At 43.2% G+C, this 144179-nt stretch overlaps 2 protein-coding genes across 2 annotated transcripts; one reads left to right on the top strand and one right to left on the bottom strand.

The window, feature by feature from the left end:
• The first annotated feature begins 22624 nt into the window (after positions 1-22624).
• On the top strand, positions 22625-27159 carry LOC129334794 (uncharacterized). Its single transcript, XM_054987119.1, has 2 exons — positions 22625-22684; positions 24514-27159. Exons 1-2 carry the CDS (start codon positions 22663-22665, stop codon positions 26403-26405), a joined length of 1914 nt encoding a protein of 637 aa, XP_054843094.1. The 5' UTR covers positions 22625-22662; the 3' UTR covers positions 26406-27159.
• An 11192-nt stretch (positions 27160-38351) lies between these two features.
• MAN2A1 (mannosidase alpha class 2A member 1) lies at positions 38352-140193 on the bottom strand. The gene is made up of 22 exons (XM_054986190.1): positions 139176-140193; positions 116058-116318; positions 113549-113693; positions 111112-111283; positions 107012-107139; positions 105514-105687; positions 96881-97067; positions 94930-95107; positions 92585-92787; positions 89871-90056; positions 83207-83321; positions 82345-82412; positions 67016-67181; positions 64683-64916; positions 64473-64595; positions 62605-62719; positions 60570-60703; positions 58132-58273; positions 57278-57411; positions 55356-55550; positions 42281-42391; positions 38352-41047 (listed from the first exon to the last, which is right to left on the bottom strand). Exons 1-22 carry the CDS (start codon positions 139308-139310, stop codon positions 40898-40900), a joined length of 3456 nt encoding a protein of 1151 aa, XP_054842165.1. The 5' UTR covers positions 139311-140193; the 3' UTR covers positions 38352-40897.
• Positions 140194-144179: the final 3986 nt, after the last annotated feature.

Raw genomic sequence — 144179 nt, 5'->3', positions numbered from 1 at the left:
ATGGAGAAGAGGAGAATGTTGTAAGCTGCTTTGGGTCCCCATTGGGTAAAGTAAAATAAATATATGTAAGTTATTTTTGCAATAGTTTGATGCACTATACCTGTCAGTGTTAAATCTTCATGTAACATTTTTGAGCATGACAAGTCCCCTTAAAGATGATCAATTTTCTGTTAATTGAAAGTATGCCCATTTACTGCTAACACAGCCAATTAATCAGATCAATTGCATAACAGTTCAAATATTGTATGCATTTATATGAATTTCACCTCTTACAAGCACATGCTTAGATAAGTAGCATTTTGACACAATGTTCTCTGAATAACAAGTAATGATTTGCATGTGTGGAACAGCTATCACCGATCAAATATCAGTGGCAACGGTGTTTATATTAACTGACAATTGTAAGCTATGCTGCACTTTCAGGTGAATTACCACTTGATTTCTTACCACATAAATAATTTGGGCCTTACTAACTTCCATACAGGGCACTGTCTCACCAGTTCTTGTCTTGTCATCTGTTTTTTCATAATTTCAGAAACACCAACTCTTTTAGTCCACAGTTGTGTGTAGCTCCAAATTACATTTCTTTTTTGAGTGCAGAAATTTGTAACATTTCATATATTGATAGCTATATTTGTAATAAAGCTCATATTCCATTTTTGGGTCACATTTGCTCTTGTGCTTCTGGCATGATTGAAACCACTGATCATGTTTGTTAGTTTGTGAACATTGGTCTCTATTTTGAGATCTTTGGATACTTCTTATTTTTAGCAATATCAATTACTTATTAAGCCTCAAGTAGTATTTTTTTTGCTGACTGATGTTAACTCTGAAGTTACATGATCTGTAGCCAAGTTTTTACCATTGTGGTATCCTTGAGACATCCCTTTGTTATGGGATAATTATGTATTGCTGGTATAATTTTATTTATTTGTTATTCTCTGCTTGTTACTGACATATGATCTGTGATTGTGATCTGTGATAAATATTGTACTGTTTGATTTAAGACCTCAAGTTAAATAAGTTAAATAAGGAAAGTAGGGACAAAAGAAAATAAAAACATTAAGTTAATATGGTTTTGGGGATAAACAGTCTAAAAGCTAAAAAAAGATTTAAAAAATACTCCATGGTACTGTGTGTATCCATCTTTTCTTAAATGTTATTAATGATTGATACATGAAAGAACCCAGGATTAAACAGCACTGATCTACAGACTTCACAAGTCAGTACAAAATGAAGACCCATATTTTACAACATTCTACAACCAAATGGTTGATGTTTCTTCATACACAAAAATAATCTCTCTCATAATCTTTTCCATTGAGAAGAACTTTTGGCTAAATTTTATTTTTGAATAATGAACAGCTAGCCACTTACCCTCTCTTGATAAAACAATTAACAAATGTGGTAGTACAGCTAGTCTACTCCATTTCTTTTTAAAAACTGATATCTCTTTCAGAGTTTTCTTTTTTCCAAATAGATTCCCTAAATTAATTGTTTAATGCACAACTAACCTCAAACTTGCAGACTTGCTGATGGGAAATGTTACAGCTCATTTTGTGGAAGCCACAGTGCTTACAACTGGTATTTATCATGAGGTGGCACTTTAGAAAACATTATGGCAGCTGTTCTACTTTTTTGGAAAGCAGACTTAAAAGAACCAGTGCAAAATATGCTTACAAATAAGTTGTAATTATTTGCATATTCAATGTTCATTCCTTGCTGTGTTTCTAGTCCAGACTAGAGATGGGCACGAACCGCATTACGAACTTCAAAACCCCACAAAAATGGCGATCGCGCGATCACGATCCGGCGGCTCATGATTGTCCACAGCCAACGAACCAGCGTTCGGAAGAGGCCCGGTTCGGTGCCTTCGGCCGCGGTTCAGGAAACCAGACAGTCAGGCGCCAGCAATCAACTCCCCTGGCAACGGAGCCGGGGGAATGCCTGAACTCTGCCTGTGCTCCTACCTGTCGCCCTGGAAACCCAAATGGAAGCCCAGCTTACCTTGATCGGCAGGTCTTCCTTCCAACCATGGAGCTGCAAAGCAGTTACAAGTTGGGAGAAGACACCCAGGGGAGGGAGGGAGAAAGGGGTGTTCTGTAGCCACGGGCATGCCAATCTCATCCTTGCAAACCCTGATAGGCAGCTCTGATGGCCAAACACAGACCTCCTGCGTTGCTCAATGGGACCTGTGCTTATTAATAGCCGTGGGCTCCCAGGCTGGGTTTCACTTTCAGCGAGCAGTGGAGTGGGATAGAGCTCTTGCTTGCCACTTGCTAGCCTTTGGGGAAAGAGACTAATTCAGCTTGGTTCCAGGGCTGCTACCTGGCTGCTAGCTGCTGGCTGGCTCTGGGGCCAAGCTCAGTGGGCACCTCAGCTGGAGGCTCTAGTCCCTCCTTCCCTCTGGTGCCAGGGCTGCTGCCAGGCCCTGGGGCCAAGTTCAGTGGGCACCTCAGCCGAGGGCTCACATAAGTGCCTGATTTATTCAGGTCTGTGGGAGTGGTGGGCTAGGGCTCTAGTCCCTCCATCCCTCTGCTGCCAGGGCTGCTGCCAAGCCCCGGGGGGCACATGGGCTGAGGACTCACCAAATGATTCTTATTATCACAATCCTAATCATTTTAATTATGATTCTTATTATTACTATTATTATTCTTAGTCTCTGTGCCTGTTCTGCCCAGGCATCTTGGTGTGCTGGGCTATGGCTGTAGCCGCAGCCTCTGGTTCCAGTGCTGCTGCCAGGCCCTGGGGCCAAGCTCAGTGGGCACCTCAGCTGAGGGCTCACACAGTATTATTAGTGCCTGATCTGTTCAGATCTGTGGGAGTGGTAGGCTAGGGCTCTAGTCCCTCCCTCTCTCTGGTGCCAGGGCTGCTACCAGGCCCTGGGGCCAAGCTCAGTGGGCACCTCGGCTGAGGGCTCACATTGATTAATATTAATCAGTGCCCGATTGGGTCAGGTCTGTGGGAGTGGTGGGCTAGGGCTCTAGTTCCTCCCTCCCTCTGGTGCCAGGCCTGCTACCAGGCCCTGGGGCCAAGCTTAGTGGGCACTGTGGCGTAGGGCACACAGAGTCATCTCCTTTCCTGTCCTCCTTAATTCTAGTTTGGTGGCACAATGAGTCTTCCTGTTGTGTTGGTCGCCAAGGGTGGTTGTGGGGTGAAGTGCGATAGCAGTCCTCCTGGTTCAGTTGTGGAAAGCAGTATTGGGTGTGGCTCAGGGGCAGCAGAGAGTCCTCCCACTCCCCCCAATTCACCTGTGTGGGCTGAGGAGGAGGCCCAAGAGGTCTTTGCGCAGGGGGGAGAGAATCTCTCTCAACATTTTGAGGAGGGGTGGGTGGGCGATGGATCCCTGGAGGAATGGTATATGTCTTATGAAAGATCCCTCCCGTCTCCGTCCCAAAATCTCGGTGGTGTCCCCTCCTGCAGTCTACCCCTCACCCCGTCGTCCATGTCCAGCCCCGCAGCACAGGCTGTAACCATTCGTCCTCCTTCCCCTGGGACAGTTAGCAGTCGATGTTTCAACGCCTCTGTATGGAGGCACTTTCGGGCCCTTCCTGATGACCCCCGTGTGGTGCGGTGCCATGCCTGTGATGTCCTGGTGCGCAGGGGCAAAAACCTGAAGCACCTGTCTTTGACGGCCCTGACTCGGCACCTGAAGAGGCACCATCTGAGCCTGTCTCCCTCTTCACCCAGTGAAACATCCATTGGGGGGAGAAAGGGGGCCACCAGCTCTTCTGAGCTGGGGTCAGTGGGAGGATCACTTTACCCTGAGGGTGATGCTGGTGAGAGCAGAGTGCAGAGTGGCAGGCCACACTCATGGAGGTTGTCCCCTTGGGGTCAGGGACAGCACCGCTTACAACCTTGAGGCTGATGGCTCAGGAGGCGGCTGCCGCTGCACTGTTCCTCAGTCGGACCCTCGGGTGAGGACCTGTGGTGGCTGGGGGATCAGGCCCCCGGTCTGAATGACACATCCTCTCCCTCCCACGCTGGGAATACCAGCATGCTCCTCTTTGGCCTGGCGGTTGCGGGGGGATCTTCCCACTTACCTCCCACATGACAGGTCCTCTCCCTCCCATCCTTTCCGGCAAGGCAGGAAGGTGGGTGATGCTGCTGATGGTAGCCTTCTTTGGGCACTTGCGCAGCAGCTCAGGAACTGTTTCACATATAGTTCAGCCGCACGGTGCCCCCATCCATCGCAAACGCAGAGACCTCTGAGCAGAGGGGAATGGGTAGTTCGACTCATGTCTGATGTCAGCTGCTGCTGCTGCTGCTGTCACGTTTCCGTCTCCCCCTCTCAGGAACCACTCTGACCTGTCCAAACAATGTCTCCTGTCCTGCCCATCCCCTGCTTTCCACAAAGGCAGGACGGCGAATCAGGTCAGCCCCTGCTTCACGAGGGACTGTCCTGTTACTGCTCCCTCCTTGGTTACACAGCTTGGTTGCGATCGCGCAGCCAATTGTATTGTATAGGGATACAGTCAGTTGAAAACCTGGCAGCTCCCCTGTCAACAGGACTGACGGGACCCCTTTCAGCTGGGTGGGAATGTGTCCCACAACTCCCGTCCTTTCCGTCAAGGCAGGAAGGTGGGTACTGTTGGCTGCCACCATATTATTCCTCAGTGGGACCCTGAGGTGAGGACCCGCAGATGCTGGGGAATCTTCCCCCTCCCCCTCCTCATGATGACATGTCCTCTCCCACCCACTCCAGGAATACCAGCGCACTCCTCTTTGGCCTGGAGGTTGGGGGGATCTTCCCACTTACCCCCCACATGACAGGTCCTCTCCCTCCCATCCTTTCCAGCAAGCCAGGAAGGTGTGTACTGTTGGCTGCTACCACCGCACTGTTTCTCAGTGGGACCCTCGGGTGAGGACCCACGGATACTGGGGGAACTTCCCCCTCCCCCTCCTCATGATGACATGTCCTCTCCCATCCACTCCGGGAATACCAGTGTGCTCCTCTTTGGCCTGGAGGTTGGGGGGGATCTTCCCACTTACTCCCCACATGACCTGTCCTCTCCCTCCCATCCTTTCCGGAAAGGCAGGAAGGTGGGTAATGTCGGCTGCTGTCGAAATTCTCCTCAGTGGGACCCCGTGGAGAGGACCCACAGTTGCTGAGGGATCTTCCCCCTCCCCCTCCTCATGATGACATGTCCTCTCCCTCCCATCCTTTCTGGCAAGGCAGCAAGGTGGGTACTGTCGACTGCTGTCAAAATTTTCCTTACTGGGATCCAGAGGTGAAGACCCACAGTTGCTGGGGGATCAGGCCCCTGTCCGAATGTCATGTCCTCTCCCACCCATGCCGGGAATACCAGGGTGCTCCTCCTTGGCCTGGTGGGTGGGCACATGGGGGGTCTTTCTGGCAAGGGCCAGACCCCCCACCCCCTGAGGGGAGGTGGCTTGACGCCACCTCCCTGTGCCTGCCAGGCCTGGTGGCCACCACCAGTACCCACCTTCCTACATAGCTGGGAATACCAACACACTTCTCTTTGGCCTGGCGGGCAGGCATATGGGGGGTGCTGCCAGCGAGCGGCCAGATCCCCTGCCCCCAGAGGGGAGGCGGCTCGTCACTGCCTCCCCGTGCCCGCCCCATGGTGGAAATACTAGCGCACTCCTTTTTGGCCTGGCGGGCAGGCACATGGGGGGTGCCGCCGGCAAGCGGCCAGACTCCCTGCCCCCTGAGGGGAGGCAGCTCGATGCCACCTCCCCATGCCCGCCAGGCCTGGTGGCCGCCGGCAATACCCACATTCCTACATAGATGGGAATACCAGCGTGTTCCTCTTTGGCCTGGTGGGAGGGCACATGGGGGGTGCCACCGGCGAGCGGCCAGACCCCCTGCCTCCTGAGCGGAGGCGGCTTGATGCCGCCTCCCCATGGCCACCAGGCCCGGCAGCCGCCCCCAGTACACACCTTCCGGCCTGTGCCAGGAATACCAGCATGCTACCAGACCCCCCCCGCCCCCTGAGAGGAGGTGGCTCGTTGCCACCTCACCATGCTGGCCAGGCCTGGCGGCTGCCCCCATTAGATACCTTCCGTCCTGCACCCGGAATACCAGCGTGCTCCTTTTTGGCCTGGCGGGTGGGCTCATTGGGGGTGCCACTGGCAAGTGGCCAGACCCCCTGCCCCCTGAGGGGAGGCAGCTCGATGCCGCCTCCCCATGCCCGCCAGGCCTGGTGGCCGCCAGCAATACCCACATTCCTACATAGCTGGGAGTACCAGCATGCTCCTCTTTGGCCTGGCGGGTGGGCACATGGGGGGTGCCGCCAGTGAGTGGTCATATCCCCCACCCCCTGAGGGGAGGCAACTCGACACGGCCACCGCTGGTACACACCTTCCTGCCCTCACTGGGAATACCAGTGTGCGCCTTTTTGGCCTGGTGGGTGCGCACATGGGGGGTGCTGCTGGTGAGTGGCTAGAGCCCCTGCCTCCCTGTGCCCACCAGGCCCAGTGGCCACCACCAGTACCCACCTTCCTATATAGCTGGGAATACCAGCACGCTCCTCTTCGGCCTGGCGGGCGGGCTCATGGGGGGGGGTGCCGCTGGCAAGCGGCCAGACCCCCCGCCCCCTGAGGGGAGGCAGCTCATCGCCACCTCCCCATGCCTGCCAGGCCCGGCGGCTGCCATCAGTACCCACATTCTTCTCCTTGCTGGGAATACCAGTGCACTCCTTTTTAGCCTGGCGGGCAAGCACATGGAGGTGCCGCCAGTGAGCAGCCAGACCCCCTGCCCCCTGAGGGGAGGCAGCTCGCCACCACCTCCCCGTGCCCGCCAGGCCCGGTGGCCGCCTCCAGTACCCACTTTCCTATATAGCTTGGAATACCAGCGCACTCCTCTTTGGCCTGGTGGGCGGGCACATGGGGGTGCTGCTGGCAAGCAGCCAGACCCCCCGTCCGCTGAGGGGAGGCAGCTCATCACCACCTCCCCGTGCCCGCCAGGCCCGGCGGCCACCCGCAGTACCCACATTCCTGCCCTCGCTGGGAATACCAGCACGCTCCTTTTTGGCCTGGAGGGTGGGCACATAGTGGATGCCATTGGTGAGCAGCTACACACCCCGCCCCCTGAGGGAAGGGAGCTTGCCACTGCCTCTCCGTGCCTGCTAGGCTCGGCGGCCGCTATCAGCACCCATGTTCTGTACACTGAGCCAACATCAACCGGTGGCTCTAATTGTATCAAGTGGGAGTTTCCTGGGGGTCTTGGATTGGAGAGGGTGTAACTCCAAGATCCCTTTTGCAATCTTGTTCAAACTTGGGTGATGGCTGTAGGAGAGCCTGCAAAAGACTCCCAGGTAATATGGGCTCTGTAAGTGCCACGGGGGCTGTTCTGCACCCAACGAACCATGAACCGCAAACCGGTTCGGCAACGGGAAAAGTTTATTGCACTTCGTGATCTTGGGATAGTCGTCAGCACCGAACCACAAACCGCTGGTTGGTTAAATTTTTTTGGTTTATGCCCATGTCTAGTCCAGACCACAGAGATTTTTGTCTAGTAATATGTTTGGAGATGGTAAACTACAATGGAGATGGCTGAATCACTTTAGACTGATCTTATTTTGTGTATAAGAGCACCCAATGGTGTGAGCTTCACTTGCAATCTGGTCTGTGCCAGATATGGATTTACTACCCCAGTGAAAACTAAACCATAGAAATCTACATATACTTTTTTCACAAAAGATGCTGTGTGATCTTCTATTAGACCAGCATAGCAGTTTTACAGCAGAGATATTTGAGATTTCAGAAACAATCCTCAGACCAAAATGAAGCCCAGAATAACTATGCTGATGATTTTAAGGCCATCAAAATGTTAAAGCAGAACTTTGAATGAAGAAAAAATATTTAGTTCTTGTTCTTACATGTAAATTGTTCTGTGTTTGAAAAATCTGGAGAAATAGCACTCCTATCATGTGTTTCTCTTAAGCATCCCAATTAATTGTATCTCTTAGGTAAAGCATAGCAGAACACAGGCTATTGGTACTGGATACTTATTTATGTATTAAGCAAAACATTTTTATCCCTGTCTTCTGCCCAATTAGGGTCCTCGATGAGTCAAGGTTAAACTTGCTTTACTGTTCATTCAACCATCATCTTGAACAGAAAACATAACTAGAATAACAATGGGGTTTAGAAGATTGACAAACTATCAGTACTATCAAATAATTTGCAACCTGCAGCATCATTTGTTATACCCAGTTACTTAACCACCATGAGACAATAGCCTCCACAGGACAAGGTTCTCTTCAGTCAAAGGAAATATCATCTCATTTCTAGCATCTAAATACCAAGGACATTCAAGAAAAATGTAGTCAATAGTATCAATTTTCTGTAATCCATAGGCAAACAGCCTATCAGAGATATACCAGTGTATCTTCCTATCATAACTGCTGAAGGAAACTCATTCAGATATGCCAACATAAAAACCCTTCCGTATCTCAGTATAGGCAGAGTCCAGAAATATTTTGAATACCCCCATTGCTGGATAAAAATGGAGAAACTTTAACAGAGAACAGAGAGAAGGCAGAAAGGCTCAATGGATGCTGATGTGAATGCTGATGCAAAAGCCATAAATCTCATTGTAACTACACTGGCAAATTCCCAATTGGTGTATATTAAAAAAAAGAAAACTGCAAAAGACATGGTGGAATTTCTTAGGAGAGTCTTTGGGTGACAGGACCAGATCTGTAAAATTGCTTTATTTAGAGAACGTTTTTCAACTAAATGGCAAGAAATTGGAAATGTGCATACATCATTATTGAATCTCATTGATAAACTAGCTACTGCAGGAAAAATACTAGATAATTTAAAAATTGGCTTGTTCTTAAGCTTACTTCTAGAAAATTACTCCAGTTTTAGCAGCTCTGTTATTACAAAAGGAGTAACGCTGGAGGAAATGCTCAGTTAGATAAGGTCAGAGTACCATAAACAGAGATCTTATCAGGAGGAGACCAAATGCAAATGGTCAGAGAGGCCAGATCCAAAGGAGCTGGACTTAGGCAAACTGATCACAGCAAAACCTTCCTGACCAAGGAGATGAGGTGGATTCTGTCCTCTGTGAGCAGCTTAATGGGGTATTCAAGAAACATGAACTTGAAGTTAGTTAAAGTTAGAGATTTTAACTTCCCTGATGTGTGCTGGGATACCAACTCTGCTACATGGCCACAGTCACACAACTTCCTGACCTGGCTGGCCGACAACTTCCTTTTGTCAAATGGTGGAGGAAGCAATGAGGAGCTCAGCCATACTAGACTTGATATTAACCAACAAGAAAGAGTTGGTTGACAGGGTAAAGGTGGTGGGTGTCAGGGCTTGCCACAGCTGCCACTGGGCATGGCACTGGGCAGTCTGCTCTTGATGTCACAGGGGGGCCAGGGATTTTGCAGGACCCTGCTCTGTGGAAGGAGGGGCAGTATACCTCACCCTGACTCCCTCTCAATCCACTCACTGGCCTGCTCAACCTGGCCTGCTTACCCCCTGCATCTTCCACCATCTCTTCCTCCCAAGACTCTCCTTCAAGCCTCCACTCTTCTTCTTGCCTTTTCCTTGGCTTCTCTCCACTCCAACTCTGCTCCATCACTCCTACTCAAACCTACCACCTCAGGGCTCTTCCCAGCCAGCTTTTATAGGGCTTCCTTCTACTGTCCCACCCCTCTTCCAGCCTGGTCTTGGGCTGCACCAAGCAGTTGCAGCTGGGGTAGCTGATCTGGCCCCACTGACCAGCACCAGCTGTGCCTTGTTCTCTGGCTGCCCAGCCTCCCTGCCTTGGCTGATTGCTGAAGGCCTGTCCAGCTACAGTCCCCTGGCTAGCAGCCCGGCCTCCCTGGCTGAGCTGATGGCTGAAGGTGGGTCCAGCTGCGGCTCCTTGGTTGTTGCCCAGGGCTTCCTGCAGAGTGCCTCCAATAGCCCCACCTGGAGTGGCTTGGCTTTTGGCAACTCCTGGGCCAGGCTACTATTTTCTAGCTGGGGCGTGGCTTTGGGTTGTTGGGGCTGCTGCTGCTTCTCCTCCTCAGGTAAGGTCTTTGGGTGGGTGACTGCTGGGCCCCCAATCCCTCTGCCATTGCCCCCTTCTGCCTTGCTTAGTCCCCTTTCCTTCCCCAGGGGAGTGGGACTTGCTGGCCTCTCTCTGTCTCCCCCTGCCTCCTGAAGCCCTGGGCCTTTGCCCCTTGCCCCTGGCACAGGCAGGTTCTGGCTCCATTTGCCCATGGGAGGGGTTGACCTGCTGTCCCCTGGCTGCCCCTCTGCTTGCCAGTCAGACTGGTTGACCTACTGTCTGCTGGCTGACCAGTTGACCTGCTGGCTGCTGGCTGACCAGTTGACCCGCTGGCTGCTGGCTGACCAGTTGACCTGCTGTCTGCTGGCTGACCAGTTGACCTGCTGGCTGCTGGCTGCCCCCTCTGTTTGCCCGTCAGCCCGGTTGACCTGCTGTTCCCTCTTGTCAAGTCTGGGGGCTGGGGCTCAGACCCCGGACAGTGGGACTCTTAGGGAGAAGTGATCATGTTGTCCTAGAATTTCTTTTGCTGTAGGGTACCAAGGGAATTTGTAGCCAAATGTGCAGGTTAGATTTTAGTAGGGGAAACTTTAGTAAGAGATATGATTAAAGTTATTCCATAGACAAGAATGCTGGAAGGGAAAGGAGAGAGTGAAGGGTGGGCTCTCCTAAAAGAAGAGCTCTTGCAGGCTCAAGCTATCACCATTCCAACAAGACAGAACTGCAGAAGAAGATTTAAGAAGCCAATTTGGATAAACAGATAGTATGTGGTGAGCTAAGGAGGATAAAGGAGATGATGTTTAAGAAATGGAGGGAAGGAAATGCTTCCAAAGAAGAGTATCTAGGTGAAGCTAGGCCCTGTTGGGCAGCCATCATAGAGGCCAAAGCTCAGAATGAGCTGAAACTGGCCGGGGGGGGTCACGGCAACAAAAAAGTGTTCTTCAGATACATGATGAGGAAACAGAAGGTAAAGGGGGCACCCCCATTGCTGGATGAAAATGGAGAAACTCTGACAGAAGACAGAGTGAAGGCAGAAAGACCTGATGTCTATTTTGCCTCAGTTTTCTCCCTGAAGGAGAGAACAGGCCCACCTAGAGAAGGTAGTAGGCAAGGCATGGCATCAGGTCTGCTGGTTGACATGGGCAGAGTTGTGGGGAAGTGCCTAGCTGTGCTAGATGTGTACAAATTCCCTGGGCCAGACAACATGCACCCAAGGGTGCTTAAAGAACTTTCAAGCCTGCAGACCCTTTGTTGATCATCTTCCATGCCTCTTAGAGGACAGGCAATGTGCCAGGAGACTGGAGTAGGTCAAATGTCATCCCAATTTTCAAGAAAGACCAAATCCTACGAGGAAAGACTAGATGAAGATCGGGAATATTCAGTTTGGAATGTTCCGTTTGGAGAAGAGGAGGGTGCGGGGATACATGATTGCTCTCTTTAAGTATTTAAAAGACTCACTTAGAAGAGGGAAGGGAGTGTTCCTGTTGGCAACAGAGGATAGGACTCGTAACAATGAGGTTAAACTACAGGAGGGAAGGTACCAGTTGGAAATTAGGAAAAAATTCTTCATGTTAAAAGTAATTCAGAGGCTCCAGACCAATAGCCCACCAATTCAGTGTGTGAATTTTTGCATAAGCAATAGAGATTAATATATGACCCACGAAGAAGAACCCCAAAATGGACAGAATATATAGCTAGCAGGCCCATTGGCTAATCTTTCTTTTTGAACCCCAATCTGCACACTATGTGGGATTCTTCATTGCCATGTCTTCATGCCTGAAAAAGAAAAACAGAACTTTATTATTTATCTGGACTACATCATCACATAAAATTTACCTTCTATCTGTCTGTGAGGAGCTGACTGATGAACCTTGTTGAAAAAGAAAAAGGAGATTGCCACGCTAGTCGGAATGAGAGACAGACACCAAGTTTTGGGTTATAAAATGGGCCGCTTTATTAAAATGACAACAGCAAACATCAACTACTGCAAGGGCCTAACTAGCTGTATAGGCCAGGCCCTGGGGTCACTCTTGGACCCCGCCCTGACTTGTCTGGGTGAGCACCCGCTGCCCCGGGTGCGAGCCATCCACTAAATGGCTGGGACCCTGCCTGGCCAGGCGGAGTGGTTCACCCCTGTAAAGCTCCCCCACCCGGCCGTACGGCAGTGGGGGGAGACTGGCTTGTCCAGGGGTTCCCCACCCAGGGCGCCTGACCTCACAGCTGGGCCATACGGCAGCCAGCCGCTCCTGAAAGACCCCAGTTCCCCACCAATGGGGAGGTGCCAAGGGTGCTCACCGGCCCAATACAGATTTTCCCTAACTAAAATCCTGCTCCCGGGGCAATAACTCAGACCCACATAGCCAATTAACCCCACCTGTCCCTCAGTGCAAGGTAGGCAAAAAAACTCCCCTCCCAACGCCAATAAGGGAGTAAGAGATAAAAAATTCCTACCTGGCCCCTACAAAGGCGACCAGCTAGTCCTGCGCTAAAGTAGGATGAGGAGGGTGGGCTGAGCACGAGGCAAGACTGAGCTCTGGGGGCAGAGAGGCCAGAAAAATGCCGCGAAACTCCACCCCCAGAAGCTAAGCCCCGTATGAAGGGCTCATTTCTCTGCCTCCATCCTTCCATTGTGGCAAACGGCTGCCCCCAGCCTAAGCGGCTTATGCCACTGGCTGGGATGGCAGGCTTGCCACCCTAGTCGGAATAAGAGACAGACACCCAAGTTTTGGGTTATAAAATGGGCCGCTTTATTAAAATGACAACAGCAAACATCAACTATGGCAAGGGCCTAACTAACGGTACAGGCCAGGCCCTGGGGTCACTCTTGGACCCCGCCCTGACCTGTCTGGGTGAGCACCCGCTGCCCCGGGTGCGAGCCATCCACCAAATGACTGGGACCCAGCCTGGCCAGGTGGAGTGGTTCACCCCTGTAAAGCTCCCCCACCCAGCCGTACGGCAGCGGGGGGAGACTGGCTTGTCTAGGGGTTCCCCACCCAGGGCATCTGACCTCGCAGCTGGGCCGTACAGCAGCCAGCCACTCCTGAAAGACCCCAGTTCCCCACCAATGGGGAGGTGCCAAGGGTGCTCACCAGCCCGCTACAGATTTTCCCTAACTAAAATCCTGCCACCGCAGAGGCCAAGCCTCTGCTTAGGCCTCAGCGCCCCACAAATGGCTTAAAGCCAACCTAAGTCCCTGCCACAGATCATTAAGAAAAATGCTGTTACCTCTGGAAGAGAGGTGCACACAATCCCCTCGGTAGAGGTCAACAGACTTGGCCCGAATCTGCAGATAGGGCAAATAGATCCCCAAACCACCTGTCATCGCTTTGAATAGGGCTCTGTTGGCCATCCGCCTAGCCCTTTCTATCGCACTGTGGTCCAATGCTTCCTGCCATACCCGGCGTGGAAGCATTGCCAACCAAAAGATCAGGATGCTGGGCCACCTTTTCCGAATCTCTTGGAAGTCGTCCTGCACTTGCCAAGAAAGGGCCACGCCCTTCATCAAACCCAGATCGTTGCCCCCTAAATGGACAACCAGGATGTGAGGTGGAGGGGCACTCCTCCCATCAAACAAGAGCAGCAGCAGCCCAGCCCAGCACAGACCTCTTCTGCCCTGCCACTCAACAGTAGCCCACCGGCTGAGTCCAAGCTGGGACCCAACCCGTGTCCTCTTCGCTTGGTGCGCAGCCCAGAAGACCATGCTATGGTCACATATGAGGATCCGCACCCTCTCCTGCCGAGCCACAGCACCTGCAAGAAAAACCATGTCAGGATGATTGACCACCCCCAAGGGGCCTAACGTACGATTTATAAGCCCCAGAGTGCCATCGTCCCACCCTTTGAATATCGGGTCCGGAATAACCCATCGCTGTAGCCGTAGAAGCAGCACCAATTCAGAAAGAATGGGTCCCAAATCTGAACCCGGCCAAGCCCAGCTTCTGAAGAGCCCTGCCCGTGACTGTCCAAAACTGAAATTTAGTCAATGGGGCACCATCATCGTGGCGAAAAAGAACACCAAGTGCTTCTCCCTGGGCATCAACGTAACGCCTTAAGGCTGCCACTGGGCATAAATCAGTAAGGGCACAGCGGCCAAGCACAACATCCACCCCCTTCTGTTATTGGTCCGTCTTGGAGTGCCATATCCTGATGACCACTTGCCCCCCTTCAAATTTCACGTCCGCAACCTTAAGGGTGTGGCCGGAGTCGTCCTTAAGGGACTGGGGAACAAGCTCACTGACTCTAAGAGCGCCAAAAAATGCAAATCAAAGATGCAGCATGAAACAGCATCTCCTTGAAAGGCGAGCTACAGACAACTGACCACACAGTTTTTAAACCCTGGAGGATGCTTGGATAAATGGGTTGTCTATCGTCCCTCAGGGTAGCCGATTCACAAGACCAACCCTCCAACATTTTCCGTATGCAGAAATCCCCAGTGGCATCCGAAAACCCACGAGCTTTGGAAGCAAAGGCCAGTGCAGCAAGTTGGCTACGTATATACTTGACCCCGTGCCCCTTACCTTTTTGAGCCACACAGAAGTGCGCTACGTGTTCAACTGGGATAGGCCACAACTGGCGGAGACCTACCTCCAGCCTGAATGCAGCAAACTGCTTTACCGCCCGGTCATACGCCCTCCTGGTACTAGGGGCAATGGCCAATTGGATGGCCCTGGAGGCCTCGGATTCCCAATCCTCCACAGCTCCTGCGGTACCAGGACTGGCAGCAAATCGGCCTCGGGGGCAAGCTGTCGAAACTGGTTCATCTGCAGACGAGACAAGGCGTCTGCCACCTCATTGTTTACCCCAGGTATATGCCTGGCTGAAAACAATATATTAAGGTGCAAGCACCTTAAGGTGAAGGCTCGGACCAGATTCATGACCCGGGGCGATTTAGAAGAAAGGAAGTTCACAACCTGAACCACTGCCATTTTATCACACCAAAAGTGCACGGAGTGGTTAGCAAGTTCCTCCCCCCAAAGGTAAACCGTCACTAAGATTGGGAAGAACTCAAGCAATGTTAAATCCCTATGTAAACCTGCTTCCACCTGTTGTATTCCTGTATGAGTGAAACCGGCCTATTTTCTGAGATCCTGGAATCCATTTTAAGTATGGAAAGCATCAGACTATTTTACTTGACATACAGCTATGCTCATTTGGACGAATTCCAATATGACATATTCTGAACGAGAAAGGACGAAGTGTTTGCTTTTGCTGTTTGCATTAGCCAGTGTACAGAAGCAAAAATCGATAGCAGGTCAGTATCTTGTCAGTCGGCCAGAACCTGATCACGCTCAGTGTCACAGAAACCTAGCAGAAAAGGAGGGGCTGACAGACCAAAAACTCAGAGGTTTGCTTTAAACGGATAACTTTTCTCTCTTTTAAGATTCAAAGACGTTAAAACACAGTAATTCATACATCTATTCTTATGTCCAAAGAAGGAAGACACTATGCACACACTAACAATCATGGGAACACAATTAAAGAAAGGAACATGAGGAAAATCCACAGCAAGAGAGATTCATTTAAAGAGCTTTTGGTTTTAGGAAAAGAATCACTGACTGACCGATTTCAGACTCAGCTCAAACCATTCAGAGACACTTAGAGACACTGTCTTGACTGTAACATCACGCTGACACTAATTACATGATTGCATTACTGGAAAACATATACACATGCATGCATATATCCATATATTCACAGCTCAATCAATCTCACTATATCTCTACATGAAATAACTCAGCAATCACCATGCATATATCAATCACATAAGCCTCAATCATAAGGAACCAAAGATATACTGAACCAAACAAAATGGAGTCTAAATGAACTTTGAATGAAGACATGGCAATAAGCTAAGATCTAGGGGATTTTCGCTGATACATGATATTCATATGAGTAATGATAGCAAATACTAAGGGATCAGAGTGACCTGACCGTTTTACAGATGTCACGATCTCAGCGCAAAATCTGCAAATGCTGCAATTTTTAGGTGATTTCCAATGCCAGGAATGACTCTGAGGAATCTCATTGGTGAATTTGAATGGGTTGATGTGAGCCAAAACAGTATAAAAATGAGCAAGAAAACCATGGAGTCTAAGAAGCTAGGAGGAGAGAAAGGAAGGAACACCTCCTTGCTGGCTCTCTCCTTTTCCTTGCAGGTCGGGTAAGGTGCTCACCCATTCTTTCCATCAACGAGAATCTCTGGGACATCTCCAGGATTGGTAAGATGATTCACTATGTCTTATTCTTGCTGTATTGTTGATCAAGCTATTGCAATGCTAAGACCATGCTGTATCATGATACTTAGAGTCTATGTAACCTATGCAGAATGATTCAAATAAAACTTACTGAAATTTATGTCCAGGTCTGTGTTGTATCCTTGCTCTCTTCTCATTTGGGAAACTCTGATTCAGTTGGAGACATGTTAAAGACCCCCCCCCTCTCGCATAGTAAACTGTTGGCTAATAGAGCAAAGCTAACAGAATTGGTGGAGAATGCAGGCATGTCTTTGAACTGACGGAGAAACCCAGGGGAAAAGAGAGCAAACAATTGTGTAACGGTAGAAATTTAACCATTAGAGCAACATGGGGAATAAGACATCCGTTGAACCAGAGTCACAGGAAGCTAAAGTGTCTATCTGGAGAAGGAAGAAAGACAGAAATGTAAAAGATCCGCTGCAGAAATGGGTAGAGAGAAAAGGGAAAGTTGACATTCTGAAACCAGAAATGTTCCAGGGAGATAATCCTTTGGATGCTGCAAGCTTAACCTTTAAGGAACTGAAAAGCTTGACCAAAAGCAAAAGGCAGTTAGATAAATTTGGAGTATGGGCACTGTGGTTAACTCTTCAAGAGCAAAACAATAAACGTCAAGAGTGTAAAGCTAAAATAAATGATCAGGAGAATCAAATTGAGGATTTGAAAGACAAACAGGATTTAAGCAAAGCCCAATATCTTGATAGAGTGGCTCAAAATTTACAGAACTCCGCAGCCTTAAGGCAAAAGGAGACAGACTGCCAAATCTGGAGGGAAGCGGCAGAACAAGCAGGAAAAAGAGTATCTGCCTTAACGAATAAAATAGCAGAAACTCAAGCGGCAATTCGTGTGATCACAGGACACAAGCCACCTATGGAAGGACAGGAGCATAAGAAATGTCGGGAACATATGCAGAAACTGAAAAACGCTTTAGCGGCAAAAAGGGGATTGATTTCTGCAGTTGTAGAAGGGTTCAATTCATTCCCTGAATGTGACCCGAATCGTGTAGATTGTGAGGAAGAAGTTTGGGAAGTAGTCCAAAGTATTTGTGATGAAAACACACAAGCAGTGCTAGAAGAGATGGGAGAAGACTGTGATGTTGAAGTTCCATACCCAGTAGAGCCTGTAATCAGAAGATCAGTCCGCACACGGCGGAATGGTGGCCAAGCCACATTTGATCAAATAGATGAGGTAGCCCCAATGAAATTTAATGAATTACAAGCAGCAGCAAAGAAGTTTGGCCCTTTAAATGCTGAAACAGTTTTGCAATGGCTTTTTGAGGCCAATCGCCACCCAGAGTTTGCCCTAGAGGACATAAAACGAATTGCTAGACAGTCCTCAGACCCGGAGACTTGGGCAACTATTGATCTTCATGCAACTAATGGAGTTCAAAGTCTGGGAGGATTTCTTGCCAGCTGTGTAAAAGCATTAATGCCTAGCAGAAGCATTTCAAAGGCATATTACCAGGAGGAACAAAAACCAGATGAATCACCCGAGATATACATTCAACGTAAGGAAATTTTGGGAATTGCTAGCGACCTCGTCCGCTTACCCCAAGGTCAAGCTGACTTTAATACGGTCGAATTCAAACGGGAATTGGTAGATGGCTTGAATGTTCAAACAAAAATGATTTTAGGACCAATTGTTGTTGGACCCATGACTTATCCAGAGCTCCTGGAAAGAATCAAAAATGCAGGAAACTTGTTTAGGGAAAGCAGAAAGGCAGAAAACAAAAAGGGAAAAGACAAACATGGGGTCTTGCATAATGTAAGTTTCTCTAACAATGGACCTTGGAACCGTGCACCAGACGCACAACAACGTAATTTCAGGACTAGTCCACCTCGAAACAATTACACAAATACATCAGGAAGTAACTTCAGACCTAACACCGCATGGGTTAGTCCTAGAGGGGGAAGAAATACACCACCTAGGAGATACCAAGAGGATTCAGGGGTGCAAAATTGGGAATGCCCTCCAAGACCACCTAGACGGGATTGGAATGAAGGAATTAGATCTGGGATATGGGAAAAATTGATGGAAGCTGGAGAACCGAGAGAGAAATGGGACAGGAAACCCACTACTGAATTGATTAAAGGTTTGGCTGAAATAATAAAACAGCAAGAGGATGCAGCTCGTGCATTGGCACAGAACCAGGCAGCACCGCAAGCATGTGCAAGAGTCCTGAAAGGTAAGAGTTCTCTTTCTTCTATGCCCAAGGATTCTATCCCTTCTATCTCTAAGCAGCAATAGGGGGGCCCTCTCCAGGAGTACCCCAAACGAATTGTAGATTTGACATATGATCGTTGGGGAAGACCCATTTTGGAGGCAAGACTGGGGAAGGGGGAGAAACAGCCTCTTTCTATCCTACTAGATACAGGAGCATCGGTCAACATTTTAAGCCCTGAACATGTACCTGAAAGTTTGTCAGCAAAAGAAGTAAACCAAGTACAGCTGACTGGATTTGCAGGACATGATTCTTCTGCTAAAATAATGAATCTTTGTCCCATTCAGATAGGATCTTTGCAAACTGAGATAGAATTTTGTGTAGCCAACAATCAGGAATGTGGAATCATTGGGAACCCATTTTTAAAAGAACACCAGTTGGTGGTAGATTTGTCCAATGATTGCCTGTGGCAGATGCCTGATGGGGGAGACGTCTCTCTTCCCGTTTATTCAGTACAGAAAACAAGTGCTTTAAAAGAACCTCAGGAAGTAAAACCTCAAGGGAAAGAGGAATGGATAAAAGAATTCCCTCAGCTGGGAATCAAAAACAGAAATGAGTGTGGGAAAATAGATGCAAAGGTGTTAATAGTGGGAAAGGACCCGAAGCCACAGAGGCAATACCCTTTTCCCAAAGAGGCAGAGGAGCCAGTTGCAGAGATTATAGAATCTCTAGTAAATCAAGGAGTTCTAGTTCAAATGGAGAGCATTAACAATTCACCCATTTGGCCAGTAAAGAAAAAGGATGGAACTTACAGGTTAGTAGTAGATTTTCGTGCGCTGAACCAGTGTCACACCAGCTACAGTTCCAGTAGTGGCCAGTTACCCAGAGGTAATTGCAGCCATAACAGGAGGAGCAAAGTATTTCAGCATAATTGACATAGCAAATTGTTTTCCCTCCATCCCACTGGCTGAGGAATGTTGGTACAAGTTTGCATTCACATTCAAGGGGAAACAATATGCCTATACGAGGGTCCCACAAGGTCTCCATTCTGCTCCCACGATCTGCCACAAGATGGTGGTACAAATGCTAGAAAAACTCCCTTTAGAATACAAAGGGGCGGTCACTTCATTTGTGGACGACATTTTAATTTCAGGAAAGAATCTGCAGTTCACACATGATGCAACTAGGGCGGTCCTACAACTCTTACAAGACACAGGGTTCAAAATTAATTGGGATAAAGCACAACTGGTACAACAAGAGGTTAAATATCTGGGAGTACACTTAGGTCAAGAGGGAAGGACTCCAGATACACAGAGGGTGGAAGCTTTAGGAAAATTGCCACTCCCCACTGACGTTCATTCTCTTAGAGCCATCTTGGGAATGTTAAACTTCTCTCGAGAGTTCATAGAAGGCTTTGCTGATAAGACATGTATTTTGTGGGCTCTATTAAAGAAAGGTAGACGATGGGAATGGGGTCCAGAACACACAGAAGCACTTGACCAGCTAAAGCAAGATTTAGCACAAGCACCAGCTTTAGCATACCCTCGGATGGGGGAGCCATATAAAATACAGTTGGCATCCACTGATAGGGCAATAGCTGCAACACTGACCCAAACCCAAGGTGGGAAACAAAGAGTTATTGCTTATGCATCTAGGCCTCTTAGAGGTGCAGAACAGAATTACACCTTTTGTGAACGAGAAGTTCTTGCTCTTTTTTGGGCTCTGGGACATTGGGAATACATACTGGGGGAAAGCAAGGTCATCGTTCAAACAGTTCACAGCCCCCTACAGTATATAGTCTCTGGCAAGATCCAAGACGGCCACGTAAGTAATGCCAGAATTGCCTCTTGGTCACTGTCAATCATTAATCGAGGTATCCAAATAGAAAAAGGGAAGGTGATATCTCCTGCTCCCTATGGATTAATCATTCAAGGGACGGAACACGATTGCCCTCTACCTGAGTACAAACACATAGAATGGCCTGTAACATCAGGAATCTCAATGGAAGCAGCCCTACAACAGAATTTTCAGGTTTGGTGTACAGATGGGACTTGTTTCTATGAGAAGGGAACCCCAAAAACAGCCTACGGCAGCATAAGGGTAAATGATGGACTAGAAAAGGGTGGAATAGTAACACCACACTCTGCTCAAGCTGCAGAGCTCAATGCAATAAGAGAGGTGTTCAATACAGAAGCTAGTACTGAAAACCTTGCAATTTTCACAGACTCAGATTGGATAAAGCAAGCACTCTTAGTATGGTTACCTATCTGGAAGTCTCGTGACATGTGTACATCAGATGACAAACCAGTAGCACATGCCAATTTGTGGAGAGAAATTGCTGGGTGCATTGAGAATTGGAAAGGAAAGATCAAAGTCATGTGGATAAAAGCACATCAGAAAGGCGAAACTAAAGAAATCCACTGGAATAACAAGGCAGACGCATTAGCAAAGCGAATTGCCAGATCAGAACCTCCAAGAGAGGAAGGAAAGGTAGCGGTGACCACAAGGTCAAAAGCTAGGATGCTACCTCCTCCTATACTAGACTTGGAAACGCTGCAAGTAGATGATGCAGAGATTCAAAAGTTGCTAAAGGAAGGGAGAAGTGCTGATGGTAAGTACTCTATCTGCAAAACTGAAGGAGTAGTTTGGGCAGAAAAAGAGGGGTCCAAGTCATGGATAGTTCCTGGGAAGGTTAGAAATGATCTGATTCAATATGTGCACGATCAAGCTTATTTTGGTTGGGAGAAAACCTTAGAGCAAGTCCTAGGTGTAGGATGGTGGCCTCAAATAAAACAGGATGTGAAGCGATGGTGTCTCAATTGTTTAAAATGTGCTATGGTAAATGCAGATACTAAAGTGAAAAAGGGAGCTATGAGACATCAGAGGACAAGTGGAGTATGGTCAGATGTGCAGATAGATTTCATAGGCCCACTCCCAAAAACTAAGAATGGGAATCAGTACTGCCTGGTACTGGTAGATGGTTTCTCAAAATGGGTGGAGGCACTCCCTACAAAAGATAACACAGCTCTAACCACCGCTAAACACTTATACAACCACGTCTTTTCAAAATTAGGAATACCAAAAAGTGTGAATTCAGATCAAGGCACGCACTTTGTGGGTCAGGTGATGCGTGAAATGTGTCAACTTTTGGGGATAAAACAGAGGTTTCATATATCAAATCACCCACAATCCTCGGGAACAGTAGAACGTCAGAATCGTGTAATTAAGGAAGCGCTAAAGAAATTGGTGAAAGCAGATGGTAAAGATTGGGACCAGAAGTTACCCACAATATTAATGGCCATCAGAGCTTCCACTGCTTCTCATGGTTACACCCCTTTTGAGGTCATGACAGGTAGACTAATGCATACTCCACAACAATGGTGGCTAAACACAGAAATACTTGATGAATGGCAGCCCAAAGTGCTAACAGACCATTGGATACAACAGCTCAGTGAAAGACTGGAGGAAGTTCACAGGAACGTTGCAAATCAATTAGGAGTGAACATAAAAAGGATGGATAAGTATCTGGGATGGGTAAAGAATCCCATAGAGTGGGAAATAGGATCCAAGGTGATGTACTGGGATTTTTCAAAAAAGAAGCATCCTTTAGCTCCAAACTGGAAAGGACCATGCTACATTGTAGATAGAGCTTCACCTACAGTATACTTAGTGGAAATAAAGAAAGCATCCAGTGTAGCTGAAGACACGAAACGGAAATGGTTTCACTCATCTCAATTGAAAGCCTGGAAAGGAACATAGAATGAACCATGATGCATATTTCCAGTTTTCTCAGTTCTACATGAAAAATGTTATGTTGCTTGTTATGATAAAATGTTGTCATTGCATGCTATAGTATAAGAATAACTTGTTTTAGTTTAAGATTTTATGCTTGAATATAGAGAGATAGTAGCCAAGAAGACTTGTACAATTTATTTTCAGGATTGAAGATTCTACGGAAAAGATTGGACCAAACAGATGAGACACAATGTGCGTGAAGTGTTGTTGCTGTTTGTTCTTGTTTGTTTTGTTGTTTGTCCTGTTTTTCTTTTGGATCGTACCACCACCGGAAGTTCCAATGGCAACACATACGTCGCACCTGATTAGCAAGCTGATTCAAATAATGGATCCGGAGTGACGGACACACTTGTTTCATATACTTTGAAATGGGCTCAATTACCTGATACATGGAGTTGTGTTTGGAATCTGGAAAATGTGAAACGAGTTACCCAAGAGACTCGAGTGAGTGGGATAAATTGTGGAGAATCACCACAGGAGCTATGGGAACACCTCGAAGGACGGGTGAGTATAACATTTCATTATCACAGGGGCATATGTTCCATTCAAATCCAACAGAAGGCCAAAAATTGTCAGATATCTCTCCCAGTGGGAGAAATGGAACGTGTTTGTAGGAGCAAAAGATCAAGACCCAGTCTTGATGGGGAAAGTTCTGTGGGAAGAAAGAGCATGTGAGTGGGACATTTCCCTACTGACATGTAACCCAGAGGGGGAAGAGGAAGACGAAGCACCCCTTGCTTCGAGTACAGACATTCTCCAAAAGATCAGTCCGACAAAGGAATCCGCAATAGCACTTGAGGGGTCGCCCACCTCTGAGAGGACAGGTTGGGGAGTGACGTCACCCCAGGCTGAACTTCCAAGGGGATGGTACTGTTTGTGGAACACAACCACAATCAGTAGAGTGACAAAGAAAACAACAATTCAGGGATTCCAGTGCCCACGACCATCCGAATCAATTCTGAACATGAGCATTCTTCTTCTACACGACAGCACATGCACACTCTCAATGCAGTACGGGGACACAAAATGTCACGTTCACATACCCGCAAGCAAAACATCCCATGTTTTTCTAGATGGAGGTCTAGAAGGACCCTATCTATTTGGACTACAAACAGAAGGGGAAATATGTGTTTGGGAGACCAACCTGGTGAGTTGTGAAAGAGAAGCTTCCAGAGCGGAAGTGTTCAAATGGTTACTGGGAGAAACACGTGCAGGACACTCAGAACCTAGAGACAACCCACAAGCTCAACCAGTGCTCCAAACGTTACAAAATGCTCATGAATTGATAACTAAGGTTTCAGATATAGTGCAGAGGGGACACCCAGAAAGATGCCCTTCCGGCATAGACGATGTCTGTGGAACAGGTCTGTTCACAGGTACTTGCAAAAGATATCAGATTTCCTGGATACCCACCAGACTCCGAGTGATACTGGTGAGTGAGACTGGAAAGCGATGTCCATATGAGGGAAAACCCTTCATTCATTCAGAAACTACCGCATTGCTATTCATAAACATCGTTCTTGAAGCACACAATTTAAATGACTCATACACTTGCATTTGGCCTAGACGGGAATCAAAAGCCCAATGCTCTGATACAGGGGGATGCACAATAAAGATAGTGGGAGACGGAGGTCTCATAGAAGAGTGTATAGGCAGAGCAATTCTTCGACCACTGGTACCAAATGTACCAACACCCCCAAGAAAACCAGCCGCAACTCCAACATCACATTTGGCAATCCATCCTCCACGAGAGGGAGATGTTGTTGAGGAATCAGAAGATTTAGACACCCACACCCAGATAGAGGGGGAACCTGCACCAGGAGAAAGACATTTGGTGGGACCACCAATGATTTCCCCAGCAGCAGGAAATGACAGAGGAGAGGAAGGATTTTCTCTTCCAAGACCAGAAGTTGGGTTATGCACTCTGACAGGAACAGCAGCAATATGTCCTGACAGATTTGCTTGGTGTGATAGGAGTTTAGTACAATGGGATCCCATGGAAGGGAATATTGTTTGGATGATGGCTCAAGGGGAAGATGATGCCATGGATTGTGAAATTTCAGGGGAAGAACTAATTGGAACACGGGTGACAATTTCGGGAAGGATTTGGCATATACATATGCACATGCTGAGAGACATGCCAGGGTATGCTCACAACATCTGTATATGGAATGGAGATGAGCCAGAAGACACCAATGCAATAGCAGATTGTTCCATGGAATACCATTACAACGGGAAACTTATAAGGGAAAGGTTTGGGAAATTCACGGTTTCCAACAATGAAACAAATTGTGCTGTTTTGAAAGTTAACGCTTTTGCATTCACGGCTACAGGATACATTCCTATTTTTACACTTACGGGGTTTAATGGAACTCAGATGGCTGAGAAATGGCAAAATCTCAACAGTACGTTATTGACTCCATCCGGTAGAGAATTTATTATAAATGGAACTTGCCAACAGACGATGTGGAAGTTAGATACTACTGAGATTGGCGAATGGGGTCCGCCGCAATGGGATGTACAACTAGATGGCAGCCAATGTAACCGTCAACAGCCGTTCATAACATTTCGATATCAGTGCCATCGACAATTTTCATCCGTTCCTGCAGAAGCTGGTATTTATCGATTGCAACAACCAGGAAAAGTTCTTCAATTTGAAGTATTAGCAGGGGAAAATGATTTGCTAAAACCACGGAAACATCCTTTGATTGGTCCACATGTCGTGAAAAAGGACCATAAGATGAGAGCAATGCTAACTCCGGTTCGTTCTTTGAAGGAAATCAGATTGGATCTGACAGGATTAAACATATCTCAAGCAGTTCCAGAATGTGCTCCATATGTTACAACAAGCCATGAAGGATGGAAAAACTGGATAGATTTATGGTATACAGCTCAGCTGGCAAAGACTCGTTTCGCCAGAGGACTGGACACAATATTGGGAGCATCAGGTTTAGCAGCTGGAGCATTGGACGCAATGGACATAGAAGTGCTAGCTAACAAGATTAGTTACACTACTGCAGATATAAAGAAAATGGGAACTCCAATTGCTTCATCATTGGTTAAGTTAGGCATAGGACAGAAGATGATAGCTAGTATTTTACCCTTTTGGCAACAGGTAGAACAGAAAGATGAGGAAGCTGTGGTGCAAGGACTCGCATCATTACAGATAAGTAGTGCGCTGGCTTTGGCCTGCACTCAGGCACAAGATCTCGCTCAAATGGTAGTTATGCAAATCATTCGAGAAGGGTTATTGGGGAATTTGCCCATAGAAATCAGATCTTTGCTTTGGAATAATGTAACCCAAGGAGAACGGGATTTGGTTGATTGGTGGAAGTTAGTGAATTTTACATATGATCCTCTTCAATCTAAAGTCAAAGCATTTGTGCTCACTGTATATCAAACTGATTACTATGATGTATACCCTATTGTACCTTTAGGACTTCAGATGGCAGAAGGTTTGGTAATGTATGCTACAGACCATCACTCTTGGGCCTATATGAAACAAGGTAAATGGGAAACTTTAAACATGGAAGGATGTGTGTATTATGATAACTTAGGCTTCATTTGTGAAGATTATAATTTTCAGCAGAGAGATGAATGTTTTCATGAGAACCTGAATGGATCACAACGTTGTACTTTTGAAATTATGTCTGAATGGGGATCTTCTGTAGTATATGTTGGTTCTGGATGCATTTGTGTGAGAACACACTGTCCTCTAATCCATGTGGATGAATTTCAGTTATTTTATGTATCACCACAGATAAGTCGCTGTTATTGCCACGTAACGCAAATCAGAGGATGTAATTTTCATTATCATGTTCCTCAATGGACAGCTCAATTAATGCAGCAGCATCCACACTTGTACACAAACATACAACCTGTAACACTAGGAATGGATTTGGAAGTTTTAAGAAAGCTAGTCCAACATCCTGAGTTACAGAAACACCTACAGACAGTTAAGCAGACAGGAGATTCAATAGCAATGGAAGTTCAACATGATGGGTCTCGAATCTTGAAAGTGGCAGAAAGGATAGCCACCATAGGAGGAGAATCTTTGTGGTCCTCCATTTTCTTTGATGTCCTCAGTCCAACCGCAGCAAGCTTTTTAAGGTTCGTGACACACCCTATTATCGTTTTGCTTCTTTGTCAAATATTCTTGTTCCTTTTCCTGTTAGTGATTGTCATTTGGATTAAGCATAAGCTGAAACAATTACAAGGATTTTGATATGGGCTAGAGTTTTCATTGTCGGGGAGCAGCATACAAAACCCCTGTGCCTAGATAACGCAGCCTGACGGCTCAGGTTGGTCTGTTTGTGGTGTGATTGTGAATTTGGAAGCCTACGTCTTCCTTATCATTCCCAATCAAGAGGGGGAGATGTTGTATTCCTGTATGAGTGAAACCGGCCTATTTTCTGAGATCCTGGAATCCATTTTAAGTATGGAAAGCATCAGACTATTTTACTTGACATACAGCTATGCTCATTTGGACGAATTCCAATATGACATATTCTGAACGAGAAAGGACGAAGTGTTTGCTTTTGCTGTTTGCATTAGCCAGTGTACAGAAGCAAAAATCGATAGCAGGTCAGTATCTTGTCAGTCGGCCAGAACCTGATCACGCTCAGTGTCACAGAAACCTAGCAGAAAAGGAGGGGCTGACAGACCAAAAACTCAGAGGTTTGCTTTAAACGGATAACTTTTCTCTCTTTTAAGATTCAAAGACGTTAAAACACAGTAATTCATACATCTATTCTTATGTCCAAAGAAGGAAGACACTATGCACACACTAACAATCATGGGAACACAATTAAAGAAAGGAACATGAGGAAAATCCACAGCAAGAGAGATTCATTTAAAGAGCTTTTGGTTTTAGGAAAAGAATCACTGACTGACCGATTTCAGACTCAGCTCAAACCATTCAGAGACACTTAGAGACACTGTCTTGACTGTAACATCACGCTGACACTAATTACATGATTGCATTACTGGAAAACATATACACATGCATGCATATATCCATATATTCACAGCTCAATCAATCTCACTATATCTCTACATGAAATAACTCAGCAGTCACCATGCATATATCAATCACATAAGCCTCAATCATAAGGAACCAAAGATATACTGAACCAAACAAAATGGAGTCTAAATAAACTTTGAATGAAGACATGGCAATAAGCTAAGATCTAGGGGATTTTCGCTGATACATGATATTCATATGAGTAATGATAGCAAATACTAAGGGATCAGAGTGACCTGACCGTTTTACAGATGTCACGATCTCAGCGCAAAATCTGCAAATGCTGCAATTTTTAGGTGATTTCCAATGCCAGGAATGACTCTGAGGAATCTCATTGGTGAATTTGAATGGGTTGATGTGAGCCAAAACAGTATAAAAATGAGCAAGAAAACCATGGAGTCTAAGAAGCTAGGAGGAGAGAAAGGAAGGAACACCTCCTTGCTGGCTCTCTCCTTTTCCTTGCAGGTCGGGTAAGGTGCTCACCCATTCTTTCCATCAACGAGAATCTCTGGGACATCTCCAGGATTGGTAAGATGATTCACTATGTCTTATTCTTGCTGTATTGTTGATCAAGCTATTGCAATGCTAAGACCATGCTGTATCATGATACTTAGAGTCTATGTAACCTATGCAGAATGATTCAAATAAAACTTACTGAAATTTATGTCCAGGTCTGTGTTGTATCCTTGCTCTCTTCTCATTTGGGAAACTCTGATTCAGTTGGAGACATGTTAAAGACCCCCCCCCCTCTCGCATAGTAAACTGTTGGCTAATAGAGCAAAGCTAACACACCCAATCTCTGGGCCACTGGACCGCACACCAGTGTCCCCTGAAATAAATTCCAAACCCTATGGAACTGGAAGCATCGGAGGAAACTTGTAGGTCCCCCTCTAACAGCAGCTCCTCCCACCAAAAGGAGACCCCATTAAATCCCTTCAAAAATTGGAGCCAAACCTCCAGATCCTCCCGCATTCCTTCCGAAATGCGCATCCTGTGGTGAGTGAGCTGAAGGGACCCCATGGCATCACAGAGACACCTTAGAAAGGCTCTGCCAGGGGCCACCACCTACATGCAAAATTAAGGTGGCCAACCACCTGCTGAAGCTCTAGTAAGGACACCTTGCGCTTTCCCAGTAGGGTCCGCAGGCGTGCCTTCAACTCGAGGAGCTTTTCAATCGGCAGCCTCGAAGTCTGCTGTACGGTATCCAATTCAATACCCAGGAAGGTCAGGGCAGTTGATGGGCCCTCCATCTTCTCATGTGCAGGGGGAACACCCAACTTGTCCGCAAGGCGAACAAAATTGCCCAGAAGCCGGGCACACTGACCCATCCCTGTGGGCCCAACCAGGATAAAATCATCTAAATAGTGGGCGGTGTCACGGAAGCGCTGCCACTGACGTAAAGCCCACTCCAGGAATGTGCTGAAACGCTCAAAAATTGTGCATGAGATGGAACACCCCATCGGGAGGGCCCTGTCCATGTAAAACTGACCCTCAAAAGCAAACCCAAGGAGTTCAAAATCATCCGGGTGCACAGGAAGAAGCCGGAATGCTGACTTAATGTCGCATTTCGCCATCTCAGCTCCCCGGCCACAGCGTCTGACCACCTTGACGGCTTGATCAAAAGACGTGTAACGTACCAAATACAAGTGTTCAGGAATTGCATCATTCACAGAGCCACCCCTGGGATAAGACAGGTGGTGAATCAACCTAAATTCACCAGCCGCCTTCTTAGGTACCACCCCCAGGGGAGAGACCTGCAAATGGGGCACAGGAGGGAAGGGAAAAGGGCCTAAATCCCTGCCCTCAGCGCATTCTTTGCCTATCTTGGCCCGAACTATTTCCTCCATGCCAACCACAGAACGCAAATTGGATGACATGAAGGAAGTTCTAGGCCCCTGAAAAGGAATACGGAAACAGAACAAAAACCCATCTAACAAAAACTGAGCGTCCGCCCACTTGGGGTAATTCACCAACATGGCTTCAAGTACCCTCACTTTTATTGGGCTGGGGCCCTTTTCCAGGGCCCTGCTGCCCAGTGGGGCCGCCCCCTTTCTTACCAAACGGCTTCTGCCTCTTGCAGGCACTAAGGGCATGCGGTCCCCTACAGACCGGGCACTCATGGCCATAACGGCAGTTCTTCCAGCTGCAAGCCCCATGAGAGGGGTGCTTAAAGCAAAGCAGCTGGGGCTGAACCAACTGCCCCGCAAAAGTGCAGGGGCCAGGAGCAGCAGAGGAAAAACCAGACGATCCCAATGAGGATCTCTGCACGATGTGCCCACTATCCGAACGATCCCCAACACTGGATTTTGCCAGGGTCATCAGCTGCAACCATAAGTGCTGATGAATCTGATCCCATGGCAAGGCAGGATTAAGGGCAGCCCTCATCCTGAACTCTTTGTCATATTGCAGCCAAGCTGCACCGGCGAAGTCAGTATGAGCTCTGTATATGATGTCCATATACTGAAAGAGTGGAGCTGCCCTCCATGCCTGGACCCTTGCAATAACTCCTGCGTAAATCGGGAAACCCGGGAGCCAATAGGCCCAAGTCCTGTCAATCTTACGGCACTTAAGGCACTCCTTATCCCTATCCTCCAGGTCCTCCTTATCCTTCTTCTCCAGTTCCCTGAAGAGAAGGGTAAAGACATCAACATACTCCCCGTGTAAGATCTTCTTGCGTGTCCCTGGAGTAAGGTGATCCCCCAGAGGCATGGCCATGTCGCCAAATGGCAGGGCCCTGTAGGGCACCATGCCATAATTAGATCAAGGAACCCCCAGATAAGTCCACCAGGGTGGAACTAGTCCCATCCCCACCTGGGACTGGGTAGGGGAAGGAACCCAATCAGACGACCCAGGCATCTGCCCTGAGACTGGCGACTGACCGCAATGGGCCCAGTCCAAAGCCAAACTCATTCCAGGAGTCCCCACAGTGGAGCCTGCTTGCATGTATGGAGTGTGCTGTGCAGTTTGACTCGCTTGGGCCCAGGGCTAAGCCGCTCCCTGCTGGGGGCAAGAACTCTCACCATCGGCCTCTGAAGGCTGCACCACTAGAGCAACTTGCCCAGCCTCGTCCGACCAATTCCCTTCCATCCCAGCTGTTGCTGGTTCCGAGGCCTCCTCCGCGATGACCTGCTCACCAGCCGAAGTTGCCTGAGCCAAGGCCCCACAGTCAGAAGTCCCCTCCAAAGCAGCCAAACAAGAGAGGATAACATTAATTGAGGCAAATTTAGAAGCAGCCCGTACCGGTCTTTTGTTCGCAGACCCAGCCTCTGGGGCATGGGGCAACCTAGCCTGTTCCAAAGCCGTAATTCTGGCTAAAATATCACGCCTGATAGAACCCCCTTCCTCCTCATCTGAGGATAGGACCACTGCAGGCCGCTTGGAAGGGCATGCAGCGGGCTGTTTACCCTTGGAGGTACCCACACCCTTCTTTGGACCCATCCTGTTCAACAATTAAACACTGAACCTAATGCTGGTACTACAGGTAGTATTCCCCAATAAGGAACAACCACCTCACTCAAATCCCCCCCCAAAAACAATGGGTAGACAGATGGGCTGAAAGGCTACCAAGAGATTATGGCAGAAAAATACTGATCTGCAGCCCAACTACTTAACCACTACACTCCAGCAGCCAAGGAGAAGGAGATGCCAAACAGTATGTGGTGGCACAAAACACCCCCGATCCCAAAAGGCCACAAATGGAGAAGCGGGGAGAAACCCAGTTCTCCAGGCAGTGTCCCAGCTACAAAATGGCAGCCGCCACCCGGCACCCAAAATGGCCACCGCCCCCTAGAGCCAGGTAATTACAAACAATAGCCTGCACACAGAAAGGTATAAAAACCCCTGTGGTCACCCCCAATACCTCCCAACGGTGGTATCAATGCCCCTACTTGGGGGGGGGAGGGGGCTACCCGATGCCCACTAAAAATCGGGGGGGGGGGGCGCCAGCCCACTACAAAACAAAGCCCTTTGCCGTTGCCCAAGCAAAACCGGCTGCCCAGCCTCACATGGGGATTCCCCGCGTCGCAAATATACGCGGCAAAAGCGGCATGATGGGGAGCCGCCCTAACAAGGCTGCCCCAGCACTAGCCCAGGTAGGAGCCCCTACCAGGGCGCATGGCCCTGCTCCAAAACTTCCCGCACTGCTAACACAAGCAGGGCGCCGAAGCCGCGCTGGAAAGGGAGCCAAGCAAACACCCAGGCTCCGCTTGCAGAGCTCACAGCGCACCCGGCCCGCACAGAAAAAAGCCCTGCGTCGTTAAGGTGCTAGGGAGCAAAAGCGGCGTGGCCGAAGTCCCCACAGAAATACAGCTCCGATAGTAGAGCGCACGGCATGGCCCGCCCGCTGCAATTGCTGCCTTCGAGGGAAACACAGGCAAACCCCAAACGGGAACGCTGCAGAGAAGGCACTCCTCCCAGCCGCTCTCTGTCCGCAGTTGTTGTCGTCCCCCAGGCCTCGTGCACGGGAAGCAGTCAGCACGTCCTGCTTCGACTGAGCACGAGGCAAGACTGAGCTCTGGGAGTGGAGAGGCCAGAAAAACACTGCGAAACTCCACCCCCAGCAGCTAAGCCCCATATGAAGGGCTCATTTCTCTGCCTCCATCCTTCCAGTGTGGCAAACAGCTGCCCCCAGCCTAAGCGGCTTATGCCACTGGCTGGGATGCCAGGCTAGCACTGCCAATAAAATAAAGAAACAAAGATAAAAACTCAAATGAACTTAAATAAATTAAAGACAGGAAAGGGCAAAATATAATGAACCCAAAGTAAAAGTAAATAACAATAAGAGTTCTAAAAACAAAGCACAGCCTTGAGAGTCCTGCAGTATTACCTGTCAAAGTTAAACATTAAAAACCAATGTTAAAAACAAAACAGACTCAGGCGACAGGATTGCCTTAAGCAAGATCCCCAGAAATGACCAGAAGTGTCAGGTAGATAGAGCTGTTGGTCCTTAAGGTAGGCTGGTTCCAAGCCATGTAGGGCTTTAAGGGTTAGTACCAGCGCCTTGAATTGTGCCTGGAAGCAAATTGGGAGCCAGGGTAGATGGGATAAGACTGAAGCTATATAGTCCCTAAGACCGACTCCAGTCATCATTGTTGCTGTTACAGTCTGTACCAATTGCAGTATTTGCTATTTGCATGCACCACAGTGGCAGGAAGGGCCAAAGCTGGTGAAAGATGAGCCCGGTCACTGCTACCACCTGTTTATCAGCAACAGGAGGTCTAGGTCCCAGAAAATTCCCCAGCTGTGAACCTGCTTCTTAAAGGGGAGGTCAGTCCTTTGGCCTGTGGCCTTTGCTAGTAACACGACCACTTATTCAGGCTTAATCTTCAGCTTATTAGCCTTCATCCATCCCAAACTGCCTTCTGGCACTGATTCAAGGCTTCTATGGACCCCCTGTTATCTTTTGGAAGTACAAGATAGAGCCAAGTATATTCTGCATAATGGTGACAACCAAGCCAATATCTTCAGATGATCACACTCAACAGTTTCATGTAGATGTTAAAAAGCAGGGGGCGGGGGGGGGGGGAGAGATAGAACCCTGTGGGACCCCATAGGCAAGAGGTCAAGGGGCCAAACAGCAGCTCCCCAGTACCAACTTCTGAAACATGTCTTCCAGGTAGGACTGAAACCACCACAAAACCTCCCAGATCCAAACCTGAAATGTGGTCCTGGAGAATATCACAATTGGTGGTATCCAAAGCTGCAGAGAGGTCCAGGAGAATCAACAAGGTCACACTCTCCATCCACCTACCAGCACATCAGGGCACATCAGTCCCATAACCTGGCCTGAATCCAAGGTAGAAAAAAATCCAAACACACACTTGCTCTTACCACAAGAAAAATATAAAATGCTGCAAGCACATACATTACACAATACTGTAGAAAATGGCATGCTTCTGTCACTTGGTCATCCAAGCAAGCTAGATTTCAAGGCATTTTGTATTCAGAGAACAGTTTCCTTTTTATTGGAAGACATACCATCCTACATGTTCTATCATCATGTTTACTGTTAATCTTCTATTAGCTTTATCTTATCTTCTTTTGAAAAAAAAATTGGAGCAGGAAGAGCAAGCTAAGCATCATGTGCTGAGGCAGAACCAGGAGAATAAATGCTGAGCAGGAGAGACTAGAGCCATTGTCATGGCAACTGCAATCAGATATGAATGGTTCTGTCACTGTGTGTTGGTGGGTGAGTGGAAATTTCTTCAACTAGGACTGCACAGACATTAAACATTTGTATTTTATAAAATGTTTAAGAGTCTCAAGGTTGTGCACCCTGGAAAAATAAAATCTGTGAACATTCTAGGCTAGCCAAAAATAAGTTGTACTGGAATTTTTCTTCAAAGGGTTTTGTTAACACACTGGCAGGGCTACCTATGTGTGTTTATTCAGAAGCCCCACTCAGTTCAGTGGGACTTACACCACAGTGTATGCACTTTGGATTGCAGCCAAGTATTATTAGAAAACTACGCAGTACAACACTCTTGGGGGGCATCTCTCATATTTCTCACAACTCATGAACATGTTGAACCTTTATTCCTTGGTTCCATAGACACTTCTAGAGCTGAATTGAAAGTTCACTAGGGGGGATTCCGCATGATCAATTTTGATCAGACTTTCTGAGCAGTCATGCCGCGGTGGAGTCCTACAAATCCACTTCTCCCCGATTCCACATTAGGCTTTTGTTTCGCACATTTCATCGGCTCAAAGTCCATCATGCGGAATTTTTGACAGGATAAAAATTGATTCCTCATTGCTTTTTCCGGGGGAAGTGTTGAATGATGCACATCTTCATTTTTTTTTATTTCCCCTCCCCCCCAAAAAACGTTGCTACACATAAACGTTGCATCAAACCAACACATTAGAAAAAAAATTCTCACAAAAAAACGTTGCTACACATAAACGTTGCATCAAATAAACATATTGGATAGGCCAGAGTACTTCCCGCCGATATTGTGGAAGAGTATTGGCTATTGACATTTGGAGGGGAAATTGTTACCAATGACCCCACATCTATCTTTCCCGCTTTCTTCGTGAGCAGTGAGGTTTAGTGATAGGTGTTGTGTTGAGGACGGTCTCTTTCTCCCTTCCTGAAATGCCTAGACCACTAGTTGAATGCTGAAGTCCCTCCATCACACTTTCACTCTACCTCAGAAGCTGTCAGCTGTCAGCGAGCAAAAAGTAACAAATCTGGCGTGTTGTAAAATTGACCTGTTATTGGTCAGCTGTTGTCATGTGACACAGGATATGTTTCTGTATAGATTTGTAGAAACGTTGCAACGTTTTTTTACATTTTTTTTTAAAAAAAAAGAGGGGAAGGGAAAGGGTAGTGGGTGTAGCTTAGAAAACATGATTGGCCAATCAAATTAAGTTGATTCGAAGGGTGAGAGAAAAGGGCAAGGGTGGGGAGAACATCGGATAAAGAATTCCACATGATTAAAATCCCTAATCTGCTGCGCATAGACAAATAAGTCGGGGGAAAGCAGGATGGAAAAAAAACGGACAAAACGTGCAGTGACTTCGAATCTGCTGCTAGGATTGCCTTCCCACGTGTGGAAACACAAGAAAAAATCGAGGTCATTTAGAAGCTGAAGCAGGGAAAACCATTCGTGCGGAATCACCCTACAAAATGTTTTTTTTAATCTTGAAATAGGCTGAAGAGAGCTACTAGGGAGGGGCTGTGGCTCAGTGGTGGAACAACTGCTTAGCATACAGAAAAGCTCAGGATCAGTCCCTGGCATTCACAGTGAAAAGGAGCAGGCAGTAGGTGATGTGAAAGACCTCCGCCTGAGACCCTGGAGAGCTGCTGTCAGTCTGAGTAGATAACTAACCCTTGACTGACCAATAGTTTGATTCAGTATAAAGCAACTTCATGTGTACAAAAAAGGCATCTCTTCTCTGCTCACTTTTCATCCTTTTCACTTTTTGCTATGCTGGCAGTAACAATCCATGTTGTTGGGAACCATTTTATTTTCCATTTTACCCAGGACACTTCCTGCTCCCACTCATGGATTGTCTTTTCCCAGATTCAATTTTAGAAATTACCAAGTGAATAAATTGCATTGACTATGTGTCTCTATCATGATGCTAAAGAATAGTGAAGACAATTATTTCCCTTCTTCACACTGATATTTTTAGTTAAATCCAGGGGAGAAAAATGGCTTTTAGCCACAGCACAAAGTACAAACATGGCCCTTGCAAGTTGGAACATACATGGTCTATTTTTGCAGGCTCTCTGAATTGCTGAAGAGGAACCCTTGTTCCAGATAGCAGAACTGAAAGAGATTTCATCTCAGCTCTTATCATTGCTATTGCCAACCATTTAAGCCGCATCAAAATGTGCTAGATCCTATAAGGGATAGAGAAGGCCACTACTTAAAAGCCAAAAATAGGGGATCAAGAGTTGGGCTTGCTCAGAATCACACCCCACAATATTTAGGAGTTCTTTAACCAGATAGGATGAAGGGGGAGTGGCATACTTGCAGTTACTCAGTAGTATAAGGCAGTGTTACCCAACTTGTGGGTCAGGACCCAGAAATGGGCCACGAAACCTCTGAAAGTGGGTTGCAGGCCAGCCTTTCCTAACAGTTGTCCCTGCCCTTTGCATTGCTCTCTCCTTCCTCCATGCCAGTTTCTTACATTCTCACTTTTCCCACCATTTGCAATGAGGGAGAGGGCCATCCAGCAACTAGCAACTTTACAGGTATACACATTTTCCTATGCAGAATAATAGTTTTGTAGGAAAACCATCATGTGTGAAGTAGCTCCAATAAGAAGCAACTTTGGGGCAAGGCTTTGATCTGTATTTTGGAATCTAAGATCTAACCCTAGACACAGTATCTTTCATGTCATACCTTAGATGGGTTCTCTTCACTACATATGCAAGCTCATTGATAAACATTCAAATAAAATGTGTCCTAATGGTTACTACAGTGTGTTTCTTAGAATCTTAAAAGGGAGCATAGAACGTAATGGAGAAGATGGCGGTCAAAGTCTAGAATATAGCCCTCATATACAAAGGCTGTGTACTTCAGAATGCTACTTCCTTGGGGTTCATAGCAGAATATGGTATTTGTTGATTTCTCAAAATCATATGGTTGGCCATTGTAGAAAACAGAATGCTGACTAGGTGGGCACCAAGGTCTTATTTTGCTTGATTGGATCACTTGAATTTGTGGGTCACCATATCCAAAAGATATAAGGCAATTAACCTATATTCCAAGGAACACTATTGGCCAAGGTCCACCAAATAAAGCATGCTGAGCACAAAACATCCCATACTATCCTTCCTCCTTTGCCTATGTTCAGTATGTTTGACCAACCAACTGTATTTAACAGATTTCAAGGAGAATTCAAATCCACAAAACTGAATTAAACCCTTTGTTGGAACAGAAGAGTAGATCAGAATAGAGATTTCAGTATTAGCCATCAATTGCTTATTCAACCACTGCTGGACATACATCTCTTTTTCATGAAAACCAGAGTCCTACAGAGACAATGAAACCACAGCCCTAACGGCTGGCTGGCCCAGTTATTCACTAGGTTTGACTCATCATTTCCAGGCGTTGTTAAACTTTCTGCCACTTTGTAGTCCATAAAATCTTTAAAGTAAGTATCATTTTTGGATTACAGTTGCCTAAAGGACAGAACTTCAGAACAGATCCAGAAAATGGAAGGAATTTCAGTCCAGCTAACACTTTCTTGCCTAAAGCAACCTCTCTCTCTGATTCATGCCCCTTCCTTACTCCCCCAGGGGAGTTTTCATCTGCAACTGTGGGAACTATCAAGATTCTAGGCACAGACCACACTTGCCATGTCCTATTCTTTCACTCAGATCCCGCAATACTTCTCCCTTGGATGTTCTCCCTACTTTTCATGCATTATCAATCCATTTCCCAAGGAGAGAGTGGAGGGGAGACAGAGAAAATAAGTGTTGAGGCCCATCTCCCATTTACCTACAAAGGGTGCTTTCTTCAAGATAATGTGCAGGTCCAGCTTCACAGCAATAGCCTCAACAGCAGTAGCTGAAGAACCAGAACCATTAAGTCACAAGCATGTCAGAAATAGGGAAGGGGGTATGTATGTGTTTTCATTATCTTTAGTTTCCCTCTAATCTTTAAATTGTATTTTCACTGAGACCATTAAAGTTATTGCATATATTCTTGTTCCTTTAGCAATTAACTTAGTATTGATGCAATTATGAAATCTACACTGAAGTGTGGTATTTAGGAAAAATCTCTATCGCCTTTGATCAGCAACTGACACAGAACTTCTCAATGCCACCTTTTTTGCAGAGTAGTTAAACATTTCATACATTCTTTGAAATTAGTTTGAAATTAAAAGGTTTGAAATTAGTTAAAATATAAATGTGGAATCCTGACAGATTCTCTAACAGCCTGGGGGAGAATGTCTTACTCCTTTAATAGAGGCTTAATGGAATGTTATTTACCTCCCCACCATGAAAAGCTTCACTCGCCCATTGCCAGACATTAAGCCTCTATTGAAGGGCCATGACACTTTTTCTCCAGGTTGCTGGCGACTTTACTGAGGGAAGAGGGGATGCTGAAGTTGATTCTAGCAGCCTAGCCATGTAACTCCCAACTAACATCTATCTGACAAGCAACTAATTTGCTAGCATTTAAGTTCCAAGTAAACTGACATACTACTACTGGAGCTTAAAATGGATTCCACACTTTGCTTTTCTCTGGCATCTTCTCTACTGTTTTTATTGTCTTAGTTATACAGATGTAAGTTTTAAATGGCATGTTGTAGGCACCGTATAAACATTTCAAATGAATACCATATTTCTCCTTCATAAATAAAACTAGACTTAAAATGTAGTAAAATTCATCACTGAAGCCAAGTGCGTGCACATGAAAGCTGTTCCTTGAGATATCAGCAATGGCTTAAAACTATGCTGTCAATCCCTGTCACTTGATCAAAATATAAGGCATATGTTTTTAGAAAGCTATTTACCCACCTTTTATTTTCAAATACAATGAACATATTGATAAACCCACCTTCCCCCCTGCCTAATGAATACCTCATTATTCACTTATAAGGAGCTTCTTTTTTAAAAAATAAGCCAACTTTATTTTGTGGTTACATTTTTGTATCTAAAATTGTGATCAAGGCAGCATGACACAGATGTACCATCAGAGGATTTTTATTAGCAAACTTATATTACATTTCTCCCCAAAAAGATATAAAATCTGCCCAGAAGAAAATATGAAAACTTTCCAATCAAGTCAGCTGGTATTAAGAGACAGTGTGAGCAAATGAAACAAAATGTAAAATTAAATAATCTTTAGCATGGTAGAATTCTTTCACAAGAAAACTTTGTTAGGAAGAGTATGATATAATCCTTTAAACAGTTTATTGAACAAACACAAACCTCTATATAGAAAACAATTTTAAGCATTTTTAATGGAATACATGACAAACTGGTCATAAAACATGTATAGGCATAAAAAGGCACCACCAAAATATTGAGTATACAACTACGGGAAATGCATTCACAAGGAATACAAGAAAACAGGAAAATCAATGGGAGTTTGACAGTAACTTTGCCTGATAAAAATCTGGCTCAAGTTTGTAGCAATCATCATTACCTCGAAGAAAGTTCTGCAAAATAAATTCAAATAAAGCAGAAATCTGCTGGTTGAAGATCATTTAGGCATGATTGTACAGCTGGTTCTTGTTTTTTAAAAGAAAATATAAGCTGCAATCCAAAACTTATTAGAAAATAAAGACCCATTAAATTTATGAATACCCATATTTAGCGTTGGACTGCAGTTCTTACCATGTGACACTGACTCTTTGGAAGTATGTTCTACGAGCCAACATTACAAGTTATTGCATCAATGTTTATTCCTCAGAAACTGATTTTAAATACTTTTTCAGAGATGAGAAGTTTCTGATGTATCTTTATCATAGTATATAAAACTAAAAAAAGGAGTTATAAGAACTTCCGAAAGCTAAAGATTTGACCTAAAGGAAAATATTTAAAAAACTGCATGTTTATTGCATAAAATCATTTGTTTACAATTCTGTATAATCCCCAACCATTCTCTAGCAATCCACATGAAATTGTGCTAATACTAAACTGACGTAGAGAAACTATACAATGTGAAGACAGCCCACCCCCCTTCAAATTTGAACGTTATGAAGAACATTAGCATGTTAATGCCATCTTTAAGACTGGAAGCATGACTAAAAGATCTGACTATGTAAAAAGCAATTTTTTTCACTTATTAAAACATTTATTAGATTTAAAGAGAATTATTCATATTTGTATAAACTGAAGCAAAATAAAGGTCAGGGTAGGAAGAAGAAACATACTGCAATGTAATTGAATAGGCTTGATTTGTAAACAACAGTTTTATTCAGAGAAGTGGAATCTGCAAGCCCACATGGCTTCAAGAACTCAATATAAAATACTTGAGGTGAAAAACATTTTTGAAGCTATTACTCAACAACCAATATTGGCAACATAAGCATGTAGTGACTGAGTTCAGACAACAGATTGCTCAAAAATATAGGCACATGATTCTCAATGCACTGTTTGCTACGATAGACATTTCTGTGGTACCTTTAAACAAATGGTGTGCCCTGCATGCTATCAAATATGTGTTTGTAGCGGTTGATAGCAGCTGAATTTTATAGTATGATTTATTCCGCCATTGTTTTGCTTTATGACAATCAGATTACTACATTCAAATAGTCAGAGCATTCAGAACACCATCAAGACAAATTTGGTGCAGAAGAGAAGTATGTGGCCATCATTGTCAAATAAAAGATACATGGTTTAATGCATTATAAAACAACTACCACCTATTCCAAAAGCACATACTGCATGGACAAAGGAGTAACAAGACACATAAAAAAATAAGGCACATTTATTTTGATATGGTAATCTTGAAATAGAAAACACGTTTCTGAGAGCATTAGTATCCAAATATTCTGTAAAAAATCTTGTATTCATGAAATAATAGACTTGACTTTCCTTACTCTATATAATGGAGTAATTGCACATATCCCAATGTGTCAAGTAACAAAAAGAAAGTTGTTTATATTTTCCATGGAAAGATTAATTTAAAATTCCAGAAATTAAGTTCTGCACTTCAAGAAGCTAGGATAATAAGATTAATTATGATTAAACACACATCAAAGGCTCTTGGACTTCACTCTGCTTCCCAAGTGGAATAAATTCAGACTCCATTTGGAACAAATTGAAATTTCCTCATTTATAGAAGTCTTTACAGGTAATTTGGACAATAGCTTTGCCAAAGCAATTTCAGCAATTCCAATATGTGTCTGGGATTTCAACAATATATATTTAGACCCACTGATGAACAACAAAGCATAAAAAAGACTTTTCCTCCTTTTCAAACACAAAATCATAAATTCAGAAGCCAAAAACTAACGTTTAACCTGAGATTCATTTAGTTGGTGAGACGTAGTATCCTTTGTTTTTTCTCCATTTGTTGCATTTTTATACTGTTGTTCGTGTTTTTATTAGAGAAAAAAGAGTTTCTTGCATCATGGCTTTTTACTTTGTTGGATCAAATAAATTCTAGAATGCATGTACTGTCACAGTATCCAGAAGCTGGAATTAAAATGTGCTTATTGCACACCAATCTTTGAGAAGACAAAAGCTGCAGATTATTTTAATATCTGAGTTCTAAAGTCAGTTTTCATCTCAGTTGAATTCTGTATGTGTTTATTTCCATAGAACTCACACTGATCTCACTTATGTTTTTGGCATCTGGAGGTGAATGCATCAAAGATAAAGATGTAGGTGTAAGACTTTCCACATGGAGCTTGAAGAGTTTGTGCACTTTTAGCTGAAAATTACAAACAAGGTCATTACTTCCACATGCAATCCAACACCAACTTTAAAGTTCACACTTAAGATTCTTCTAAACCAGAACTCTGTTCTATTTCATTTAGAATGTGTTTCCAGTTTATAAAATGTAAAGGCTGCAATTTGATCTGGAAGACTTGTGAGAGGGAAAACAGGCTTTAACTTCCGCATTTTTCTTTTGAAAATCACTAAGTGGAAAAACTCTGCACAGTGGAGGGAAACAGTGCCAGCACACTGACTCTTGACCTACTTGGAAGAGTCAGAAAAAAAGTAAAGCTACACTAGCTACAGTTTCCTATATCTCTTAAAGGGAAACCACTTTATGATGATGATCATGATTCTTGCCATATGGTGACTGGACTTTTAACCACACAGGTGATTACGTAAGAAATACGTAAGAAGGATCCCAATGTACAGAACCAAAATAAAAATGCCTGAGCGCACACTGGAATGAGACACTATAAATACTACAGTTTGTAGGCAAGTTTGTTTTGCATAGAAAACTTTTGTATTCAATTGTTCAGTGTTCACTGAAATTTGTTATCTTATTTACAGATACTTATTTACACTGTATCTTATTTACAGTGTCTCATTCCAGTGTGTGCTCAGGCATTTTTTATTTTGGACTTTTAACCACGTATACATTTTATAACTGTAGAAACTTACAATGAAAAGACTTTCACTGTAAATCACCTTTAACAAGACATGAACCGAATAGTTATACCAGGGATGGGTAACTCACCATGAAGAAAAACTCTTTCTCCTTTTTACAGTAAATAAACCTTTGAAATGCAAGATATTATTAAAAATGTTTAACATTTTCAATAGGACCAAAAATGTTAAATAGGTTGCCTTTGTCCCACCTACTTTTCCTTCATCAGTTGGCAGTGCACATCAGTTTCTTGTAAACACTTTGCGATATACGACTGCCATTTTAAACTAAAATGTCTAAAACTGCAAGAACACCACTATGAATTCTGCTCAGAAGGGAGCTTCGGTGTTTAGTTTCTCAAACAGTCTCCTCTCTCTCATAACAAACTTCTCTTAAAATAGAGATAATTTTCAACAACAGTATGGATGTCTGCTGTTAACAGTAAAACAGGTCAAAGATCCTATGGGTACACCCAAACTACGCCCAAAGTGGCTCTTAGATTTCAGCCACCGTATTTTTCAGTCACCCAACAAAGAGTAAGTTAAAATACTGCAGAAATACCTTTCCCTGAGTTGTAGAACAGAAAAGCCCCAGATCTGTGTTTGCAAACCTACAATCAAATCCCTTCCTGTGAAGGATCAGGGCTGCTTCATCAGACGGCCCTGGATCAGCCTGAAAATGAGCAGAGAAAATTAGCAGCTTCAAGCAATAAGCTTCAAGCTCCCAAGATCCAGATTCATTACTCGGAACAGAATTAAAGAGTATTTCAGACATATCAATGAAATGAACAACCACTTTATATACTAGGCAACTCACTAAGTAACACAAAAAACAAATTGGCATCAGACTTAACCAAAATATCTCTCAAGATTATTTAAAATATATTAGTATCTGAAAGTCACATCCAAATATTTTAAGAGTTAAATAGGAAAAGATTTTATTCAAGCAGTAAAAGCAATATACAGAGACCAATGTGCGGCAATTGTAGTAAATGACGATTTAACAAAAAAATTGGAAATAAGAAAGGGTACAAGACAGGGGTGCCCATTATCTCCATTGTTGTTCATTTTGATTTTGGAACTGCTATTGATTCAAATATGAGAAGATGATACTATAAGAGGCATAAAGATTAAAGAATTTACCTACAAGGTTAAAGCTTTTGCGTATGATGTGATGGTTATAGTGGAAGATGCAATACAAAACATGCCGAAGTTGCTTGATAAGATAAAGGAGTTCGGAGATCTGGCTGGATTTTATGTTAATAAGAAGAAATCAAAGATACTATGCAAGAATATGACTAAACAAAAGCAACAAGAGTTAATGGAACTTATTGACTGTGAAGTAACACATAAAGTTAAATATGTTGGAATTGAGATAACTGCGAAAAATATTGATTTATTTAAGAACAACTATGAAAAGCTATGGCAACAGATTGATAGAGACTTGATTAAATGGAATAAATTAAATCTGTCATGGCTGGGAAGAATAGCGGCAGTTAAGATGAATGTGTTACCACGGATTATGTTCCTATTACAAACAATTCCAATGATTAGAGATACCAAACAATTTGAAAAACGGCAGAGGAAGATCTCTGACTTTGTGTGGGCAGGCAAGAAACCTTGAGTAAAAATGAAAGTTCTGTGTGACGCTAAAGAAAGAGGTGGACTGCAGTTGCCGAATATTAGATTATATCATGAAGCAGTATGTTTGGTCTGGCTAAAAGAGTGGATGTCACTGAAAGACCGCAAACTCTTAACATTGGAAGGTTATAAGAAGTTGTTTGGATGGCATGCCTATTTGTGGCAGGATAAAATAAAAGCTGACTCTATGTTTTTGCACCATTATATTAGAAGGAGCCTCTTCACGGTCTGGAAAAAATATAAAAAATATCTGGGTGAAGGTATCCCCTCTTGGGTGGTACCGTTTGAAGTGATCGATCCGAGAGCTATCTATAATGAAGAACAATGTTTACCATATAAAGAGATATTGATTATGGAACAAAAAACGATAAGAATCAAAATGGAGGAAGAGTTATCCTCCTGTTATGGATGGTTCCAATATAGACAGATTAGAGACCTTTACAACTCGGATTGTTCAAAAGGAGGAATCAAATGGAAAAACTCAAGAGTTGGAAGAGACTATACTACAAGAAAGTAAAAAGAAGATATCTAAAACTTATAAAATACTTTTGAAGTGGTATACAGAGGATGAGACAGTCAAAGTACAGATGGTGAAGTGGGCAATTAACTGTCACAAAGAAATAACAATGGAGTCATGGGAATATTTATGGAAAACTACATTGAAGATTTCAACTTGTACCAGTATTAAAGAGAATGTCTATAAGATGATTTATAGATGGTATTTAACGCCTAAGAAAATTGCGCTTGGAAATGCAAATATGTCAGATAAATGCTGGAAATGTAAAAAGCATGAAGGATCATTGTATCATATGTGGTGGACGTGTGATGTAGCTAGACAGTACTGGGGAGATATTTTAGAAGTAATAAATGAGATTTTGCAGACCCAAATAAAGAAGAACCCAGAGCTATTGCTACTGAATTTAAGTATGGAAGATGTTCCTATGCAATACAGAACATTACTATTCTACATGACGATGGAAGCAAGACTTTTATATGCGCAGAAATGGAAGGTGCAAGAAATACCAACTATTGAAGACTGGATGCATAAATTGCTGTACATGGCAGAAATGGATAAAATGACAAGAAAGCTGAGAGATCAGAATCTGTCAGAATTCTTTACTGACTGGAGAATACTGAAAACATATTGAGAAAAGAAGTGGGACGTGAAAGGGGAACTATGGCAATTCGAAAATTATTAGAATGGGTTTCTTTTTATTGGAAGAGATGGAATCTTTACCATATGGAGTGAAGTATTAGCTAATTGTTAGCTTAAATTTAAGTGGATGTGGAGTTAATAGATAGTTAATAAAGTAGATATTTTATTTAATTGTTAGCTTAAATTTAAATATATCTAAAGTTAACAGATAGTAATAGATAACAGATTTTAAGTTAATAATAATAGATCTGAAGCTAATAGATAGACCTTAGCTTAACAAAGCAGAATGTAAACATGATATAATGAGTGATAGAAAAAGGGGATAGATTAAAAATAGATTAAGATATAGGGTTGGAAAGCTGTTGGAAGTCCTGAAAAGGGGGGGAGGGAAAGGGTGGGGGAAATGATATTGAGATGTTATTTGAAAGTTGTATGTATTAATATTCTCACCTAATAAATTTTTTTCAAAAAAAAAAAGAAAGAAAACAAATATTTTAAGAGTTCAGCACCCAAGAATGTTAACATACACCTACAATGGCTCCAATAACAGACATGCCAGCAGTTTCTCACCCATCCTTCAAAAGGATGAATTGGGAGACTAAAGAATGTGTAGAAAATGCATCATTTTTTAAAAACTAAAGCACTTTGAGTCCCTTTTTTGTCAGCAGTGAGCTAGCAGTGCAAAGCTCACAACCAGTTGGGAGAACAAAACAGTGGGGCAAAGGCATCCAAGCTGGTTAGGCCATGCCTCTTCTCGCTCCAGGCAAGGCTATGCAAATTTTTAGGTATATGCCTTCTGGGATTGTGCACGTGCTTCCCTCCCAGACATAAGCTTAGCTCAGGATGGTTAATTCAACCTTTTATTGTATCAATTTCTCTCTCTATATATATATTCAAACCAAGAACATCCAAAAAACTAATAGTGGCATAGATATAACCTTACTGTAATATAATATAACTGTAACACCAGCAACCTGAAAACTGGGTGGGAGAACTGGATGCCTTCGCCCCACTGAAGAGAAGAAACCTTCAGGTAAGTTCTTTCCAATGTTTTGTTCTCCTTCACTGGGGGAAGGCATCCAAACTGGTTATGTAACCAAGCACAGTTCGGGTGGGAAAAACTTAATTTACTGTTCCAACACCCTTTAGAGTACCCTTCTCCCAAATGCAGTTTCTACAGAATTCTGTTGATCAATTCTATAGTGCCTTACAAAAGTGTTAAATGACGACCAAGTTGCCACTCTATATATCTCCTCTACAGGAACCCTGTTGGAAAAAGTAGCAGATGCAGCTGCTGCCCTGGTGGAATGAGCAGTCACACCCGTGGGTGCCCTGAGGGCTTGGACCTCATGTGCCTTGCGAATGCACATTCTTATCCAGTAGGCTATGGTTGACTTTGAAACCTTTTTGCCTAAATTTTGTGTTCCATGAGAGACAAAAAGAGAATCCGATTATCTGGTAGTGGCTGTCCTTTTGATATAAATACAAAAACCCCTCCTGACTGAATTTATGCTATAGCACCTCCTTAGGATGCTTGGGCTTAGGGCAGAATGAAGGTAGTGTCAATTTCTGGTTTATGTGATACGGGGAGAGTACCTTAGGAACAAAAGAAGGATCAGTTCTAAGTACCACTGAATCCTTTTGAAAGATACAAAGTTCCTTCCATATAGAAAGGGCCTCTAGCTCTGACACCCTCCTGGCTGAGCTAATGGCAACTAGGAAGGCAACTTTCCATGAAAAATGTTAAGTTCTGCAGTAAGTAAGGGTTCAAAAGGAGCCTTTGTGAGGGCCTGCAACACCTTGGACAGACTTCATGTTGGAAATCTGTGTTGCACAGGGGGTGCCAGTTGCATCGTCCCCTTTATGTAATGTCTGATCTGTTTACCAGAGGCTAAGTTACCTAATCCCCTGTTGCTGAGCACAGCAGCAATAGCTGCTACTTGTCGTTTTAATGTATCGGGCCTTAGACCTTTTTTCTAATCCATCTGTAGAAAGGAGATAATTTCCTGTCTAGACGGGTTCCATGGGTCCTTATTTTGGCTAATAGACCAGGAATAGAAGGTTGCCCATGTATAATTGTATATTTTCCTGGTGGCCGGTCGTCTTGTTTGGAACATAATGTCTATGATTTCTCTAGGTAGTCCCTCTAGTTCAAGGTCATTCCGTTCAGTCTCCATGCCGTCAATTTTATCCAGGATGGATCCAGATGATAGATTGGTCCCTGCGACAGCAGGTTGTGTCTGACCAGAAGTCTCCATGGTCTGCTGATGGACATCTGAATCAGTTTGGAAACCACATTCTCCTTGGCCAGTACAGGGCCAGTAGAATGATGTCTGCTTTTTCATGCCTTATCTTTGTTAGTACTATGGTGATGATCGGCAGTGGTGGAAAGGCATAAAGTAGGCCTTTTGGCCAAGTCCAATGCAGGGCATCTATCCCTTCTGCCCCTCTCTCGTTGAACCTGAACAGGAATCTTAGTATGGTTGTTGGGGGTTTTCCGGGCTGTATTGCCGTGGTCTTGGCATTGTAGTTCCTGACGTTTCGCCAGCAGCTGTGGCTGGCATCTTCAGAGGTGTAGCACCAAAAGACAGAGATCTCTCAGTGTCACAGGGTGGAAAAGATGTAGGTCATTTGTATCTACTCAGGAGGGGTGGGGTTGAGCTGAGTCATTCTGTAAGAGTTTCCCAGGGTGTGGAATGCTAATGGCGGGAGGCTTCACTGTAACCTGAGGAGGTTCTTTTGCATATGGATTGGTGCTTGATGTGCTAATCTTCTCTGCAGGGCTATTGTCGGGTGTGGAGTGTTTTGTTGGCCTGGTGTTTTTCAGAACTGGAGCCCATGCTCTGTTCATTCTTAAGGTTTCTTCTTTCCTGTTGAAGTTTTGCTTATGCTTGTGAATTTCAATGGCTTCCCTGTGCAGTCTGACAAAGTAGTTGGAAGTGTTGTCCAGTATTTTGGTGTCCTGGAATAAGATACTGTGCCCTGTTTGAGTTAGGCTATGTTCAGCCACTGCTGATTTTTCAGGCTGTCCAAGTCTGCAGTGTCTTTCATGTTCTTTTATTCTTGTCTGGATGCTACGCTTTGTGGTCCCGATGTAAACTTGTCCACAGCTGCAGGGTATACGGTATACTCCTGCAGAGGTGAGGGGGTCTCTGCTGTCTTTTGCTGATCGTAGCATCTGTTGTATTTTTCGGGTGGGTCTGAATACTGCTTGAAGGTTATGCTTTTCCATAAGCTTTCCCATCTGATCAGTAATTCCTTTGATATATGGCAAAAACACTTTTCCTGTAGGTGACTGTTTTTCCTTGGTTGTTTGATTCATCCTGGGTTTGATTGCTCTTCGGATTTCATTTCTGGAGTAGCCATTTGCCTGAAGTGCGTGGTTTAGATGATTAATTTCCTCATTGAGAAAGCGCGGCTCACATATCCGTCTTGCACGATCCACTAATGTTTTCATTATGCCTCTTTTCTGTCGGGGGTGGTGATTGGAGTTTTTGTGTAAGTACCGATCAGTGTGAGTTGGTTTCCTGTAGACCTTGTGACCTAACTGAAAGTTTGCTTTGCGGATGACCAAGGTATCCAGGAATGAGAGTTTTCCCTCACTTTCTTTCTCCATTGTGAATTGTATGTTCAGGTGGATGTTGTTGAGATGATTCAAAAACTCCCTCAATTCTTCCTCCCCATGGCTCCAAATGATGAATGTATCATCCACAAACCGGAACCATACACTGGGTTTGTGGGGTGCTGATTCTAGAGCTGTTTTTTCAAAATGTTCCATGTAGAAGTTTGCTATAACTGGGCTGAGTGGGCTCCCCATGGCCACCCCATCCATCTGTTCATAGAATTCGTTGTCCCATTGGAAGTAACTGGTTGTCAGACAATGATGGAATAAGGCTGTTACATCCTCTGGGAAAATCTGATTAATCAGTGCAATAGTGTCTTTTACTGGAACCTTGGTAAACAGGGATACAACATCAAAACTGACAAGTATGTCTTGTGGATTGAGTTTCAGAGAACTGATTTTGTTGATGAAATCTGCTGAATCTTTGATGTAAGACGAGGTTTTCCCGATGTGGTCCTGCAGGAGATCTGCCAGATGTCTAGCTAATTCATATGTCGGTGAACCAATGGCACTCACAATGGGTCGGAGTGGGACTGAATCTTTATGTATTTTGGGGAGTCCATATAGTCTAGGTGGCTGTGCTTCAGTCTTGCATAGTTTTCTGTGCGTGTCGGGATGTAGTGAGGAATTCTTGATCAGCGCATTTGTTAGCCTGGTGATTTTGCAAGTGGGATCTCGTTTTAGTTTTTTGTAGGTGGAGGGGTCCAGGAGTTCCTTAATCTTCTTTTTGTATTCCTCCGTTTTCATGATCACTGTAGCATTGCCTTTATCAGCTGGTAGAATGATGATGTCTGGATCTGCATTGAGGGTCTTGATGGCATTTCTCTCCTTGCGTGTTATATTGCTGGTGGGAAGCTTTGCCTTTCGTAGAATCCTGGCTGTCTCTCCTCTTATTTCCTCAGCTTCCTCTTCAGGTAGATGACGGATGGCAGCTTCTACATTTGCAATGATGTCTTCCACAGGAATTCTGGTGGGGGTGACTGCAAAGTTTCCTCCCTTTGCCAAGATGGAGGTTTCTTCTGGTGAGAGTTGACGGTCTGTCAGATTGATGACAATGCGTGCATTGTCGAGCATTGGGCTTGTCTGTCTTTTTTCCTGTAGTTTGTTAAACTTCTGCTTCTGTCTGGATGTGTGGTTGGTAAACACTTGTTCCATCTTCCTGTAGGTGAGATTATCGACCTTGTCCCAATCCTGACTTCTCATTTTATGGCTGGTGTTGATATGCAAGCAAAATAGCTCCTTGTCTGTGGCAGCAAGTTCTCTGCGGGTAGTGTGGATTCTCTCACGTAAGAGGGCCTGTTCTAGACGGTCATAAATGCGGTTCGCCTGTGTGGTTTTGAAGATTCTTTTAGTTGTGAGAAAAGATGGAATGGTTCTTGTGTCCCTGCAGCGTAGAAGAAAGGTCAAAGAACAGAGTAGATGTGCTTTCTTGTTCCGAAGTGTTTCCAATCTTCGGGTCTGTTGGAATGTTTCCTCCCCGTAGAGGTGTTCGATGTATTGTCGAAGGCTTTCACGGCCTCAGCTCAACCCCACCCCTCCTGAGTAGATACAAATGACCTACATCTTTTCCACACTGTGACACTGAGAGATCTCTGTCTTTTGGTGCTACACCTCTGAAGATGCCAGCCACAGCTGCTGGCAAAACGTCAGGAACTACAATGCCAAGACCACGGCAATACAGCCCGGAAAACCCCCAACAACCATCGTTCTCCGGCCGTGAAAGCCTTCGACAATACACAGGAATCTTAGTACTTTCCCATTCTTGGCAGTCGCAAACAAGTCCATTACTAGTATTCCATAACGCTTGGTGATGTCCTGAAACACTTGGTCATTCAGAGACCACTCTGCCTGCTCCAGGTCCTGCCAACTCAACCAATCAACACCAACCAAAGAAGAGGCATCCCCAAGACTGAGCTAAGAAGCAGAGTGAAAACCACACTCGGAGATTAGTAAAGACTCTCAAATATGCTATTTGTAAATGAATTAATTAATTGCTAAAGATATAAAGTGCCAAGTGCAATCAGAATATATATAGTCAGCTGCATTAATTTCAAACACAGTATCAGAAGATTACACACAAGATTCATATACAATGTATCCAATCTTAGAAAAATTATAGATAATCATTTGTCAAAACATTTGCAAAATATTTAAGGTAGACCATATATTCAAGTCCTCTAACATTTAAAGTGGATTGTATATTCAAGTCCTCCAGTGCCACTTCCAAAACGGTTTTTTTATCAATCAATGAACTTTGGTGGTTGTATCCAAAAGAGTTTACCAACATTGTTTCCACAAGAATTTAAGCTTTCTCTTAATGTTTTCTTGTAGATGGAGCAGAGCAAACTCCAGGAGGGAGACTCCAAAGATTCTCCAATCCAAACTGATGATGATATCCAAGTAAGTGTACCAACATAGTTTCCAAAATTCTGAGAAATTCTTTCTCAGAATTTCAGAAACTGTGTTTCTTTGAAATTGATGCAGCTGACTATGTATTCTGATTGCACTCGGCACTTTATATGTTTAGAGATTAATTCATTTAAAAATAGTATATTTGAGAATCTTTACTAATCTCCGAGTGTGGTTTTCACTCTGCTTCTTGACTCAACCAATCCGCTTGTTTAACATTCCCTGGATATGTTGAGCCCGAAGACTTCGTAGGTGTTTTTCTGCCCACTGAAAAATCTGTACAGCTTCCTGGTGCAAAGGAAGAGCTCTTGTTCCTTCTTGACAGTTTGTGTGTACTTTGGTAGTTATATTATCCATCTTTACCAGCACAGATTTCTTCCTGATCTGCTTCCGGAAGCCTAGCAATGCCAATGTTATTGCTCTGAGCTCCAGCCAATTGATGCTGTTCCTTCTCTCTGCTTGGGACCATTTCCCTTGAACTACCTTGTCCAAGCATTGGGCTCCCCAACCTCTCAGGCTGGCATCTGTTGTGACTATGATCTGACTGTTTGGGCAAAGGGGAACACCCTGAGCCAGATTTGACAGAGATGTCCACCATACTGGAGAACTCTTTAAAGCCGTAGTCAGCATGATGCTTTTGTGTCTCTTCTTCCTTATATCCCTTTGGTAAGGGATCAGAGTCCACTGCAGTGTTCTTGTGTGAAACCTGGCCCATGTTACTAAGTGTATTGTAGATATGAGAAGTCCAAACAGTTGTGCCAGCGTCATTACATCGGCTTTCTTTTGACATAGTACGGTTGTAATTGGCTTTTCTGACTTTTAATTGTCTTTCCAATGGCAGGTAGACCTTCGCTACTAGAGTGTCTATCTTGGCACCCAGATGTTTCAAACTTTGTGATGGAATCATCTAACCCTTTTGTGTGTTATGTGCACAAAAGGGTTATATGTTTATCAGAAACTCATGGTCTTGGAGGAGCTGCACTACTGTCTGTGTGTATGAGCTGTACTTCTCCTTGTCTGGTGCCCTTATAAGTATATCGTCCAAATAGGAATAGGTATGAATTCCTTGCTGCCTTAGGGCTGCCACTAAGGTAATTAGTACCTTCGTAAACACCCTTGGGGGTGATGACAGTCAGAAAGGGAGAGCCTTGTACTGATAGTGCTGCTCCCTGAAGACAAAACGAAGATACTTTCTGGAACTTGGGTGTATAGGAATGTGTAGGTAGGCTTCCTTGAGGTCCAGGGACATTAGAAAGTCCCCTTGCTGTACTGACTGCAAAATGGACTGCAGGGATTCTATTCTGAATTTCTGCCGTGACACCCGGAGATTGATGTCCTTTAAATTCAAAATAGCTCTCCAGTCCCCCAATTCCTTAGGGACTAAAAAGAGGATAGAATATGCCCCTTGGAAGCATTGTTGAAAAGAGACAGGGTCTATAGCTCCAATTTCCAGCAGGTGCTGTATTGCCTCCTGCATTAAGTTTGCTTTGGCTGTATCCAGGGGTACTGGTGACTGTATGAAGTGATGTGGGGGAAGCGTCACAAAGTGGATCTTGTAACTGACTTTCACCATGGATAAGACCCATCGATCTGTCGTGGTCTTTTTCCAATTGTTGGTGAAAAGCAAAAGTCATCCCCTGATCCTGAAGTCATGCTGAAGGTTTTTTGATTGGAGCACTCGAGTCCTGGTGTTTTGGGTTCGGGAAGTGCCTCCCTTGGAATCTGGACTGGTAAGTAAATTGCCTTCCAGGTCTTGATTACCTGTTATCTCTGAGTCTGATTGGTGTCTTGTAGGAATGAAAGGACTGAAAAGATTTTGATTCGTAGTCTCTCTTTATCTGAAGAGGTAGATGGCATAGCCTTTTTCTTTTCCTTGGTTTCAACCAGAATTTTGTCAGGCGCTCTTTATTCAAAGAACAGACAACAAGAATATTTTACAGTGGATAGGTTAGACTTAGATAGAGTGTCTATCTTCCAGTGTTTCAGCCAGAGGTTCCTTCTTACAACGTTTGCTGCTTGGGCTCTGGCACAAAATTGAATGCTGTCTTGTGATACATCTGAGGCAAACTGGGTCGCTCTCTTTATTTTTAGCAGAGACTTTTTAGAGCCAATGGATCTAGTTCAGGCTGTTGTAGTAAGTCATCTGTCCATATTACAATTGCCCGGGTGAAATTGGAGAGGACAGCTGAAGCTCTTATTGCTAATGAAGCCACCTAATGAAATTTTTTGAGGACAGATTCGTTCTTTTTGTCTACTGGGTCTTTCAATACATTATCCCTTTTGACAGAACTGCGCTCAAAAGCAGTGCTACCGTAGGAGTATCCACTAGGGGGACTTTGAGATTTTCCATGGCCTCATCAGGCAAGGTATAAAACCTCTTTGCAACTGAATGCAGAGTAGACCCATAGCCAGGAACAGACCATTCTGAACGTATGACTTCATCAAAGTTCTCAGGAAAGGGATAGCTGGACATCTTTTTTGATGATTTCTTAAAACCTCTAGCATCCAGGGTGGGCAGGGTGGTTTCTGCAGTTTTCTTGGCTGGGAAAATTTAAAATGGTAACCACCTTTTTAAGCAGCCTTTGAAAGTGCTCTGGCTGGAACAGCCTGGCTGAATTGTCCTTTGTATCCGACTCCTCCCCCGACCACTCTCCCTCCTCTCTCTCTGATGTCATAGTAACTGAAGGGTTAACTGACACAGAATCTTCTGAGCCAGAGTCCTGTCTTGGGGAGAGGGAGCTCCCTGTCTGAGTGCATCTGCGATGCTTTGCAGACTGAGGCGGGGACGGGGATCTGGCTCTGTCTGATCTGCCCCCTTATACTTTTATTTGACTTCTTAAAACGTTTATGTCTGGGCTGCACTCTCTCCAGAGCCGATAAGACAGAAGAGTCTGAGGACTCTGGGGCTGTGGAGCTAGGAGCCTTTTCCTAGACTCAGTGCATTCACCTGCTGACGATCTGCCAACCCCTGCTCCCTTTTGATCAACCCCCATTTTCTTTCCCATTTCAGAAGAAAAGAGGTTAATACTGGGGCCCACAACTTGTGAGGAGTTCATCCAGGGTAACTTCCAAGCCTTCATCATCCACTCTATAGGGGGTAGTCCAAAGAGAGCAGGAAAAAATGGCGTGCTCGCCATATTCATAGCTCCTGACGCAGCTGGCATCCCCAGAATGGCTGTCTGAGCTTGTCAGAAGGAGAAGAAACTTGCCCGGGAAGTCTCAATTCTGGGGTCTTGGTCCACCAGGAGGGAACCGAGGGGGGCTTCAGCCATCATCTGAGGCATTGACTCACAACCCACGAGGCTGTTAACGGTCGGTGTGAAGAAATTATGGCTTGGCCTGGCAACCTCTGTGTTGCAGAGAAGCTGACCCTCCTCGTTTTCCATGCTGTTATGCTACCAGCGAGAGTAAGGTAGATTTGATCAAGAGGAGGGGCCTCTGACACTCCTGATCAGTCAGCTTGTATGGCTGTGGAGCCATCGTCTCTCATTTGCCCATCCCCTTTGCTCGAGACCTCAGACGGGGAGGGTTTTCCTTCACACGATCTCTCTTCCCCATATACTCAGGGCCCTGGGTCTTTTGGGGGGGATTGCTTTCCATTGTTGTCCCTCTGTGTAGCTGAATTTTTCCACATTTTATCACAAGATCATTAGAGCTAAGCTCTAGCATCCTCCTGGAGAGGCAGGACTATTTGAACTAGAAGGAAGCAAGCACACAATCCCAGAAGGCATACACATAAAAATTTGCATAGCCCTGCCTGGAGCGAGAAGAGGCATGACCTAACCAGTTTGGATGCCTTTCCCCACTGAAAGAGAATGACACTGCATATAGTTTCAGGGACTGATAATGCAGCCTTATTCAAACTTATCTGGGAGTAAGTTGCTTAGAGCAAAGTATTTACTTCTGAGTAAACATGCATGAGAACATTGTATGTTCTCCGCGCTGTAGTGTTTATTCAGTCTTTCAATAAAAAGAGGCAATGTCAGAAATGTTATCACTTCGTGTGAACATTTTCTTTTCAAAAACATTAATTTGAAGGCAATGCATATCACTCCAAGTAGGTACATGACTATGAATATGCCACTGCTGCAAAGCTACTTTACCCCTAATATGGGCAAACCACACTGATATATAGTATACTACATAGTATATGTAGTAATATGGGGAAATCACACAAGTTAGTGCCAATCTACAGATATGCGTGACTAAGAAAAGCCCTTTAATTCCTGATAGTTGATGGCTGAAACTTCTGTAATTTGAAAGTTTTAAACATATGTTTACTATTTCAATGAGCTTATTGTCACTGGCACAATAACGTGGTTTATGAGTTTATAAGATACAAAACATTTATCACTCTCTGCTTTGGTAGTCAGAGAGAATTTATACATCAAATTAATTTCAGTTGTTAATGCTGCCTATGCAGTAGGAGCAAAAGTAAGCTGTAAATCTTCACTCAGGAAATGCACATCTGTGTTGCAAGTCTCAGAACAGAGAGCTCAGTAATCGTACTCTGGCTCCTGCATCCTGTACAACTGAGACAGCCGGCCACAAAGTGTAGGTACAGTTGCAGTATTATTACTACTTAGCAGCTTGCTGATTGGAAGGACCCTGTGAGGATTTGGGTCAGGGCTCTCTGCCTGCTGTAGTGGAGGCAAGACAGGTAGTGTGTGGTGGTGGACTCCCGGCTTTTACCTGCCTGAGTGGCAAGGAGGGTGAAAGGCTTGTGTGTCTTTGAGGTGGGGGTCAACCCACCCAAGCCCACCATAAAGTGTTTTAAAACAAATGTGTAGCAGATATATTTCAACCTACCTTTGACTGTATTGTTCTTAAGTTAACCATATGTAAATCACAGGGCATGGATGAAGTTAGTGGAGAATAGGTATTCAAAATGGGTGGAATAGCTGCATCTGCATAGGTAATCATTGGCATCAAAGGATGGTTCATGAAAGATGACGTTATGTGACTAAGAAGAGAAGGATAGCTGACTGATGATTTTTCTTCTTTCTGTTGAAAAAAGGAAAAGTGAATCAACAGCAGATTTCATATGCTTTGCATGTTCATTTAAATTTATATCAACACTACATACCTACAAATTGTTATCTCTGGCCAATTATCACAACCCTACTTGTTTTCTGTATGAGTGCTAATGTTAGTTAACCTTTCTTCTCATAGCCTTACCCTGCTTGTTCACTGCCAAATTCAGCTGTGTCCTATTTAATTTAAAAACAAATGGAAGCTGAGATGCTGATTGTAACTCATAGGACCTGAAAAGGAAGCAATTGCCAGTGTTTTGGATTTACTTCCTTTATTATCATAAGGAGGCATATACTTTACAAAGGTTTAGTTTATAGATTGTGTAGGACACCATTTGACCCGTGAACCCATTTTAGTGCATACATCATGTATGGGTTTCCCCCATGCACATATGCATTTTTGGAGAAAAGCCAACATGTTCAAGATGGGTGTGTGTGACACACACAAAACAAGTTGAAGCAGTTGCATAAAATGTAATGAAAGCAATTATTTGGGAGTATTTTGCTACTGTTTTAGGAATTTATACAAACACCCTAAAGGAACAGGAAAGGATATTTTTTCAACAGGAAAAATTAGAAAATTTAGGAGAGTACTGAACAAAAATTCCTATGAAAGAGATCAAGATGGGTAGCCATGTTAGTCTGTCTGTAGCAACAGAAAAGAGCAAGACTCCAGTAGCAGCTATAAGACTAACTAAATTTGTGGTAAGGTAACAGCTTTCGGGTTAATAAAATGCTTCTTAAATGCTTTCATGCTCAAAATGTATAGTGTGAAAAGGTCTGAAGAATTTTTCCAGTAGAAAAACTGGGAAATTATGAGTACAGAAAAAAACTTCCTATGGAAGTCTGAGTGAGAAAAACTGTCTTATGAAGCATTTCACTTATTCCAATGAAAAGTTTTTTCCTACCTCTCAGATGGCAAAAATTAAAAAATGTGTGTGCAACATAAGCAAATGGTACAGCAATTTGCAACTCCTTCTAGAGTACTGAGTATACTTGCAAGTTTTCTTATTGCAAATAAGGACATTTATATAATTACATTCTATCAATATGCTAAATAATCCAATTTTATATGCCAACTAAATTATAAACATTTTATCTTACATTGCTGAATCAGTAGGCATTTAGGTTTGATAGGAAAGTTTATTGTATAATTTCCCCCCAAAAGTGGTGAAAAATGATTTCTACCCCATGGCTTCAAAATTTCCAGAAATTTTTCAACTCCAGTGGAATTAGTAGGCAAAGCAACATCAGTGCAGCTGGGACTAGTATGCACAGCAAGACCAATGGTGTGAACAAACTCCTAAGGAGGACCATCGCTTTCTGTAGTTAGCTAGACACTCTCAGGATTTGCAGAGACCAAATTTCGCAATGTCAAATTTGCTTATAATTTCTAATTACACACTGAACCAGGAGGAATCATGTGTCCTACCATGGGGATTGTTCACCCACATTCACATGACTGAAACAATTCTGCACTGACTTTGATATTTTCTGCCATCTTCAACAGTATTTCCAGCATTCTTCTAACAAGTGCATGGGTACAGCTACTATTTCAACACCTCATAAATGAAAATTCTGAAAAGGTTTATATATGGCAGAACCCATATTAGTTGCGAATCTAATTAAATCTGTATTGAAGTAATATTTAAGTTATGGAAACACAAATATTCATAGTAATCATAATAGTCATCCTACCGAGTCTATTCCATTCCTTTTTTCCAACAGAAGTCGAAACAGATTAGCCGTGATTTTGTTATCTTGTACGCCTTGTCCTAAGCCTCTATTGTCATCTTGCATAAGTCGACGATCCATAATGACCTCTAATTGACCTAAAAATAAATACTGGCTTAATTTTGATTCTGTTTTTCCTTTATTTCATTTATACCCCACCTTACACCCCGTGGAGACCAAAGCAGCTTATATCACTCTCTTGTGATTTTATCTTCACAAAAACCCTGTGAAGTCGGTTAAGGTGAGGGTGTGTTACTGGCCCAAGGACACCCAGCAAGCTTCCTAAGCAGAGTAGGAATTTGAACCTGGATCTCCCTGATCCTAGTCTGACACTCTAACCAATACACCAAACTGGTTCTCCCAATATGCACTCTTTACTAAGTATCTAAATAGTAGAAATGTGAAAAGAGAACATGACACATTCTTCATAAATAATATCTACATGTACACAGAGTTCCACAAATCCAGAGACACAGCTAAAATTTTAAGGGCTTGATTCTGGTTGATTAGCTGGGATAAGACAGACGGAAAATACAAGGTTGTCCTAAGCTAAGAAGGTTCATAAATGACTGACAGCCCAAAATTTTCATGCCACAGCAATCTTATGTTTAACATTACTTTCTCTCTGCTGCTTTAACGGATAGATTAGTTTCTTGAATAACTTCACTACATTATACTTCTTCTGAGAAGAATAATTAACCTTGATGGTTGCCATGGAATTAGTGTGGCTCTTTAGATTTTCACCAGCGTAGAGATTTTATCCAATATGGCTTCTGTCTTCAGCAGAGTCAGATTTTAAAATGCATCTAAATACTCACCACTTTTCAAACTTGCCACACCGAGAGACTGAGCAGAATGAAGAGTCAAACGAATCCTAGCATCCTGAACATAAGCCATTGTGGTCATTGGATAAACATTTGCTTGAAGAGGTAATTTGCTCATTGTCTGTCGAGGCTGAATCTGCAACATCAAATCAGACATTATTGAGAATTTCAGTAACAGGTTAAGCAATAGGTTTTGTAACTACAAATTAATGGCAACTGCTACTATACCTTTTAATAAAAACTCACAAGAGCAAATTAGTCATCTTAAAAGGAAAGAGTAACAGTTTCATAATTTTGCTATTAACAAGCGAGAATTATGTCATGCATTTGAGACTGAGGGCCAAAAAGAAGAAAAGCTTTAGCATTTTTAAAAATTCAGGTATGCGCAGGGAGCGGGGGGGGGGAATCTGATTCTTTTGGGAGTGTGGTACAAGGGTTGTTTTTTTTAAAGGTTGCCCCCAATGCCCTATTTTCTCCACCTAAGATGCCCTTCAAGGAGCCACTATTGGCCCCCTCCAAGGAAATACCCTGTATTTGAACCCCCCATGGATGCTTTAGATTTGGGGCTCCTTTATTTCAGGAAAACAGCAAATGGGGGAGGAAGGCTTAAATATCTCTTCCCTTATGCTGTGGTCCTGACAGGAAATGCGTCTCTCTGTGCCTGATAGTGAACTTGAAAAAAAAGTTGGGGCTTGACCATACATCTCCCAGTGCATCACCTCTAAGAAGAGGGAAAAAATCAGTCACTTTTTTGGCATTTATAATAACAATGAGGGAATGTGGTCCCAAATACACACTGAACAAAGGAGGAAATTCCTAAGAGACCACTAATACAATAATGAAGATTGTCTCAGTATAAATAAACACAATTTATAGGTCATACCAAGTGTAGCAATATTTTGGTCAAAACATATGTAATAATATAATATCCTTCTACTACAATTAAGCACTGGTTTGTTCATATCACAACCAGAGCCTGTGGAGAAATCACATTACTAGTCAATTATCACAATGTCCCTTTCAGGTAAGTATCAATCATCTGTTGATTTCAATAATTGTCTCTTTGATATGTTTTTCTGTTTTTAGGCAAGATTTCCGATGATATCTGACGATGGGTGAGTATGCTCCAGGAGGAAAAATTCCCAAATCTCCTGGGCAGCTGGCAATATGCTCCAAGAGGAAAAATTCCCAAATCTCCTGGGCAGTTGGCAACGGGTGCACCTGCTCTTTAGACAGCCCATTTCTCAGTTGCCTTTTCAAGCCAAGAATTCTACTGCTCCATTCTTCCTCGTCTTTTTATGTGAGGCAATGGTGTTTCTCTATGCCATTTTCTCTGAGTACTCCAGTACAATTTTTGGCTTGAAAAAACAACTGCGAAACAGGCAACTGCCCAGGAGATTTGGGAATTTTTCCTCTTGGAGCATATTGCCAACTGCCCAGGAGATTTGGGAATTTTTCCTCCTGGAGCATACTCACCCATTGTCAGATATCATTGGAAATCCTGCCTAAAAACAGGAAAACATATCAAAGAGACAATTATTGAAATCAACTGATGATTGATACTTACCTGAAAGGGACATTGTGATAATTGACTAGTTTTTTTTTTGAATTTTTTTTTTTATTACCTACATTAACTAACAATACAGAGGGAAAGAAGGGGGGCAGGGGAAGGAAAGAAAAAAAAACAGCAACATATAACAACACTACACTACAAATAATGCTTTCCCTTCATACTGCCATTATTAAGAAATTAAAGCTTTGTAAGATATTGATGGAGTGGTTAACCTTGCAAAATACAGATTACAATCCAAATGAAGTCTTCCTCCCCCCGCTGGACCTCGGACGCAGTTCTCTCTGAGCAGCTGCAACCGCAGTGCTCGTTCCCTCCCCCCCACCCTTCAGACTTCAAATCCTTTTCTTCTTGCTTGGTGTCTTGCTGAAATTCTTGGTTTTTGCCCTCAAAATCCCTTAGTTGATCTTCTGATGTTATCTTGTAAGCTTGATCTTTGTAACTAAACCAGATAATGATAATTGACTAGTAATGTGATTTCTCCACAGGCTCTGGTTGTGATATGAACAAACCAGTGCTTAATTGCAGTAGAAGGATATTATATGTTTTGACCAAAATATTGCTACACTTGGTATGACCTATAAATTGTATTTATTTATACTGAGACAATCTTCATTATTGTATTAGTGGTCTCTTAGGAATTTCCTCCTTTGTTCAGTGTACTTTTTTGGCATCGCCAAATTGACTATTAAAGATACCTTATGCAAAATCCAGACCTGTGTCAGTCAAATAGACTGGGAAGCTGCTACATTTGACATTACGTTGTAGAAAAGCGATAAAATATCCTCTATATCTAAATATGTGCCATTTATCTGTAGAAAATAGGTAAAGTATCCTCTATATCTAAATATGTGCCATTTACCTGATATCCATTGAGATCCGAGTAAAATCTGTTGTGGGTTTCTATATCAGATGAAATTCTCATTGCAATCTCATGATTGTATTCTCCTCTAATATCCACAATATTGGATACTTCCAAAGACTGGCCTTCTAGCCCTAAATATACATTTTAAAAGATTTTAGAATGTTTAAAGATTTCTTATGATAAAAGATAATTATTAATCACTACAAACTTCTAAATAATGGCTTCCTAGTTCAAGTCTCTCAGACCTATGACTTTAGGCTTTTCTGCACTGGGCTTTTTAATTGGTTCTGGCCCAATACTGAATCCATTTATCTCAAAAGTTCTGCATGCATGGTCAAAATACCCAAATCAGTCTCCAACCTGCTTCCCAGACTTTACTGCATTCTGCATAGTGAAAGACTGTATCAGTTGCAGAGTTGATTTTTCCCAGGTTTTCTGCAATTTTTCTCTCTGCACGCATATCCTGATGTTTCCCCCCCAATAAAGTCAAACCAGGGCTTTTTTGAAGTGAGAAATGCTTTCTTTGATGGGAGACCTCGCCCTGGCTTTCATCCTCCCCTGTGTCCTGATTGGTCAAACAGCAACCAATCCAATTTTTTCTTTTTACAACAATATTGCAATGTCGGTGCAAGTTTCCTAAGCCTACTGGCTGCAATATCAATAAACAAAACTTTAATAATGGCCTAAAAACTGTTAAGTGTGCATGTGAAAGTCAGCATTAAGAAGTAAATCTTTTTTTAAAAAAATTCTAAAAAACCAACTATGTTGCAATCTTGGTGCATTTTTTAAAAATAAAAAAAACCTTGCAAGTTTCCCTCAGCCAATCAACTGTGGAAATTGACCTGTCCTAAGTAGACCAATTGAAGAAACTGATGAATTCTCTGCAGAAATGGGACATTTCTCTAGCACAGAAAAATAAACAGATACCACTTAGGTTTGACTCCTTCAAGTGTGGAATTACAGAAGCCCAAAGGGGATCTACTGCTTATGAATCAAATACCCCAAAACCCGGTGTGCATGCAGAAAATACCTTTGAGTGGCAAACAGCTTGTTACAGGTTTCATAAATGCCCTATTTTCATAGTTCAAGCAAAGCTACAAATGTTTTATCTATACATTTTTATCCAACCTTCCTGCCAAGGTGCTCAGAGCAGCATACATGTATTTCTTCCTCATTTTGTCCTCATAACAACCTTGCAAAGCATGTATGGGCCAGTTACTCTTTCTCAGCCTAAGTCACCCAGTGAACTTCATAGCTGTATTTAGGTTTGTAATACACCTGGACAGTCAATGGTTTAAGTTCTTCTTTGATAAACCATACTACTGGGAATTTAGGGCACCAGTATACTAAAGTGATCATGAGCAAAAATACTAGAATAGAAAAAAAACTGTTCAGTTCTTGTAATATTTAAATCCTATTCATTATCATATCTAATGGACTACAACAGTGGTAGGAAGCCTTCTGGGCTGGTGTTTTGGAAAACAAAAAAGGAGGGAAGAGAAAGGATGTCCTTCGCAAGACACAGTGAAAGTAGTGCTTCATGAGTTCAGCCAACCCCTTGGGCAGAAAACTGGCTCTGCATACTGAGAAAAAATTGTCTGCCATGGCTGCTGTTTTGTACTCATGACATGGGTTGCCTCCCAGAGGACTGCAAGGTGTTGTCTAGTGTGGGAAAGGGAAATGAATAACTATAGCAGAGATTAACTTCACTGCAAATAAAATATTTCTTGTGATAAATATTAATCCTAGAGTCATTACCACCAAGGAATGCCAAACCAAATATTAAAAACCTCACAAGCCACTAAGCATCTCTTAATACTAAGGCTTTAAGTAGGCCTTAGTAGACTCATTAAAATTAGCAGATTAAAAATACTTTTCAAAGACATCCCTGTGTAAAAGCAGTTTCTAATAGGAACAATACGAAAAATAGTCAGCTATACCCCCATACACTACACCAAAGGGACATGAGCAAATTTAAAAAACAAACAAACAGAATACAAGGCTGCAGCTAAATTTTCTGCTATTAGCTTACCTCGAACTTTATAAAGTCGTACTGTGTGAGTTAAATGATGGAAAAAAGTGGTAACTTCAGAAAAAATCTTCCCATGTGTGACTCGTATTGCAGGTGGATCAGAAAAGACATATGGCTACAGAAAGACAAAAGCAAAAATTACCACTGTGCCATTCTATTTTGTTTTTGTAGGAAAGCAAACACAAACATGCCAACTTTCAAGTACTACTTTCATAGCAACTATAGGAGACCAAAGAATCTGCCTAGAACAAATCAAATCAAAGCCCATACAAACTAAAGCAAGTACTAAATGTTACCAACACATAAATTCAGTCCTTGTTTTAACAACTGCTTTACTTGAATATTACAACAAGCTTCTATTAACAGCTATGTTAACATACAGTGGATACTACAGAGATCACACCTAATGCGGGAATCTCTAACCAATTTCACTTTCACTAAACTAGACGTTACACATCCATGGGTCCAACGCATGAATGCCGCCATCATTTCAGAGCTGAACTTGGACCACTTAAATGCTGCAAGGGCCCTTTCCCTACTTGGCATTTTTAAATAGCCCAAATTCAGCTTTAAACTGGTGGTTAGACTTGTGGGTTGAGTAGTTTGGCCCTCTGGGGAGCCTTTATAAAGTTTAAAAATAGAAAAAAAGTTATGAAATTCCAGGAAAACTGAGTAATTGATATTTTTACCAACTTGCTGATTATATTCTAGATCAGATAAGATTTCTTAAGTAAATCAATATGTTCAACTGTTAAAGTAAATGTCAATGTTTACTATGTCAATGTTTTACTATGCTACCAGAAGTGAAAATCAGAACATACCTGGATCCCTGTGAATTACTGTTTCCCAAATGCTCAATACTTATGGGACATTTTTTTCTCCAATTAACACAGTTCACTATACCCTTAGTAAAGCACACCTTTTTCCTCCTTGAACAGCAAAAAGAAGCCTGCTCCTTTCAAATTATTACTGCTTCCCAGAGACTGAGTTCCCCATTTGTCCAATCAGTGAGGGATACAGGATGAGTGTGTTCTTTTTGGGCAACAGCATTGTTAGATTGAGTTCCCATACACCTATCACCTTTGGTATAAGCTTCATCTCCCCTTGGATGAGATCACAGCTCATATTGGCAGAGAGAAACCAGTTAAACTAATCTGGCAGTTTCATTTTTCAAGGCATATTTCATCCGGTCTTATGGCATATTAGTGAACACTAGCACTCAATTTGGGAATCACCACTATCAATTAAGATTTTGTAAGATTACATAGAAACTTCTGGACAATATTGTCCAGAAGTTATTATGTCCACTTTATTCATAAAGTGGTGCTAGTACGTGTGAATAAGAAATCATTTATCAAGCATAGAGATTAGGGTTGCCAACTCCAGGTTAAGGAAATCTTGGAGATTTGAGCCTGCGGAGGGCAGGGTTTGGGAAGGGGAGGGACCTCAGCAGGGCATAATACCATAGAATCCACCACTCAAAACAGTCATTTTCTTCAGGGGAACTGAATTCCAGGAGATCTCCAGATCCCACCTGAAGGTTGGTAACACTAGAGATAGAAGATTTACATCTTAAACATAGTGCTTTTCAAGTGTATCTGTGCATACATACTGCTGCAAGTTATTAATGAAGAAAAATAATAATATCCCATGAGGAATGCATTACAAAGCAAAACAAAAATAAAACAGCCATTCACGCATGTAAGTGTATCATATTTCTTATATCTGGAATAAATTTTGGCTTTGCTAGTGATGACTAAACTGTGCTACTCAACCTATCAACAAGATTTCTGCACTCTGTTCTTTCATATCTACCCTCACAATCCTTTTGGATCTTCCGAAACCTGTTATAAATGCAGTACTATTACCTTGGCCTCTCCATCTGGTAAAAAGAGATAAGCTCCACTCTTATCTCTGTTACTTGTAGTTCCATACCAAACAAACTCCACCTTGATACGATAATTTTTATTATCTTCTTTTGTATTTATTTTCTAAAGGGGAAAAAAGATGAGATTGATACTTCCCATTTGTTTGTTTGTTTTTACTACTAAATACTTCCAAGTACTTAGCATACATACCTCAAGAAGCCCAGAACTGCCGGAGAACCAGACTTTCATATAAGAGTTCTCCAGCATGATCTCATCCAAAGCATTCTGTATCTCTTTAATGTTGAAAATTCTGTAGGGCTTCTCTATCTTAGATTTATCAGTGTGATAGAGATTATAATCTGCGAATATGGTTTCTGTATTTAGTCCCTCCAGAAGTTGGTAAACTCCAAAACCCAGAGGCGGTACATGAGCTAGAAAAGAGATCTGTAGGATGGAGGAAAGGAAAGCTTATTTTTCCAACACCAAAAACGAGACATCCAAATGTAAACAAAATTCTTTGGCTCTCTAAGGACTACTTATATTACTTGGGATCCTAAACTCACATACTGCTGTTTTCTAATCAACGCCAATATTCTGCCTAATCTTTGTTCTAAACTTGTACGTAAAAATAATGTTATTCAAGAGAGCTAATTTTCATAATATTACAAGTTTTCCCCCCATTTGTTAAGTTCAGGGCCTCTCTTTAAAAAAAGTTTCTATGATAGAATACTAAATGCAATGGCTTTATTTTCAGCTTGACAGAGAAGTCACAATAATCTTTTCTATTTACTTTTTCTATTCTAGATTTAAAGATAACAAAATATGATTATTATGATCCCTGAAAACTCATTCAAAAATCATGGTGAATCAAACCCAAAGTCTTTTGGATGAACAAGCCATTCTGGCTTTTTAATGCTTATGTGTATAAAGAATATTGAATTCTAATCTTCACAATAATTTTTAAAGGCTGCTTCATAATGGAAATATGTGACATGTATACCATGGAAGAGTGTTACTTATTGAGAACCTGAAATATGACTGTTTAAGTGGGTAACCATGTTTGTCTGTAGTAGAGCAGCAGGATTTGAGTCCAGCGGCACCTTAGAAACCATTGCAGAGTATAAGCTTTCAAGAGTCAGTGCTCCCTTCTTCAGACATGAGACTCGTATCTGAAGAAAGGAGCTCTGACTCTTGAAAGCTTGCATTCTAAAAATCTTGTTGGTCTCTAAGGTGTCACTGGACTCAAATCCTGTTGAAATATGACTATGCACTCTTTCCTTTCCCTCTGAGTTGTGATTCCAGCCCATTTTTCCCCCTTACAAAACTTTGGATTTGCATGCATACGGCATGAACAACCCATTCCAGGAAGGTAGTATTACAACCTACAATCAAAGTGTAGGGTTGTTTTTTGTTTTTGTATCACAGCAAATTTTGCTTTGGACAATGTGTCTGGTTTGTATTTAATACCAACAGGGAAGGAAGAAAATCCAAGAGCGCAACAAGTGTAAGGGAAGCCCAAGGTTGGGCATGATTCAGCTATTTTATGTGAATGAAGACAGTGACCTCACATGTACTCATCTGCCTAATAATGTTAAAAGTAGGAAATTAACAATGGCTTGCTTTTATTTCAAGCAAGGATTAGCAGGAGAAATTTAAAAGAACAGTTACTTTCACAAGATCAAACATAACTGCATCATTTCATCTTTGTAAATTTTTTGCAATTGTCAAAAGACTACTGTCATCCCCAATTTTAGAAAACACATACAAAATGTTGATGAAAATCTTATAACTGAAAAGGCAAGTACATTTGAAAGTGAATGCAAATTGGATGACTTCTTATATAGTCCTCTTTGAGAGCCCTCCTGCAACTGATTCAGATTTAAGTACTATATATTAAATTCTGTTTTACTTTATAAAGGTTTAAATGATAAATTTTGAGCATTACATTTATAATGATACAAACTGGGGTCCCACAAATAATTGCAGAAGGAAGCAATTCAGAAACTCCATCCCACCTAAGAAAAATCTCTCCTTCTCCAGGATTCTCTAAGGAGTCAGGAAGGCCTAAGAGAAGCTGACTTTTCCTTTCTATCTTTCCCCCTGAATAATATTTTATTTACTTTATAATCTGCCTTTCTCATGAAACTCAAGACATATCACAGGATATATACAGTGCAATCAGAAAACACAAGAAAATGAATGAATCATGCAATAGGAACTGCTCACAACATGCCATCCCTTCTGAAGCTTATCCTCAAATTACTGTTTTTAATGTGTCTTATGTTCATTTTATTTAATTGTTCTACATTATTAAGGCCTACCTTTGGCCTGGGATGCCCAGGAGAAAGGCAGATACATATATTTTAAATGCAAATAAAATTCCTTCTGTCTCTTATTTCTCTGCATTCCTGAGAAATTAAAGCAGCAGCAATAAATGTTTGAGTTCTAACTTTATTTTGCAGGCTGTCACATCTCTATTATTTCCAGATACACAATACATGCTTGATCAATACATGCATACAGACATATTACAAATATCTTGCCTGGTAAGTGTCACGTGATATACTAGCAGATCCATCCCACACTGCACTGAGTTGGATTGCTACTGGTTTTCCAGAGGGAGACATTACTTTAACTTTAGGTGTTTTCACATACACTGAAACCACTGAGAAACGCTCTTGTTCGGTAGGGTTATAGATCATGAGGTATCTGCAAAAAATATTACCAAATCTTTAAAACAAATTAAGCTACTATTTATCATGCAGAGACTTTTATTTAACCTAAAATAAAATACCAGAGTATGAAATCAACCACTATGTGTAAATAATGAGAAAACATCTGAAATACAAAACAGAAAATATTTTCATGGATACATTGTTTCTTAAATGATTTAAACATTGGCAACCTTTGCAGACCGGGACCCACCTTTACTGCCACCCTGATACGCAACACCCACTTAATATTTTTTTACATCTGCTTCTCTCTCTGCACACTTTCTACTCATCCTCTCCATATCTGCAACCCCTTTTTGCACCTATGTTAATCTACAGCCCCTGACAACCTGATGAAACAAAAATCTACAAACCAGCTCTTCAATTTCCATAATGATTTATTCAGAAATGTTGACTTGTTGTTAGCTACGTTTTTGGAAAATTAAAATAATTTTAGCATGCAATTTTTAAAAAGAAATCTGTATAAAGCTGAGTTTTCATCCTGTTGAATATTAATTACTACAGTGTGTATTTTATAAAATGAAATAGCGTAAGATAATTGTTTAGAAATGACAAGCTAAATCAACATTTCTAGCTGAATACGAATGCATCTATTGAGACCAATATTTCTTGTAACACTAACAATTAGTATATCATGGAATTCTGCAGCAGTTTACTAAAAATCTGTATTTAGACATATCAGAAAATCATAGTTTTGCTGTTGGAATGCTAGTCAAAGGCTGGTACACAAGACTGCCAGTTTCTATTCTTGCAACTACTATCTAATTACAGCAGTGCTTTTAGGTTACTGAAACAGTTTCATTCTAAATGAGCATATGACAATTGTAAGATGGCAATAATACAAAATTTATAAAAATTAATAACTTATATTTAAAGAAGACAACGTTAAATTATCTCAAAGGTTTCTAACTTTTCAAAGCTTCTTACTGCATACTTTAAATAAAGATTTTGGAGCGAATGGGGATATTTTTAACTTGCCAAATTATATTCAGTTGTTGCAGTAACAGCCAGTAGAGAAACCAAAACCAACTAGTTCTAATTTTAATTCTTTTCTATAAATCCATCCACGTGCAAATCTAACTAAACACACCATGAAAAAAAGTAACTTTGAATGTGCAACTATTCCAATATTCCTAATGCTTTGAGCCACTTCCCAATAATCTTTATTCGAAGAGGAACACATTTTCAGTGGCATGTAAGATGCATTCTGTGCCTCTAAATTATAAACGACCATAATGATAGTTTTGGACATGGACTGTTCATGGACCCACCCTCAAATTTTCCTGAGTGCTTACTGCTTCATTCCGTTATGAGAATTTTCTGATCTTAATCATAAAGGTCAGAAAAAGCCAACATAAAGGTCAAGACCTTCTTAAGAAAGGCCATCTGGTTAGTACTGTACAAGTGTGGATGTTAACAGGTCCTACATATTCAAGTGCAGACCTGCAGTAGCTCCTGATGTTTCACAGACAAATGCAAGGATACTTTGTTTGGTATGTCCGTAATACTCTCCATGCAAATAGCCTGTAATGGCCAGTACAAGCCTATCTGCATGATATATGAATAAACATTAAGTATTAAAGTATATTAAACCATCACAAGAGAAATTTCTGGTCGTATCTCAACTCAAGTTTTATCCTTCGAGAAAGTGACTTCAGATGTGACACTGATAAAAAGGGATCCAGCAGCACAAGAGAATAACCCTTCCTGTTCTTCTATACTTCCATCACAGCCAAGAACAGAATGTTTTTCTCTCCCTCTTCCCAGGTGGAAGCATCAGGAGCTCATACTGAGGGAGGGAGATGTGGAATTTCTAATTCAGATGAGTCAAATGCAGAGGGACAGAAAGCATGAGATGCATGCAATTTCATATTCAAAGCTGCTCTAAAACTGGGACGGGTAAAGAAAAGTCAGAGAAAAATGTAATGACAATGGAACTAGAGAAGCAGAAGGATAATAAGCAGAAGAAGTTTTTATTTTAAGTACAGCTACATTATTTAAATTGTATCTTACCAGCCACTAATAATTCGGGGGAGGGGGGGAGAGACATAGGAAACATAGATGGAGTGTGTCCTGTTGATCTTGTTAGGTTTCAAGTACACTGTTCTTTGTACTTTACCACTGTGACGAATGTAATTCTGTCATTCTACCTTACAGCAGCAATATATCACTTCCATCATTAAAACACTCTCAGCTATATCATGATAGCTACAATAAATTGAGACATCACACTCACAAAGGACTCTACTACACTTATACTATGCAGCACAGAACAACATCCACCCATGTGGAAGACAACTGCTAGATACAACCCACCCACAAACACAAACATGGAGGCAGTTTTATTGAAGGAAGTTTTGGTACCATCTAAAAATGTCCCAGTAAAATGGACTTAAAGACAAGAACTTGAAGAAACTGAACAACTACCTCTATTTCAGAGGCAGTAGGCAGCTGTGCTGCTCTCACCATTCAGAGCACTTCTTTGTGGCACTGCCTCAGGGTTTACTGCTGGAATTGATTTCTTCCTTCAAAAATTTAAAATAGCTCTCCTGTTTCCATCAGCCAGAAAGACCCTGAAGAAAAAAATTTCCAGTCAGAACATTTTACCTCAGAATCAGTAGTGAGGCTTGGCCTTCTCCATCATTAAAGTGCTCTTCAAAATGCCAGTTTCTTCCTAGAATCATTTATTCAAGCTCAAGTCTCACTGCCATGATAAACACTTCCATGAAAAATTAACTTTTGCATGTCCTGTAGCTACACTGCTAAACACCCAGCTTTGTGGTGACACATAGATGGGAGCCTCCATTAGGATTTCACTTGCCAAAAAAAAAAAACCCTACTGTTAACAAAACTCAGAGATAATACGTAAAACTAGTGATGGACAAGGCTATAAAGATTTGATGCAACCACCGAATTACCCACACACACAAATTCGCCCACAGAATAGTTGTTTAAAAAATGCCTTTTACAAGATAAAGATTACTTACCTCTAGTACAAGACACTTTCATGCAGAATTCAGACAGATATCATACAAATTGCAACCAGAAGAATTAATTTGTAGCAAATGTGCACTGAAGAATGTAACCTTAAAGTCACATCACAATGACAGAGTATCTTCCAGTGTTTTGAATACGTTACTGTCAGATGCATCATTATTTTTTATTACAGAACTTGTGGTTACTTAAAGCTGACAAAAGTGCACAAACTAAGGCAACACCACTAGCTTTTGAGTACAAGTCTTAATGATTTTTCGGAGATTACCAACAATGCTGCATACTAAGTATACATGCTCTCAAGAACTCATTAATTAAAAAAAATGGCAAAGAAACAATAACAAGCTTTTTAAAGCAGAACACAGACTAGGGCCAAAAGTGGAAGAAAAAAAAATCTGAATATGTAATCCACAGAAGAAAGTTAGCCAAGTATATGTAGTACATGCTTCCCTGTCACATTGCTACTATAGCATGATGTTTACTTAAAGACACACCATGGGCTGTCATATAATCCACTTCAAGGATTATACCTTCAAGATAGCTCAAAATCACGTTTCTTTCCCCACCCTTTGTGGTGTTCTCTCTAAGTGCCCTTCACTGCACGCATAGTTTAAAATCTGGACCAAAGAACTATAAATACTTACAACACTGGATGTTATATATTTGAGATATTGCAACTCTTTATCCACAGACTACTGATTTCATTCTTCCAACCCTAACCAATAGTAGTAATCTCACCAAATCCAGAAATATATTTTGAACTAAGAATCAGTTACAGAGTATCTTTTACTCCATAATTCAACCTATACTAAAAAAAAAAAAAATCAAGTTTCATGTGAGAATGTGGACCCACCAGAATTAGTAATGGATTGGATAACGGCCAATAATATTGGTTAGCTGATAAAGTTGAGTAAGAATAGAGGAGTCAAGAAAGTCTAGATGGGATTGCACTTTCTGTAGAGGGTCACGTCCTGAGTTTGAGGACAATACTGCATAACAAATGAATGTTGGGAATCCTCTGTGGTAAAAAAAAATGCCTTTAATTAGCTTCAAATTTGTTAGCTAGCTGTGGCACTTCCTTTAAAAGTGTGACATGGCCACAGTTATTTGTGTTGTGGTCATATCCAGGTTAGATTATAAAAACATATTGTATGTTATGAATATCAAAGAAGCTACAAATGCAGAATGCAGCAACCAGATCACTGACTGGTTAAAACAGAAGGAAATATTGCTTCCACTTCCAACCAGTTTTTTCCAGGCACAATGTAAAAGTACTGGTTCTTACCTTTAAACCCCTAAACTACCTTAGACTAATAAATCTAAAGAAATGCCTTACTCCAGCAGATGTCCTGCTTGGCACCTCTGCCTTCAAAGGTAGCATAGATAATACAGGGCCTTCTCTGTTGAGGCCCCTCTTCTGTGGAAATCCCCCCTTCACACATTTGCCTGGTGTCTGTTTTGCCTTGCTTCAGAGTCAGGTGAGAATATTTATCTACATTTAGTGAGATATAAAATTTGTTTTTAATTTCTGCTGGTTTTATTTAAAATCTGTCTGGTTTAGCTTATTTTAATCATTAGTCTATGTTTTCTATTTTATCTATAAAATTATTTTGATAGTTTTATTTTATTATTGTAAATACTGTACTAATAAGGCTTTATACAAGTACTTCGGATTGTAATCCACCTAAAGAATACAGTTCTCCTTCTCCTTCACTCCATAAAACCTGAAAACTATGATGTTGCATTCCCTCAATGCACATGTAAATTCCTATGTGAATCTCAAAATAATAGGGAAAATCCACCCCACAAGTCTAGGTCATCATGCAATCCACAAGAAAAAGATTGAAAGCGCTGCACAATCCCCTATAATATACACATATATATTAATTTACATTTAAGCAGGGCTAGTGATAAAAATGTCGGGGGGGGGGGTGGAAATAGGCAGATAGTCAAAGATGGAAGTTAGGGGATAAAAAAAAACCTATCCCAAACTAATATGTAAACAAAAGTCTCCAATTAAAAAAAATATATTAGTAAATTACAGGTCAATTTCAGAAGAGTTTATTGATTCTTGAAAACATATGCCATTAGATTAGATTAGACAAAGGTTACATCCACTTCTCTAAAAAAACATAGGACCATTTTAACCATGGACCATTTTAACTACTTCCCCCACTTCCACCCCCGGTTTTGGCTTCAGCAGGTAGTCGTCAGTCCATGGTTCAGGCTAAATCTCCAGTCCCAAGAGGAGACCTTCCCTCAAAGGCTCAGTGCAAAAGATTAAGTCCAAAGATGTGGCCTTTTTTATGCTTTGGGTCCTGTCACTATTTGAGACGCCCAAAGCTGCCAAGGAATCTATGAAGTCCTGGACCAGCCCCAATGTGGAGCATTTGACAGGGGTGTGCACCTCAAAAACATTCGGGTTTCCCACTTCCTTGGCAGCCTTGGGCATCTCTCAAATAGTGACAGGACTCACTACTACCTGCTGAAGTCAAGCATGAATATAAGCAAAAACCGGGGGTGGGGTGGGCGGAAGCAGTTAAAATGGTCCATCCACAAAGGCTCATGCACCCTTCTGAACTCCAAAATGCGCTGGGGGATTTTAGAATTCCAAACTCAAGCCCTGTTGAGTCTGCAGAAGGAATCTGAAGCTCTTTGAAGCAATTGACAAGGTTGCTCCTTGCTGACCTCTCCCTCCCTCAAAACCAGTCCCATGGTTCACTGCAGAGCTAAGTGATCTAAAGAGGACTAGAAGATGCCTGGAAAGATGCTAAAGGAAAACTCTAGCATCTGTGTAGGTCACTACTTGTACTCTTGATCCTTACCCATCCTGGCTATTAAAATCCTGTAAACATCACATAAAGGATTCCTTGATGTCTACCATAAATCAATCACTAACTCAAGGCACCTTTCCTTCAGCCTTTCGAAGAAGCAGGTCATCCACCCACTATTTTTTGTTAAAAAAACATCCTTAGACAAAAACGATATATCCAATTATCACCCAGTCTCTAACCAACCCTTTCTGGGCAAAGTGGCTGAAAGAGCAACAGCTGACCAGCCCCAGGCCTTCTTGGACAACTCTGGTTTTAGGCCAGGCTATGGTATGGAAAAGACTCAGATGGGTCTACTTGATGACCTCCACCTGAGTGTAGACAAAGGCCACGTTTCAGTGTTGCTCTTCCTGTATCTATCTGCAGCCTTCAACACAGCAGACACCATCCTGCTGAGAGTTTGAAAGCAGAAGTAGGTATCAGGGAATGTGCCTTGGACCAGTATAAATCATTCCTCATGGAATGAATCCAAAGAGTTGTTATTGGAGACCAGGTATCCTCAGAGTGGGAATTATTTTGTGTGGTCCCACAAGATGCAATATTATCCCTCTTGTTATTCAACCTCTATTTAAAGCATTTAGGAGATCTCATTCATAGCTATGGAACTGGATGCCATCAATATGCAGATGATGCTCTGTATCTTGTAATCCAAATCTCTTGGCGATACACTAGACATTCTGAGTATCTGCTTGACGGCTGTTGTCAACTGGCTGAAAGCAAACGAATTGAAATTGAACCCAGACAAGACAAAAGTGATGTTGGTTGGAAAAGCAGAAATCTTGAAGGTTCCAACCTTTAATGGGGATCAGTTGACCCTGGCTGACTCAGTTAAGAGCCTAGGGGTTATTCTAGATCCTGAGCTGCTGCTAGAGAAGTAAGTAAATGTAGCTGCAAAAAAGGCCTTCTCAAAACTCAGAATGCCTCCCCTACCTTGACACAGCCAATCTGCCTGCCTGGATTCGTGGCACAGTAACATTGAAACTAGATTACTGTAATGCTCTCTACATAGGTCTTCCCTCAAAGTTGACTCAGACACTCCAGCTAGTGCCAAACGCTGCAACTCGTTTAATCTCAAGAGCTAGACGGAGCATGCATATCACTCCCATTCTGCAATCACTCCGTTGGCTTCCCATCAGTTACTGGGCTCAATGCAAGGTCATGACTATCATATTCAAAGCCCTTCATGGCCGTGGCCCCTTAGATCTGTGCAACCGCCTCTCCCACAATGTTCCAACCACAGCAGCTTCACTCACCTGGACAGGGTCTTCTGCAGATACTCCCCTGCAGTTGGGCAAAATCAACAGCTGCCTGCATATGTGTTTTCTCTGTGATAGCCCCCACCTTATAGAATGGCCTGCCTGAGGTCAGGAAAGCTCTCACTCTCCCGACTTTCTGTGAACTATGCAAAATTGAGTAATTCAGTTAAGGCTTTCTACCAAGCTTATAGGTCTGAATCATAAGAAGTAGTTCAGAGAAATGTCTTGGTAGGGATAGGGGCTATACACTTTGCTGTTGGATAGTGTCTGCTGATGTAGACATGCACCTATTACTAGGGAACTTTCATGTTGCTAAACATGCCATGTAAATTAGTTGTGCTTTGTTTCAGAAAGATATCATCTTTGTGCTTAATTTTAAGCATGCTTTCCAAATTTATGCTCCCATACCCTACTGTATCTCTTTCGCAGAATGTCAACAGTTTATTACTTTACTTTGTTCAATGAATGTCCTAGCTGCTGATTATATTGTATTTTCACTTGCACTGTGTAATCCACCTTGGATCTCAGTTAGAAAGGCAGACCTCAAGGGCAGTGGATGACCTCAACTCCATCTCTTTTGTATCAACTGCATCTCTTTTGCTTTTAACAGAGGGCACAAGAAGTTTGGGCTCCCGGAACCAATTTTTGGAACCTAAACTCTGTAAATTTTCTCATTTTCCCTGGACCTCTCTTTTTTCATCAATACCATCCCAGGTCTTAAAGCAGCCTAGTCAGTACATCCTTTCCCTGTCATATAGCAACTCTGCTCTGGCCAAACCCTCTTTGAACCTGAAATCTTTACCCTGAGAGATCTTCAATTTTCTTGTACAGTCACAAGCTGTACCTGCACCAGCCATGAATGCTGGTCCACCTCCATACACACCTGAATTCCCCCATATCCCCTACACTTCAGACTGAATTTCTCTCACTGCTTCATATGCTTTCTTCCATCTACCCCCCATAACACAGGCAGTGAGATGGATGTTAACAGGTAAAGAAAAATACACTCATTTATTTCTCAAGGTGTGCAGAAGTGGATGGTATCAACAGCATAACTGAAGGGTACAGAGTAATGAGGAAAACACAGAACAACAGAGAAAAATACTTCAAGAACTAGAGTGTAACATTTCTGGGCAACTGCCAACTTTTAAAAACATCTACTGCTATTTTTCAAAAAGAACAGTGAAAACCACCAGCTACACTAACAACAACACATCAACAAGAAGAACTTAACCACACGCAATTCCAAACTTCTATTCATACCAGCTGAACAGGAAGAGAGGGAAAAACAGGTTTTACTTACCATAACTGTTGTTCATCTAGGTCTTCCGTGCAGGCACACATGGGACTGCGTACGCGCAGGCCTGCCGATACCGGAGATTTTTATAGCTAAAAGCCACCAGGGGGCGCTCCCACCTCCAAGCGCACATGCGCGGCTGTTTTCCCGCCGAAACGGCTCCTAAGAGGCGGAGCACCCCTCACATACCCTCAGTTCCTCTTTCGCCGCCCCCTGCAAGGTAAGTACCAAGAGAGTTAGCGGGGAAGGAGGGAGGGCATGTGTGCCTGCACGGAAGACCTAGATGAACAACAGTTATGGTAAGTAAAACCTGTTTTTCATCTACGGTCTTCCTGTGCAGTCCCACATGGGAAGATTCCAAAGCCAAATACCTGGGTGGAGGTGACGCCAAAGCATCACTCAAAGATGGAGTGCAGAACTGCTGTGCCCACCGCTGTCTCTTTCCTATCTAGGATGTCCAGCACGTAATGCTTCACGAAAGTATCCGCCGAGGCCCACGTCACCGCTCTGCAGATGTCGAGGAGTGGAACACCCTTGAAGAGAGCCGCTGACGACGCCTGGGACCTGGTGGAATGGGCATGCACTTCCAAAGGACAAGGTAAGTTAGCAGCAGAATAACAAGTCAGTATAGCCTGGACCACCCATCTAGAAATAGTCTGAGATGAGGCCCGTTTACCCTTATGTTGTCCAGCAAAACAAATGAACAAACTAGAGTCAAGCCTAAACGGTTTCACTCTATCTAAATAAAATAGAATGGCCCTGCGAACATCCAAAGAATGAAGGGCTTTCTCTGCCTCCGAAACCGGAGTTGGAAAGAAGACCGGCAGAACCAGTTCCTGGGACAAATGAAAACATGACACCGCTTTAGGCAAGAACTCAACCTTCGTACGAAGAACAACCTTCTCAGGGTGAAATTTCAAATAAGGGGGCTCGCAGGATAACGCTGCCAGTTCCCCAACCCTCCTGGCCGAAGTAGCCGCAATCAGAAAGGCCACCTTAAAAGACAAAAAACGGAGTGGACAGGAAGCCAAGGGTTCAAATGGTTTGGACATCAAATGAGTAAAGACCAGGGGCAAGGACCACTGAGGGACCAATGCCCGCACCGGGGGAAACAAATTATTCAGCCCCCGTAAAAACAATTTAGCAGAATAGTGAGAAAAAACAGACTTCTTATCCACCGGAGAGTGAAAAGCAGAGATAGCTGCCAGATACACTTTAACTGAGGAGTTAGCCAAACCCATCTGTTTTACCTCCCACAAAAAGTCCAAAATATCAGAAAGGGTGGACTCAAAGGGATCCAGGCCCCTGCGTCTACACCACCCAGAATTTTTTTCCCACTTAAGGGCATAAGACTGCCTGGTAGACAAACGTCTAGCATTCAAGAGAACATTAGTCACAGCTTCGGAGAAAACACCCCCAGTCTGATCAACCAAGCTGTCAGTTTGAGTCTCCCGATGTCGTGGTGAAGAACCCCCCCGCAGGTCAGGAGATCGGGAACCACCGGGAGACGGATCGATCGAGTCTGAAGACTCAGAAGGGAATGGAACCAGGGTTGCCTCGGCCAATACGGGGTCACCAGGATGACTGACGCCTTGTCCCTCTGAATTTTGCTGAGGACCCGTGCCAGAAGCAGGAACGGAGGAAAGGCATAACACAGGGGACCCAACCAACTTAGTTGAAACGCATCCCCACTTGATTCTGGGCCTACTCCTCCTCTAGAACAATAAGCTAGGGCCTTGCGATTCTCCACTGTCGCAAAGAGGTCCAATTCTGGAGTCCCCCACTCCGAGAAGATAGGGGCGAGATATTTGTCCTGAAGGGACCACTCGTAATTCTCCCTGTGGAGTCTGCTCAGATGGTCTGCCATGGAATTCTGCACCCCTGGGATGTGAACTGCATGCAACCACACAGCATGAGCTATGGCCCACTTCCAGAGTCTCATCGCCTCTGTGCAGAGAGCCACAGACGCCGTGCCACCTTGCTTGTTGATGTAAAACATCGCCGTCGTGTTGTCTGTCAGGACTTGAACGGACTTGTTCCGCACGACATCTGAAAAGGAGATCAGCGCATATAAAATTGCCCGTAACTCAAGAATATTAATATGTTCCATACGTTCCAACTCAGACCATAACCCATGGGCATAAGATCCTGCACAATGGGCCCTCCAACCGAAAAGGGAAGCATCCGTAGTAACAGACAGATGAGTTTGCCAAAAACCAAACTCCACCCCCTTAAACAAATTAGCATCATCCAGCCACCATTCCAGGGAGGCCACCACCCCCCTTGGGACGGAAAGCCTCATATTCTGAGAGTCACGGCCCGGTGAGAACACCGAATTGAACCACAATTGGAGTGGCCGCATAAACAACCTGGCCAGTGGGACCACTGCTGTAGTAGAAGCCATGCAACCCAAAAGGGTCTGGATAAATCGAACAGATTGGAAACGACACCTTTTAAGAGTCGAAATAAGCCTTTTGATTTTTGAAGCACGCTCCGCAGGCAAGAAGCCTGCATCTCTAACACCATCTTTCTTCCATAAGAAGAGTTGGTAGGCCGCCATCATTGCGGCATAATTAGCTACTTTGATGCCAAACGTAGCCGAAGTATACAACTTCCTGCCCAAGGCATCGATCTTCCTACTATCTTTGTCAGCTGGAGCTGACATAGAGCCTTGGCGAGGTCGAGCTTGCATCTCCTCAGTGACAAGTGAGGACGGAGGAGGATGGACCGCTAGGAACGGATGAGCATCATCTTTGGTCCTATAAAGGCTCTCAACTTTTTGATTGGTGGCTGTAGCAGACGCAGGTCGAGATTGCAGTTTCTTCCAAAGGTCAGCAAAACCTTCTATAAGGGGAAAAGCAATTGAAGGCGTTGATCCCGAATAGATATGCTGTAATATCTTATCGGTGAACTTAGACTCAGAAGAAGTCACCTCAAGGTCCAAGGCTTTAGCCATTCTCTGGAGCAGTTCATTATAGGCCCGAAAATCATCGGTGGGCAAAGCCTCATCAGATGGCCCAATTTCTCTTTCAGGCGACTCCGACAACGGAGAGACACTGTATCGAGCATGGGGTCGGGGAGAAATCCTGTCCGACGGAATACGGGAGGGGTCATACCCGACGTCGGAACTGACACGAAGTGAAGGGGACAATGAAGCACCCCTGTAATGCCGGTCAGAGTAGTAAGAATTCTCCCTACTATAATAACGAGGAGCCGGTTCATCTCGACGTCAACTCTCCCTGGATCGGCTCCGGTAGGACCGAGGTGGGCTCCGATAGCTAGAACGACGAGTAGATCGACTCCGAACCGAACGAACCGAGCCCGATTCGTAGGAGGCCGATCGGGTCCGACCCGAAGGTGTAAGAGGCTTCTCGAGGAGTATGACATCCTCCTCCTGAGCCCCCCTGTCCGGAGGAGTCTTGGACCGTGGGCGATCACCCGCTTCTGCCTGCTGTTCGACTTGGACAGGAGTAGAGCTGATTGGAACCGATGGTGGAGAGGTGAGTAGGCCTTCCAACACTGCCTTATCATGTTTACTGGAATGCTTATGCTTTTTCTTCTTCTTTTCAGGAGCAGTCTTCGATTTTACTGACGGATCCGAAGTCGTCGGAACCGTGGAGGCTGCTTGAATCGGAGGAGTCGACCTCGGAGCCGACGGGGTCGAACTTCTATGGACAGGCGAAGCCTGGACAGCTGACGAGGTAGAAGGAGGTTGACTTGTCAAACATCTTGGAACCGAGACGGTCGGTTCCGACAAACTCCGAACCGAAGGGATCCTCTCAGGCCTCGACTCTGAACGACTCGGAGAGGGCTGGGAACGAGGAGTCTTGGAAACCGATGCCTCAGGACGAGAGGATGCAGACGGAGCTGACGAAGACTTCGGCGGAGGATCCTCGACAGACATCGCGCACTGCCAGAGAGAGGCATGCAAACGATCCGCCTGCTCCGCCCTGGCCTTGGAGGTAAACACGTGGCAATGCTTGCACGCCTGAGTGTTGTGTGTTTCTCCAAGGCAATATAAACAAACGGAATGACCATCCGACCTTGTCATCTTACGATTGCAGGTCTCGCAACGCTTGAACAAGGCCTTCTCAGACATCGCGAACGAAGAAAGCTGTAAACCTCAACGATCGGCGGCGAAAGAGAAACTGAGGGTATGTGAGGGGCGCTCCGCCTCTTAGGAGCCGTTTCGGCGGGGAAAACGGCCGCGCATGCGCGCTTGGAGGCGGGAGCGCCCCCTGGTGGCTTTTAGCTATAAAAATCTCCGGTATCGGCAGGCCTGCGCGTGCGCAGTCCCATGTGGGACTGCACAGGAAGACCGTAGATGAACAGAACGGTGATTGTCCCAGCCCCTGGATGAGCAGGGAGCCCAAGGTCTTCACACCTATCCACTGTTCTTAAGACATTAGCTCTTCATAAACTGCCCCAGAGAATGCATGCCCATATGCTGCTTAAATACCATCTGAAACATAGCATACGTGCTGCTAACAATTAAAATGTATGGCAGGCATCACACAAAGCACTCTTACCAATGACATATCCACAAACTACACTAAGGAAGTTATGCAGCAGAACTGGAAATATACAAAGAGCAGCAACATATATGAAGAAAAACTTGCAACTAGATTGGGAAAGAGAAGTAGAAATAGTTCATCTTGCATAGAGGATGCACACAATTAAAATAATATGGAAACTTGTTCTGTCAGTTCCTGTGCCAAAGCCAAAGGTGGCCTAAACAAATCCATGCACAACAGCATGTGAACAGGTAATAATGAATGGTATTGTTAGGACAACATGGTAAACTACTTCAGGCATCCTTAACACTTAAAATGTCAGAGGGCAAGACAGCACAGCAGACGAAAGATGATTAAAAGCATTCTGTTCTACTAATATTTCTTGAAGCATCTTGACTTGGCCATTATGAGAGGCAGAATACTGTACTAGATGTGATTTGCACTAATTAGCTAAATCACAAAATAAAATATTTGTCATATCTCAGGTTTCTGATTCTAGAAGACATGTACTACACTTTAATAATGGCTGGACCTTAACCATGAAATAACTTGCATTTAACATCAGAAATTAGACTTACACCTCTGAGAAAGCTACGACAGCAAATGGAAATATATTAAAAGTCTGTTTTTTACTTAACATGTTACTGGTAGATACAACGAAATTTTGGCAAAATCTACAGATATCTCACCTCTCCCCAATCCCACCTCTCCCCAGTATCACTTAAGAAAATAATGGCAGTAATATAAAACATATTATCATGAAATTCTGTAAAGTATATATATTTACATATCAATTCAATGAAAGTAATGCTTCTTTGGAAAAAGGTGCAACAGAAAGCCTAAAAATTGTTACTAAACACAGCTCTGGAAAGGATAAAGAAAATATCTGAAGCCACCTAATTACAGATGATGAAGAGTTTGGCTTCATTCACCAGAAGAGCAAGCATGGAAGGGTTCCTACTCTCTTGTCCCCGTGCCCCATTCCTTTCGTTTAGCACTATGGTCAAGAGCTTGTGTGACACAGAGGGTCGTAGTTCCACTCTCAGTTCAGCAATGCCATGCACTGAGTATGTACAGAAGACATTAACACTCTACCTCCGGACCCCATATGCCATATGGAGATAAGATAATATGAAGTACTCTCGGCACTTTGTATTTACCTAGCACATTTCCTAGTATTAAAATTTGTATTTGTTTCTTCTTGAATTTTATACTGCTTAGTCAAAAACTAATTGCAAATTTTAAACAAAATAATCCAAACATATATGCAGGTCGATATCACTGCTATCTATGGGTATTATTGTAGTAGCATCAATGCTGGGCTAGATTCATGGATGAAAAGTGGGAAAGTGGGAAAGTGGGACTTGCCATAACACAGGCTGTCATCCTGACTGGGCACTCACCTTGCTCCTCTCTCTTCCCTCCACATGTGAAATGTGATCAAAGGCTTCCCATGAATTGAGCTCCAACTTGCCGTGACACCCACCAAACAAAGGTATCTGCATGAACTGGAGTCTATTTCCCTTCTACCAACTATGATTCTAAACCTTCTTCAACTTCTTTGATCTTAGAACCCTGGAGAGGGGTAGCAGAGGAAAACTCTAGTTTGTCCTGGTTCCTGTATTCAGACATCAGAACAAATTGGAACTTAAGGCTTCCCAAACCTTCACTCACACAAGTTTCAGGTAGGTTGCCTTAGTGGTCTTCAGTAGAACAATCTGAGTCCAGTGGCACCTTAGAGACCAACCAGATTTTCAGGGACTGAGTATGCATGCAGTGAGAGAAGGGATGGGAAGGGCAAAGTAAGCACAAGCAGTGTTTGTACCTGTCACAGACAAACCTCTGCTGTGACATCTGAATTCAACCAGTGAAACCATTCACTTTCAACAATTCCCATGATAGGAAAGACAATTGTTTATGCACTATGTTCTAAGATAGTTTAAAATTTAAGATTGTTCTGCTATACTAGTTTCTTATAACTTGGGAATTTCTATCTTCCAACAGCATCTCTTCATCCTAAAACCCCTTTTTCATGAGTTGCTACATGTTGAAGATGATTGGATATAAAAAGCTTGCTATGACTACTTTATTTTTCCAATTGCAATTCTCATATTTTTGTAATTTTAGCAAGTTACTTGATAACCACCCCCTCAACCAGGTTAAGTCAAAAATCAAAATTAAAAACTCAAGTGCTTATTATGAAAACATTTCTAGGTGTTTCCAAACATTAATAAAATGAAACATTTACCTTGGCTGCATATTCAGTTCTATGGCAGTCTTGTGTGGCAAAGAGTCTTGTGAAGTCTGAACATCATCCTACAAATGGGAAATAAATACAGTTCACTTGCAGATGTTGCTTATAGAAAGCACAAGTCTGTTATATTATTCTCTGAAATGGATTGCCAGGACTACTGTGCCATGGCAGTATTGGCGATTAGATCTGTTTTAAACTATGTATCTTATGTGTGATGCAATCTTGAAGTCTGAAACAGATCAACTGTATCAGTATCAGACAACATCATTGCATTAATTTATTAAATCCTGACTTACTGGTTAACACAAATTTTACCACTGCGTAATATTTGTGTAGTGTTTTAAAATGAATTGCAATAATGTACCTTATGCAAAGGCAATAAGATTATTTGTAATGTCCACTATGTCAGTTCTTACACCTGTACCTACCTTTTGTCCATACGATTCATCTAAACTAAAAAGTTGATCAAACTTAACTGTTAAATGTTTGTTTGATGTATTCCCCCCCCCCTCAAATCTTTACATAGTTAGCACAAATGAATGCTATCCAGACTGCATTAGGTCCTTTGGTGACAAAGAGACAGTACCTACGTCCAAAAATAATGCTTAAGCTATCACCCATAAAGTATGGTATGAAAACTGATTGAAATCCTTATTCTAAGCACAGAAAGTGACATACAAAAAATAATCTTCAAATCAGCAGTTCAAAAATCCGACATTTTTCCAGCACCATACATCACACAGTCATACATGGAAGACTCATACTGAAAATCTAACCCCTCTTCATGGACACATGGCCTCTTGGAGTGTCTCAAAAATTTGTTACCATGATCACAGTTTGCTTCCTGAGAACTAACCATTGTAAAGAATGAAGTTGATGGGTTGTAACTATACATTTCTTGATCCTTTAGAATAAGCACATGAGCTGAATCAGTGATGATTTTCTTCAAGTTCATTAATGAATGGAAAAGCCTGTAAATAAAAATAGATACCGCAGTTTTGGGAAATTAAATTCAAGCACTCTTATGATAAGGCTTAGGCCGAAAGTAGCAATTCTGTTGATTAAAACTTAGCAACAAGCAAAACAAAACCTAAAACAAAACCCTAAAGCCCTATACTCAAAATAGGCATCCATCCATGGTTAATAAAAGCAATATAAGCATTTCCTGATATGAAACTTGGACACTGAATGTAATAGAATGATGGGTGAACAGAATGTAATAGATAGAATGATACATTTGTAAACTAGTTTAAAAGACCAAGTCAATAAAACTCTAGCACATATATATTTTACATCTACCCAGAATTTCAATAAAACTTTCTTTCGCTGCTAAGGACGGTAAGAAACTTTTCTGCACCTATGGCATGGAGGTTACCTTCTCAGGAGACCTGTCCATGGGGCCAGATTGGTAGCCTTGCCAATGAGAAACAGGTCTAGCCATCTCTGATTATCAGCAAAATCACCAGCTCATACAGAGGTGCACTCTTTTCTGGTATAGCTACACCCTCAGTAACTATTACAGTCTCTCCTTTTGTTTACCACAGAACTCTCTCTCCCAGAGATTGTCATTCCTGCTTTTCTTTTCCTCTTTAGGGGTGAGAAAATAAGAGCAAAAAACACAAACTAAGGACAAACTAAGGATTGTCATTCCTGCTTTTCTTTTCCTCTTTAGGAGTGGGAAAATAAGAGCAAAAAGCACAAACTAAGGACATTTTTCAGGGGGCTTCATTTATATATATTTCCAATTTATCTAGAAGTAGCACCATGCATTTTTCTATTACATATTTTCACACAAAAAAACACTCAGAGTGTCATGTCTGTCTGTCTACATACATGCCATGACTGTGTTGCTGACAATATGCTAAAGTCATGCTACTGTATTAATGTGTATTAATTAATATGTACTCTCTCTCTCTCTCTTCCTACATAACTGTAGTGCAGATGTTACTGAGGACCTAAGCAAGGGCCTCTACCTTATCTTAAGAGGAATATGCAAGTCTCGGCTAGCTGTAACCTTGAAGTATCTAAATGTCAGTTTCAGCTACTCTCCCCAGATGCTGGGAATAAGTTGTTGTCTATCTGATTCATAGTCATAACTAAGTTGATTCTCACAGAACTTGTATAAGCTTGCGTGCCAAAATTCTAACTGTTGTTTGAAGCGCAGGAAAGTGAAGTATAACAGAAATTGCCTGATTTGAATTGCCACTTCTGGCCCAACCACCGCAGGTTCTCCAGACCCAGCACCCGCTTAGGGGGGCAGCCCCCTACCAACCCAGATTGGGACTACAACTGGGAGGGGTCTGGTGCTACCCCCCCCCCCCGAAGATGGATGGTACCTTCCCCACGGGGGCCACAACACACCCAAGCACGTGAACTACTGGTACCACAACCAGGAACAGGACATGTATTACCACCACCAGATGGGTGGATGGTTCCCTCGCCGCTGGGACCCCAAGATGGGCGAATGCCAGGATTGCCAGTGCCATTGGGAAGGGGAGTGATCCATGGTTGGCCAAAGCTGGAGGCAAGTTTCAATGGAGCCCCAGAGAAGCTGGGATTTTTCATGGTACAAACTTTGGCACTCTTCCAAAACTGGGGCCACCTGTCCCCTAATGAGTACAATCGGGTGAGCCATTTGGGATTGCATTTGAGCGGACCTGCAGCTGATTGGTATGTAACCCTATACGAGGTTGACGTGCCTGAATTAGGGACTCTAGATGCATTCATACAGGTGATAAAAGCCCAATTGGAAGACCCTCTGGAGGAGGAAAGGGCTAGAACCAACCTCAAAACGATCCAGCAGGGGCCCAGGCCAGTACGCGAATATGCGGCTGAGTTCAGACGATATGCAGCTGAAGTTCATGACTGGACAGAAAGAATTCAGATAGAATTCTTTCGGAATGGGCTAAATGTGAATTTGGCAGTCAAAGCCCTAATACAAGATGACCCAGGAACCCTGCTGGGATGGATCCAGCTGGTGTGTGAGGTCGAAAACCAAGATCAAATAGTGAAACTTATGAAATTGCATCGTCAAGGGGGGCCCAAAATTGTGCGTCTGAATAAGGAAGCAAAAGAACGACAAAGACCGCCTAATTCACAAGCCCCAACCACGGAGGGAACATCGCGCTGGCAACAAGGCCAATGTATCCAATGTGAGGGGTTTGGACATTTTGCAGCGGAGTGCCCGAGTAAAAAAGACCCCACTGGGAAAAACCAACACCCCCCCCCAAAGAAACTGGCACCACCAACCAAAGCGGCACCCAAAAAGACTGTCCAGAAATGGGCTAAAGCCAAACCCGGCCTGGAGGCCCAGGAAGCAGCAGCTGAAACACCCGCTGAGGAGGAGGAGGCTCAAGCCACCCCACAAACGGGAAACTCCAATGGCGTGCCGTGAAAAGGTCCCAATAGCAGGGCCAGACCCAAGCAATGCCAAAGGTTAGATGCAAAGGGACCTTACTTTTTATGCCAGTGACTGTAATTAACCCGAAAAAGAAAACTCATACGCGAGTACAAGCTCTAATAGACTCGGGCTGCTCTCAAGATTTAATAGCCCCTGTGCTAGTTACTGGACTGGGGCTAGACGTAACAGAATTACAGCAGCCCATTGTATTTGCACAAATGGATGGATCTCACATGAAAGGGGAACTCGCAAGCTATCAAACCGAACCTACCCCGATGGGTATGAGAAATCACTGGGAATCCAGAACTTTTATAGTAAGCACTGCCACTCAATACCCCTGGGTGCTAGGGATCAGATGGCTGTGGGATCATGACCTCCAGATCAACTGGGAAACAGGGTTGTTGGTCTTCAAAAAAGGGGAATGTCAAGCGCATAAATGGGCCCCAGAGTGGGGCCAAAATGCTTCCTCTTTATTAGAGCCAGTGTTACTAACACAAGATCAAATAGAACAGATCCCTCCAGAATATCGGGATCTGAAACAAGTGCTTGAGGAAGAAGCTAATGAGCTCCCCCCCCCCGACACACACACACACTGTGCTACAGACTGCACTGTTGAACTTCTCCCTGGGGAAAAACTTCTGAAAGGGAAACTGTATTCAAGGAACAGAGAGGAGAGGAAGGAGCTTAGAGAGTTCATTGACAAAAACCTGGCGCGAGGATTCATCTGTCCAGCCAGCTCCCCCCAATGTCACTACAGTTCTGTTCCGCAAGAAAAAGGATGGCGGACTGTAACTGTACCGATTACAGAGGAATAAATGCTGTTTCCATGTTGAATGCATACCCCCCTCCCTCTCATCAAAGATTTGCTGAGTGTAGTCGCCCAGGGAAAAATCTTCTCTAAACTGGACTTAAAAGATGCTTACTTCTGGGTAAGAATTCTGGAGGGAGATGAATGGAAAACCACTTTCAACACCCCTTTGGGGCAATACCGGGTAATGCCTTTCAGGCTTCAAAGGGCCCTGGGTTTTTTTTTATGAATGTAATTAATGAAGTATTACATGAGCACCTATACAAAGGTGTAGTGGTTTACCTAGATGACGTGTTGATTTATTCTCAGAATAAAGAATCACATGTTGAACTGGTTCAGAAGGTGTTAAAAGCCCTGAAAGACAATAATCTGCCTATAAAGCTGTCAAAGTGTGAATTTTACAAAGAAGAATTAGACTTTTTAGGCTACAGAGTCTTGGGGCATGGGTTAAAAATGGACCCAAAGGAAATCCAAGCAGTATTGGGGTGGGAGCCCCCACAAAACCAGGAGACAGTTGCAATCCTTCCTGGGATTCGCTAACTTCTATCACCCCTTCATTAAAAACTTTGCCAAAATTTCCCTGCCATTAACTGACTCGCTCAAAACCAAAGGGAAAGGGCTACAAGGGGCCAAGCCGAGTGCGAAGTTAAACTGGTCACAAGAATGCCAAGAAGCATTCAACCAACTAAAAAAAGCGTTCACTTCCGAACCTGCTTTGCAGTACCCCAATGAGAACCATAAGTTCATTGTACAAGTGGACACTAGTGACGTAGCCATGGGAGAAGTTTTGTTACAAGCAGATGACAATGGAAAGTTACACCTCTGTGCTTACGTGTCCAAAAAATTCTCTGAGACTGAACGCCATTGGGCAGTATGGGACAAGGAGGCTGGGGCTATTAAATTAGCTCTATCTACCTGGAGGCACTGGCTAGAAGGAGCAAAAGTGCCATTTGAAGTATGGACTGATCATAAAAACTTAAACCTTTATGTAACCTACGCAGACTAGGTGCCAAGCAACTGCAGCGGGCGGAGTTCTCCAAATTCAACTTCACGTTGAAACACCTCCCCAGCAAAACAAATTTCTTAGCAGACACACTTTCACACATGCCCCAACATGAAAGCCAGAGGGAGGAGGTGATACATACAATGTTTTCGCCTGCACAGTTGGGAGGGGCAGTAACTACTCTCAGCCAGACAAAAAGCAAAACCACTCCACCCAACCTCCCCGCCTGGGAGGACAAAGTTAAACAGGAAACTGAAAAAGAGGGGGAAGCAGTACCCAAAGCAGAATTGCAACAAGGAGACGGTAACTGGTACAAAAACAATAAACTGTGTATTTCAGCCAGTATGAGAAGTGAAGTATTGAAACAATGTCATGATTCCAAATTGGCTGGGCATTTTTGATATTTAAAAACACTGCACCTGGCGCAAAGGCAGTTTTGGTGGCTAAATATGAGGAAGGACATTTCTCAGTACATATCTTCTTGCCAAACATGCATCATGGGGAAATCCAGGAAAGGAAAGCACCCAGGACTACTGCAGCCACTAAAAACCCCTACCAGACCACGGTTGGTAATTTCAATGGACTTTATCACAGACCTCCCCACAGCTAAGGGGAACTATGTAATCTTGGTGATCGTGGATTTATTTTCCAAACAGGCTCATTTCATACCCTACACCACGATCTCCACCGCCAAAAAACTAGCTACTTTGTTTATGCAGCACATTGTCAGACTGCATTCGTTTCCAAATAAGGTCATTTCTGACCGCAGAGTACAGTTCATTGCCAACTTTTGACGGAAGCTACTCAAATTAACAGGAATTGAGCAAGGGCTCAGCTCCGCCCACCATCCTCAGACGGCTGGACAAAGAGAAAGAACTAATCAAGTACTGGAACAGTTCTTAAGGCGTTACATCAATTATCAGCAAGAATAGGAATATTGCAGCAAGGAACTGCAATACCCTGTCCTGCGGAGCAGGCGCATGGCGCGGGTGGCCTCGCAGCCCCTTGCGCTGCCTTTTGCCTGCCCTGCAGGACAGGGGGTGCGCAGCAAGCTGGCCGCCCCCTGTCCCGCGGGGCAGGCAAAAGGCAGCACGGGGGGCTGCGAGGCCGCCCACGCCATTCGCCTGCAGAGAAGTGAATGGCGCGGGCGGCTTCCCAGCCCTGCACGCTGCCTCCGGCGCCCCGTATGATGACGTCACCAAAATGACATCATCATGCCGTGCCGGGAGCGCGCACGAGTGCTGCACGCATGCACAAGACTGGACTAGGGTTGCGCCGGGCGCCGGCAACCCTAGATCCGGCCCTAGCGCCAAAATTCTAACTGTTGTTTGAAGCGCAGGAAAGTGAAGTATAACAGAGATTATATTGTCGAAGGATTTCACGGCTGGAGAACGATGGTTGTTGTGGATTTTCCGGGCTGTATTGCCGTGGTCTTGGCATTGTAGTTCCTGACATTACGCCAGCAGCTGTGACTGGCATCTTCAGAGGTGTAGCACCAAACGACAGAGATCTCTCAGTGTCACAGTGTGAGAGGTCTCTGTCTTTTGGTGCTACACCTCTGAAGATGCCAGCCACAGCTGCTGGCGAAACGTCAGGAACGACAATGCCAAGACCACAGCTATACAGCCCGGAAAATTCACAACAACCATATAACAGAGATTGCCTGATTTCAATTGCCACTTCTGTCAAACACCGTGATGAAGTGCAGACCTGAACTGTATGGATTCTAATAAAGCTACTTCTTATGGAACCAACATGTGTTCACTACAGATGGGCTTGAGGGATCTACCTGCCAGGGAGTGACACAGAGTTTTTTTATCTAGTTCCCCATTGCCATAAAGAAATCACAATGCTATTATTTACAGAAAAGTGAAGTGACTTCATTCTTTCCTCAGGGCATAAATCTTGAAAATGCTTGATTTTGCATCAAGTTCTAAACATGCAAGTAAGCTGACCATCATCTCAATGATAACTACATTGATAGTATTTTTCACCTCACCCTACTTTTTAAGGTCTTTTTGGCAGCTACATTAAGATATAAAGTTAGTTCTGATGACACAAAGTGTTTAAAAGGGTTGGCTCCGATGGCCCATAAAAATGAATACTTCCAATTCTACCTTTCTGCTCAAGCCTGGTACTTACCAAGAAGCAGAGCCTGTGGGTCAGGAGATCACTGGGAACAGTATGAGGTGCAAACTGATTGACTGAAGCGGTTAATCAACAATAACAACCTCCTTTCCATTTATGAAGCAGAAGATGCATTTCAGTCTAACACATTACCATTTAAATATTGTATGGAATTACTTTACCTAGTCCCATAATCCACAACTACCCAGTCTTTAGAAGTTCCTGTGATAGCATCATGGTGTTGAAAGAGTCCCAGGTTTCTCCTAGCCTCTGTCAGTAATTTGTAGTGCTCCACTGAAGGAAATGCTTTCATTCTCTCATTCTTTTTGAATTGTACCAAGGCCAAAGTGTAAAGAATTTCAGCAGCCCTGGAATAAAAAAGGTATTTTTTTAAATTAAGAACAATTTTTATATGCCACCTTTCAGCAAAAAGCTCCCAAAGCAGTTTTTAAGATATTCTAACCAATCTTAGTTCTGATGTTATTACTACAGTTTTCTACTCTTTCCTTTTTTATTCTTGTTGATGTAGCACACAAGACAGTATCAGCAATTGTTAGTTCTTATATATAGACTATCAGACATGCACACACACACTCGCGTTGTAGGGAACACAGCAGTGAGATGCAAAGGTTTTTTTCCAGCCGTCTTTCTGTCTCAGACTCAGAGGAAACACTCCTAGCAGTGTGTTACTGAATAGTAACCCCATATAAACACACCAGGCATCAACACTAGGTAAAAGAAAAGTAAATCAAAATAATAATAAAAGGCTACATACCCAGAAATTGAACCACAGTGCAATGCTGCACAAAAGCTATTTCAAAGTGCCCTAACTGTAGAACATCAGTGTAAATGCTGAAATTATACTAGATGAGCAAATTCCTAAAGGAGCTGCATAGATACTACCTAGCTTGACAACTACTTTTAGAAATCTTCAGCTTCATGACCAATTCCATTTCCCAAAGCAAAACAATACTCTCTCTAATATAATACTTGTTCAGCTACCATCTGTATCATATTCTGGTTCCATGTTTTAACCCAAGTGCATTTGATGGTTTTTCAAGCAAAAAAGCTTGAAAAGTGCAAAACCCTCATAAGACTCTCATTAAACAGCTACTTTCAGCCGCATGCAAAGCCATTACATAGCATCCCATTGGAGGAAGAGTTAAATTGAAGCCTCATAATTATCAGGCTTATGAATCACCAACCTTCCTCTGCGGCTAATTAGAAAGCAAAGTAACAAAGCATTCAAAACATTCCATCTCCAAATATATAGTGTACAAAGCAGTTTTCCAAACTGCCTCAAGCCACACTAGGAGTTGCTAATATCCAGGGCTTCCAGTGCACATGAATTTCCCCCCCCTATATGCTGAGTTGGAAATTCAGTTTTGTTTAAGCAGTCTTTTGGGCTCTTAAGTCCTATCAGTATTGGAGGGGGGTGGGGTGTTGATGCCCAAAACAAACAAATAAATAAGGGGTTGGATCCAACAATTTGTGAGCAGAACTCTACTTGTGGAATGGCATTTCCAGTCTCCACTAGCCCATTGTAGAACCTTGCACCCTCCAAGAAGTGCTGCCTTCTGAGTTCAGGGACCAACAGAAACAGCACTTTATGCAAAGTGAGGGATATGCAGTGAAAACTGTGTGCAGGGAGGGGGGAGAGACCTTTGCCTGGTGAAAGTATACCATTTTCTGTCCAGCTTTCAGTTTCAAATTACCTTTTCACAGCAGGGTACAACCTATACAGTAGTAATGCCTGCACACTCACCAGCCTGGCTATAGTGAGTTGTCTGTTTGGTAAACAATTTTGATGAGTCTGAGGGAATCTCAGTGGCTGCCCCCTCCTGATGCTACCTCTGTGCGATGACTTAGCTCTACAGCAGAAGAGGCTACTGCATAGTGCTAGGCTCAAAAAGAACTTTGTCATGGAACACCAAGGTGATCCAATCAGAAATTCACTTTAGACATAATCAAGGGAGTTCAAGTCAGGCAGGTATGCCTGGTGACTAGGTTTGTGTCAAAATGTTCAGTGTGCCTATTGTATAGAAGTAGGTGTGGCATGTGACTACACAACTGACTTTTAATACACATCACCTTGAATATTTTGCAGAACTCTCTTCTGTGTAACAGAGGAACCCACCCTGAGCCACCTTTCAAAGAATAGTTCATAAGTCAAATATGCTAGACAATGGTATACTCAAAATAATACCAACCATAAATAAGGGGAACAACAGTAGGTGATGGGAGACTCACCTAAAATACCTTACAGATGACCACCGGTGATATCCACTACCCTTCCCTTAATCATTCTTGCTAGACCCATAGTAGAACAGTGGCCTGGAGATAATATCCCAAGTTGCTTATACCTGACAGGATGGTAGAATTGTCATGAGGTGCTCTTTGCAGCCCAAGTAAAAGCAGCAGGTTAATGCCACAGGCAAAAAACAGTGCCAATAAAAAAATATTCCCAACTGCCTCTCTCTGTGGCTTAAACAACTTGGAGAGCAGGCTGCAATAGCCCTGCACTGCTCTTTTTAGCTGATGAAAATATATGCATGTGGAAGGCCAAGAGGGAAGTGGGATACCAGTGTAGAGGAACTGGATCCAAAGCTATGGGCTCAACTTAGTTATTTGCAATGTCAAAAAACAAGTAAATTTAATTTCAATCAAAACATCTACCAAAATGAACAGCATATTATTAAAATATAGCATTCTATCTGCATCTTCATGTTATGGCTCTAATTCCAATATCTTCAGTTAAGCTAAGATCTAGAATTCGCTACTTTTATGAAGTTGAAGTGTGCCGCCAAATTCTACTGAAACAAATGTGGCATGAATATTTCAAAAGTGTGTGTTATGTGGATTATTATCAGAGCACAATATTGCTGACTCCACTTACCTTAAATGTGACTCTAAAATCCTATCTAGTCGTTTGTAGAAAGGGCGTGATGTGAAGTATCCACTCCAGTAGTGGTGATCTCTGTCTGCGTACGTGAAGAAATCACCACTCAAAACAGGAAACACCGAATTGCCTTTCTTTTCATCCAGGCTACCAGCTTTGTGTAGTGCCTCAAAGTAATCTGATAAAGTCCCAAACTGAGCCTGAAGGAAATAAAAAATGTCCTAAATTATTTGAACTTCACACAGTACTAAGGCTCTGGGCTAGCCTGCTCTCAATCCTTTCCCCTCTTCTCCATATGGACTTGACATTTCTTATTGCTTGTTAACTCTTGATAGAAATAGTGGGATAACAAATTCAGAAATAAACTGGAAAATCATAAACCTTCAGAATTTGAGAGTTGGACATATGCTACCTAAAGAACCCATTTCATTTTCTGCTAGTGCTTAAGTAGCCCATCACATTAATACAAATGTTAGGACTAACTCATGCCTAAGCACCATAGGGTCCCCCTCCCCCAGACGTATACTATTTATTTGTCTGTCAACCAAAAACAGACACTGGCATATGAGCAAGATGTGAGTTGTCCTCCTCTATTCATGCTCATGATTGGAGTGGGGTTCAGTTATGAGCACAACTGAATCCTACCAGTTCAGTACTGTGGTTAAGAACATGGGACTCTAATCTGGAGAACCAGGTTTGATTCCCCAGTCCTCTACTTGAAGCCAGCTGGGTGACCTTGGGTCAGTCACAGCTTCTAGGAGCTCCCTCAGCCCCACCCACCTCACAGGGTGTTTGTTGTGGGGATAATAATAACATACTTTGTAAACCGCTCTGAGTGGGTGTTAAGTTGTCCTGAAGGGCAATATACAAATCGAATGCTTTTGTTGTTATTTATTATCATTATCATCATCATCATCATCACCACCACCACCACCTCCAAAGAACTTGGCCTGAGGGGAAGTAAAATGCTGTGCCCTTCCTCTTTCAGGTAGACCTCATGGTGGGTTCAGTGGCAGAGGTTGGCTGAAAACGACAAATTGGCCAGACAGAAGAGTCTTCCCTTTGGGAAGAATGTAGTGCAAAACAGTGTACTGAGGAAGGAAGATGGCCTCATAGAGAGCTCTACAATCCTATCCGTCCTGCCTCTCTCTGCCCAGCACTGCCATACAAATCCCTACTTACACTTTATATGCATAACCTGTCTTATCAAATTCCGCTCATGGGGTAATCTTCTTTATAATACTGTGATATGAGTTTTCAGAGAAACAGGTCTGGATAGAATTACAAACTGAAAAAGACAACTGGATATGAATGGAAAATGTTCTTACCAAAAATCCATCACAATGTAAAAAAGCTTTAATTTAGGTGATATCTATGCTGCAGAAGAGAAGAAGCCAAGAGGGCATAGTCTCTGCCCTTCAACATATGGTCACTGGATGCAATATGGATGGTCCAGGGGAGCGGCAGGAGCACTTGCCATTTCTGTCAGTGCTCTGGAAAGTTTTACCCTATGGCCCTGAGTACACAGTACCATATGGGACTGGTGAGAAGCTAGGGAGATATACACAACTTTCTCAGACGAAATAGCTAGCAAAAATAAATACAAATGAATGCTAATTTCAGAATCTTGTGTTTTCCTAGCTCAGTTTCAAAGAAGCCATTCAAGTAGCACTACTCACTTGTTTTCAAAATATTTCACATAAAATAAAGACTATAAAAACACTAAGGAAAATGAACTAAATGTCTGAGATAACTGTAAGCCTCAGGATGTAAACCATCTGTTAACTTTTATCTGAAGCACTGGTAAGACATTTCAGGTTAAATGATCAACTGAGAATGACTTTATTTCATAAATTTCTTCATTTTGGGAACTTTGCTTGGTTAACTGAGGTAAAACCCTTCTTTAATTCTATTTTTTGTCAACAAGAATTAATCTTCCCACTGAGAAACACAAAGTAAAAGAAGCGCGTATTTAATTTTAAAATGTTTAGTTTTCTAGACATACCATATGTACTCCAGCTTAATAAGTATAAATCTGGTACATGAACATATTCATATCCGTACAGTCTGTGAAGCAGGGCCACCATAATTTGCTATGACTTTCCTTGTTTGCGGACACACAGTGCTATCCTATGCAGTTATTCCACTCTAACTCCACTGAGTTCAATGGCGTTAGACTGAAGTAACTCCCCATAGGATTTCACTAGTCATCTTCAACATCTCTTTCCACCACAGACCACATATTTTTACCGACATTAAAACCGCTTGAGATTGAAAACACTGAAATCAGAAAGTGGCTGGCTTAGCACGGCCAGGTCTTTAAATACACTTAACAAAGTTACCTTAATGTGCAAGTCAGGGTGAGAATTCATATAATCAAAAAGTTTCTGGTAATTCTGGTACTGCTGATCCCACTCTGAACTTTCAGTGTAGCGGAAATCATCTCCTAATGGAACCAACAAAACTTTGGTACGGAAGAGCTTTGACTTCTTTCTGTATTGATCTAAAATCATCCATGCCCTCAGGAGAAAAATAAAAAAATGGGTAAACCAACATCTCAGAATAACCACCTCCAATAGACCAGTTATACTGTAGTGAGGCTACATTTAAACCTAAGGCAAAATTTGCTGCAACAGACATAAATCAGGCTTATTCCTTGTGGTTGCTTTACTCCTCCATTTCTCTTCCCTTCCTACGCAAAGCATCATTAAAGATTCTTGGGCTGAAATAAACTCCAGTGATCTCTGACATACGAATCTAGACATGCAGGTGAATAAACACCTGTTTACTTCCTGCTATCTGGATGCCTGCATTCATATGTCACAGGGAACTGGCATTTGTTTCAATCCAGGAATCCTAAATCATGTTAATGCAACCCAGGAGGTGGAGAAGCCAGTTTTGTGCAAGTCCCAATGTAATGAACAGAATTTACACTAAAAAAAGCATGCATCAGCTTTACTATGTGTTTTAATCAATGTGAGCAACATCAGATATTGCAGTATTATCATCAAGATGAAATGTTTGTTATAAATTGATTGCATTTATAAAATCTGTGTCAAAGAAAATGGAGCATACACAATTTAAGAATTTTTCAACCTACTTAGATTCTTAGTCTGTGCCTCAAAGACTTTTAAGTCAGGAAGAAACTTCCCACTAATATTTCTATTTATCTACAGGTAAAGCTGTTCATATCATCAATATGCCATAAAACACACATTGTCCTCACTTCTCCCAGAATCTACAATTTGTGTCTCTAAATTTTGCATATATGCATTTTTAAATGTTTTCCATAAAACCAAGATGACACAAAGTTTGTAACATACTCTGCTTTTTAACAAGAACAAGCAGGCAGCATATTTCTACATTAGAACTGCCAGGACCAGCTTTGTCTCAGAAATACTTTGTGTGTTCAGTTTTAAGAACAACAAACATTTTAGGAATGTTTTATGCAACAGCAGACAGTCTCCATAAATACCTACTTAACTGCAGAATTATGAAGAAACAATAAATAACTGATCAAGTTTTATGCATATTTAACAAAGACAGATTCATACAGCTGAAGTTTATTAAAATTTTTGTACGTCAAATTTATAACTCATCTACCTCCCAAGACTTATGCAAGTTGTTAAGAATTCTTCAGTTCTGTTACAAATTTGTTTTTTCTGGAATATGTATGTATTTTCAAATTTATAAGAGTTATACATTTTAATAGAGAAAAGCATATTCAATTTCAATGTTCATTTAGAAAACAACAAAAGAGAGGGGTAACAACATTACCCTAATCTTTACCTAACAACATTTTATATCACTGCTCAAAGGCAGAAAAAGCCATCTGGTTGTTCCCAAACAGCATAAGCCAGCACCTTTCTTTCTGTAAAATGAAAGGCCTCAGGTTCTTGAGAAGTCTCCCAGTGTGAGACTTTCTGCAAGCCACTGGGCAGGTCAAAAGCAACACTCCAGACTTTTGGTGCCTGTTTTTTGGTATGGGTAGTACCTACCACACACACCCCAGCAATTTGTTTAAGTTCAAAGATGAAATAATTGTCCTTTCAAGCCATGTAGGAGGGCAAAGGAATGAGACAAGTATCATACTAAGTTTGTTTGCACCATTATCAGTTGTTTCCATTTTTAACTAAAAACTTTTCTTTAACTGAAAGTTTGTTAACAGTTATTTCCATTCTTAACTAAAAACTTTAACTAAAAGCATTTTTAACTAAATTATTACCAGCTCATACATGCATGGGTTTGTAGAACTCGAGTTTGACTTTGGAATTAATACTATGATGCACTTACCTGTACTGGATGTTTCCGGAATGAATGGCTTCAGGAGGAACTCTCCAGGGGCAATTCACTCTGCCACCAGGTAAACGCTTAAAATCAAACTGGCAGCAAATTTTAGGATCTGGCCCACAAGTATGAGGAACATCATAGCTATAAAAAGGCATCATGTGGCAGAGAATATCCGTACTGGATCCTGAATCTAGAATTATTAAAATGTCAAAATACACAGAAAAGCAGTATTATAGATTGGCCAAGACAGAGCCCGTTTGCTGGCAAGTCTGACTTCAACTAGTACAAGGCTTCATAGAGGCTGCATTCAGATTTTCATGACAGGTCCTCTTATTGGGGTTTTTGTTTTGGAGTGCAGTAAGGTGACAGCAAGGTTGTCCTTACAACCTTTTTGAAAAACGGCATAGAAGTTATAAAAATTCTATAGAAGCTGTCTTTGGACGACCAGTCTCCAATAGAAGTTGGAAAAGTAATGAAAGTCATTCTCCCACCCCGTCTAAGCTTGGTTACATAACCAGTTTAGATGCCTTCTCCCATTGAAGGAGACTAAATCATTAGAAAGAACTTACCTGAAGGCTTCTTTTCTTCAGTGGGGTGAAGGCATCCAAATCTCCCACCCTTGTATTTGAAAGGATTTACCATTTGGGGGGTTAACATATGAAATTATCCATTAAGTTGTCATAGCACTGTTCATGTGTTAGATTTTTTTAAAAATGAGATCAAAATTATATAGAGCTAGGCTATTTTATGTCTGGAGGACCTCTCTCGCTCTGTCCCTGAGAGGCATACACAAATTTGCATTGCCCTGCCTGCAGCGAGAGGAGGTGTGGCCTAACCACATAGAAGCCGTAAGCCAAGTGTAAGCTGGCACAGACCATTCTTCCTGCTCATTTAGCAACTATAAATGTCTGCTGTGTCCAGCCTCCCAGTATACACCACAATATTGTGTGAGAAACTAGCAATGACTGCGAAGACTTCACCACCTTGAAAACCATTCACAGTATGCTGCATATCAAGAGGCTCCCATTACTTGAGCTACTTAATCAAATGTCATTTGCTAAGTATATGTACAGACACTCATTGATCACTTGTATTTCAATATTCCAGAGATGTAACTAGAAATAAAGTTGCACTAAGTAAAGCATACAGCAAAGAATTCAAATTAAATATGTCAAGGAGCCCCAGAAAGGCTAAATTAATAGAGAACCACCTAAATGTTCAAAAGAATCCAAGCTGCATATCACCATAGCTTTTTTTTAAACCCTCCAAACATATACCTTTAATCTAACTAAGAAGCTAGCCTCTTTTCAAAAAGATTTCCAAAGATGCTAAAAGCACTTTGAAAAGTTGTTCTCTGCCTGACCTTTTCCCCACTGAACCATAGACTCCATTGTCAGAAATAAAACCAATTATTGTAAACCTTATTCAAGTATTTAGCCAACTCAGGCCCTCTCCAGTCTACACACAGTTATTTCTTCAATTCTTGTATTATAATATTCTTTTATTATTACTACCTCTGTCTATTCCCTACAAAGGAACAATTACTCACTGCCACCTCACTCACTTCATTACCCTACTGTTCCTTTCTCAAAGAGTAGAATGAATACTACTACCATTGCTATCTGTATATGTACCCTAGCAGTAGGTCCAACCAAAAAAAACCCAAAACACTGTATGCTGTGTTTTATGGGATTTTTTTGCTGTTATTAACGGGCTTTAAGCCTTTTGCAGATTTTATGTGGCTCCAGTTACTGTTATTTTTGTAGTTTTAAAAATTGTTTGCATTTTATATTTTCATGTTTTAAATGTTGTTAGCTACCCTGAACTCCTTTGTAGAACAGCAGGACATAAATGTAATAAAGTTAAAAATATAATTAGCGTACATAAAAATATACAGAAATTAAAACGCCTAAAGCCAGAGATAATTATTTATCTTCAAACACCTTCTAAAATACTGCTGGAAAAGAAGGGCCATACTCAGCTTCCAGAAGCGGAAGATCCATAATGGAGGGGAAGCCACAGAGAAGGCCTTCATGGAGGTCCCCACCAAATGCACCCAGGGCAACAGGGGTTCCCACAGTAAAGCCACTTTGTCTGATCTCAGAGCAGTCAGTGCTTCTGCTACTGTGCACCTAAACCATTTAGACTTTATAGATTCAAAATAACACTTTGCACTGGCCCGGGGAACAAAGCAGGAGAGCTCACCCCAGTCTGCTCTCCAGATTTTCAGGAGAAATAGCACATCATATAGAAAACAGGGTTAACATACCTGTAACTTATGTTCATCGAGTTCTTCTGTGCTGACACACATGGGGACTGCGCAGGCGCAGGCCAGCCGCCGGAGAATTTTCTAGAGCTTCCATGGCTCCGAAGGGGCCGTTTGTCGCGCGCCTCAGCGACCGTTTTCCCGCCCAAACGGTCACGTGATCCTCCAGCGACCAACGGCCCCTTCCCTCAGTTCTCCCTTGCCGCCGCTTGACCAACACACTTCAGCCGTAACACCTTAAAAACACCAATATCCATTACAGCCATCACAGTATTGTGCATTGGAGTTCACAGCGGGGTAGGAGGGAGGGTTGTGTGTCAGCACAGAAGAACTCGATGAACATAAGTTACAGGTATGTTAACCCTGTTTTCATCTTCGTTCTTCTGTGCCTCCACACATGGGAGTGTACCAAGCTTCACACAATAAGGAAGGCGGGGGTGAAGTCCAACACAATTTTATTAAGCAAACAAGATCAACAATAAATAGATATGCATATATACATCTATGTAAAAATACTGTGTAAGGACACATAAATACTCAATATTTACATATATACACACCCCCAAGGTACATATATACACACTTCCACTCAAGGGTACCCAACAGGTACGTCAAGGAAGTCAAACCAAAACTCCCTCAGGAAAAGAGGGAGTGTAAGACAGCCTTGGCCACAGATACATCCTGCTCCGCATTGACATCAACGGCGTAATGCCTGACAAAGGTGTCTGCAGAGGACCATGTGGCTGCTTTACAAATGTTAACCAGGGGCACCCCCCTGAGGAGTGCCGAAGAGGATGCTTGGGACCGCGTGGAGTGGGCTCTGACATGCAGCGGGCAAGCCACCCCTGCTAGGGAATAGGCCTTGCTAATGGCCGTCACAATCCACCTAGACAGGGTCTGTGAGGAAGCCCTGCTACCCTTGTCCTTGGCCCCAAAACATACAAACAGGTGAGGACTGGAGCGGAATCCCTTCGTCCTATCCAGGTAATAGGATAGGGCCCTCTTCAAGTCTAGGGTATGGAGGGCCTTTTCCCCCTTAGAGGAGGGTTGAGGAAAGAAAGCAGGCAGTGAGATATCCTGCGAGAGGTGGAAGGCGGACACCACCTTGGGCAGGAACCCAAGGCAGGGACGCAGGACCACCTTGTTGGGATGAAACACAAGAAAGGGAGGGTCAGACCGCAGTGCAGACAGCTCACTGACCCTTCTGGCCGATGTGACGGCCACCAAGAATGCCACCTTGTAGGATAGCATATCCAAGGGGCATGTAGCCATCGGTTCAAATGGAGGCAACATGAGACGTGAGAGCACCAAGGACAGCGACCACTGAGGCACTGGCGCTGACACAGGTGGGTAAAGATTGTACATGCCCTTAAGGAACTGGCGGGATTGTGGGTGAGAAAACACCGTAGCACCCTCAACTCGGGTGTGAGCAGCTGATATCGCTGCCAGGTGGACCTTGAGGGAGGAAGCCTTCAAGCCCCGGCCACGCAAGTGGCACAAATACTCGAACACCACCCCCAAGGGACTGTTGTCAGGCACCACTCCTCTGGCAAGTGCCCAGAGCTCAAACCTGCGCCACTTGGCCGCATAAGCGCGCCTAGTGGAGGGCCGACGAGCATTCAGGAGGACCCTCTGTACCTCGTCAGTAAAGCCTATCGGGGAGGAACGATCCGCCAAGCCATTAGATGCAGCTTCCTTGGATCGTGGTGGACCAGGCTCCCGTTTAGGAGAAGGTCTTGCCGAGGGGGCAGACTCACATACGTCCGTTGGGACATCCGCAGGAGCTTCGGGAACCAAACCTGCCGTGGCCAGAAGGGGGCCACTAGAATGCAGTCCGTCCCGTCCTCCTCTATCTTGCACAAGACCCTGGGAATCAAGGGGAACGGAGGAAACATGTAGTGCAAGCCCTGCGTCCACGTAAACTGGAAGGCATCCCCAATAGAGAGGGGGTCGCTCCCTGCCCTGGAACAGAACGTGTGGGCCTTGGTGGTCGCCGCAGTGGCGAACACATCTATCACTGGATGACCCCACATCTGGAAGATCGGCCCAACGCACTCTACGTTCAGTTCCCACTCGTGTTCCAGTAAAGGGACCCTGCTGAGGGCATCTGCCCGGGCATTGTCCGACCCAGCCACGTGTATAGCACGGAGCGACACGCCGTTCTTGATAGCCCACTGCCAAGTGAGTGTGGCTTCCCGGCACAGGGCCATGGACACTGTGCCCCCCTGCCGATTCACGTAGTACATGGCAGTCGTGTTGTCCGTCTGTACCAAGACCTGACGATTTCTCAGCAGTGCTGTAAGAGACACAAGTGCGAAACGAATGGCCCTTAGTTCAAGCACATTGATATGGAGGGTCTTTTCCCTGTCAGACCAGACATCTTGCACCGACACATCACCACAGTAAGCCCCCCATCCCAACAGAGAGGCATCAGTGGTAACCGTGATGTCATGGTGTTGATACCCGAAAGGGGTCCCTCTAAACAAGTTGTCATCAGACAGCCACCAGTCCAAGGAGGAGAGGATGACCCTCGGGATAGAGAATTTGAGGGACGGAGGGTGCAGTAGAGCATCATACCTCCGCACAAACCAGTTCTGGAGAGGGCGCATACGCAGCCTAGCGAAAGGCACCACAGAGGTGGCAGCTGCCATATGCCCTAGTAAGCACTGGATAGTGCGCACAGACTGGAACCGGTTCCTTTTAAACATGGACACTAGACCCCTTAGGGACCGAGCCCTCTCCAAGGGGAGCAGGGCCTTACCCTCCACAGAGTCTAACAGTGCACCAATGTAGGACACCTTGCAGTTGGGCACCAGTTTGGATTTCTCCAAGTTCACCAGGAGCCCCAGGCGTTGGCAAGTGCTAAGTACCAAGCCAATGTCCTGCACCAGCCTAGACTCTGATTCAGCCACGATGAGCCAGTCATCGAGGTACGGAAAGATGGTACAGCCTTCTTCCCGTAGGAAGGAAACCACAGGGGCTACACATTTAGTGAACACTCGTGGGGCAGTGGACAGGCCAAAGGGGAGCACCTTATACCGGAAAACCCTTTGCCGGTAAACAAAGCTCAGGTACTTCCTGTGCTCCTTCCGTATGCCCACGTGAAAGTATGCGTCTTTTAAGTCAAGAACCGCAAACCAATCCCCCTGTTTCAGCAAGGCGATCACAGCCGCCAACGTTACCATTTTGAATTTGGTCACCTTGAGGAAGGCATTAAGGCCCCTCAGATCTAAGATGGGACGTAAGCCCCCATCCTTCTTAGGGACCAGGAAGAACCTAGAGAAGAATCCCTTCACAGAGTCCTCATAGGGCAATTCTTCCACGGCACCCTTGGCCAAGAGCGACACGATCTCCGCATCCAGCTCGGCCATAGTGTTATTGACAGCTGTCAGGGGTGAACTGCATCTAGGCAGCTCAACGAACTCCAGCCCGTATCCCAGTTCAACAATAGTTAAGACCCATGAGTCAGATGTTATTGACTCCCACTCAGAGAGGAGTGGACTAAGTCTGTCCGAAAAGTTCGGGGATACGGCTGGCGTGACCCGTCAGTACTGCCTCCCGGTGCCCTGCTGATCCTTCTGCTGGGCCGGTTGTTGTGCCGGACGAGGCTTGAAGGGCCGACGCCTCCTCTGCTGTTGTGCGGGAGGGTAAGGCCGCTGTTGGTAGGCAGGATACTGCTGGTAGCCCGGCCGCTGTTGATGGTATCTGCCCTGGTAATGGTAAGGGCCAGATCGGGGAGCGTACCGTGACCTGGAGGAGGGCTTGTCCGCTGGAGCCAGACCCAAAGACCGCGCCGTCTGCCGGTCCTCTTTCTTTTTCTTCAGGGTCTCGTCGGTCGCTTTGGAAAAGAGCGAATCCCCCTCAAATGGCATGCTCTCCACTCTGGAACGCACCTCTTGGGACAGGGCCGTAGACCGCAACCAGGAGTGGCGCCTGAGGACCACCGCCGAAGCCATCCCTCTAGCAGCAGTGTCAGCAGCGTGGCTTCCAGCGTTCATCTGCTGCTTAGACAGCCTCACAGCCTCTGTCTGCAGCAGGGACACCACAGCCTTCTGCTCAGGAGGGAGGTCTCGTGTATAGGATGCCAACTTCTCCCAGAGGTACAGCTGGTACCCTGCCATGATGGTCTGATAGTTGGCAATCCTCAGACCTAGGGAAGAAACAATGTACTGGCGCCTGCCCATGGCATCCAGTTTCTTGCCCTCCTTATCGGCAGGTACCGAGGAGTGACCCGATCGCCTGGGGTTGAACTCCTCTGTGACCAAGGAGGAAGGTGGAGGGTGTTTCACCAGCGCCGGCCAGGTACCCTGCTTGATCTTGTAGAGCTGCTCAATCCTCTTGGATGTTGGAGGTTGATCGCAGGGCACCTGCCACACCTTCTCCACGATTTCCTCAAGACCCTCGAGCATGGGGAAGCCAACGTATGCCGGGTTGTCTCCGTAAATGCGTTTGAGGAGCTTGTCCTTGGTCTGGGGAACTGCCGAGGAGATGTCCATCTCGAGAGCCTTGGCCATCCTTGCCATCTGGTCGGCGTAGATGCGGAGGTCCTCGAATGGCGAGTCCGCAGATGGTACAAGCTCTTCAGCTGGCGATGGTTCGGACCAGGACTCCGACTGGTAGCCGCCAAAGCTCTCCACATCCTCCTCATCGGAACCGAGCTGGGATTCCGGAACCTGGTGCGGAGGGGGAGCCCACGTCGACCTCGATGTCGAAGGCCTCGGTTCCGACACGGAGAAACCTGCTGGTGCCCCTTCCCACTGGCAATGGTATGGCGAGGGGAGGTAGGAGGCCTGTCGATGTCGGGACGCAGTGGACCGGACCGATCGGACACTGTCCCCAGACCGACGTCGCTCACGACCGGCAGCTGGTGGAGACGGACGGGCAGGCGACGGACGGCTCCGACGAGGAGACGGGCTCGGTTCCAGCCTCGGCGACCGAAGAGCAGGCGATGTTCGGATCCGACGGCGCGGGCTCGGCTCCGGTCCCGAAGAGAATTCTGCGGGCACCGTCTCGAAGGCCATCGGATCCGGCACCGGCACGGAGATGTCCTCTGGCTCCGGGGAATCCAGATGAGGGGAAGGCGTGTGAGGAAGCACGATGATCTCTTCCTGGGGAGCGGGATGCGGCGACCGGTGATGTTTGGTCTTCTTCTTCCTCTTCGCCGGTTCCGAAGAAGACCTCGGAACCGACGCGCTCCTCGCCTTCGAAGGGGACCTCGGCCTCGATCTCTTAGGTTTTACCGGAATCGACCCGGTCGTCGGTTCCGATCGGGGACTCGGTAGACGGATCCTCGGTTCCGATGTCGGTCTCGGATCCGACCTGGTGGAAGATGCGCTACGGGGCGGCCGCACCGGTCCCTGCGCTGGAGAGGCCGCTCTCGACGCCGAGGCACTCGGGGGACGCGGTTTCGACCCCGACCTCGCGGAGGCCACTGAGCCAGCTCTGGAATGCCGTTCGGCAGAGGGGCTAGGGCCGGCCTTGGAGGAGGGCAACGGGGCGCCTCCGGACATGACCTTCTGCCACAGGGAGGAGTTAAGTCGGGCCTTGCGCTCCTGTCGGGCCTTGTTGGTGAAGCCCTGGCAAATTTTACAGGCCGTTACATTATGGGTCTCCCCCAAACAGAACAGGCACAGTTCATGGCCATCGGTCTTGGCCATTTTAGTGTGGCATTGGAGGCAATGCTTGAAGAGAGCCTTTGAGGCCATCTTCAGGGGCACGCGAAAGGAAGGTCAAAAACAGTCCGAGTCAAATTACCGAGTCCACAACAAAGTCCAAACGAGATCCGAAGAATAGCCGAGGTCACGAAGTCCGAAGTCAAAAGCCAAGCAATCAGTCAGAATAAAGCACGAAGCACAAAAAAGCACAGAGCAACGAAGCTCACGTTCTCTCCAAGCGGCGGCAAGAAGAGGGGAACTGAGGGAAGGGGCCGTTGGTCGCTGGAGGATCACGTGACCGTTTGGGCGGGAAAACGGTCGCTGAGGCGCGCGACAAACGGCCCCTTCGGAGCCATGGAAGCTCTAGAAAATTCTCCGGCGGCTGGCCTGCGCCTGCGCAGTCCCCATGTGTGGAGGCACAGAAGAACGAAGATGAACAGGTTGTACATGTACTTCTAATCATGGCACTTCCATTTTGGCTAGATTAATATAAGAAGAATGAAAATAGGCAAAAAGCCAGTGATGAAAATGAAGAAGAGTATTTATTATCCAAGTAAAAATTCCCTGTGTTTCACTATAAAGCTTCTTCAGCAGAAGCTGTGAGTCTTTCCTTTTTCTCACAGCAAGGATGCAAAAACAGTAGTAGTGATTAACGTAAGGTCATGACCATGACATAAAGTTGACATACAAGGTCAGGCAAAAAACAAATTACATACCCCAATTTTGTCTCCAAAAAAATTCTAGCGTCTTCTGGGTTGCGAAATACTTTTTAACAGAATAATGAACTCTCTGTATAAGCATATTAGAAAAGCCAGCACGTTTCAGAAGGTAAGCCATGGTTGGTGAATGTCCAAATGGATCAATTGCCCAGCCAGATTTTGGTTTTACTCCTGATAAAAAGAATAAATGTGTTTAAAATAACACATTTCCACAGTACAGCAGTATAGCGATTACATAGTTGACATCACATAGTATAGATTCTTGTACTGGTGGATGGCATAGTGAGCGGCTGGAGCTGCTACACCAACAGCTACATCTGAAGGGCGTAGGTGCTAATCCTCTGGTAAGTGCTAAAGGTAATAGTGGAAACTATCACATTTTACAGTTACTTAGGGTTGGATCAGCATAATTGCCTTAATCATGGTAAAAAAAATTAGATGATGAGTCAACAGGCTGAATAAACTGTTCTCTCCAGGCCTTTTTAACATTTTTCCTAAATAAAGATGCCACATTATACACTGCACAATGAGATGGTGTAGGTTAATATCATACACTGCTGGAACATATTTTGGGCCAAGTAACAGTGCGTTCTTAACACCATAACTTGCAATAAAACACTGACACGTTAGTTCATTCTATTCCAGTGGAGGGGGGAGGTGTTGACATACGTTGACATATATAAATTATAGAATCCAAGACCATTCCCCACTCCTATTTGGTGGGGTTTCTTCAATCGCTTTTGAAATTTAATTAGCTTTACTTTAAAAATGCAGCACATGTGAGTTCATAGAAATAAAATTATTTCTAATGTTAAAAGAGGTGTAGCTCTCCCCATTAGTTTATGCAGGACACATACCAGGAAATTGTTGCTGGAAAACTCTATGCCTTCCAATTATAACTCATTAATTGAAGTATCTTTTTCAAATAACATTCATCTTAAGACTTTTTCCACATAATTTCTAATTGTTTAAATTTCAAATGAGTGGTATGGCTGTTTTCAACACCCAAAGTAGGAGGTGAGGGGGCTTGAACCCTACAACATCTGCTTTCATTTTAAAGTTGTCTCATGTCATTTCACCTTACAAAACTGTTGAATGCCCTCCATTTGTCCCCCTCTATGTCTATTATCTTCTAGAGAGTGAAAACTGTTTTTGGTTTCAAGTTTCCCTATCTACCTTCCTTTCTGTTTGTTTTAATTGCTGCTTTATATATATATGTATTGTCTAAAAGATTTTAAAACTGTTTGTAACCTTTAAGGCCCTCGTTTTGTTGAAAGGTGGGGTACAAATGTCTTAAATGTGTACAAGCTTTGATGAGAAAACTAGCAGTTTCCATAAATTAACACGTGACTTATACCTTACCTGCAAGAACTCTATTGTGGTTATGCAGTGTATAATTACAAAATAATGAAACTGGTAACAGTTTACTGCCTAAAATATCAAACAGCAGAGCTAGTACAAATGAATGTATGGGACAACACATGCATGAACCCACCTAGTGCTTTCTCTAGCCACTGGTGTCCTTCTATCATCTGGTCAATCAAAGCAAAATAATGGGGAGAAGCTTCATCAGGCATGACCCATCCTCCTGTCACTATTTCAAACTGGCCATCTTCTATTAATCTGAAAAAACACATTTACTGAACTTTTATTTGCATATGTAACTATCTGCAAACACACATATTCTTTAAAAATGTTGAAAATGACTAAATTCACATTAATAAAGCTTCTTCCTTCATGAAAATAGAAGCATTTTAAATACTTGCATCATCCTTTGGAAGCATTTTAGAAAACCTGGTTAAACTGAAACTCAGATGCTTGATAAAAAAAATTCCTATGAAAATAAAATATCAATGTGGACAAGCAAGCCACTGCACTCAAAAGGTGGGATTTGTTGCTTTAAAATATAACAGCTACCCATTAAAGTATACTTAAATCATTCCAACACACACATTCCATTTTATAACTTGAGTGGAAATACAGACAAAATATGAATATTGTACTTTTTTGCCCTGATACCTTCAATGAATGCATATAACCAAAGCCAAAAGGCTCTAAACGTCAATCATTATTAGGGCATTATATGTTGTAATAGTATCAAAGAAAATGTGCTCTGATACCAATTATTATTTCTGTTGAGAGATATACAATTGTATAAACTGTGAATGAAACTGGACCTTAAAATGCTATCACCTGGGCCCTGTAAGTATTAGTCTGGCTCAGTATCCAGACATCTGGGGTCACCACCACCAATAAGAGCACACAAGAGAACTCGGAGGTAGACATGGGCACGAACCGGAAAAAAAGAACCATGCGATTCGTGGTTCGTCGCATTCCACGAACCAGAAACCATGAACTTCCACGACCTTTTCCCAGGTCACGGATTGGTTCGTGGTCCATGGAATTTCAAACACCCGGTGCCAGCTGCTGAAGCCGGCACTGGGCGTTTGAAACAGACAGCCCCCCTTCTGCTAGTGGCAGCAGGAGAATGGGGCTGTCACTATCACAAACCCCAAGCTGGCTTCAGCCCATCAGCTGAAGCAAGTGCAGAGTGTGTGAAGCTGACAGCCCTGTCAGCAGGAGAATAGGGCTGTTATCTTCACTTACCCCACGCCGGGTTCAGCCCATGGGCTGAAGCCAGCACGGGGTGAGTGAAGCTGTCAGCCCCCGTTCTCCTACCACCCAGGGCGGAAGGAGAAAGGGGGCTGTCAGTTTGACAGACCCCACGCCAGCTTCAGCAGGGGCTGACAGCTTCACTCACCCCGCCCATGGGCTGAAGCCGACGCAGGGTCTGTCAAACTGACAGCCCCTGTTCTGCAGCCCAGGGCATCTGGAAAGGGGGAGAATTTGAAGGGAAGGAGGTTCCCCACACCACTTGCAAGCAGCACAGAAAACTTTCTTCCCTTTAAACTCCCCCCTTCCTCCAGCCAGCTGGAAAGGGGGCAAGTTTGAAGGGAAGGAGGTTCCCCACGCTGTAAGCAGCATGGGGAACCTTCTTCCCTTCAAACTCGCCTCCCCCTTCCTCCAGCCAGCTGGAAAGGGGGAGAAAGGGAGAGATCCCAGTCTGTCAAACTGATAGCCCCCGTTCTCCTTCTGCTCAGGACAGGAGGAGAATGGGAGCTGTCAGCTTCACTCACCCCCACACTGGCTTCAGCCCACTGGTTGAACCCAGCACAGGGTCTGTGAAACTGACAGCTCCCTTCTCCTGCTGCCTGAGTGGCAGGAAAACGGAGCTGTCAGTTTCACACACGACCAGCAGTGCCAGCTTGTCTGGCTTTACAAACCACTGATGACTCACACGAACCGGGTAGAAAAAGTTGTGGAGTTCGTGGAAAATGCAGTCCCACCAACCGCGTTTTCACAAACCACGAATTGCCCTGGTTCGTGAGGTTTTTTGCTTCGTAATGTGATTCATGCCCACCTCTACTCGGGGGGAGGGGGGGAGACGCCTTCATTTTGTACTAAGTTTTAAAACATTAAGAAGCTTCATGAGACATGCATGCCACTCCAAAGTGACACTAGACACACCTCTCATCTCTCCCAATCTCTACTACACACAGAGGACTCTGCCTGTCTTCTTCAAAATTCAGTAAGATAAAAGACATTCTCCTGAGTCCTCCGTGGGAAAGGCCTGGCATACTGTTGGACATTTTGCTCAGTACAGAGTTGCTGCTGAGGATGTGTGCTACCACTTTTGCATTTCCACCACATCCCAGAAGACGAGTCTTCAGAGATGGCTTCCCCTTCTCATCCCAGGGCAAAGCCAACACGTATATTAGTCTCTACAAGCCTGTCCTTTCTTTTCTGCTCACATAAGGAAGGACGTCTGCTCTCTTTCAAATGATTGCAAAACAAGTAGGATGCACCTGTCAGATGCACCTGACAAGAATAAGGTGTGTTTCAGATCCTAGGGGTTTTTTTTAAAGTCAGAATTGAACAAATTCATACAGACACTTCTACCTGTGACAGCTGAATGCACATGCACACAGAACCCATTCAGCTTTAAGTAATTAGGCCAATCAACAGAGACTATCATCATTTTATCCTGCTTCTGATTGACCACTGCTGGAAAAAATACAGATGCTGGCAGACCAGCCTTAGCCAGAAAAATAATTATTATGCATTTGCTTGTAGTGTAATGTATCACTCTCTACAAAAAAATAATTGAGCGTTATGAATGGATCTCATTAGAAATACATACTCTGCTGCCAAATTTTTAAGCACATCAGAAAGATTTCAGAGGTTTAAAATGCACTGCCTATGGATCTCAACATAAGAGGGTGCAATCAGGCTGGTTATGTATTAAGCCAGAAGCTTACTTTTGCATAATTATGTACCACAGCAACACTATTAATGAATTATGATACTGATACTAGACAAGCAACCTTTGTCTAGTAAAAACAACCTCACTTTCAAAGGGCAAAGGGAAAAATGGAATTAACTGTTGATCTACATGCTTTATGTCAGCCAAGCTATACAAATTTAATTTGTTTCTCTTTGTGCAGGTACATAGCAAAAGATTTTACATAGTAATTTCATTTTCACTTGCCAGCCTATTTATACTTTCTAATTCTGTGACTTAGTTCTGCTGTCAATTAGCCTCACAAACTATTCAACTTGCCTTGCACATCTAGTGAATAAATCCTTTCTGACCTGGCCCTCAGTGAGTGACAAGTATTTTATGTGCTTTATTTGGAAGGTCTTTTATCAACAGCTTACAACAAATGTCTAAAAAAGTAATTGCTATCTCATTTCAGAAATGGCAATACACTAAAGCTATATAAATTAGTGGTAAAAACATGAAGTACTGCTGTAAAGGAATTTATGGTTTTAAGTACTCAGGGAGGCTAAAAATAAAGTATTTTATATTCAGAATTGTCACAAGGTACAAGTTACCACCACCACATACAATGAAAAATAATGAAATTCTACCCAGTCTTTAAGAACCAGTAGATGTATAAATAAAGCTGAAATTATTAAAAGATGGTACAGTCGGACCTAAAACCCAGATTGACCTCAAGTGTCAGTATGTTTGTTAACATAAGAAGTACACAGACTATATTTGAAATCTCAGAAATGGCTTCAGATCTTGATAGCAATTTGCTTGAGGAGATTTCTTTACTTTTCTGCTCCCTTAATCTGCATCCCATGTGGCTGCACGAAGAACACTGATAGCAAAGAAATCTACATTTAGCAGTCATAGTACAATCCCCACAGTAAGGAGAAAGCCATCTAATTTAACAACTCTTTGGAGTATGTGAACAGTGACAGAGCTTAAACTTAAAAGACAGCCAAATGTCCACCTTGTTGCCAAATTTTGTTGTTGTTTTTTTAAAAATAGTAACCAATGGTATTTTTTTAAATATGAGAATGGCCCTTGTACGCACTTCACATTTCTTCTGTTAGTTGTTCACACTTATACCATTTTGAATTTTATTTTAACATTAAAAGGCATGTTGCTAAATTATACAAGAAATAAAGTCCAAATTCAGCAACACATCACTTCTACAAATACTGCACACAGCCACAGTCAACTGTAATATTGATTTGAACTAAACTGTAGTACATACATGCAATAGAGTAAAATATTCAGACCTTTTCACAGCATCCTTCTTTTGGCTATCTATTCCATCCCACCACTTTGAAAAATACGAGATTTCAGACCACATAAATTTCCTCCCTTTGTCTTCTTGCAGCTTTATAACCATGTTATTGAGAATATGCTGTGTCTGATCTCTGAAATAGTCATCAAATGTCTTCAGCCAACCTATGTTAAAGATAAGAACAAATCACTACATAGCTTTTTTTTTAAAAAAATCCCAGAAGCAGTTATCATAGTCAATTAAATGACTGACATTCTATGGGGACCAGTTGGTAGACCTGACTGGGATCTAAAAATCCCATTGCTCTAATTAAGCAGCATTCCCCTTGTGAATATATGTCTTCCACCAGAGAAGGGCTCCTTGTCCCAAAGGAAGGCTCCATTATTAGCAGAACGGAACCTCTAGATCCACCCTGAAAGGTTTTTAAACATACTTGCATCTTGATGCTTTTTAACATTTCCAAAAACAAGTTTGTAGTGTTAATACTAACTAGGGGCATGCATTCATTTTTGACAACTGAAAAAAGTGGGGAAAAAGTCGCATTTCTTTTTATTGTTACAGTGGCATAGACAGGTTCCCTCAGTTATTTTACTTCTTGTAGTGGTACTTGCAAAGACTGTGTTTACAGGTTCTTTCTGCTACTTTGCAAACTGTACTGTAACTGTGCAACGGACAGGGTGATCAATTTTCTGTTCATCATAGTGTATGAAGCAGTGTTGCTATTTCACTAGTATGAGCATCTAGTATTCCCTCCTTTAGGATAAATCATGTGTGCTAAATCTGTACTCTGCCAAAATAGACATGACAAACTTCATGCACTTCCGTTAGTCTAATGGTAAATTGCACATGCAGATGTGGTTTAGATTTGAGACCATGGAGAAAGAGAAAAGGAGATTTAACTCTTCAAGCCTCACTCCCCCTCCCCCCTTTATGGCTGGTATTTTAAAAGAAAAAAGACAGGTTGTAAAGGGGCATATCTTTTCTTTTTAGAACTGTTAACAGTACTTTGGAAACTGGGAGTCCGGTTTGGGTTAGCAGAAGTGAGCAGGGCTGAAGCTGTAAATATCTTCTTTCTTCCTGCACGGACCCAATCCACATCATGGATGCATACTCAATTTACTTTTTATGGACTGAAGGAGATCTGTGAACATCACATATGTTTTTCTTTATTTTCTTTATATTAAATTTATATTCCACCCTCCCCACATCAGCAGGCTCAGGGCGGATGTTCTGGTTCTGGTCCAATGCATCCTAGTGCTACTGCCTTGTGTGATACTGTGGGGGGAGGGACTATGAGAGTTATTAACCATCAGTTAATGTGCACAAACAGAAACAAACTCTGTGTAACACTCATTGTAATGTATATACATTAATACTTATGAAGTGTTATCCCAATTTTTGTTTTCCTACAAACACTTAACACTCACTGTCTGAACCATGAAAGATACAAATGAGCAAGTTAAAGGGAGTTGTGCTTAAAGACAAAGAAGGGGTGATGCTGCCATTTTGTCTGCACTCCTTGGCTATCAAGTACCTCCCCCTCTCTCTCTTCTGTAATCCTATCTGCTTTTCTGGGATGCCAACTGCAACCCTCTAAACCCTCTCTCTGACCCACTCCCTATGGCTCCAACATGCAAATGTCTGCCTTCTCTGAATCATTGCATTTCTTCCTTACACTGCCCACTGAGGGATTTTGCTTGGCACTTTTGTCCACTTAATATTCTCCTTTGGCAGTCTTCCCTCTCAGACAGTTAAGCATTTTGATTGTAAGAGACTAGATACCTGAAAAGGCTTATACAGAATCACAGCCCCCTTTCTGAATACATAGTCCCTTTCCTGTGCCTATACAGTTATGTGACTTGCCTCCCTGTCTTCTGTGGTTGCCAAATGTCTGCATCTGCAAGGGGAAAAAAAGGGATTTAATTCCCTATAAAATGGGGCCATTTGTTTGTAATCTGGTAGAGAGGATCCTTTTGGGTAAGGGGTACAAACCCAGAAGGTATCCTCGCATATGGAAAAGAAAGGAATTACAGCTTAGCTGTATGTATTTTCTCATTGAAATGAATGGGAAATAAGAAATGACAGACCACAATACTGAAAATATGAACAAAAATTCTGAAAATAGAAACAGAATTGTACACTCCTAATGCCAGCATCATGAGATGTTGTAACACTGCTGAAGTCAAGTGGTGTGGACAGAGTAGAGGCACATGTAAGCTGCTAAGCTTTATTAAGGAGTAATATGGATTTCCAAATATTATTAAAGCAGATGTTTATTATAAGAAATTTTAAGATTAGCATCCAGAGAATGAATGCACTGGGAATGAAGGAAGATAGGCAACACCTTAATACTGGCAATAGACTCCTTTTTTCTAAAACAACAACTAACAGACAGGAAATTTTCAAATCCCTTTGATACTATATTTTACCTGGATCATTATGTGAGTGGGGTAAAATAAAAACTTGAAGAGGTTCGTTATCCCATTCATGTTCATCATATGTGATATCAAATCCTTGTTTCCAAACTCCACCATCCGGATTATCAAAAGGAAGAATATCATAAACTGCTGGCATCTAAATATTGATAGAGGAAACAGGCAACAAGAAGTCACAAAACCGATAAAGTACAAGGTTCTGTACTTTCTTAAGTAAGACTGTGGTTATAGATGTTAAAAATACTGGATTTATACTGGAATAGTTATGAGGCAAATGACCAACCAAAGCCTCACAGACAAGTTTGTTATGAATTTTCAAAAACATGTATATAATATTTGTTAGGTTATTCATAGCTTAAATCTAAAACTTGTACATGTTGTTTATATAGTAGCCCCCACTGTACAACTCCATCTTAAGCACTCATAAGCAAACATTCAGGATCTGGAGGGAGGGAGACAGCACAGAGGTGTCAATCATTTACCTTTTCAAAACAGTAATGTTATCTGGCTGTCACTGACTGATCTATCCTAATACAAGGAAGGGGCAGAGCAAACAAAAAACGTATAGACAAGTCGGGCTTGGAAAAACTAAGACCTAGGGGAAAGGTAGCAGAGGCATGTGAAGGCAGCATTTCTAAGAAAGCAAGTGGGCAGGTCATAGGCCAGATAGATTTTCTACATAACAGAGAGAAGTAAAACAGAAGTTCAATGGCACCTTAAACATTTAAACAACATTTATTTTAATATGAGCTTGCATGAGTCACAGCCCACTTAATCTAGTACGTATGTGAAGGAAAATTGTGCTGAGAGATCAAGTAGGGAGGAGTCAAGACTTGGTGTGAATCACACAATGAGTTTTTGAGTGTAAATCTCAATATAAGGCGGAAAAGGAGGAGTTGATGTAGCAAGGTTAGGCATGAGTCTCATCATGCATCAAAATACCAGCAGTTACACATACTGGATGGTGAGGGAAACCAGGGTTTTGAATCATTTATGGGGAAATTAATATTGGTACAAGGATATAGTATGATAAAACATGTTAAGAATAGCCAATTAAAGCTACTAAAAATGGGCCCTGTACAGCTATTAGAGACGGTAGTGCCTGACAAAAGCCAAGTCACTGTTTAAGCTAGGATGACATGTAGTGTCATCCCAGCCCTGGATGGTATAGCTGTTATTATTAGGTCCCGTCGGGCCAGAGGGTATATGGGGACAAAGTAGGCATCTGGGTCTGTTGCAAGGATTGATTCCTGGGCTTGTGTCTCTGTTAGGTGGTTCATGGTTGTTAGTGAGAAGCTGTTCCAAGTCTGCAGGGGCTGCCGGTAAGTGAAGGAAAATCAGCCACCAAAAGTCTGTGAAGAAAAACATCCATATCTAGGGGCAACTTTAGTTCACTGTAGGTGACCACTGATGTTCTGTTGTTTCCTCCTTTGGGTCTGTCATATAGCTATTTGCCCTGGGTAACAGTCTAGCTGGTGTAATTTACCCAAACTTTACTCTTGCTCTTCTCCCAACTTTCCTCATATCTATCAGATGAACCTTCCTTCAGATGGTGGGCTGTGACTCACAAAAAAAATTGAATAAATGTTATTAGTCTTTAAGGTGCCACTGGACTTTTATTTTTCTATCATAGATTAACAACCCTTCGCAATTAAAGAAGAGACGGTCAGAGGAAGGAAGGAAAACAGCAGATGAATGAGAAGAGAAGAGAAACACAAACAGCTAGAAGCTAATGAAGGCCGACATTCACATACTGATTTATAATAACCAGCCATGTGACGATTTGAAACAACTAGCCAAATCTTTGGCTGCAGGCCTCTACCAGTGCTGTATTTATAAGACCCTTATCTCAAAGGCAAGGCATGTAGCTCCACAGCATACCTAAGTAGCAGTCTAGTTTAACATTCCATTTAGATCTCTTATTATTCAGCATGACATTTTAAGTATACGCATTTAGATTAACATACTTGTTAGATTTGTAGATTGATGTTTTTGTTTTTAATGAGATCTCAATCTTTTTTTAAAAAATCAATGTTTTAAAACACCGCTGGAAAAATATTCATCTATGGAAACAGCCATTTTGAAGTATGAAACTCTCAGTAAATAATGCTGTAAACATAGTATGTCACACGCTGTAACCAGATGTGACATCTAATTTATTGGAGGAGCTAGCAACATGAACCAGATATGCATACTCTGTCTACATGGAATGAAAGGGGCAAAACTAAACACCTTTTTTAAAACAAAGAAGCGGACTGCAGTATACCCTAGGCTGCAATGTGAAAGCTACTCAAACTAGCACATTTGCACAAACATCTTATCACCTAGCTACTTGCTTACAAGGATGTTTGATTAGCCTCTTTACATGAACATGCAAATCAACCAATTTAGCTGGTTTGGAAACCCCAGTGTTGGACACTATTTACATGAGTTATCAAGAAAAGCTGTTTTTCTTGGAAAGGTGGTCAATGATAAAGGAGCAGTAAACATTTACAACATTTACCTGTACATCTGAAGCATGGTTTCCACTTATTGAAGCAAACTGGCAATCTTCAGGATCTACTGAGAGGTACACAGGGGCTCGAGGTGACAGCTCTGAGAAATTTCCTTGACCAAAGTTTATAATTTCTGGGGTGCGTTGTCCATCCTTGACAGATTCACTCAGATTGATCACAGAATCTCTTATATTTGAAATAATTTCATTATTTTCTGCTAGCAAGCGCTCCAAGTGATCTATTTTCTCTTGTAATATTGAAAGCTGACCCTGTTGAGATGTGCATCATTAGTTCACATTCGATCTACTCTGAACACAAACATACACAACATTTATTTAAAATATTTATATTCCATTACTTCATAAAAATATATTTGGGAAGGCTTACAATATAAAATACACTCCAACACAGAGGTCTCAAGCTAGGGATCCGCAAGTGACATCATCATGCAGGCAAGCAGGCATGCTCCCAGGCGTCACAAGGACCAATTCTGGCCACAAATGGGCTGAACTGGCCCCATGCAAAGTGCGGGAACTCACCAGCCACTGATGTCACTTCCAGAAGTGACATCATTGTGTCTGCACTGGGAATATAAGCGCAAGAGGAAGATCTTTCTGTTAAGTACTGGGTGTTGTGCCCCCCCCTCCCCAGCCAGGAGGGTATAGGGACTTGGCAACTGTATTTCGAGCAGTTAATTGAATAAAGCTTTCTCAATATGCAAAAGAGAGATGGGGAAACAAAGCACAGTTCATAACTATTTACAAACACAAATTTTCCCAGGTGAAAAAAGCTGGAATAGAATTTTCTACAATTCAAACTAAACATATACAGAACTTCAACAAGAGAAATAGAAGAAAGACACATTGAATGAACCTGTTGCAATATAAGTTATACAAGTGTTTTCAGTGTTCCTTTCAATCATCTCTGCTAACCATTCTATATTTTGACTACATGCTTATTTAAAAGCTCACTTCACTATTAAAACCAGGCCCTAAGTTCCATTATTAAGATAACCCACTGTACAGGCCCTAGCGTACATTATTAACACAAAAATTACTTCACATTAGAAAATGTCACACATTTTGAAATGGAAGCTCAAACACAGAAATTAATACCCTTTGTCAGAACTTTCCTCAAAGCTTGCCTAACAACAACAAAATTTTGGTCTAAGTACATCCTTCATTCAAAACATGTATGGGATAAATCACCCAACTAGAAAAAGCAGCAGGAGAACTAAAGGATAACTCCAGGGGCTAGGGCTCATCTTCAGCATCACTTTTCTGCTCAGCAACTACACTCGTCTTTCCTGGACTTCTGAGCATGTTTCATACTTCTTGAAAGGTACTGATTTTGTTATAAACATGTGGTACAGTTTCCAGACATTTATAAGGCAGCATTTTGTACTTGGAAAAACAGCACTTCCACTTATGTTGGATTCTTGTTTTCATGACTGCAGTGTTGAATACAATTTGTATAAACAGTCACATGCATTAGACAATGCTTGTAATGAAATGAGTCACAAGTAACTCAAACTCCTTCTTCTCAATGCTTTCCTATCTTGCAAAGAATTATTTGATTAGATTTATTTAAAGTTAGAAGATTGTCCTATTCCACAATACAAGTCCTAAGTAACATAGTACACTTTACCATTTTCCTTTAAGTGGCCTTTCATTCAAAGTGTTATCTAGAGACAGAATGCTGTACACTATTGTCATATAGCACCATATAACAATAATCCAAAGAATTTGTTGCTGAGGTCTGTTTGTCAGAGAGTGTGTTATACCAATGTTTCAGTGTCTACACTAGCTCCCTGATTTCATGTAGACGCAATCCAGAGCACTGCTTTTAATCTATGAAGCTTTTAACACCTAGAGGCCTACATGCCTCCCAGACAGCTTTCTCTTGGTATCATCACAACCAATAAATTCAGCAAAAGGGCTTCCATTTGACTGGATAACAATAAGGACACAGAGAGATGTTTTGGGTGGCTGCTCCACAATTTTGGAGTTCACATCCCACAGAAGTCAACCAAAGCAGTCATACGAAAAGTCTAATTTTTAAAAATATTTTGTTAGGGTGTTTTTTAAAAATTAGTTGTTTGCCCTAAGATCTTATGCAGAGGTGGAACAGTAACTGAGTAAGTACCATTCCTGTGGCATGGAGAACAGACCTTTGGACACTTACCATGAAGGGTCCTTCTCCTCTGATGGCAGGAGGACATCTTGGGTATTTCCCACCATCCTATCGGGTAGGCAGGAAGTAGAATTTCTTCCTCTTCCTCAAGTAGGTGGGACCACCCTCTCTGTCCTCAGTTTGGGTGACCCCCTCCAGCAGTAAATATTTGTGTATCCCGTTCAATAGGACGACTTTAGCCCCGAGGGGCCTTTATACACTGATAGATAAAGAAAAAGGTCAGACAGTATGAGAGAAAAAAGGGGACACAGCAGGATAGTAACAGATTCAGAAAAAAGACCCCAAAACGTCCCTGAAGATCTTGGGAGGGCAAGATGTCCTCCTGCCATCAGAGGAGAAGGACCCTTCATGGTAAGTGTCCAAAGGTCCGTTCTCCCTCTGAGGCGGAGGACATCTTGGGTGCTCCCAAAGCAGTGTACTATTCCTTGAGTGGGACAAGATCTTCGTCTTCCACCACGTGCTGAAGAACTCATCTTCCGAAAGCTGCTATGGCCGAAGAGTAGGTGTGTAAGCAGTAGTGTCTGATGAAGGTAGATAGTGACGACCAAGTGGCGGCTCTGCATACTTCCTCTATTGGAGCATTCCTTCGAAGGGCTGCATTGGTTGCCGCGCACCTTGCGGAAAGTGCCGTGATCCCTGTAGGGACACTCAGCTTTTGGGCCTTGTACACTTCCTCTATGCAGGTCCTGATGTTGCGGGCGATTGCCACCGAGGACATACGTTGTCCAAGTTGTGGAGGCGTGATGTTGACGAAGAGAGACTCCGTGTGACAGATGTGCTCTGTTCTAAATAAGCATGCCTTGAGGGCTCTTCTCACGTCGAGGGTATGCCACTCACGTTCTTTAGAGTGTCTTGGGTTTGGACAAAAGGAAGGCAAGTTAATCTCTTGAGAACGATGGAATTTTGAATAGGCCTTCGGTAGAAAAGATGGGTCAGTTCTCAGCACTACCTTATCTGCATTGAAGATGCAAAGGTCTGAGTGGACGGATAAGGCACTCAGCTCTGACACACGGCACGCTGATGTTATCGCCACGAGAAAGATCGTCTTTAGTTTGAGCCATTTCATAGCAACGTCTCTTATGGGTTCAAATGGCTTTCTTGTGAGAGCCTGTAACACGACACTCAGACGCCACGTTGGGAATCTGTGAACTGTTGGAGGGTTCAGCAAGGTCGCCCCCCTGAGGAATTTCCGTACATGCGGATGCGACGAGAGCGCTTCATCCCCCACTGTGGGAATAACCGTACTGATGGCTGCCACTTGTTTGTTTAGTGTCGCCAGTTTCAGTCCGTGGTCTAAGCCCTCTTGGAGAAACCCAAGAACGTTCAGCAGAAATGGTTTCACTGGATCTAATTTCTTGCGCCTGCACCAGCGCGTGAAGGCCTTCCAGGTGGCATTGTAGATCTTTATTGTTGAAGTTTTTCGTGCTGCCAGTATGGTCCGGACTATCTGTGGTTGGTAGCCCATCAGGGCGAGATGTTCCCGTTCAAGTGCCACCCTGTCAGTGACATCCACTCTGGGTGTGGGTGCCAAATCGGTCCCTGTTGCAGAACGTCTGGATGTAAGGGAAGACGTATTGGGGGCATGTTGAACAGAAGCTGAATGGAAGAAAACCATGGTCTCCTTGGCCACCATGGAGCTATTAGTATCACCTTCGCCCTCTGCTCCCAAATCTTTCTCTGCAATCTGGGCAGCGTCAGTAGAGGGGGGAAGGCATAGAGACCACCGCTTGGCCATGGAGATATGAAGGCGTCGATGCCCTCCGCCTCCGGGTGGAAATATCTGGAGAAGAATCTCGGAACCTGGTGATTTAGATGTGAAGCAAACAGATCCACTTCCGGGGTACCGAAGTGTGTCATGATGAATAGAAAGACCTCCCTGTGGAGAGACCACTCCCACGGGTGTAGACGTTCTCGACTCAGCCAGTCTGCCTGAACATTCAGTACCCCTCTCACATGTTCTGCTTTGATGGATGAAAGATTCTCTTCTGCCCAACCGATGATCTTTGCTGCTTCTTTCTGTAGTCTTGACGATCTCGTCCCTCCCTTTCTGTTGATATATGCTTTGGCAGCTATATTGTCCGTCCTGATGAGAACATGTGAGTATGAGATTTGGTTGCTGAAATTGTTCAGTGCTAGATGAATGGCTCTCATCTCTAGGACATTGATCGGCAGTGATTGTTCCTTCCGTGTCCAGATGCCCTGGACCAGTGAGCTGTCCCAGAGTGGCTCCCCAGCCTTTGAGGCTCGCATCCGTAAATATTTGTCTGTAGACCGAGGTAAGGAAGCTCTTGCCTTGTTTTAGGTTGGACTCTATTGTCCACCATTTCAAGCTCTCCTTGACCTGTCTGGGTAGCCGTATCCGTATGACCTTTATCTGCGCGATCTGCAGCTGGAAGGGTCTCAAAAAGGATTGGATAGTCCTGATGTGGAATGGACCCCACCGAATTGCTTCCACGCCCCATCAGTAGGGACGAAGACTGCCTGATAATGTTCCTTGCCAACTGTTGTGTTTTGGCTATCTTTTCCTGGGGAAGGAAGAAGCGTCCCGCCCGGGTATCTATTATTAGACCCAGGTGTTCTAGTCTCTGAGATGGCTGCAGAGAGCATTTGGACATGTTTATCAGAAAGCCGTACTCTCTCAGAAATTGGAGTATGTGACCGGTATCTTGAAAGGAAGTCTCTCTTGATTTGGACCTTATCAGGATGTCGTCGAGGTAAGGATGGAGATGTAGACCCATTTCTCAAAGTCTGACAATCGGCACTATGAGAAGTTTGGTAAAGACCCTTGGGGGCGTGGCCAAACCGAATGGTAGAGCTCTGAATTGTAGATGTATCCCCTCTGCACAGAATCTCAGGAACTTTCTGTGGGCCAAGGCGATAGGAACATGAAAGTACGCTTCCATAAGATCTATGGATGTTAGGAACTCTCCCTCCTGAAGTGCTTCTGCTATGGAGCGGAGAGTTTCCATTCAGAAGTGTCGCAACTTTATGAACTGGTTGACATATTTTAAGTCCAAAATGGCTCTCCAGTCCCCATTTCTCTTTGGGACCGTGAAGAAGATGGAGTACACCCCTCTTCCTTCCTCGGCCGGGGGAACTGGTTCGACAGCCTTTATTTCTATGAGGTGCCGTATTGCTCTGATTGTGATGTCCCGTCTGGTTGGATTTGCTTTGAGTGGGGAAATTAGGAAGCACTCCGGTGGAAGTGAGTGAAATTCTATCAAGTAAACACTGGATATTACTTCTCTTGTCCAGGCATCCACTTCGAATGTCAGCCATGTTTTCCGAAAGAGAAGCAGTCTTCCCCCCACCGGAGCCTCATGCGAGTCAGGGCTTCTGGCTCTTGTCGTCCAACTCGTGCCTGTTGTTGCGGATGAATTGTTGTCTTTGTTGCCTGCCTTGGAAGGTCCCTCTACGTGTTTGGTTCCTTTGAGGGTTCCAGGTGCGTTTGCCATCTCGCCTGCTCCTAGGCAACATGTGCTGGGATCTAAATGGCTGGTAGCCAAAGGATCGTCTCTTGGTTCTTTTTAGAGACCTTGGGAGTGCCTTCTTCTTGTCCCTGGTTTCTATTAGGATCTTATCTAGTTGTTCCCCGAAGAGCTTACCACCCGTGAAGGGGTAGGACATCAATATGGTCTTGGCTTGGATGTCTGCCAGCCATGCCCGAAGCCAGAAGAGGCATCTGGCTGACGTTGTCGTGGGCATTGCCCTAGAGACAAAGGACATGGTGTCCAGTGTGGCATCAGTGGTGAACATATTGGCCTTCAATATTCTGTTGGCCCCCTCTATGAGTAGTTTGCTACTGTTCGGAGGGAGTTCCATCAATCTCCGTGTCCACACCACTGAGGCCCTGGAAACAATCGATGCTATGGCTGAGGCTCTGATCGCCATAGCCATAGCCTCATGTGCTCTCTTAAGGGCTCCATCTCCCTTCTTATCCAGAGCGTCCTTGATTGACCCCTGGCCATCTTCTGAGAGCAGGCCTTGTGATTGGAGTGCTGTCACTGGAGCGTCCACGATCGGTACCTGTAAGAACTCAGACGTAAAGTTAGGCAGAGCATACAGTTTCTTAACAGAGTTTGAAAACTGCTTGGGGACTGCTGGCATAGCCCATTCCGCCCTCAGTTGCCTCTCAAAGAACTCAGGGAATGGAAAGACTTTGGCCTTTTCTTCTGATCTGGGAAAGAACTCCTTATTCCCTCTGGGTCTGATACCAGAAGGTTCCGCCCTGGGTTCCTCCTCTTCCCCTTTTGGGGTTTCCCTGAGATCTAAGGCTGCTAAGGTCTTTGCCAGTAGGTACTGGTAATCCTCTGCCTGAAACAGTCTGTTGGACTGTTCTACCTTGGGTTCTTCTTCCTCCTCTCCTTCCTCAGAGAGGAAACCCCCTTCATCTGAGACTTCACTGACAGATGAGCCGTCTTCCAGCCAGCGTACAGATCTATCTGTTTGTTTGCCAATAATCTTTCTGGCAGCCTTTGTTGGCCAAGGGTTACTTGCTTCCAGACCAGTGGTGTTGCCTACTGATCACCTGGAAGCATACTCATTACTGGAGCACAGGCTGGCACAGGGATAATAATTGCTCTCTCACAGACCGCCCAATGGCTGCCAGGATTTCTGGGGATAAGGCACTGTTCTCACTTACAGAGTCCTCCCGATCCACGTGGCTGGAGCTCTGGATGTCTGTGTTGTCTTCGGGCCGAATTTCCCCCGCCGGGAGATTGGCAAGGACGTCATTGCATTCGCGCGGGAAAACTTCTGCCGAAGCCGAGTTTCCCGCCGAAATCGAGCTCCACCGCGCCGCAGCGCCCTCAGCCGGCTGGATGGGGCGTGCAGCCTTCCCCTGTTCCCGCTTCGACAGCTGGGGCCGCTTAGGGGGTCTGGTCTCCGCCGCTGGCCGTTCCTAGCCGGACAACCGTGCAGGCTTTGATTGCATGCCAGTACCGACTGAGCCTGATCCTGCCTTTGGAAGAACGGCTTCCTGGGCATGATCCGAAGTCTGCTCCAAAAAACTATCTTCAGAGTCTGAAGACTCCCTGGAAGCCATGACTCCTCCTCTTGATCTCTCCCAAAGAAGGGAGTGAAGAGCAGAAAAAAGGAGAGGAGGAGAGAGAATTAGAAGTATAAAGCCACAGAAGGAAAAGGTGTAGATAGATTTAGATTTAGATTAGGAAGAACAGCAAGTAGTTAGCAGAGCTAAGCAACTGTGGGACTGCTCTCCCCGGAGGCAGGAAAGAACTGAGGACAGAGAGGGTGGTCCCACCTATTAGAGGAAGAGGAAGAAATTCTACTTCCTGCCTCCCCGATAGGATGGTGGGAAACACCCAAGATGTCCTCCGCCTCAGAGGGAGAACCTTTTATCAGCATTAGTTGATATGCCAACTATAGCTGCTTCCCAAAAATTGTTATCTGATAACAGTTGAATATTCAGTTTTAATCATAGGTATTCATGTTAATCATATGTATTTTTATGCCACTTTCATAATTAACAGCTGGTCAGGAAAAGTACAGGACCACCATTAAAGCTGACCGTTCCTTAGTGTAACAGAAGGAATAGTAGCGTTTTTAATTGCAAACAAGAGCCAAGTTTAGCCTCATAACTTTACTTTGAGAATTTAATGAGTTATTGAGATGTATTCTAAGTTCACCAGTTGCTTATCTTTATTACCACTTTGGGGACCAGTCACTTTATTTACAGGCCATCACATATTAAAGTTAGAGATATTTATCTCTGTTTCTGTCATTTTCTTTATAAAAAGTGTCATGTAAGGTAATCGGTCTTTCTGCTGATGGATTCCAGTTGGAAAAGATTTTAGGTGAGATTTCTCTGTGTGCGCAGGGCTTAAAAACTTTACATTACATTCCGCCAGTCAGCTAAAACCTGATCTGTCTATAAATTCATGTATATAGAAATATTATTGCAAGCATTGTTTTCTGTAATAGTAGGATTAATTAGCATCTGTATTTACCTACTAAGTTCTTGCCTAACAAAAAAAGTTTTATTTTAAATAAAATCATTAACTCAAAGAAGTTCTCAGCTTGTTTTTCTGGTTAATGATCCAGTCTACATCCTGATATTTCATTGTACTATAAAACAGAAATCTCTCTCATAGTTTCTCTCATATAGATCCAATAGGGATTCTAGAGCTGTAAAGTTAATGAGAAAAATTCTCACAAGCCTGAGTGGCACAGACCCCAAAATTTGATACAAATTAAATAATTCATCATACAGTGATCCACAGTCTGAACACATGTATGTAATGCCTTTCAAGGCTATCTAGAAATAATGTCACTGGACCAAAACGCCACAGCTATTGCTGAGGACTAGATAAAATGATTACATCACTCCAGTCCTGGAAGATCCTCCTCTGGCTGCCTATCCGCTTCTGGCCATGATTCAAAGTGCTGAGCCTTACCTTTAAGACCCTAAATGTCTTGGGACATTTGAAGGACTGCCTCCTCCTACAATTTGCAGCCCGACAATTAGCATTCTCTTCTCAAGCCCTGATCTCTGAGACCTTGCTTACAGAGATGAGGCAGATAACAACCAGAGACATGGCTTTTTCAGTGATGGTGTGTCATCTTTGAAATGCCCTCTCCCACAGGACCTTCCTACCTACTTTACTGTATTTTAGGTGCCAGGCCAAACCACTCAACTCTACCCAGGATTTACACTGACAGTTTCCATTTCTTTCAGTTGTGATTTTTATGACCTAACTTACAAACTGAGAGCTGGTTTATGGATACTATCTAAGGCTTCCTAACATTGTTTGCATGCCACTAGCTGACATGAGACTTGTTCTATAGATGGTTTTAATGTCGATAATTTTCATGTTCTTTATTATATTATCGCTTTATACTTTGAAAGCAGCCTCAAGTGTCTGGAGAGACAGCATATAAATTTTTCCATCGACTCCAACAGCTCAATGTTCAAAACTGCAAGCATATTAAAAATTGCATAAAGGGAACTCTACTACTTGGATTTTTTCCTGCCACAGCACTATTGCTCTCAGCAATCCTAAAGAGCTAACAAAGAAGTGGAACTTCATATATTGATCTGAACTAAGCAACAAATACTTGGCAACAAGGTTTGAGTCCAGGAGCACCTTAAAGACCAACAAGATTTTCAGGGCATATGCTTTCAAGAGTCAAAGGTCTCTCTCTATCAAAGAGAGCTTCAACTCTTCAAAGCTCTTCACCTGAAAATCTTGTTAGTCTTTACGGTGCTACTGGACTCGAATCTTGGCTGTTCAACTGCAGACCAACATGGCTACTTACCTGAAACTCATTCTTGGAAGTAAACTTTCAGTTAAACCAGAGACAAGTGAGGCCCAAATGATTAAAATTATGATATAAAAGTAAATTTTCTTTCCTTTCCTTCAAACCATTATCTTCTGGGCAAGGGCGGGCTAGCAACAACAATAACATTTGATTTATATACCGCCCTTCAGGACAACTTAATCCTCACTCGGAGTGGTTTACAAAGTATGTTATTATTATCCCTACAACAAATACCTTTCAAGGTGGGTAGGGCTGAGAGAGCTCTGGAGAGCTATGACTGACCCAAGGTCACCCAACTGGCTTCAAGTGGAGGGGTGGGGAATCAAACCCGGTTCTCCAGATTAGAGTCCCGCTCTCTTGACTGACTGACTGACTGACTGACTGACTGACTGACTGACTGATTGATATTCTACCCTCCCCGCATCAGCAGGCTCAGGGCGGATTAAGCACTACACCAAACTGGCTCGCAAACTGTTAATCATTTCCTAATGTTCCTAAAATTATTACTATTAAGGGCTCCAAGGCTAAAAAGAAATTAAGAATTTAGCATGCAGAGTAAGGAACACAGCATGTTTAAACACCATAGCTTCTAGGGAGCAACAGTCCAAAGACTATTTCCAATCTCTCTGCCCATAAAAAATGATGCATATAATATGTAACTGTATAGCAAACAGTTTGTGGAGGGAGTGGCTGTGGTCTCATGCATCTCCATCTTCAACAAGATTTCAGGACCTTTGCTTGAGATGTTGCACAGCAACTGCCAGTCAACAGCTTAATCGCACAGATAGTGCATCCCTGTTTTGGAGGGTTAGTTTTTGGATTTTATCTAGAACAATTCCCCTCTTTTGTACATGTCCCCGTGGCATGGATTATGCACGTGGAGCCTTGACCGCGCGCGTGCGCATGCGTGCGTGTGTGTAAAAAAACACAAGAGTCCTGACTGACTTATCAACACCTAGCCCACACCCCTGGACCTAGAAATGTTCCTTTCGTGATGTGGAGGCTCACTAAGAAGGTATTTTAAGATATTTGCCCCCCAAGGGGGTAAAATGTGTTTTCCCAAAGGGATACAGCTTCCCTGCGTGGCTGGGAGGCTGCTCATCCCCCTCCCCCCACCAACTGCCAACTCAGCCACTCTGCCCTGAGGTCATTTGCATATGCAGCCTGATTGGTGGATCTCTGTGTTCTGAGGTAAAAATCAGGTAAAGGAAACTGCAGCCAGTTGAAGAAAGACAGTGCAAGACTCCTGAATAGGGATTTTATATAAAAGTCAGTATGGCAACTAAGTTTTTAAATGTTCATGGGGAGATGGTACATGACCTTTCTAGGGGCCATTTCAATGTGAACCTCTCACATGAACCTGCCAAAGTGCCCACCATACCACCCCTCCCTCAGTCCAACCCCACCTCACACCTCTTGCAGCCATCACCTCTTACTGCCACCAAGAAGCCTTCTGGCAGACATTGTGCAAGATACACCAATGCTAAAAAGAGTAAGCAACTTAGAGAAACGGCAAGGAAATATGCACATCCTGCTCCTGCGGTGCACCAAGCAGCAGTGGCCAAATACCAGGAAGATCACCCCTAGGTGCACAGAGTGGCAGGGTCTCTCTATGAGCAAAGCAATCCTGGAAGACAAGTAGAGAGGCGCTCACTTCCATGGAAGGTCAAGGCTCACTCAGGCATGGCAGATGATCCTTCGCTACCTTCAAGCTGCCTCTTAACCTCATCCTTGCAGAAACACCCCTGTTCAGCATCTCAAAGCAACATGGCCCAAGTGCTGTGGAACTGTAAGCTCATTGTTTGGGATGAGAGCACCATGGCACTTAAGGGGTGTTTTGAGGCACTGAGCAGAACCCTCAAAGATGTCAGGGGCAATGAGAGAGCAATGGGGGAGTCACAGTGCTGCTGGCTGGAGACTTCTGGCAGACTCTGCCAGTAGTCCCAAGGGGAACTCGAGCTGACAAGGTTACCATGTGTGTCAGGCATCGTATCTGTGGCCCCTCATCAGGAAACTCTTACTAAGAAAGAACACGAGGGTCCACTTGAGAGGTGAGGTGTCCACTGGGGAATTCTCTAAACTCCTACTAAAAATAGGGGACGGAGCGTATCCCGAGTCCAAAGGAAAGGTGACCATTCCTGCAGGCCAGGGCGAAGTAGTGATGACCCTAGCAGACCTAACAGCCATGATATAACCTGATATCGTCACTATCACAGAAAAGTCCATGGACTGGCTGTGCAAGCGTGCCATTCTGACCCTCAAGATCAACAAAGCTGTCATCATTAATGAAACACAACTTAACTCACTCAAAATGGAGTACAGATCTGTGGACTCAGTGATGCAAATGGATGATGCGGTCCACTACCCTGTGGAGTTCCTCAATATGCTCAACCTTCCTGGCTTCCCAGCCCACAAGCTTCTCCTCGAAGTGGGGGCTCCAGTGATGTTGCTCCAGAACCTCAGCCCACCCCAACTCTGCAATGGCACCAGACTATGTGTGAAAGCCTCCACAGGACCATCACTGAGGCCACATTATTCACCAGTGGTGTTTGGGGGGGGGAGTCAGTGTTCATACCACGCATACTACTCATACCATCAGCGAAACCCTTCGAATTCAAGAGACTGCAGTTCCCCCTCAAGGCCTGCTTTGCTATGACGATCAACAAGTCTCAGGGGCAGACATTGAAGGTGGCAGGAATTGACTTGAGGGAGGACTGCTTCTCAGATGGGCAGTTCTACGTGGCCTGCTCCAGAGTGAGCTCACCCAGCAGCCTGGTGATCCTAGCAGCTGAGGGGAAAATCACCAATGAGGTCTACAAAGAGGTCGTTCAGTAGAAAAAGAAAGGTTGTATGTATTTTTCACTTTATTTATTGCACTACAATCTTTGCCTTTTAAAATCTCTTCAATAAATGTTACATTTCAAAATTCACTTCATCAGTTTTCGCCATCAATACACTTTGCTTTATTCAAACACCTTTGTGAAGCTCAGGTACTATGCTATTATACTATAAAACCAACTTTTTTTAAAAAAAACCCACAAATCAAAAACTGTTACATACCCATAAGTATTATAACTGGATTTAAAGTAGTTAAATACCATAGCAAAGCACAGGCATCAAGCTAGTAATTACATAAAAGGGCCAATATTGACAATTTCACATTCCCTCCTTGCATTTCAACAATACTGATTTCAGCTGCGCTTTTCCCCACTGATCATGTGCATTCAATTTACATATAGATTATACAGATGCGGACACTACTAAATGCTGACTCCACAAACTGAAGCACTAGATGAACCAAATTATTGCTACACGGCTATATCTCATTTTCATACTACATCTACTCTAAAATTCTAAATGTAGAAACGTAAATATAATTTTACTACTGAAGAACAACAAAGGTTGAAGGTTAAGGCCTAGGGCAAGAAGAATCCAGGATAATGGAGATGGGAGAAGATTATGCAGAATGGGTAAAAAAAAAAAACCTTCAGAAGGTTTCTGGTATTTTGCTAATGGTTTGTAGAGATCCTATGGTGTGGCAGTCTAATCTAAATGGTTTCCAATCTTTCCTTTATATTGTTTAATATGCAACTGTAATATTTTGTTTAGTATGCTACAAATGAGTTAGCTAATAAATTTCATTTCATTTATAGAATTATAGAGCCTGCAAGCAGGCTCAGGGTATGTTACAACCGTTAAATTATACAAATACAAAGTAGACTAAAACAATAAAAAAATTCAATAGATACAAAATACATCTATTTTGTAAATACAAAAAGGCATCTATTATCAATTCCAGATAAGGCCGTTCTAAAACCATAATGTGCAGATAGTGAAACAGAATCACAGAATAATAAAAAGGAATGTTAATGAATATCCTTCTTGGAATTTACCATGTTTACAAGACCTGCACTTGCTAATTGGACTACTCATTCCATCTGACAGTTTTGAGAGCAAAGATTAAAAAGACATTTTAAAGAATGAATATTTCAAAGGAAAATATGGATATTTTGGCCACATTGAGAAAAGTGAAATTTTGGAAAGACAAAAGTATTGAAGAGTAGTTCTATGCCCCCTGGTGGTATGTTAACCAAATGTCTGAGGCCAAAAATCTATACAACTTATCTGAAAGCTTAGACACCATTGTATTTTTAGCACCCTCTTGTTTTAATTTTCAAATATGTCAATAAAAGCAAAATAAGCTTCCACTTAATAGCAAATATTGGTATTTTGACTCTACTGCTTTTCTTTTTAAAACTACCTAGAATGGTTTAAAGAGATACAGAAATTACCTTTACTTACAGAATTAGTAGTTTTGCAATCCTAGGGCTGCTTTTCTGCAAGTTTGCCAAGTGTCCTTAGCACAGTTGTACTCAACCCGCAGCTCACAGAGAGTAACACTGGCAATTACCATCATCCAAAAGAGCCTCATAATTCCCTATGTCCTGAGCAGAGCCCCATACACACATGTACAATAATCTTATTATTATTAAATATGGCTAACATTTTTAATTACAAGAGTACCTGTAAGCATGTCAGGTTTTCTCTCCCCATCATGATGGGGCTATAGCCATCCCTCTGTATATCTGGAATGAGGGGAAGGGTTTGCAACAGAAAACAGTGAATAAGCTTTCCAGTTCTCCAGAACCCTTTATTGGGCTGAATAATAAAAAGTAAATGCTAAAAAGTAAATGTTAGAAATTCCCTTCAAATTAAATTCTAGCACTGCAGAATATAAGGTGACTAGAAGCTCTCTCCATGCTAAGTGTCCACTTGCAAGGAGTTTGGTTTTATGAGTCAGCAGTCAAAGGTGGCACATCCCATTCCACCACCTCATCCAGCTGTTTATGTTGATCCACCCTTACACACAGAATCTGCATATCTCCACAAAATTAACATAATCATTTTAGATAAGTTGTGTTGAGTTTTAAAAATAAAACTGTTAGTTTTACCCTGGACCCCATAATGATGAAATTATCCCAAATCCTAAAGAGCTCCTACTTTCTCTTCCCTCTTCATCATCTAGGATAGGGCCAAGTGGCTTGAAAAGTCTCCAAATTCAAAGCCTCCAATCCAGGGACCTTGAAGACATGAACAGTATCATCCTATGTATGTTTACATAAGTGTAAGTCTCACTTTGTTCAGTGGAACTATGTATATAATTACATAGAAGCAACAGAATAAATACAGAATGCCTTTTATAAATACGGAACACCTATGAGATAAGTTAAGCTGTGATTGTCAACAGTGTCCAATAACTGTTGGCTAAAAAACTCTACAAATTCATTTACATGTTTACATATTTAAGGAACATTCTTAGCTGAGAGAACTGAAGCCTGGACATAGAATTCTATCTTTGAAAGAAGAATGTCTGGAAAAGATTTTTCCAAGGCAAACACCTAAAACTGCATTAAGAGTATAGCAGTGTATAGTCAACTCTGACTTTCTTCTTTCCTTCACCATGGTATGAGTCCTTGAACTGATATTGTTTGGATGGGCAAAGTACTTTAAATAGCATGATGTTCCAATCTTTGTTTAACTAAATATCTACTATATTATGGACTGGGAAAATTCCAGACACCCATCATCCACTAGTGCCTGAACATAATTCCACACCTGCCTACTTATTTTACCTCCACATCTGTGAGATAAGTTAAGCTGAGAGGTAGTGATAGCAGACACAATGGAGCAATAAACACTGAAATCAGGATCTATCCATTTCTCCCTTCCTTTGTTAGATTATAAAATAATGTTGCTGGCAACTAAGTTCTGCAAAAAAAAAAAGTTATACTTCGTTGATATTCTTGGACTTGCTTTTACAGTATTTTATCAATAAATCCTGTTTTTGCTGTCATTGGAGTAATACTATATATGAAGCTCCATTTTACCAAAAAAACCCAGCTTGTCTCCAGAACCAAAACCAAATCTAGCTGTTCTGGGTGTTTTAGATTTCGAAGGAAAGTCAGTGGACACAGACAGGGTGAAGACTCCTTATCTGTTTTCCCTCTGGCAAGTACTCCCACACAATCATTTCATTCACATCCCCAGGAAATATAGTTTAAGGACAGCATTTTGCTCTCATAATATATTGTCACACCCCAGGATCCCTGCCATTGTTCTACTTTATGTCCAAAACAGAGGGAAGATCTAGGATTGGCATACTAGTTTTTTAAAAAAGCACCTATTGGATTGTGATCAAATAGTTCATTAAGACAATAATGCCCATGTAAAATAGAGTTTTATCTTTCTGGATTTTTATCATTTGTTAGTAAAACGCAGGACTGCTTGGCCCTTAATCTTACAAGCGTCACTGACAGGCCGGGCAGCATAGCTATGTTTCTCCTACTGGCCACCCGCTCCAACCAACAGAACTTCAGTTATTTTGCTTTGTTTTAATTTCATTTTTTAAAAGTGTGAATCAGTAGGCTGACCCTCGTGTTCCTTGATCAAGGGCAAAAACAAGAATTGCTCAGATTGAAATAATACCCAACACTGTTTTAACAATAAAATTTCATTTTTAACATCATTGCCTTACAATCAGCCAATCTTTTTCCTAACTGGCGTAAGTATCAGACTTGTTAATTATTAAAGTACCTTTTTTGTTGTTCTAACAAAATTAATGCTTTAAAAATATTTGGTCTATATGTGACTAGTCAACTGACCCAATGTATTTTTTGGAGGGGGGTGGGGTGGAGTAAAATAACCAGCCTCAACACAACATATCTGAGGATACCAAATCCAAGTTCAGCTTCTATAAAGGCTTCTAACAACATTACTAAAAGCCAATGGAGGAACCCATATTTCTAACCATAATTAGGAGACTGCTAGCATTCCATTTCCACTGCAGCTTTCTCAGATTTGGGGTGATCCAGATTAGTAGTAAAATATTTTCAGGTCACTAAGGTCATTGGAACCCACATCTGAGGCTATGGATGATACTTCTTGTTGAATGAAAATTCATTTTTTAAAGAAAAAAGATACTGCAATATCAGGCCCTGTAGTTTCAAAACACATTTGGCATATAAAGCTTTATCTTCTATCTTAGCTGCCTCATTCAGAAAGGGAATGCATGTAAAACAGACAAGAACTGTTCCTCTTTATTGTGCTGCCATGTCATGACTTCTAAAACAAGACTCAAATACAGCACACTTATGCACTGGACTGATAAGAGTCAACATATAAAAATAAATTTAATTTTTTAAAATATTTCAAGGTTACATCTTTTCTTAAAAACAACCAAATTTAAAAGTATATATTTTCTATCACCCAAAATGTCACCAGGATTGTGCACAAAACCCAGTCTTGTCCTTCTATTTCATGCCATTCAACTATCTGACCTCTGCAATGTGTTCAATTCTCAAAATATGTATACTTACGGTGCTACCAGATCAATCTGCATGGACATGTATGGATACTTTCCTTCTCATTGGAAAAAAAACTATTTTATCCAGTAAATATCATCCCTTGCTTCTAGAATATTCTAGACACTTTGGAATCAATCTTATTAATGTCTACTAGGAACTAAGCCTAATTTTGTTTACTGGGACATGCTTCCAAGTGAGTAGGCAGAAAGGGATTACAGTTCTGGTGTTCAGCTAAGTGATCTTGCTTAGCATCTTATATGCATACAGAGAGAGAAAAGTGAAATGGAGAGGCATATAAATAAAAATAGGTAGGTGACCATGTTCCACTGCAGCAGAAGAGCAAGATTTGAGTCCAATGAGGTTTTCCAGGGCATAAGCTTTTGAGAGTCAAGGGAAGCTTTCTTTGACTTTCAAAACTTTATACTCTGGAAAATCTCATTGGTCTTTAAGGTGCTACTGGACTCAAGGCTTGCTCTACAAATAAATATGCTTTCTCTAAAGAAAAGTCATTCTGTGTGCAGGGCATATGGGCTGTGCTACAAAGGACTTTAGATTATGCCCCTATATTACATAAAGATTCCATTATGTACAAGCCAGTAAGTTTTACCTATTACAGCAAGCGAGTAACGTGTGTTTGTTCAGGAAATTCATCAAGTTCAAAGTGGAAAACTCATTTACCCCTAATACAGCATCTTCACTTTTGGGGTAGAGTTAAGTCAAGTTTAGCTTCTGCTGGAAGCAAAACAATGTACAGGTGGGCAACTCAGAACTATTTGCAGAAGATAAGTACACATACCATACTTGCTACATGTCTGAAAGATTTTGAAGGAAACTGTTTGAAAACACAATCCCCCCCAAAATGGCAGCTCAGATGCACCTTTCTGGAAATTTGAAGATAATTCTATACAGTAAGAATTTACTCCATGCTTTCAAATACATTAATGCCTTTCCAACTTCTGTCAGTTGTCGGACTTGCACTCACTGGGGCAACATATAGATCAATTTCATCATCACATATGAAGCACACCTCAAATATGATTTTTTTTTAAGCAGGCACCGCATATCACATACAATAAGGAGTGTTGGTTGTTGTGGATTTTCCGGGCTGTATAGCCATGGCATTGTAGTTCCTGACGTTTCACCAGCAGCTGCGACTGGCATCTTCAGAGGTGTAGCACCAAAAGACAGAGATCTCTCAGTGTAACGGACACTGAGAGATCTCTCAGTGTAATGGACACTGAGAGATCTCATTTTAATGTAATGGACACTGAGAGATCTCTGTCTTTTGGTGCTACACCTCTGAAGATGCCAGCCACAGCTGCTGGCGAAACGTCAGGAACTACAATGCCAAGACCACGGCTATACAGCCCGGAAAATCCACAACAACCATCGTTCTCCGGCCGAGAAAGCCTTCGACAATATAATAAGGAGTGTTGTTTATAGTGACCCAGGAGATTCTCAACTCAAATTTCATTTCTGTCATGAATTTGGTCAGGCCACTCTCAGCTTCAGCATCCTAATCTACAATAAGGGAATAGTACTGGCCTCCCTTAAAGAGCAGCAAAACAACTTAGGTGGAGCAATCCGAATACTGAAATTGCAGAGCTCATGCAATATTATAAAATATCTGAGATTATGTACAGTGAAATTTACCAATGAATTAGATTACACTAAATATCTGACTGTGCCAGGATATTCTAGTATTTAGGCATGATTATCCAGAAGTGCAAAATACTGCGTGGAGCACACTTTCCATGCAGAGTTCACAGTTCAACAGTTGAATGATTATACCATTGCTATCATGTGTATGGGTCGAGTATGGTAAAGAAGTCAGTAATAACTCTGAATAACAAAGTAACACAGATTCTTGATTTGCAAAGTACAGCTCACTTACTGAAGAGATGCAAGATGAATCATGCTGGATCACTTTGTGGTGAACAGAGATCAATGTTCCTATAAAGCAGCCCTTGCTTAGCAGCTCCAAACTAAGTATATTTTAAGCCAATACAGCTTTTGAGAACATACAGCGAAATACCATGTTCTTTGCATATCCCTCTCTGTGAGCCTGTTACAGTTCTTTAATTGTAAGAATAAGCCATTCTAACCATAAAGGTTGTGAAACATGTCAGAAGTTTTAAAGTTGCTTCTCCAATTTAAACCTTTTAATTTAGACTAAACAAGTCTTGTTTTCTAAATCAAAATCCAAATGAACTTGTAGTTTCTGTAACAACATTAGAAACTTTGTTACCATCATTAACACAAAACAGCTACTGAAATAAATACAAGTTTCTGTTAGGAACTGCAGATATTAATCAAAGATTGTGAAAATCAAAGAACACCAAAACTTAGAACGTTATATTCTTGTTAAACTAACATTGGCTGCCCTAACATTGTCACATTGCTGTTGACAATGGTAAGGTAACCAACACTAGTTTAACAAGCATCTGGAATCCTGGACACTTAAAATGTTACCATTAAATAACAACTGTTCTATAAATAAAACAGCCAATGTTTAAATGGCAAGATGTATCACCAGGTAAAAAAATGCACTATACATCTCTCTCTCTCTCTCTCTCTCTCTCTCTCTCTCTCACACACACACACACACACACACACACACACACACACACAGGAAAACTTATTGCCAGAAATGTTTTTATTCACCTATGAGAAACACTCAAGATCTTAACTTTACAAACATTTAAACAGCATTTTGCTGTAATAAATCATATCATTTGCACTATTATTTTGGCATATCTTTTCTATTATTCCCAAGTCAAAATAGGACTCCCTTCACAGTTTCCAATACCTTAAAGTATTAAAATATTTTCAGATCACTTGGGAATTCTTATTTTCAGTCCCTGTCTTCTAATACAAATTTCATATGGAATTAGGATTACAGCACACAACGTTACACAAGTTAAATACAATCCTCTGAAAGCTTCTATCAGCTTGGTTGAGCTTGCTCCATCTGTAAGGGGCAAAGCAACACACACATTAGCTGACACCCCAGACAGTATCAAAACTTGTAACTGTGTATTGCCTGTGAAAGTAAGACTTAAACTTGCACTGGCTCTATTCTTCTGCCTTCTATTTCCCACTGTGCATTGGGGCCAATTTATGGCTAAGACCACCTGCAAGTAGGCAATAAGGGACGTTTCAGGCATGGAGATAACCCAGATAATTGGGTGCATGTCCCTGCCAAGCAGATAAGAGGGGGTTTCTGGAGGATTCTTACTGCTGCTGCTTCTTGCTATGGCTATTTTTATTTACCAAGCAACTCTCGATTATATCATTTAGGGGAAAAGAACTAAGCCCAAAACATCAGTTTATTTATTTCCCTGACAGCAATTTTATGTTTTTGTGTTAAATAAACTTAACCTTGCTCATGTAAGCCTGTGTGTTCTCATTCAAGGAGATTCTAGGTTTACCTCACCATCCATTAATGCCTTTCCAGCAAACTACTAAAAATATATTATCCCTTTGCAGGGGGAGGCAGGTACCTTACAGTTAGAAACTGGTAGTTATAAGTGGATCTTCTAACTGAAGCTCCATATCCTGAGTTTCAATTGTTCCTTCAGTTTGTCGGTTCAGCTCCTTGTTTTAGTATGGGGTTTAGGATGAACTTAATCTCAACAGCAGAGCAAGAGCAGCTCAACACTCAACTAATCCAGTTTACCAAGCGATCCCTGTGATAAGACCCATCCAACAAACCTCAGGGTCATCACACTAATCTTTATAAAGCTTTCCAAAAATAAGGCTCAAGAAGCACAGCCATTAATACGTTACAGATAGGAACAACCTAAGAAGAGCCCTGGCACATCAGACAAACAGGCCATCCAGTCTCTCATCTTATTTCCCACAGAGGCTGACCAGATTGCCCAGAAGGTCCACAGTGGCCCACAGAAGACCCACAGTCCCCTCACCCCAATCCTATCCTACAGCAATTCAAGCCATCAACTTGGGGTCATCATCACAAATTCTAGTGAGTTTCACAAGAGATGTGTTGCATGAAAAACACTGAGTAGTCCTGAAGGTGCAGTTGATTCATTGGGGTCCTGTGGTTCTATTACTGCACAAAAGGGAGAAAGAGTTCTCTCTATCCCCAAACATAGTTTTATAAACTGCTATTATGTCCCCCATTAGTTGCCTTTTCTTGTAATGAGAACTAGTTAGTCTGTTCTCATAATGAAACAGTTCTAACTAGTTGATCATTTTTGTTATACCTTTCAGTTCTTTTTCCAACTTTAAGATACCCTTTTCGAAATGAAGTGGCCAGGACTTTATTTCAGATGCCACCACATCATATTATGCAAGGGCATTACCCTACAAACCCTTTTATTTTCAGCCCTTTCCCAATAATCTCTAACACAGAATTGCTCCACAGCCGCAAACCAAGTTGACATTTTCAATGGGCTATCCATCATGACCTGAAGATGTCTTTCATGATCAGTCACAACCAATTCGGACTCTATCAGCTGTTTATGTAAAGTTAGTGTTTATAGTACATTGCCATTTATTTACACTGAACCTCATTTGCAACATAACTTATCCGCATTCCATAGTACAATAAAGCCTTCCAAAGCAGCTTTTTCTGAAGCAAAGTACACTGAAAAGTCATGTCATTGTCATGACATACATTTTCCCCATATTTTAACAACTACGACTATAACTTTTAAAGCATTCATATTAAAGCACTAAGAAGAGAATGTCTGACACTGGTGTATTAACTAGCGGGGTTCACTTTCATTTGCATTATTCTATCAACACTGGAACAAAGAATATTTATAACCTCTGAGTTAGAAGAGAACAAATTCAGCAACACAAGTACTAATTTTGTTACATCACTCACTGTGAGACTAACTCTGCTAATTAAAAATTCAAAGTAAAAGTTAGTGTAAGAGAATCCTCTTTCCTGCTGATGAAAGCAGTAAAGAATCACAAGTTTATCATCGGTTTTAAACTTAGTGTCATCTTTCAAATATAGCATTCTATCAAAAGCAAGCCAAACTGCTTTTACCACAGGAAACCCTTATATAACTGAGACACACAATTCTCCACACTCAGAACTCATTTCTCAAGTATGTCTACAGTTACTTACCTAAAGGAAAACAAACATCCAGAAAACATTCACTATTCTCTTCATTTGCCCCTAGACGCTTCCCAAGAGCAAGATTTCGCCTGGATTAGCCAGTCCCACATGTATCAAATAATTCAGATACATAATGACAAGGAGGGGAGGATAACATGTTGAGAATAAGTGCAGCATTTTCTACCTCTTAACAACAAGCAACAGAAGAGAGTCAGATATAGTGTTGAACTCTGAACAGAGAAATCTAGATTCAAAGCTCATTTGGTGACCTTGGGCCAGTCATATTTTCATAACTTAACCTAACTCACAGGATTGTTTTGAAAATGCTTTAACTAAAAACAATATAAATATAAGGAACAAATAAACCATTGTACTCTACGACCAATAAGACACTTTGTGTGACACTCATGGCAGGCTCAATTTTAAAATTGGAAAAAGGAAGTTTCTCCACATGTGTGAAAGCAAAGGAAAAGACACAGCATGAACTCCTAAGAAGCAGCTGGCATACACACGGTTCCCCCGCATTCATACAATATCCAAGACACCCGTTTCAAAAGTCACCGGCTGCTCTAATCCCGGGCTCTTCAGCAGCCAGAACATGTCTCACCCCCACCCCCATCCCCACCCGCTCTCACCTCCGCACACTCCAGAGCCCAGCCTAACCTTCGAATGCGACTCTCGCACTGGCCTGCATTAACTCTGCCTTCTGACGAAGGGAGCTCCGACTGTCCATAGCTCATACCCGAGAAATTTAGTTGGTCTTTAAGGTGCTTCTAGACCCACATCTTGCTCTTCTACCCAGCCCAGGTCTCTTGCCCCCCCCCCCCCACACTCTTTTTTCACCGCCAATCTCTTTCTAAGGAAGCTACAAACCGATGCACGTTTCCTTGAACACATTCCCATTAGAAACCAGCGCGGGTGGCACGCAAGTAAGCAAAGGTAAGAACGGGCTGGGGGAAGGGAAGGAAGCCCGGTACGCCCTTCCTCGCCAAGCCGCGGCTCCAGGGAAGTAAGTGAGAGCAAGTTTACCGTTCTTTCTCAGCAGCGTCCTCCTCTTTCTCCGTCCGCCACCGTCTTCCTCATCCAGCTCTTGTTAACTGTAGCAGGGCTGCGATTATAGCGCCTGCATCTCTCTCCTCCGAGTTCCCACTTGCAAGACTGAGTTAACCCTCCCCCAATGGTGCCCCTCTCTCGCTCACCTGGGGGAAGGACCCCTCACGGCGATGGTCCTTGGGGTGGTCCAAATGACCCCGATCCAGCATCAGGTAGAGCGAGAAGATCACCACGCAGAAAATAGCGCTACCGAAGACGGTGAATTGCCGGCTCAGCTTCATTGCCGCGCCGCTCAAGGAGGAGGAAGAGCAGGACCAAGAGCCGCCGCCGCCCCCGATCACGCCCCGTGCCCCTCCCAGTCGCGGCTTCGGCTCCGGTTCCAACTAAACTTCTGGGCGCGCTCGCAAGCAGTCCCAGTCCCGGCCCCGCCGCCCGGCCGTAGCTCGGCGGGAAGGTCGAAAGCTCCCCCTGGGCCCGGGTAGCCGCAAGCGGGGCCGGGACAGCACGGAAGCCCCCGGCAAACGCCTCCCGCCTCCGGCGAGGCGGGTGCCCAGAAGCCCGCTACAGCAAGACCCGACGGCGACGCCTGGCTGAAGAGACTGCGCGAGTTTCCCGGAACTGTCAGGCTCCACTTTCGCTTCTGGCTCAGAAGGCAGCAGCAGGGGCCAGCAAAACGAAGTCGCCTGCTCCACGTCTGGGTCCCCTACGGAGCCGAACCGGCGAAAGGACTTCGAGCTCTGGCGGGGAGCGCGCAGAGGGGAGCAGCCCCGGCCGGCCCGCTGGTGCAGCAGCAGCAACAGCGCCTGCAGCTGCGGCTGCCGCCGGAGACTGGCGCGCTCCGCCTTCCGCACGCAGGGAAGGCGGCGCCTGGCCGGGACGCGCCGCCTGCTTGCCTGCCACACAGCGCCACCGTGGTTGGGGAGACGCGAGGCTGGGACCGCAAGGGAGGCCGGAGGCGCGTAGCGTATGGCGGCGGGAATGCTGTTTCCACCGCCGCCAGTCCTCGAACGCTGCGAGAGCCGTTAGCGCCGCTTTGGAACGGTCGCCGCTTGAGCGCCGGGGGCTGCCTTGAATCCGGGGGGAGAGGGGTCCGCGGGGATTTTCCTTTTAACGTCCGTCCGTGTTTCCTGGAAAGTACTCCCCGCGTGGGGGGGGGGGCGCTTTGTTCCACTGGGTTGCCGTCTTCAGTAAGAAAAGGAAGCGAGGCTTGCTAAGCCTGGCTGGGGAGGAGAATATGCCTTTTGTTTCTCGGAGCGCCAAAAAAGCGGGAACTGCTGAGGATGCTTCCCCTTCATTTCTGCGGAGCCCTCGGAGCTGCTCCAGCCTGTAGAGATTTCTGGTCAGGTCCGCGGTAGGGCACAAACAAACTGGCCTCGAATAATCTTTTCACGTGTCCATTTGCAGCTGATACTCTCCTTCTCCATAGAGTCCTCAGAGCGGTCGCTTTTCCTCTCTTGTGAAAAGCTCTTAGTCTGTTGTGGTATCAAGCAAGGGCCGAGCTGCATTTCTGGGGCGGCAGACTTCCTTCGTTGGCAATAAAGTCCACGAGATCATTTCCAGGGTAGCTTAAGCATGTACGGATGTGCTGTCAAGTCGCAACCGACTTACAGCGACTCCAGCAAGGGACTGTTCAGGCAACTGAGAAGCAGAGGTGGATTGCCATTGTCTTCCTCTGAACTGGCTTCATTGAGGGTAGCCTATCCAAGTACTGACCCTGCTTAGCTTCCAGATCTGGCGACGTTTGGCTGTACCATGCCACCTTCCCTCCCTTTATGTGTTTGTTTAGGAGTAAATCCAAGAGTTCAGTAGGGCTTATTCCCAGTAAGTGTAGGATCTCAATCTAAAGAATTTGTACCTTGGTTTGACTCAGGGCCAAGCTACACATGACGAATGACACTTGAACAGCAAGTGGATTGAGTGGAGGGCAAGTGAACAGGGAGAAATACACTTGCTGTTCAAGTGTCATTTGTCATGTGTAGCTTGGCCCTAAGATGGATGCTACTGTTAACATGTAGAAGTGAGTCAATATCCTGTCCCTCCCCATGGCCTTCCCTGGGTAGGAAGTCCCTTAGCTAGGTCTGCGTCTTCACCTGTAACCTCTCTGCTTCCTTCCTCCCCAGCCTCATATATTTGCTTTCCTTATCTCATGTTTGTGGGACCTCTTTCTTGGCATGGTGACAGTATGTAAAGTCCAGAATTCAAGGTTGCTGTTGGGGGAGTTGTTATGGAATTGGTTTTGTACTTTTGCTACTTGTGAGTGTACAAAAGGGGAAGAGTTTGTGTTACATCCTTCTATGAGTCTTAGCTCCCACTCTTGCAATGCTGTTCTAAGCAGAGTTAGCACCCTTCCAAATCTACGGAAGCCACGGGCTTAGAAGGGTGGAACTCTGCTTCAGACAACACAGGTCATCCTAGAACACACCAGCTTTTGCTATACATGTATCTCCTTACTTATTCGATATACTGCTTTTCTACTATAATTTCTCAAATTATTTTTTGTAATTAAATTAAAACAATTGAAAAATTCTAAAATGTTATTTCCAAGGTTTTCACTATTCTCCCACCCCTTTCTTCCTCCAACAGGAAGTTCTTTGAGTCTTGTAGGCCTCACTGGGGAGATAGTAACAGCTGTTCCTGGCGATCATAATTCTTAATGGCTTCTGGAAGTAGTATGGGAACAATAACTTTAAAAGTTATTCTCTCTCCTGTAGTCCCCCCCCCCCCGGTTCTCTTGTTTACTCCAGTGTATCACTAAGCAGCACATCCAGAAAAAAGAGAGCCCAAATAAGGTGGAAGGGTCTTCTCTCATGGCAGATGGTGACTCCTGGTGCCTTTTCACAATAGCTGTGTTGGCATGTGCTTCAAAGTTTAACTCAGCTCCTCATAAGGTTTGTTTGTTTGCATCATTTATAGTCTGCCTTTCTCATTGAGACACAAGGCGGATTACACAGTATGAGGTTAATACAATCAGTATCAAGTACATTTCAATACAATACCATAAGGTAAACAGATACATGTTTAAAAGACATAGCATTAGCAAGGATCCAAGACAGAGTATAAAAAATACTGGAGCAAAACATAATCAATTATAGGACTAACCATTAGACAACATGGAGTGCTGGTTGTGCATAGGAGTACATATTTAAAGCAGCAGATAATATATAAGGCAAAAATAGTGATGAAGTCTATGATCCCCAACTCGTTAGTGAAGCAACTGAGACCCCATCCCTACAATATAGCCCTCCCATTTGAGTAAAAAGCCTGGACAGAATAGCAGAAGAAATAATTTAAAGCTGCATGATATGTCTAGAGCTATCATGCACTTTTTTCTTGTAAGGCATGATACTTCCACTTCATTGACTCTTGCATTTGTTGTGAGGAACTACAAGTCACTGTGTCAATTTCTGTGTTGGTAGCTAGTTTACACCTGGATAAATTCCATGTACAGAACATCCATCTGCTGAATTTGCATCTGGGAATCTCTACCAGTAGCTTTCTTTAAAATGTTTGCAGCGTAATAAAGTCTCATTTTGCAACTGTGGTTCAATGAATTGTTTAGGCAATTATTGGAAATTATCTCCCACAACCAGTGCATGGCTTTACCACAAAAAATAATCACACTGCAAATTAAGAGCACACTGGAGACTGGGTGCTTATTCTTCTATTGCTCACTATGGAGACAATTAGCTTCCCATTTTTAATTCACCATGTCTCAAATTATGTGAGTGGAAGCAATTCATGGTCAACATTTGAAGAGGTTCCTAGTGCAATATAAAGTTGAACATGTCTTCTGTTTAAATATATACCTTTTAATAGACTTGGTAGCCAATTTAAAACTAATCTCAAAAGTAGTTTTCATTCCCTATCCATTGTAATGAAAGAGTTCTGTGCCTGAGACTCAGCTCAGATATAATACAAAAACCAGATTTAAAAATCCTGGTTGCTGTTGGGGAAACTAACCCCCTTTTGCTCACATGCCCACGTGTGGCTTTTACAACAAATTAGGGTTAGTTGAAAATTTCCATCTTCAGTCATGGTATGAGGGGATGGAGGGTGTGTCTCTGATGAACAAGCTTCAGTATGTTTGCAGTGTCTTATCTGAACCTAGCTTTACTGAGGAGCCTAACAAAGTTTCCTTAGAAGAATTTCTCACTGTGTAGCTTTTTTTTTTAAAAGGAATGTACTTTGAAATAAGTTTGTGAAGTATTGCAGTCAGGTCACAGGCATTTTAAAACAAAAGTAAATCTTACTGAGTTCAATATGGCTTAAGCCTGGGCATTGGTATAGGCCTGCAGCTGTGTTGTGCTATCCTAAACATGTTTACTCAGAAGTATGCCTCACTAAGTTGTATAATACTTACAGTGCAATCCTGAGAAGAGTTACTCCAGTCTAAGCCCATTGATTTAGACTGGAGTAACTGTGTTTAGGATTGTGCTGTTAGTTCCTTAAAGTTAGAATTGTATTGAACCTTACTGAACTCAGTGGGTCCAACTTCCAGGTACATCTGTATAGGTTCAAGCTAGTATAATCACTTGCTTCAGAATGAGTATTTTGAACCTCACCACCACCACCAGAGATGTTATCTGCAGTCAAACTGCAGCAGTTCAGATTTTATTCTGCTTCCTATGATATCCAGAGTTCCTCACATGCAAAGGAGGCATGAGATGCAGAACTGAATTTTCTTCAACTTTCTCGAGTTTATTTGCCTGCAGACACACTGCAACGTTTTTCTGAAGTTGCTGTTGAGTCACCACTGATGCATCTTTTGTATGTGTAGAACTCTTACTCCAGTTCTGCTTCTCTCTCTACCCCTTTTCTTTCCCCAGGATCTGATTGGCTGCCCACTGGTAACCACTCCCACCCTCCTCAGCTCTCTGAACTCCTTTCCCACCTTTTTAAAAATTAAAAATAAGAGTAGTAACACTGAAACGTTACTGTAGTAATATTCCTTCTATCACAGGTTTAGTACTGTCTAAGCAGACCACAATCACAGGTATTCTGGTAATACTTTCTTAGTACTGCAGGAAGGCGTGCCCCCTCCTTTTAATTTTTTTACTTTTTTAACACTCAAGTGTTTTTTTAAGAGTTGCAATGCTACCGCGTTGTGACGAGCCCATGCAATAAAAACACATTTGCTTGCCGGTTGTACA

The sequence above is a fragment of the Eublepharis macularius genome, chromosome 8 (genome assembly GCF_028583425.1).
Source record: "Eublepharis macularius isolate TG4126 chromosome 8, MPM_Emac_v1.0, whole genome shotgun sequence".
In the NCBI taxonomy this organism is placed as follows: Eukaryota; Metazoa; Chordata; class Lepidosauria; order Squamata; family Eublepharidae; genus Eublepharis; species Eublepharis macularius.
The sequence above is the reverse complement of the archived record's forward strand: the minus strand, read 5'-3'. Positions and strand labels throughout refer to the sequence as shown.

What these genes read in the sequence shown, in the direction of transcription:
- LOC129334794 (XM_054987119.1), top strand. Translation starts at nt 22,663, where the DNA reads ATGGGAACACCTCGAAGGACGG. An exon ending in GGGAACACCTCGAAGGACGG is followed by an intron (nt 22,685 to 24,513) that starts GTGAGTATAACA and finishes TCACGGCTACAG; the next exon opens with GATACATTCCTATTTTTACA.
- MAN2A1 (XM_054986190.1), bottom strand. Translation starts at nt 139,310, where the DNA reads ATGAAGCTGAGCCGGCAATTCACCGTCTTCGGTAGCGCTATTTTCTGC. An exon ending in TCCGGAAACATCCAGTACAG is followed by an intron (nt 95,108 to 96,880) that starts GTAAGTGCATCA and finishes TTTTCTCCTGAG; the next exon opens with GGCATGGATGATTTTAGATC. An exon ending in AAAGGAATGGAATAGACTCG is followed by an intron (nt 55,551 to 57,277) that starts GTAGGATGACTA and finishes TTTTTTCAACAG; the next exon opens with AAAGAAGAAAAATCATCAGT.